A 144,179-nucleotide genomic window follows, 5' to 3' on the forward strand; every position below is an offset into this window, starting at 1 on the left:
AATTTGTTTTTGGCGAGTTGGGGCCGTGGGGCTCTATAATTTGGATTGGAAACATTGGTTCAAAAATATTTTACATTTAACAAACAAACAAAGAAACAAACAAACATTACATACATACATACATACATACATACATACATACATACATACATACATACATACATACATACATACATACATACATACATACATACATACATACATACATACATACATACATACATACATACATACATACATACATACATACATACATACATACATACATACATACATACATACATACATACATACATACATACATACATACATACATACATACATACATACATACATACATACATACATACATACATACATACATACATACATACATACATACATACATACATACATACATACATACATACATACATACATACATACATACATACATACATACATACATACATACATACATACATACATACATACATACATACATACATACATACATACATACATACATACATACATACATACATACATACATACATACATACATACATACATACATACATACATACATACATACATACATACATACATACATACATACATACATACATACATACATACATACATACATACATACATACATACATACATACATACATACATACATACATACATACATACATACATACATACATACATACATACATACATACATACATACATACATACATACATACATACATACATACATACATACATACATACATACATACATACATACATACATACATACATACATACATACATACATACATACATACATACATACATACATACATACATACATACATACATACATACATACATACATACATACATACATACATACATACATACATACATACATACATACATACATACATACATACATACATACATACATACATACATACATACATACATACATACATACATACATACATACATACATACATACATACATACATACATACATACATACATACATACATACATACATACATACATACATACATACATACATACATACATACATACATACATACATACATACATACATACATACATACATACATACATACATACATACATACATACATACATACATACATACATACATACATACATACATACATACATACATACATACATACATACATACATACATACATACATACATACATACATACATACATACATACATACATACATACATACATACATACATACATACATACATACATACATACATACATACATACATACATACATACATACATACATACATACATACATACATACATACATACATACATACATACATACATACATACATACATACATACATACATACATACATACATACATACATACATACATACATACATACATACATACATACATACATACATACATACATACATACATACATACATACATACATACATACATACATACATACATACATACATACATACATACATACATACATACATACATACATACATACATACATACATACATACATACATACATACATACATACATACATACATACATACATACATACATACATACATACATACATACATACATACATACATACATACATACATACATACATACATACATACATACATACATACATACATACATACATACATACATACATACATACATACATACATACATACATACATACATACATACATACATACATACATACATACATACATACATACATACATACATACATACATACATACATACATACATACATACATACATACATACATACATACATACATACATACATACATACATACATACATACATACATACATACATACATACATACATACATACATACATACATACATACATACATACATACATACATACATACATACATACATACATACATACATACATACATACATACATACATACATACATACATACATACATACATACATACATACATACATACATACATACATACATACATACATACATACATACATACATACATACATACATACATACATACATACATACATACATACATACATACATACATACATACATACATACATACATACATACATACATACATACATACATACATACATACATACATACATACATACATACATACATACATACATACATACATACATACATACATACATACATACATACATACATACATACATACATACATACATACATACATACATACATACATACATACATACATACATACATACATACATACATACATACATACATACATACATACATACATACATACATACATACATACATACATACATACATACATACATACATACATACATACATACATACATACATACATACATACATACATACATACATACATACATACATACATACATACATACATACATACATACATACATACATACATACATACATACATACATACATACATACATACATACATACATACATACATACATACATACATGTGTGTGTTACATATACTTTAATTAATGTGTGGACCTAAGGACAAGGTCCCGTTCGCCCGCCCAAAAACCGCCTCAGGGAGGTGGGTTGGAAGCGCACCCCTGAAACATAGAATTATCCTAATCGTCACCTTCTGAGATAGACTACCCCGAGGAATAAGTAAATAAATAAATAAATAAAATAGTTTCTTAATGTTTATCTTCCGTATACGAGTAACTGAAAAATTTAATGTCTCAACAATGAGAGCCGTATACAGGTGATCCTGCGTTCCTGACGGAACTTCCCTAGTTGCGGACAAAATTTCACACTATACCCTCTTTCGGCTCTCTCCCCCACGGTAGTTTTAAGAATTTTTATCTATTATCTACTCCCTTGAAGTAACTGTTGCTCTGTATTTTCAGGGGCTTGCAACCGTCAGAATGAATATCTTGGCTGCTTTCCCAGCTACCCATTCAGCATGCAATAGATACATGCAATAATAATCAAATCCCACACAAACTACTCTACCCATCAAATATTTTAACATGGACAGTTCTTTTACGCAACGTATTTCGTTTGTTTAAAATGGAATAGACCTAAATACAACTTTTTTTTTTTAATGTTCTTCTGGAGATTCGATAACGAGATCGCTCACATCAAAAAACGAGAGAATTAGTCCTCTGACAATCTGGTAGAAATACAACATGCCATATATACATTACTGTGATTACATTGCTATTTATTCAATGATTATTTTGCTCAGAGTTTTCTTACTCTCCAGGGTACTCTTCAAGGGTATACAATTACTCTTCACTTATGTCGCGAAAAAATATTCAGCTTGCAAATTTATTTCGAGAACTTCTCATTCCCTAATACATGTTTATTCTCTCAATTTGTACGTACAACCGACAAACTTACACAGAATCTCAACAGAGTTCAAATGTGAGGTGTCTGCTGTGAAACACAGGTCAGTTATATGGGAGGGGCTTTTAGAGTGTAATTCTAGGAACGCTGTAGGGGGCCATCCCGCTCCACCTGAGACAAAAAAAGGAAAGAAAAGAAATATGGCGGCACACAACTAATTCACACTGGTTACAAAGCAGGCACAACAAAGTTCTGAATGAAATATGTTTATTTTTTGCACTATTCCATTTTCCGAACAATAACATTTACCGACGACTTGTTAGCCCCTCCACCACAGCCATCATGAAAACAAATTCAATCGGAATTTGGCCAGCTCGTTTGATCACGAATAATTATCGTTTGATCCCAACGCATAATGACGTATTACACACAATTTGGCTAGGGTTTGTTAGCCCTTGATAATCGACATGTACCATTCCATAGATATTTCAATCGTAAATAGGTAAGCAAAGTTTCGTTAGTTTCTGGTAGAAAGTATGACAGATAAAGTTGATTGTTTATTTAACAATGGTGGCCTCTAACAATGAAACTAACAAGAACAACTGAAATCGACAAGTACCATTTCACAGATATCTCAGTGGTAATCCGATGGGTGTGCCAAGTTTGGTCAGTTTCTGGTACAAAATATAGGAAAGTTGATTCTTTGTTTAACGATGGTGACCTTCAACAATGAAACTAACAATATGTGAAATCAACACGTACTATTCCCTAGACATTTCAATCTTAAATGGGTGTGCAAAGTTTGGTTAGTTTGTGGTAGAAAGTATGTAAGATAAAGTTGATTGTTTATTTAACAAAGGATAAATCCAATGATTGTTTATTTAAAAATGGTGATATTCAACAATGAAATTAAAACAATATGTGAAATCGACACGTACCATTCCATAGATATTTCAATCTTAAATGGGTGTGCAAACTTTGGCCAGTTTCTGGTAAAAAATATGGCTGATAAAGATGATTGTTTATTTAATAATGGTTTCCTCTAACAATAAAACTAACAACAATATGTGAAATCGACACGTACTATTCCATAGACATCTTAATCGTAAATGAAAGTGCCAAGTTTGGTTAGTTTGTGGTAGAAAGTATGGCAGGTAAAGTTGTTTGTTTATTTAACAATTTAGAAATCCATCGATTGTGTATTTAACAATGGTGGTCTTCAGCAACGAAACTAACAACAATACATGAAATTGACACGTAGCATTCCCTAGATATTTAAAACATAAATTTGTGTGCAAAATTTGGTCAGTTTCTGGTAGAACGTATGGCAGACAAAGTTGATTTATTTAACAATGGTAGCCTATAACATACCATTCCCTAGATATCTCAGTTGTAATCCGATGGGTGTGCAAAGTTTGGTCAGTTGGTGCTAGAAAGTGTGGCAGATAAAGTTGATTGTATATTTAACGATGGTGGCCTTCAACAGTGAAACTAACGACAATATGTGAAATAGACACATAGCATTCCCTAGATATTTCAATCGTTCATGAGTGTGCGAAGTTTGGTTAGTTTGTGGTAGAAAGTATAGCAGATAAAGTTGATCGTTTATTTGACAATGTAGAAATCCAACGATTGTGTATTTAACAATGGTAGTCTTCAACAATGAAACTAACAACAATATGACAAATCGATACATATCTTTCCCTAGATCTTAAATGGGTTTGCGAGAGTTGGTCAGTTTCTGGTAGAACGTATGGCAGATACAGTCGATTGTTTATTTAACAATGGTGGCCTCTACAATGAAACTATCAACAATAAGTGAAATCGACACGTACTGTTCCATAGATATCTCAATCGTAAATGAGTGCCCCAAATTTGATTAGTTTGTGGTAGAAAGAGTGTAAGATAAAATTGATTTTTTATGTAACAATTTAGAAATCCAACGATTTTTTATTTAACAATGGTGGCCTTCAACAATGAAAGAACAACAATATGTGAAATCGATACATACCATTCCATAGATATCTCAATCAGTCATGAGTGTGGAAAGTTTGCTTAGTTTGTGGTAGAAAGTATGGCAGATAAAATTGATCGTTTATTTAACAATGGAGAAGTCCAACGAATGTTTATTTAACAATGGTGATCTTCAACAATGAAACTAACAAAAATATTAGGAAACGACACATATCTTTCATTAGAAATTTCAATCTTAAATGTGTGTGCAAGGTTTGGCCAGTTTCTGGTAGGAAGTATGGCAGATTAAGTTGTTTCTTCATTTAACAATGGCGGCCTCTAAAAATGAAAGTAACAACAATAGGTGAAATCGACACGTACTATTCCCTAGATATCTCAATTGTAAATGAGTGTGCCAAGCTTGGTTAGTTTGTGATAGAAAGTATGGCAGATAAAGTTGTTTATTTAACAATGGAGAAATCCAACGATTGTTTATTTAACAATGGTGGCCTCGAACAATGAAACTAATATGTGAAATCGACTGGTACCATTCAGTATATATCTCTGTGCTAATCCGATGGGTGTGCCAAGCTTGGTCAGTTTGTGGTAGACAGTGTGGCAGATAAATTTGATTGTTTATTTAACAATGGTGGCCTTCAACAATGAAACTAACAACAATATGCGGAATCCACACGTACCATTCCCTAGATATTTCAATCTTTAATGGGTGTGCAAAGTTTGGTCAGTTTCTGGTAGAAAGTGCTTCAGATATAGTTGATTGTTTACTCAACAATGGTGGCCTCTAACAATGAAACTAATAACAATATGTGAAATCGACACGTACCATTCCCTAGATTTTGTAACGTCCATTAACCAGATTATATCTGTTTTTGCTTAATTTTTGAATTGTTTATTTTATTTTTGATTGTTTTAATTTTATTAGTTGTATATGTTAACATTGGTGACGGTGGCGCCATCTATCGTTTTAGACAAACTATTTGGACGTTATGAATAACCTTAAGGGACTGGAGCATGTTTTCGAGGAACAATGGTACAAAATTCCACACATCACGATTCAGGAGCTGTATACGCCAATTCCACGTCGGATCCAAGCTGTTTTGGATGGAAAAGGAGGCCCCACACCATGTTAGGTATGATTTTCACACTTTTGCAAACGTTTTAAATTTTTTTGTCCAAGCCCTATATATATCATTAGTATTATTTTTCTCTTCTTTTCTTCTTATTCCCAAATATCAATTAATTTCCTAATTTCCGGCACTGATTTACTGTCATAAAAGAAGTGACAGATAATAGCACGAAAAAGAACTTCATAAAAAATATAAAGAAAATAGATAGTGAAGAAGAGAAAAAGAAAGACGACCTAGAAAAGTTTCACAATCTTTTAGAGAAAAATGGTTATAACATAAATACTATAAAGAAAAGTAGAATCAAAGAGGACAGAAAGAAAAGACAGAGAAAAGAGACAAAGGAAGAGAAGAGAAAATGGCATGGGATAGAGAGCATTGGAGAAAAGAAAGGGATACTAAAGAACTTAAGAAAACGAGGTGTGAACACACAGAAAAGAAGGAAGAAGAATTCTAGAAGTGATTACGAGAATGAGAAGGATATAAAAGAAGATAATGGAGTAGTGTATGAAGTGAAATGTAACACGATATATATTGGAGAAACAGGGGGAAAAGCTTAAAAAAAGAATATAACAACATAGAGAAAATAACGCGATATATAAACATGTAAAAGAAAAAGAAACAGGACATAATATAAATTGGGAAGGTGTACAAGGTTTAGTAAAAGAGAATAGAACATTAATACGAAAATTGAAAGAAACGAGATGGATTGAGAGAGAAAAAAAAAAAAGATGAATGAATTGGACAAATGGACTTCAAATATATGAATTATGGGATAGGTTATTAGAAAGAATTGAAGAATAAAAATTCACGGAAATTAGGAATCTAATTGATATTTGGGAATAAGAAGAAAATGAAAAATGATAATAATAGTGATTATACAGGGTGGTAGGTAACTCCACAGACACTTTGAGAGGTGATTCCTTATATGAAATGAAAGAAAAAAGTTCTTGTAAACATAGATCGAAAAACGTCTCATTTCAGAGTTATGAACCACCGAAAATTCGAAAAATCATGTTTCGAAGTCACCCCTGCCTTAGAAATTATAGGACCTATAAAAAGCGGCTTAAGGAATTACACAGAAACTAGTATGCGAACTATCTAAATATCCATGTTTTACCATCCTCCGTTATCGGCGAACGAACTGTAAAAAGGAAATTGAGGTATAGGGATATTCCTTTAAGTACTAATAACGCGTTCGTTTCGCCGATGACGGAGGATGGTGAAACATGGACATTTAGACAGAGCGTATACTAGTTCCTGTGTGATTCCTTAAACCGCTTGTTATAGGTCCCATAGTTTCTAAGCCAGGTCGTTTCGAAACATGATTTTTCGAATTTTCGGCGTTTCATAACTCTGAAATGAGACGTTTTTCGACCTAAAATATGTTTGTAAGAACTTTTTTCTTTCATTTCATATAAGGAATCACCTCCCAAAGTTTGTCGGTGGAGTTACCTACCACCCTGTATATATATATATATATATAACAAATAAAACACAGTTTAGCCATGGAGTTTGTTCATATTATATTAAACGGTAAATTATAATAATATCGTATTGTTACATAATATAAATTTAAAATATATATTATGTAACATAATATTAAATAATACTATAATATTACATATTAAATAATTTAAAATTATATAATAAGCAACAATGAATATCAACAATTTAATATTATAATATCTCTATTACTACATTAATATGAACATACATATTAACGTCTGAGGAAGATAACGTTACGTTATGGAAACTGTTACGAAATATTTTTTTTTTAATAAAGAAATGCATACTCTGGTCAGAAAAATAATAATTATTTAAATAATAATTCCAGAGTGAACATGGGGGAAGCATTTTATTTATTTATTTATTTTTTAAATAAAGTTTCTGGTTTACATCATTGACTTCGGTTGCAGCTGGTCGAGGTATTTTACCAATAACGCTTTGTTGCTAGTGTGTCGAGTGATCTGTCGGTTGATTTCTTGCGGAGCTTGCTAAGAAATCATTGGTAACTGTTGGGACCTACCAGTAAAATAAGTTGAACTGATCGTATTTAACTTATTGACTGATTCTCTGTAATAGAAGGATCTGAAAACGCGGAAACCCTGTGGATTATGGATCCAGATTTATCCTGCTGGCATAGAGAGAGAAAAAAATCTTCAAATAAAATTCATAAATATAATACAACAAAAAATTCTCACAGCTTTATTAATATGATCTCGAAATATGTATTTTTTTTAAACATTTGTACTAAAAAAATACAACAATCTAAGTTGGACAAATGACATCTTAATTATCCTTGCAAAAGGATTGACAAATACTATATATTTATATATATATATAACACTACATATAAAAGCTACTTTACAATCATGCTAGCAATTGCATGTACTAAACACAGGCAGTGATTATTTCAACCCCTTTTTACTGCCTGTTGAGAACCAATAAACTTCACATATATTCATCTATCTCAGGTTTCAAGTTAGAATTTCACAGTCAAAAACATCTCATAAAATATACACATACCAAATAAAGAAAGAAAGAAAAAAAATCACTTACTACGTTAGAAGTCTTAAAGACGACTGTTATCACTTGATAATATTTTGAGTATTATTCAAGAAAATACTTTTAAGTACATAATACATGTTTAAACATTTCCAGAGAGCAATTTTCCAAAATATGACAGTCAGGTACAGTAACTTTGTTGATACCTGATAACATGTACATTTTTACATAATACGAATATATCAAAACAATCCATTACATAAAACAATATTACATATATTCTTTTCAATCTTCAAACAACTTTTTTGCTGTGTTATAAATCTGTACACTTTAACAGAAAAAAAAAACTTTAAATAATATCGCAAATGTTTCTTAATGATTTCAATTGTTTAGAACATAGTTTTCTATACAAATAAAAATTAAAAAAAAAAAAAAAAAAAAAAAAACTATAGGAAACTATGTTGTTTATGTGGAAATCGACGTTTTCCACTAAATAGATATAAACACACAACTCCGGCTTACGAACTTCACAACCATTACGAGCAAACGAATTAAAATCACCATTATGTTACTTTTTTTTTTTTCTTATTGTATCCATAGAAGCTGAGAAGCAATCAACCCCACTTATCTTTAAAAATCACCCCGTCATTTTTACAATCACTTAGCACAATTCAATAATGGTTTTAGACTTTCAGACAGAAGTCTCTACAAAAACAGACAATTATAAGATTCTTTAGCAGGTTAGAAGTTCACATCATCTACACAAGTTCTTCATTTATTATCGCATGAAACCAGTAAACTAATTTACTTATGAATCTGCATTGCAGAATACGTTTATATAAAAAAGCAGTTATCCTTGGAATAAAGAACAATCTTGCAACAAGTAAAGAAAAAATATATCATAATTGCTCTCCCATCATTTACACACTGAGAAAATACTACGTTATGAGCAATACTATTATTTTCAACGAAAACTTGAAAAAAGATACAAGTAACAAAAATTCAAATTAAAACAACAGCTAAAAAGGGATTAGAATTGCCGAACACGCTTTACATATAAAATCCAAACAAAATAAAATGATACTTATATAGTAGCTAATGGATAAAAACACCTTAGAAAGTCTCAAGTTTCCTCACTTCAAGTTTTCAAGACTGTAGTCTCATCTTCTGGGCATAGAAAAAGAAGAAAAGAAAAATATATCGGGTCAAGAACAGTAGGCACAGTCAAGAAAAATATGTCGGTTATTTAGACACGGGCCAACCAATACTCCTGCCAAACATTTTCTTTTCTCTCGTATGCCCTAAAGACGAGGTAAGTTTTTATTTATTTATTTAAAGCGTCTATTTATTTTTCTCCCAGGTTTATGACCACAACTATCATGTCAGTACACTTCTTCTGATTTACATATAACCATGCTTGGGTTCCTGTGGCTAAACCATACTTATTTTACCTGATTTTAAGTTGTATGCATCTATGTCCGTGTCAAAAAGGACATCAGTTCTTCAAATATTGAAAATGTTTCGTAACATCTAAGTGATGGGAAAGTAATTAAGATAAAGCGACAATTTTCTTATTGCACCCAAAATAATACAGGGACGGTTATTATAGGTTTACCTTTGTATAGAAGACACTAAGTTGCATAAATGTAACTTGCAGGGTTTATTGCAGTTTATCTTATGACTCTAACGTGTACGTAATTATCTTTCCACGTCTCTGAGATACGTTGTTCACAATGGTAACAGGTACAGAACTATACAAGACTGAATACCAAGTGGTGACAGTTTCTCCATTAAAAGAGAAAAAAAATTAAGTGTTTATGTTGTGAAATACTCATCTTTCAGTACTGTGATAACACAGGAACATTTCGAATATGCTCGTAGTTCCACTGAAGATAAATCTGTGGAAGAAATATACTCTTCTGCTTTGGAGGGCTGTGAAAAAAGGACAGGTTCGTTCTGTAAGACTAAAGGCGCAATTTATTGCTAAATCACGATAACTTATTGCTTGCGTATATCCCATTACACAACCACGTGTACCTGTCTGAAGCAACTGTGGGTACTTTTGGGCGTTGTCAACTTCTCAGAACTAACAATAGGAACGTGCTATCTGTGTAATAGGAATGGGGTGTTCCAATGTTTTCCTTCTTCTTTTCGGACATTTATTAATACTATGTGAGATCTAGTTTATTCCTACAACTCTGAGAGCAAAGCTATGAATATTGTTCAGAAACACATGATCCATCACCGCATAGAAAGTGAAGTTTTCAGTCCTGTGCAAGTTAACTTGTCACTGTTACGGGCTTGTAAAGATGTGATCCGGCTCAAACGTCACTGATGATTATTATAATTTCGTGTTATGTTGAGAAGCAGAAACGTCGCCGAGCCAACGAAAGGTAAGTTGTTGCTCTTAGCAGATAATGTAGACTCGCAAAGCACACAAAAACAATCTAATTTTTCAAGTTATGCAGTTTCAAACTGTTATCCCTTCCCCTGATTCACTGGACCTCGCCTTTAGGAATATTTCTTACTTCTAGATCTGAAGCAGTCGGTGAAGACTCGACGTTTCTGGACAGATTAACGACGTGGTTAGCTGCATAACAGTGGCTTGTACGCCACGAAGGGATTTTTCGATGAAGCCTGAGTTAAGCTTACTTATCATTTGAAAGTGTATTCCTCTATGTGGTGATTATACAGAAAAGAATTAATAAATCCTTTAAGTTTCATTAATATGGCTCGGTTGCTTTATTGCGGTGGCAACAACACCCTGATAGCCTTTTGTACTATTTACGTTCTGTTTGAAAGACACGTATACACACACTAAAAGCGGGGATCGATGTGGAGAAAACATTAAAAAGATAGGAAACAGTCCACAGGAAATAACTGTAAATTATGTTTCTCTCTTCTTTTCTTTCCTAATATTTTCTTCTCCCTTGAAATCCTACCCCGACCGTGATTTCATTCGTAGCTGTTACGTCAAACTTCTAAACGATAAATGAGAAAACATGCTGGCTGCTTTGTAACAATTTGCAGTGTTATTTTATTCTTCCCTTTTCTGTCCCCCTGGCGATGAACTATTTGCAGCTCCGAAGTCAGATGTTTCTATTTGGTGTATTTGCATTCTAAACAATTACTTTTCATTTGCATTATGTCCGGGCTGGGATTTTTCTGTTCTAATTGTAGATAAGATAGAATTTAGTTGTAATAAGAATATAAATTTTACAAAAGTATATTTCACTTGCGTGACTTTCATTTGGGTATTTATATGTAATAGACACGTGCTTTTCAAAATAAATACACAGAAACGTGAGTACCTGGGAAGTTTAATAGTTTGTGTTTATATTCTCACCTGACTGCATCTTCGTTCTTTTGATTATCTTTACAAGAAACAGGAAAGAAAACAAGGTTGGTTTGAAAAACACCTATGCTATGTAAACAAGCATAAGCACATGATAAGTCTAATTTATCAAAGTCACAGGTAAAAATAATTTCAAGACATTATTCTATGCATATCTAATCTTACTTCGCTAATACTCTAAAAACAAGAAACTTGCTTCAAGACACTTCTTATCCATTCTTAAAACAGGAATCACGATTCAGTACGTAGTTTGTCTATTATTTCAACACTTGTATTTATGCATATTTTTCTTTAGTATCGAAAAATACTTATTAAAAAAAAAAAAAAAAAAAAAAAAAAAAACAATGTCATTGTTACTTCTGTTTACATATCATTCGTTACAGAACAATTCTGTTATAGCTTTGCAATACAAAAAATATATTAGCTAAATTTTCTGTAAATGTACATAAGATTGCATCAATTGAAACATGTACTTCCTTAGCAATACTGTTCATATTTTGGTATTCTGGGAGACTGTGACGACATTGTATGGGTTTATAACTGCCATAATAATGTGCATACTGTCCAATGTAGCGATATGTGTAATAATAAGAGAAACATGAAAAGTAAAATAAAGTTACACATGTATATGCTCGTCGCCTGACCCCACGTTACGAATGCCAAGACCACATCACTAACAATTCTGGTAACTACCATATCATGATTCCTACAATATATATATATATATATATATATATATATATATATATATATATGTCACCTTTCATCTCTGTATCTTTAAACCGATGAAGATGACTTAGGACTGCTGTCTGAGAAACTTTTTCTAAACCAACTTTGTGGTGACTGAGAAAAGAATACCGTAACACTGAACTGAATATACTGATCATGTTAAGACTTGCGTTTATCAGGAGGAAGAATAGATGCGTCCAAAAGAAGCAGCATGTTGTAATTTAAATAGTCCGATAATCCAATGAATTGAAAAGCTTGAATAAGAAACAATCTAAAGCTTGAACCTAATTCTACAGTGGCAATGACAGAACTTTTAGTAAAGATGTTAACGAGGCCACACTTGGTTACTCAAACTTGGGACGATTCTGCATTGCTATTTACACTTTATGTCCAATCATATATGCATGTTCAGTAAATGGCTGTTACCAGGTATGTCTGTTTTCTATTTCCTCTTCAGTTGGCGCGATGCTACCCTAATATCCCACGTCGCAAAAGTGGTAATAGTAATCTGACTCCACTGTTCAATCTCACTTATACGAACATTACTGAGAACGGGAAATCTGATAATATGCTTCAATTGAAGGATTTTTTTTATAAATCTATAAAGGCATATAATGATGTATCATGAAACAAAGACTCCAATTATTTTTTAAAATCTGTAAATTAACAAACATAATAAACTAAAAGTCAAATAAAATTATGATCTAACTTATTTACAAACAAACAAATACAAATACAAGGAAACGGACAATGTAAAATTTAAACAATATTAACAAAAATACAGAGAATAGAATTCTCATTTTTAGAGAACACAAATTTCCTTTAAGTTTTCTTATTAGTGTTTTTTTTTTCTTTAAAAAAAAAAACAGTAATTGCAAATAACAACAACATAACTGAAATTTCTTTCATTTTAACATAAATAAATATTTGTATAGATAAGAAAACAGAGGGAAATTTGTTCTGATCATATTGTTCAATTGAATACCTAAACATATCTCCACAGAACTTGAATACTATAACATTAAATTATACATGTAAAGCTATTCTTTCAATTTGTTTAGTTAACTAGAATGAAAACCTGCATCGTTCTTTAATCCAAACACGAATACTTTGGATTCAAACTGAAAATTTTAACAAGCTATTCTGTTCTTTTTAATAAGAAAGTAAATAAGTCTTAAAAGTTTGTGAAAATTCTTCAAAGATGATTAGAAAATATCACTACTGAATACGCTGCTATTGATATGCTATTTATTTATTATTTTGTTAAAAATATATAATGACGCTTGCTCCATAAGTAAGTTTATTATCAATACAAAAACATTACCACTTGCGATTTCTTTTTGAATTTCAAGAAGTTTCGATATAAGTATTGCACAATAATAATAAATTTTTTTATTGAAAGCCATAATTCTCAGATACCTTCAAAGAGAAAATATTGAAACTACATGACAACAGAAAATGTGTAGAAATTAGGAATAGGGATCATAAAACTTCTTTTATGCTCATGGATACTTTTCTAACCATATGGGACAACATTTCACTCCAGTAGACAAATGAGGGCCGTCCAGAAAGTCAAGAACGATCGCGCATCGCGCACGGCGCCAACTCCCCACCACTGTTCAGTTAGCTCGATCCTTCACCATAGTGTGAGCCGAGTTTCAGTGCTGTGCGGTCACGCTACTTGTTTTTGCAGCGATTCAAAATGGCGGTGCCAATCGAAAATCCTGCCAATTGTAAATTACGGAGTGTCATTCGTTTTCTGAACACGCAAAAAGTTAAGCCTATTAAAATTTATAGGCAAATAAAGAATGTTTATGGTGATAGTGCAATGAACGAGTCATCAGTGAGGAAATGGTGCACTATGTTTAATCAAGGAAGGACCAGTGTGCATGATAAAAGATTGGAGACGGAGGTCATAATTTGTTACGGAAGAACTGAAGGAAAAAGTCTTGACTGACTTGGCACCAAGTGATTTTCACTTATTCCCGAAACTTAAGGAATTTTTGGGTGGAAAACAGTTCGCAAACAATGAGGAACTCAAGCAAGCAGTGACAGCCTGGCTCAAATCTTTGGCGGCAGATCAGTAGAACATCGGCATTGAAGAACTGGTCCCACGTTATAACACGTGTCTTGACAATATGGTGATTACATAGAAAAGTAAAGGAAGATCCTGTGGCTTTATAAATGAAGTTTTGTGCTGATGTATTTTGTTTTTATTTAACCACACCAAAACATTCTTTACTTTCTGGACGACCCTCGTATATAACACTTCTGAGTATTGCGTCAAACCAAACGGTAAATTTGTGAACTTCCTACTTCATTCACAACGGTAAATAACGTTCTACTTCCATAAAACTTTCTAGAAGTTCACGGAATAAAGAAGTTCTGCATGAGGTATCAACGTTTCAAACGTAAATAATTTAAGCATTCGAAGTCTAACAGAAAACAAGTAAAATAGAAAAGAATAACGAACGGAACTGCAGACATGCGATAATTCACTTTTATGACGATTATAGAGATCTTAGATTTATTTCTTTCTCACACTAATCTGACTGCAATTATCACATTTACGCTTTACTTTTTGTTGTTTCTTTTAGAAAACAAATTCAACTATTACTTTCCTATCCACATATAACACTGTATGTATATATATAACAATATAGTAGCCACTGGAAATTGATTCATATATTTCCAGAAAAATACCACTAACAAATTTCTTTAATACTTTTTTTTCTCAACTCTATTCTACGCATGCACATAAGCAAAAAGCTTACTTCACCTTAAATGATAGCTAACTGCATATATTACTGATATGCTAAACCTTACTCAGGTAATAGGTCAATACTCAACATTTTGAAGGGACGGAGATGGGATCATATCATGATTACGACTATTAGCTCGATAAATATCTTCCTTCAATTTAACAAAATGAATGTTTCGATATTATATAAAATAAATTTTTGTCATCATGTCCATAAAAATTTGAACACTCATCTATTTCTTATCCTTATCTGACAATGACATGCATTATTATTCTCTTTGAAGCATTTCTTGCAAGCTTATGGTCTTTACGGAAAGAAGTAAATAACTTTTAAAAATATTTATTCCTTTTTCAATCATCACTACGCCAACTTACTGAAACTAAACCCAAATTTAAATCTTAGTACAAACTATATACAGTTTATTTTGGCTTTGGTAGTTATACACTTATAATTAAAATCAAAATCTGGCCGAAACATAAATAAATATATTAATAACCGGTTTTAAAATTTCGGGAATACATCATTGGCTTCATCAGACACATTATCATTGCTTGCATATCATGATAACAGGAAATGGAATTGTATACGCAAGATAATTTGCATTAATGAAGATTATAACGAAGTTTTCGATTTCTTCCTTTCTCACATTGATTTCAGATAATATTTGATGAGGGCAACGATATTCCTGAAACTGTAACAGGTTATTAACAAATTTGTTCTTAGTTTGGTCAGATCTGATTTTTACTTAGTTTCAATCAAACAGAAATCTAGTAAGACAATACCGAAACTTAAACCAAATCGAGTGTATTCATTATTACATAAATATAAATAATTTTTCTTGTTAGAATACGCTAAATATGAAAGAAACTGTCTTAATTATTTTGCTAAGGTATCATTCACAATGTGCTTGCCTTGCCGCCGTGTCTGAAGAAACTCACAATGTGTGTCGATGGAGATTAAACATACCTTTTTCCACTGAATTAGGTTTCACTTTTATTGTTCTGCAACAACTTTTGGAAATTTTATTTAAATGACTACAAATAATTTCAAGTAATATCACAACTTTATAACTAATAATAATAGATAATCTTTCAGATACGTATTTTAACTTCAATATTACTTATTGCTTATGTTAAAAAAAAAAAAAAAAAAAATGTTTTCTGGACTCGAATGGCCACGATTTATATTTGCAAAAATTCAATTCGATACTAATAAGTGCCTTGTGTGTGGACTGCTTGTCAGGACGACCAAATATTTAATTCGTTCTAATATTCGGCAAGTACTTGCAAAAGTCATCCTTCTTTCACTCTACTTGCACTGAAAACGTTAAAGAATTGGGACCTTGTGCTTTCACGTGTTTCAAAATTCATTGAAGCCATTTTAAATATAGAATAAAAACGCTGTTCTCTTGCTACATATATAAATACATGTATATATAAAATCACAACCATATTTCCTGTATTTCATTGCAAATGTAGCTACAGACCCCTGGAAGTATTTTAACAAACTTCAAAAAAAGTAATGCTGTAATGATCAGAAATCATAACACCTAAGCTCGCACAATTAAAAGAACTGGATTTATTATGCAACACCATGTAACACACATTAAGTAAATGTAGTATGCAGCAGCTAGTGAAGTAGTATAAAAAGTCAATTATACTTTCTTATTGCTAATAAAGTACCATTGTCAAATACCTGTATTTATAGAGAAACACGGTCTGCACAGACTAGATTGTACCTTTGGTTAAATTACCAGGTTTTATTCAGCAGTAAATTTTATTGTTTCATAACATGTTTTCAATCATATGTTCTTCAATACATGTACCTTACAACTTAATACAATGCATTTCTTAAGAAAAGCAGTCACGGCATTTCTTTGTATACATCATTAGCAAAGATTTCCATCAGACTCAGAAACGTTTTTCATACTCTTTACAAGACACAATACATTTTAAAGTAGTTAGCTGATACATGGGGAAAGTAACTATAAATTAACATTTACGGATAAACTCATCTCTATTGCACGATAGTTAGAAAAGTGAGGATGTTCGCTACGATATTAGTGGATTTTTTTTTATCGAACAGCAAAGATTAAGATGTATACAAATGGAAATAAACATTACAGCGTTTGAAGTATGATGATACCATTCAGTTAAGTAAGTTATGTATGTTATATTTTTTCTATTTCAATATTTTACAACGAAAGAGATCGTTTATCTATCTTTACCTTAAAATCACAGAAAAAAAGAATGTTACTACATTCTTTTTAATAGTAAATTTTGAGAAGCAAGATATTTTAAGCTACCTTTCTAGTATTGAGCATGAAATATGTAATATACACAATGTACAGGATTGTCAAACTCTGTTCGGATATAATGATGGGAAGACAAAAAGGAAATAAATAAACGGAAAAAAAGAGAAAAGAAAAGAAACAAGCCCTACATCCTTCCTTGCTCTTAACACCCCTTATATACGCACAACTGTCTATCTTTACTGAAGTATTATTTTGGACGGAAATGGAAACGAAGATACAAGGAATGCCTGATACCAATTCTAGAAACCTGACCGACTTTGAATGGAAACACTGAAAATTTTCCAATCAGTATAATTATGTGCCTTCTCATCAATTACGCAATATACATACCGATACTTCCTGGTAATAAAACAAAACTCTTCAGGGCCTCATATATGTTGAAGATTTCATGCAAACAAGTAACGAATTTCTTATATGGAGTTCACTATTTTTCACTTGATATAATTACCCGCGATATATTATGAACAAAATAATACAGTATAAATTCAACAAAAAATATTCAATACACTCTTGCTGGTATGTCGAAACAACCTCGTTTGCTAATTGCATTTTCTAAATCCATGGACTCTACAAGAACTTACTCGAGAGATTCCATTGAAATCAAAAAAGCAACACACATTAACAGATTATTCTAACATATAAACATTACATGTTGAATATTTATTGTATTTATTGTACCATTTTGCTTTTAATGGCTTTGCTCACTCTCAAAGGAAAACTAGATTAACTTCACGTTAAAGCTACTAATTCTTCCTAAACAAATTTTCAAGATATGACAAGTTACACCAAATACCAGAATAATGAAACTGAATAATGAGACACAAAGATATAACTTGAATATATAGACAACTGAAGGGTTTATTGCAGAAAGAAGGTAGCTCCATCATGCGGTGTTTCTAAGTTGTAAGTGCGATCTTAAAATATAAATTAGCTTCCGTTTGATCCAAGAAAGATGTAGCCCCATGAGTTAGTTCCTGTGTTCCAAGGTATTAATTATAACAACTTTCTTTAATTACCTCACAATTTCAAATTTTCAGACCATTTTGCCTAGTTTCTCGAAAATTCATGAAAGTGGAGCTACCTCCTTTTTAAAGCAATTGTGAAAACATTTTCTTTTAATTGGAAATTTAAGGAGTTCATTTTTTTTTCATTTCTTACCATTTTGATTCCTTGATTTTTCTTTCTGAATGAAAAGTCATACTTGCAAAACAATTCAGTTAATACATAAAACATGGTATCGGAAAAGGTTACATTGTAGTTATTGGATTTAAATATGATAATTTAATTTTAGAAAACCTGCACATCTATCATCTATTTCAGCGTAAATATAGTGAGTTCGTAATAAAATAATTAAAAAAAAAAAAAAAAACTGTTGAATGTTTTAAGTTATTCAACTTATAAGAAGTATAAACAAAAATTAGATTTCTTTTGTATACTGGACTAAGAGGTACAGCTATAAAACTGCTTTAACGAAGTTTATAATTTTATATTCAGTTATACCTTTTCTTCTGAAATAAACATTTAGAAAGAATGTTTCAACACAAAACTGAGTTAAAATTTTAAAAGAACTCTGACACGGAATGTACAAACATTGAATTAAAGGAGCAAATTATTATTCAGTACCTATTAAAATGAAATGAAATCACAGTCAGTTACGAAAGTATGGCTGATTTAGAACTTCTTGCAACTTTCAAAATTCGTGTATCATCGAAGTGTTATCTATTCTATACATACAAAATTTCTAACTATTAATTTTCTAGTTTAATATAACAATTTAAGGAGAATTTCAACACATCCCAACTTCCCATCTGCTGCATATGTTTTTGAGAGGTTGTACGCAATTCAATGAACTATTCCGTTATTTGAATGTGTGTGCGTGTGATCACTACGATAAAACAAGACCCAGTTACTAGTACATAATGCACCTGAAAAGACGGATGTCACTTTACAGTTGATTATTATCACCTCCTTTGTACGTATTATCCACATCACAAAGATCAGCAAGAGCTTTCGTACTTATTCTAGTAAAGCTATCTGTGGACATGGGTTCCACAACACTACCGCCTCTATCTTGTGAAGGACGCTGGTTATCTGTATCAGTAAGGTTTAGATTGCTTGAGAAACTGTCCGACAAGTTTGCAGCGTCAAGCAATATGCTGTTGTCTATTGGAATGTTTGTTCCTTCTATAGAAGGCTCTAAGTTAAACGGATATTCATAATTTGTTGTTCCTTGATACCAGGAACCCCCTGACATAACAGCTTGGGAAGCACCCACACCAACACCTGAATTCACCATAAAACTTGGATCTAACATTCCAGATGATGATACACCACCTTCAGGTGACAGGAATGGGGTGTAGATCAAAGTAGATCCAGGATTTACTGGTGGTGTAAGTGTAGTTAAGGATTCTGCTGGGGGTGGTGATGTCATTCTTTGGGGCTGCATGATTGGTGACACAGACTGCGGAGGTAACGGCTGAGGTGGCGTTGTTGATGGTATCCTGTATCTTGGAACCATACTTTCATGTCCAAAGGTGTGAGCAGTACCAGAATCTGTAAAGAAAAATAGCATTTAATGAGTACTAACATGATAGATTACCACAGAAATAACAGTAATTTACCATTGAATACTGCCATCACTTTTGAATTTGAGTCAATTTACGTGGAAATGTATTCCCGTTTTCTTCTTGAAATGAATGGGAATTTTAATGTCTTGATTTCGCTGATAATTTTTCAGTTAAGTGCATAGCATGAATGTCTTAGAAGTATGGTTACAGATTAAAAAATATATATATATAAAGCGCTTGGCGCGATATAGTTCTGTGCCACACTTTGAACGAAAATGAATATAGTTCTGTGCCTTGTGGATCGTCATCTGAAGTGCTTTCAATTGGCAGAAAAATTTCAAGAAATGTTAATAAATGGCAGCACAAGCGCTACAATTCCTTTTCCCCTCACACGTGTGGAACTAAAATATTTCAGCAAGAACAGTCTATGCAACGTACCGAGGCAATATGGCTGAATGGGGCGAAAGTAACTCCAGAACACGTGCGAGAAAAAGATTGTCATACGTGGATGCTGAAAATCATATGGATGAATTACTGTGCAGTAGTGACGAAGAAGGTTCCCTGGACTCCAATGACGAGGATTTGTTTCAAGAAAGCGAACCGGGGTTAAGTATAGGATTTTTAAAATAAAATTTGGGTTTGGACTATTTTCTGAAATTCATCGTGTGCTCCCGCTTGAAGCGGTCCCATGTTTGAAATAGTAATAATATTAATAGTTTATTGAAATAAGAAAGTAAATTCCTGATTGGGTGATACATTCCAAGGTTATGAAAGGTATTTGAACCACTGAAAAATGGAAAGTTAATTACAATAGACGTCATAGGTTAGTGAAAAATATGTGGGCTTAGAACTATGATGCTGAAAGATTTGTTTAAAACTGCATTGGTGTTTTTCAGATTCGTATTCATGCATGGGTTACATAATAGTAGCATGCACTTCTGTTTGTTTCATGAGAAAACCGCTGGTTGCACACAAAAGGTGGAGAGCGAGGGCCCTTTTGTGTATTGAATTAGAACAGGAATTGAACGCAATTTATTAACCCGAAAAATTTAAATGTAGTATTACAAAAAGATGTTGCCTATCCAATTTTTTATTTAGTTTTGTACATGCTAATAGTATAAGAAAATAAATTAATCAAAACTAACTGTCCCGGGCAAAACGAAAATTGGACAACTATGGTTTTGTTGTATCACCTAACCAAAACTAGAAACTTTTCATCAATTAAACACTGCTTTCTGGTTCCAGGCCACGCCCTGATGCTTACCGACAGAGATTTTGGAAAAATTGCAAAATTCAAGAGGGCACATTGGGAGCAGTGTAAACACCAGATGCATGGAGAAATGTAATACTGCGTACGAACAAACGCAAACCTTTTGTCGTCGTCAGTATGGAGTGGGAAAATTTCCTCAATGTGACAGAATGTCTTTTGTCAGAAATACACAAGCGTACTACTGATGATCAAGGACATGATCTAAATTTTTCAAAAATTTACAGCTCCAAATTCTGTGTTGAAAACCCTGGTGTAATGGAACTGAAGTTTTCTACGGAAGGAAATACAGTCTCAGTGAAAACTACCAAACGGGACAGCCCAACAAATGTCCAGCTGAGAAGAAAAGATGACGAAACTTTGCCAATTGAAGGTAAAAAGTTCAAGGATTTGTAAGATCTCCTATGCTTTATTCCGCCAGTGCATCACCCGTTTTTCAACTTTTTAACCACCCATGACCAAAATGTAGCAACTAATGAACGTGATGAAGACGAGGATAGCCCTCTAAATGTAGAGTAAATTTTGCATTAAATGAGAAGAAAAGCTAAACACAATAGAAATACTGACTATAGAACGGCCAACAAGAGATGGTCTCTGACGTTTCTTACCACATGCGGTGGGACACTGCAGCCCCTACTTTGATACCAGTGTTACCAACTACGATCACTCTGTCTTATACCATTAATTAAATTGCCACTACAGTTCCACCGAAAAAAAAATTGACACGCGAGTAGTGGCAATGTCACTGCGAGCTGTTAGAGACGTTCTCTTACTGGACGCACTATAGTATTACTGTTACCAAACACACTCATACACGTAAAGCTCATGCTGTACAAACATTGTTGATATTCCATTCTGTTAAACATTATTAAAATTTATATTAATAGTTCGGTATCCATTGAAAAAAATTCGAAACCTTTATCCATGTAATGTACCATTACAGTCGGTGTAATGAATTTTTTTGGAGGGGTCCAATATTTTTTGAACGTACTGTACTATGTGATTTTTCAAAATATATTTTTCGGTTCATGTAGCATATTCATTAGTTCTTTATTTAAACCAAAATCAATGTGGAAGCTTACATTATTTTAATGTAAATCCTGTATATGGGCATTTCAAATGGATGAGTATTGAAGTTATACGCCTTAATGCTATACGAAAACATAGGCTCGCAATTGGAAAGAAATTCTTGAAATTCTCCACCAATCTGATATTTGGCAGAATAATTTAGACCCCTTTCGTCCCTCTGAGATGCCCATATCCTCCAAAAATCCGGTTTCATCTCGCTTTTTACCATTTTCTATTCGCTTTATATTTCTTCCGCCACCAAAACTCTTTGTTCTGATTGGGACTATTTCCGACGCTCTCGTATTAAGGCGCGATTATTCTTATTTCTCTACTCGAGACACAACTAGACAAGATTTCGCCTATTTCCGTTCCAAAAATGGTTAGAATTTTGGGATAGACAGCAGCAAAAACAGGTAAAATTAGCACTATTTAAGAAAGAAACTATTCAGTAAGCTTTTGAGTCTAAAATCGTTGAAACTTCATCTAAAACAGTCTGAAAAGTGGTGAAATATACACTTCAACTTAAGGACGCCATGATGGCATCAACAAGTTACTGTGAACAGGGATAGCATCAAAGTGCTTCAATTTTAGTGTTGCAAATCTTACAGTTTTTTTTTTTTTTTTTTCGATTCAGTGATCTAAACAGTTAGAATATTGTAATGATTTTGGTAGAGTCAATAATGGACCGAGATTTTATCCCCTTCACCAATTTATTAAAATTTTGATAAACACAAAACGTCTTTGATTTACAAAGAGCAAAATAGTGTCTATCTTGTTAATGTCCAACTAAGAGAAGGTGTTTTGCACGGTGCCCCTTCTCTCAAGACAGTCTCCAAGGCACCTGCCGGTTCCGGTGAGTCTTGAAAGATAGCCCCCTCGGCTCAAGGCAGCATCGCGAGGCTTAGTTGTAGAAAGGACTCCTAGTCCAGTGCGACCTCGGGAAGGATAGGTGTATCCCTAGTCCAGTGCGACCTCAGGGCGGTGATTTGATCAGTTGGACGACTGATGCTGGGTCCCTCGGTGGTCCTCCTTTTATTTGTCCTCTTCGGGACCTTCCGTGAGGTCCGTCTTCTTTCGGCGTTCCTCGGTGTCTTTCGTGTCGACTTCTTGTCTGCTAGGTTGTTTAATCAATAGCACGTGTTGAGTTGACACGTGCGTCTGTCGTGATGTGGGGATCCTTACAATATCCTTCTTACCCATCCAAATTCAGTTAGGTTTACGATAGGCCTGTCCAAATATAGTTCTGTGTATGTAGTTTATTTGATTTTTTTTTATAACATGGCGATACATGATTTGGTCATAGTTAGGATGATTCTTATTATGTCAGTGTAAACGCTAACAGGGACTCTTAATTTATTCCTGAATTGACCAAGGCTTCCAACACAAATGGGTTGACGATATTTCGTTAGGTCCTTTTCCCTCCCGGAAAAGGACCCTTACCATTAGTAGTTTTAATATGTCTTCTCTGGGACATTAAAAGTATTTGGAAAACCATGATTTAATTAGTAATAAAGCCATTGGGCTCTAATTATTCCGTTTCTTTTTCCCCAGTTTAATAGAGCCGATTTAGAATGGTGAAAACAGTGATTCGTTTGGTGTACATATAGTGAATTAGTGTGATAACATGATTTAACATATGTAGTAATGTGTATTGATATTTGTTTTCTTAGATTATGTGGTATGTAGTGTGCATGTGTGTGTATAATTTAGTGTTTTGACCGTAGTAGTATGTGAGTGAGAGTACGATTTATTTAGTTACGGGCAGTGTATTGTTGATCGTTGATTATTCATCTCCTTTAGCCCCTTGTAGAAAGTACAACGATCCATAATTAAAATTCATAGTTAATTATGTACCGTAACTACGTAATATGTTGCTCATATTTAACGATGATAGTGCAAAACGTGATTAATAGTGCAAAGGTTGTTTTCATACTACTAACGCCGTCTCGTCCTAGTTATTCGCCGCTAGTGTTTGGTTATTCCAATAATTAGTGAACTGGTCAACTTGGAAATGACACTTCTTTTGCTATAAATGAGTAAATATTAGTTCTGGCCCATAAGAATGGGTATTTAGATAACTCACATCGTAAATGAACTTTCCGGGAAAACACAATCATTTATATAGCCTAGTAATCAAATTATTAATAATATTAAACTTCGCGTTTCCACTTAACTCCAAGTTTGTCTATATGGCATTATTTTTGTTGCCAGGCTGCAGTTACGAATCCTCCTTTTTACCTGTTGCTAGAAAGATCGCATCGTTGACATTTCCTAACATAATTGCATGTAGTTGGGAATATTGAGTATATTGCATACAAAATAATTCGAAGCCGTGAAGTGAAATCTACCGTAGTTTGATGTGAAAGAAATTCGTACCAGTTTATATAAAATCACACGTGTTAGATAATGTACTATAAGAATTTTCTGATTATAATATAGATAGTAAGACTCCTTTGAACAGTCTCAGGCGTATTGATATAGCATAGGGTGTCTGAAAATAAATCGACGTTATAGAGAAAAAATAAACATATAAATGAATAAGTGAGTAATGATAATATAAATATGTAAATGTGTATGCTAGAAAGTATGAATAAATAATAGGACACCCGTGTATATAAGTGCTCAGTGGTAAAGTTTGCTACAAGATATTGTGTATATATAATGATAATTTTTAGTACATTAATTACTACATTAGAATCTTGTATGAGAATAGTGTTACTTAAAATGATGGTTGGTATATTCACTTCGTGGCTTGACATTCAATAGTAGACATACCAGTTAACTGATCAACCGACCTGACAATCCGAATAATAGTCATCATATAGCAAATGGTTCAGGATATTTTCCAGTCAATCAAAGAAGAGAATAACCGTTTACCGAATTGATACAATTTAGAATTACTCGTTCAGTTTACTTTTGCGATACTGCTCTGCATCTTTAATTTTTTTCTTTCCACGTCACCGGATTAAACTAAGTTCACTACTATCCGCAGAGGTGACGAAGTGGATAGGATCGAATAATATAGAAAAGTTATTACAGTAGAATTTCGTTATACCGTATCAGGGCGTCGAAAAACTTTATTGTCCATGAACTTTTATTTCTTCTACTTCTAGTAGATATAGTGGTTTGAAATTAGTTGACACCTCAAGATGTAGCGAATCTTGTGGTCTGGGAGCGACTAGTAAGATTTGGCAGACAACTTACTAGTACAAAATTTAGTTTATTTAATTTTTTTTTTAAATTTGGCACATTCCTGTTAGGATTTCTTCTGTTTTATTGACTTTAGCTTTTCATACTTTACTCGAAACTCTTCTCAGTTTCTGAGGGGTCGGATAATTTTTTTATTTAGAAATCCTAAATTACAAGACCACACCATCCTTCCGGTAGGGACGGGGTATCCAATGGCGGTTGATCGGATATAATGAGGAGTGGGATTTCCCTAAAACCTTTGTCTTTATGAAAATCCCATTGAGAGCACGGACTCGTCACGCACTTGGAGATATTTATTTTAGGCTACGTATTTAGTAGGCCAACCTTTTTCGGCATATAAAGCATATTTGGCTGTGGATTGTTGTATGTTGAAATTCGACCACTTATCTTTGTAGTTTTAGTATCCCAGCTTATTCCTTTGGCGCAGCTTTTCTTCCTTCTCTTCTCTATCTATTCCTCTATTCTCTTCAAGATTTTTTATTTTATTTTTAACCTCCCCCCTTCAAGTTTTGAACCTGACATATATCAATCATTCGACACATATCATTTGAACTTGACTTACCGCCTGAGATGTCGCGAGACACGATTCGTAGATGTATTCGTTGATGTGGAAAGTCAAGGGAACGTTTTCCATCATATTTTCGACCCACTGCGATAGTGGGCGATGGTTCAGTACACGATACAATTTTACCTTTTTCATTATTCGTTCAGAATACCTACAGATTATCACTCATTTTCTACTTTTGTCCCATTGATAAGCACAAATGTAATATTGTTGTAGCTATATTGGGCCCAGAAATAATGTTAATATTTTAAAAGCATAATATTATATATATATATATAATGTGTTTACGTGCCTGCCATGCGATTTCAATGTTTTCCAGTTCAAATGAAATATTTGAGAACATTCATTTTATCATTATGCGCGGGTAATTAGTCGAAGTTGTATATGTGCAATATGTCGGATTTCCTTCTGTAAAATGTTGCAACCTACGAACTCAATTTGTCGGGGTTATTGATTTGAAAGATTAAATAATTATTGAATATATATATATGTTGAGATATGAATATGTGTGGAATATGAATATAATGGGTGATATCAATAAAACGGAGAAGTTACTCATTATTCCCAATTTTGTAGTAGTTACTCGCATTGGTATCAATAAAAAGAGAATTGAGCACTACTCGTCTCGGCTGACCTCGGAGGAGCCCCGCCCTTTTGAAGTAACCACACCTCTATTCTCGAGCCGAGTAACTACTCCGCGTTTGATATCAATAAAAATCAAAGACTCCTCTGTGATGCTAGTAACTTCTCCAAATTTGTGAAGCAAGCTAATAGGTGACTCCATGCGAAATATGGCAGAGTATATGATTGTTTTGCTACGTAGAAAAACTTATAAACTGCATAGAAATGTTGCAAATGGAGATTACAAAAAACATTATAGGTTCATGAAAGAAAATGTAGAGTGGTTAGCACATTTTTTTAAAGAGAATCAACCTAAATTTGGGGCGGTGCACTACGTAATGACGAAAAGATGCGGGTTTTCTTGTGTTACGTAAGTAATCCGGGATTCCAGGTCGGAATGTCAGGGGATTTTGGTATGGCTCAAAATACTTTGTCTATGACTACTACAATGTAATGGATGAGATTATTGCGAAATCTGAAAATTGATTATTTCCGGAAGTGTACGTAATGTGCAAACAGCAAAGGCAGAGTGGCAAGAACAATATACATTTCCGGGTGCTAACGGAGCACTAAAGACACGTGGCAATAAAGAAACCTAGTATTTTGGAGACGAATACGCTAACAGAAAGAGCTCCTTTGTGGCTAAGCGGTTAGCGTACATGCCTTTGGCATGAGAGACCCGCGTTCGATTCCCGGCGGGAGATCATGTGGTTTGGATTCCACGTTAATCAGTGGGTCCTGTCTCATATAGCCTCGCTACTGAAAATTACGTTAAAATCAACTCAACTCAACGTTGATTGGAAGGGTGTATACGTAAGAATGTATTTTTTTATGCCAAGGCGAAAGGGGACACGTATGGTATGGAAAACGCAATCGGATGGGCGTGCTTTATGATGTTACTGGCTGGACTTTTTTTTTAAAAAAAGGAAATAAAGGGGCCAAGTGTCTGATATCGTTCTTAAAGCCCAACAATCTACAAAGACCTTGGACAACACGTGATATGCGCTTGTGTTAATCTTGATATTGCTGGATTCAAATCAACATCCATTAGCTCCAATAGGTTCGTTCTCATGGTTTCAGTGTTACTTTCTTGTTTTCCTTTCTTTCATTTTTTCTTTTTGTTTTATTCTCGCTCGAATATTAAAGATTCTCTTTTGGATTTGTGTCTCAGTCGTAGATGTATTTGATATTTCGTTGCATTTCACTGTAATTGCCTTCAAAGCTTCGGCTTTCCTTCGTTTTTTTCTGGTAACTATGACTTCGAAAGTACCACTGGAAATCCTTTTATAATATCCACAAATGCACTTTGATTGAAACTGTCGTTGCTACTTGCCCCTTCCGTGGCCTTTAGGATACTACGCCATAGGCTAAAAACAACAAAATGACTGTTCGACGGATGGGAGAAATGAGTAATCACTTCTTTTACTGATAGAACTCACTGCTACGCGCAGAGGAAACGCGAGTGAACGTTCATAAATCTGGAGCAGTCTAGACCTGAGTAGTGGCTTGTTTTATTGATACAAAATTGAGGGAGGAGATTACTCCAGGTGTAGTTACTCCGATTCTCGAGCAGGACTTCTCAGGAATAGTTACTTATTTTTATTGATATCACCCAATATTGAAGTAAAATGTATAACGTTGAAGTGAGTAGATAAATATGTGTATAGGGTCTTAGTACCGTCCCCGAATGGTTCTTGGTTGCCATAGTTACGAAATATCCGATAAATATAAAATATAAATGTTAGAAGATACCGCCGCATGGTAGATATTCTCTTCAAACTTTGTAATGTTATTAAGTAATATATGTAACAACTAGCATCGTCTGTAATATATTAACTTCATGTAGCATGGGATTTAGGCAGGTCATCGTAACCTTAATATGTCCTTAAATCAACCCTCAAATTAGTAAACTAAAATTCTTCTTTAGAACTACACTTCGATTACTATCCCTCCCATACGAATTCTCAAAATTCACCAGTGTTTCCACCTTAGGAGTTGTGTTTATATAAAAAAGCAAAAGTCCTTTTGAACTTGGAAAATTCTCTTTCGTACATATATATAGTGCAAATCAACGAGAAATGTGTGTAATTAGTAGTACAAAGCGATATTCATTGAGAGATAGCAAATGTGATAGTAAGCTAATGACAGAATAAGTAACATAGTCATCGTGATGCGAGTGACGAGACTGATTTGTTTTTAACCCCAGAAATGGGAGAGGTGTATTGATAAATATTTTTACGAACCGAATACGTGTTGCTTATGATTAACATATATACATCCTAATGTGTGAATATAAGAAATACAAAAAGTGAAACGTGTGGACACCAAAGGGTGCTTTGATAATATGCATAATATTATAGCTAATCTGGAAGTACGAGAAAGGACTCGTTTAAAATTACATTCAAAATGCTCACAAATGAGACGAAGACTCATTACTAACCCTCATTTAATTTTTTTCTTTTTCCATTCATTATATTGTATATTATACTTATGCACGAATCTATATCATTTTTACCAAAATTTAAATAGAATATTTTTTCTTTCTTTTTAAGCTCTCTGTTAATATATAGAGAATAAACCGGTTATAACGACTCCGAAGGGACCGCAAATTTACGGTCGTTATAGCTGATAGTCGCACAAACCGGGTTTTCATTTTCTTGCTCAAAATTTCGTATCTAACAATAAGTTTTAGGCTATTCACTTGTTGAGTATGTTTTAAACTTACTGTATGTGTTGTATAGTATAAGACATGAATGACATACAGTATTCTCGTTCCAGATACTGTACTACAAAAATTAATTACGCACAAAAATGAAAATACAGTACTCTCTATATAAATTACTGTATGTACTCTCGTACAGTAAATGCAATGCTGTTCTTTTTAAAAAAGGTTGTACAAATGTAATGTACTGTACCTTACACATTAGAAAAATCCAACACACACAACCACAAAACATCAATAAGTAATATACACACTATTATTCCACGTCTGTACTTTCAAAACGCTTTAACTTTAGTAAGCAACGCAGTAACGCATATACTGTACTACTTAAGGTAAACAGTTATCTTTGTCTGCTTCTTGCACTAAGATGTGCGTACCATTTTGCATTTGACGATGCATTCGTTTCAACGTTTCACTATTGACATTTGTATTAAATTCTTCTTTGAACATAACACATTTTTGTAAAGTTTTCACTGCACTCAGAGCTTCGTTAAGTGATGGTATAACAAACTGTTGTTGTTCTTGTTCATTTTCATTTTCGTCAATTACCTGTTGGCTTTGGATGTCAGCTACAATTTCTTCTTCACTCGCTAAGGTGCACACTGCAAGATGGTTGTCTACCTCGGCAAAGTCTTCTATTTCACAAGTTGACAAAGATGGACCAAGTTCTTGCATTAATCGCGCAAGAGGAATAGCATCCTCCACATCTTCATCGTCAGCTGTTGCTGAAAACGTGTCGTCTTCACCGTGGGATGGTGAAGAAAGGTCTCTGAAACCTGCATGTTTAAAGCAATTAGCAATGGTCCTTTGAGTGACATTTTCCCACGCTTCAGATATCACTAAAATTGCATCAACAACGTTAAAAACTGGTTCTTTATCTTCTTCGATTTTTTGTAACATGTTCATCACCTGAAACTTCCTGTACTGCATCTTAAGAGATTTTATACATCCCTGGTCCATAGGTTGTAAAACTGAAGTGACATTTGGAGGTAAAAACATAAGCTTTATGTATTGCAGATTATCAACTACAGGATGAGCCGGGTAGTTATCGACCAGGAGAAGAATTTTTCTTTTCTTTGATTTCAGTTGAGAGTCCCAGTTACGCAACCACTTTTCAAAAAATTTTGTCAGCCAAGACTTTGCATTATTTTCATAAACTACAGGTAGGGAGTGAATATTTTTAAAACATCTTGGTTTTCTGGATTTGCCAATCACCAAAAGCTTTTCTTTACAAAATCCCGTCATATTTGAAGCAACCATAACTGTGATTCTTGTTTTAGACATTTTGTCACCCGAACACTGTTCACCTTTAAATTTCAGTCTTATCTGGCGTCATATTGTAAAACAATCCAGTTTCATCTGCATTGAATATATCATCTGGACTGTAACCTTCACACAAAGCAGGCCACTTCTTAGATGGTTACTCGTCTGTTACGCCATCAGGTACACTCGCAGCTTCGCCACAAATTTTCCCAGCAACAATATCATGACGAGCTCGGAAACGTTGTATCCAAGAGGAAAAACAACTGTAGTTCGGATTGCCCAACCGACGAACAAATTCATTGGCTTTCGCTTGAAGAATAGGTCCATTGATCGGCACATATTTGTTCCTTGCTGCTTAAACCATTTAAGTAAAGCTTCTTTAATCTCTTTGTAGTCGGATGATCTGGCCCGCTTGATTTTTAAAGATTTCTTTTCGAAAAGAGACTATATTTTCTCTGTCCTTCCAAATTGTAGAACTCGTCGAGTGTGATAGACCCAATTCCCTCGCAATGCTGACGTTTGTTTCTCCGTTTTCTAATCGCCATATTATGTGTGACTTTTCTTCAATATTAAGCACTTTCCTTTTCTGTTGCGACATCTTCAGAACGATGCTTGCCTTGACTATTTAACAGACAGATTGATTGGATATCTATAATACTGTATATTGAAAACAAGAGTTTGAAAATAAATCTTACATTGTTGTCAGCAATCGCCAAACACGTAACAAACAAAAATTAACATTGAACGTTATAGCCGATACATTTCTCCGATAATGTGATAAAAATAAGTCGTTTTATACGATATGTCGTTATAAGCAATGTCGTACTAAGCGATTTCTTAAATTCAGTTTTTATATAGGGTTTAGACGGGACCGTTAGATTTTGTCGTTATACCCAATACGTCGTTAAAAGCATGTTGTTATAAACGGTTTCGACTGTATATACTGTATATACAGTCGAAACCGTTTATAACAATATCGCTTTTAACGACGTATTGGGTATAACGACGAAATCTAACGGTCCCGTCTAAACCCTATATAAAAACTGTATTTAAGAAATCGCTTAGTACATACTATTACATTACCAGTATTCGATTTCATGTATAAATTGATACATTTATATGTACACTTACTGCATGTTTATAAAATTATGTCTCTTAATTTCTCAGTAAATGTAATAAATTTTCACCAAATTGTAGTTAGATGGTTTCTTTTAAAACTATTATCACCCATGTCAATACGCTGTCCCGTATGAATGTGAGAGTGTGTGAATGAATGGTAAATTTAGTTTTAAGTGGTAGCATTTAATACTGATTTACTGTGATAATGTTCATAATAAGTGTATAATAGCATGTTACATGTATTAGTGTATGACGAAGGTCATGAAAGATAACGTATTTTAGAGTAGTTTAAATCGCTCTAGGAGAAAAGCCAAAATAACAGGATGAGCCAGAATAACGACAGTCTTCTCAGACATATCAAAACTTCTGTGAGTGGAAAATATACACTTTGATTTTTTTTCTTGGCTGATTCAAATGTGTGTTCGATCTCCATTATAAAAGTCCAAATACTGGATACAGATTACTCAACATTTAGAAATAATAGACAAACAATTAAATTAAAACTTCTCGTCACCTGGGCTGGGTTAGGGCAACTCCCACTTGTGCAGTTGTCTGGATCCAGGTCGGGGTAGTATGAGGGAACATATGTCTCTTCAGGATCATTTCGGAGACGTTCCTCAAGTAACCTTTGAATATGAATCACCTTTTAATAAATATACAAGTTCCTTTACCATATTTACATAATTATCCAGTAATCATTTATCCGTAGTTTCTCCTTTCTCCTATCTCCTCCTCTTCTTTCCCACTCTTTCTTTTCCTTTTTCTAATAAAACTGAAGAGGGGTCGTGACTGGGAGTTGTCGCTACAGACACGGTCATTAAATTGGTTTGATGTTTCTCTTTCGAAGTCTGATATGAATTAATTAATCATAAAACGTAAATATGAAGCAAGAAGACATTAATTTATTTTAATTTCATATTTGACAAAATTATTAAATTACAAGATTACAATTCGAGATTAGCGACTCCCATCTGTTCCCACTCACGACTTTGACATACGCTGTTTTGTCTCTTCATCCATGTACTCATAAAAGGGGAACTTTATTAGTCTACCATTTATTTTATTCTTTCCATTGTTCTCGTAGTGTTCCTTTACCAAGAACTTTCTTACTTCAAATTGCTCAATATACGTTCGTTTTTGTCATATTTTGTCCACAATTTTAATCTTTATACACGTAAAGTGGGATAAATATGTGAGGAGAAAAGTGCGGATTGTCGTATTAGATTCACTTTCTCGAACATAGTTCTAAGTTCAGGCCATTTGTGATTAATGTCTCTATCAATAATATATTTTGAAGGCAAAGTACTAAATTGGTAATGATTTATTATTCTAAAATCTTTTTTAACATGCTTCTCGAAATTATTATTATGTGGCATAGGATTATTTTACACAGAGTCCATTTTTTACGAAGAAAACCTAACAGCAATATAGTGCTATGCCACAATTTTCAACACCAACCTTATTGTTTTTTACATTTATTCAGTAACTAATGCTTAAATTGATTTAAATTAAAGTTGTGTTGGTAGAAGAAATGTTGAGCCTTCTTTTATAATATAAGTTACTAAGCAAAAAGAGAAACTACGATTTATGGAATTTTTTGAAAATTTAATTCTCATTTATCTCAAAATCATCCAAATGTGGCATAGAACTATATGCGCCAAGCGCTTCATATATATATATATATATATATATATATATATATATTGTGTAAATTTGGGATTTTTCAATTGTGTCCTGAGATATTTGATGGTGAAAATACTCGATTTTCAAAAATTGGCAATGTTTAAAAATTTCAAAAAAATCAAGTATATGGTTCTCGGATCTGAAACTTGTTTGGGACGTTGTTTGCTATCTAGTCTCTATGTAGACAAAAAATTGAAGGTGAGTCTTATTTGTTTCGTTTTGAACTGTACATTCAAAAATGGGCATTTCTAGGTTTCCAATCTCAATGTTCAGAGCTATTTTCTCTCTCTCTCTCTCTCTCTATCTGACGTTCTGAAGTACGTCTCAATGTGCACAGAACACAGAATGTTGTCCATTCCATTATCTTTCATATTGTTTTAGTTTGAATTCATTATCTTTCAAACCTAAAAGGTTACAGCGTTTAACGGAATCCTCTGAGAACTGCAAAATACGCGCACGCGCCTATACAAAATGGCCGCTTTGCTGCGCGGCTGAAAAAAATAAATGAATACCCGTTTTCAACTCCTTGAATGTGGTACAATCTTAGGTAAAAAATTAAAAAATAAATAAAATTTGTGAGCAACCTTTGACCTGTAAATTGGTCGATTTCATTTGGATTGCCCCATGCGTAGATATATTCTGGCAGACACTACATCATAGGTCAAACAAAAAGTTTGGCGGTATTGGAGTCACAATATGTTTCGCCCATCTAGTAAACAATACTATATATATTTAAGTATTCATTTATCCAATATTAATCTTCCAAATCACTATTAAAATTTAAAAACAGAAATAAATCATTAAAGATTTATATACCTATCATTAGAGAAAATTGTGTTTCACTGCATTCGTAGCAACAGAGGTTTCCAAACGAAGTGACAATGCTGCAGGACACAGGTTGGGAGATAGAATGTTGCTTTAGTTTATGTTAAGTCACCTGGTAAGATTCTCCCCGATATTTCCTTTTTTCCGGCTTCTATAGCATACAGCCTTATATATCCTGAAAGCATCCTTTATCATGTAGATGTGCCATTTTGAAAGAGAAAATGCAATTCGTAGCATTTCGATTAATATCTTTCGTCTGGAACTAGCCACTGGATTGCTATGAAACTTCCATCACTTGTTGATAATACTAAGTTACTTTCGGAGTATTTTTCGTCACTAGCAATTGTGGAAACAAGAAAACTACGACTAAATCGATACTTCAAACAGTCACATCAGTGTTCTTTGTAGACAGCAAGTTGGTATCTAACAAGGGATGTGCGTGACCTCGAACACTCAGAACCGCACGAAAGTGTACTTTGAATATAAACTGCTCATCCTAAAAGCAGTAGTGAGAGCCATTCGCATGCAAAATTGCGTGTCTACCACGAACAGACATTTGAATAATCACCTATGCAAGGACTAAATGAAGAACTTTCGTAACGCTAAGAAACAAAATATAGATATAATAGATACACATATATTGCAATGTCGGGACCGATTGCTATATTTTCCTCTGCTTCAAATAATTACGCTATCTGAACAACAAACGTTTTCCACTGGCCTGATAGTGTTACCCCGCTGTTCAGTCATCAAAATGCAGGTGCGGGATTTCAATGAAGTGGTCACAGCGAAGTGGAACAGAACAAAATGCACATCTGACTAAAGCCAATTTTTCAAATTCAACAGCACTTCTGTATTCAAGCAGCTGAAAATAAAACGCCACACTAATTACATTTTCAAAAGATGATATTGGTATGTCAAGATCATAACCTGCCTTTGCCAAGCATATTATAACATAGACTTGTACTTCGGTGCAGAAAGTTGACTGTATAGTTAATTGTCAAAGTTGGATGAAGTCAGATGAAATGACGATCGTGTAACTTTACTTGTGATTTTTAAAATTATAATCTTACAAAATCAACGATCTTTCTCACGTACAGCTTATACTGCCTAAAGATGTACACATCAAGGGGTTAGCAATATTTTGTTGTCTTTGGTGGCAATATCTTAAGCGTAACAGTCTTGTTTGGAAAACTTTCACCTAACAGAGTACGACCTTTATGGCCTGACTAGGAATCACACTGCAATAGGCTCTTTGCATCGTCACATACATGTTCACCAAGGACGTAGTTAGAAAACTTTTCATATGCTTTTACGTCATTTTGCCACATTTGCTTGCCTCCACATGAATATTTCATGGATATGTTGGTTCACGTTTCTTTGAAACATTTGGGCCAAAATATCTTGTGGCTGTTGGAACGGATACAAAGCTTGTTAGCTAATTTGAAACTCATTGATAAAGACACACCAATTGTGTAGCTGTGTATAGAGCTATGAACAGACTGCAACACACCAGTTCTCGTTTTCTCGCCTCTAGTGAGATAGTGTTGACAATGAAGACATTTCATAATTAAATTGACTTTAGTCACTGTGCCAAATATTTTCCTTGTCCACACTCTCGTCTGTTACACATTTGTATACTTTCTCCACAAATCCTTGTGCCTTCTGAAGAATATTATTATCTTCGTGTATATCTTTACGTGTGACGAAAGTAGTAATATGCCTGGAAGAAATGCCATATTCAGCTGGTCCTCACATTTACAGATGCCAATACAGAACAGCAGATCCATACGTTCTTGCCCTATCAAACTGTGACATTACAGTGTACTCTTTTATAGTTTTTAATTGTAACAGCCCGTTTCCCTTGAAGTGAGCTCGATCTCGCCTTTTGCTAGTTATATAATCTAATATTACCTTGCAATTTTACTTATTTCGAATACACTTATAGTGTCTCGTAAGTATGCTATAGGAATTGAAGCCACCATTGTAATAGTCTTCATAGATGTTCTCCAATATGTTGTCATCAATATCTTTTAATATATTGGCCCCCGATATTTTGGGTGGAAATAGTTCGTAGTCACTTTCATTTGAAGGTTCCTCTTGCTCTGGAGATTAAATTCTTGCACTGCTGGATGGGCCAATTTCAGGCACGGGCTCTGCCTGTTCTTCAAAATTACTATACCTATCCAGCGTATTTTCATGCATTTCTGCGTCATTCCCATTGTATTTGTGAATTATTAGGCTATACAACATATTCGCGAACTCCACATCTCCGACTCCCATTACGTTTCCATATTCAGCACGTCACAACTTTGCCTCTGACAGTTTGACAACATTTATGGAATTAATTCGCCTTATGATACCGATGTACACTCTTTACATTCTAACCCACAATTAAACACTCCAAACGAAGACCTTCTACTAAGCTATACTATTCACACAACTACAGTTAAGTATTTGTTCATGCAGATACAACGTGACACCGTCGAATAGCGCCAGCAGACAACAGCTGTGTTTTGCATGGGAATGACTCATACCACTGTTTTCGGGATGAGCGATTTATAATCTAAGCACATTTTCGTGCGGTTCTGAGCGTTCGAGGTAATGCACATTCTTCATGTCCAACATATATAACAATGAATTTAGTTTTACAGTGTGAATTTACCGTAGACTTCCAAACTATGAGAATTCGATACTCAAGTAGTACATCAGTAATTACTGGTTGCAATAAAGCAATAAGATCAAAGATGAAACATGTTCCTCGGATGATGAATCCATATCAAAACGTCATTATTCACAATCTCTTACTGTTTTTGTTCTATGGATATTAACATTGAAACCAGAAACGCTAACTGATTTTTATCAGTTCCGGTTGCAATAATGGAATTAAAATCTGAGGTGGAACACATTCTTGTGGTACTGAATCCATATCAAAAAAACTGTTTGTCACTATCTATTTCCGTTTTATCCATTATGCATTAAATGCTGCGATCAAAAACCCCACACTAATTTACCTTTTCATTACAGATCTTGCAGTATACCTAGAAAGCGCAACTGTCATTGCACTCTAATCCAGTTTTCTGGAACACTCCAATACAGATCCAACAACAACGAGTCTCGAATCTTCCATTGCGTAGGATCCTTTGTGTCTCAGATTGCTTTGAGAGCATTTACTTTAATTCATCAATGTTCTAGAATGGTGTAGAAAGACGTTCACTACTTTTAATTTCAACCAGTAAGTAGTTGCTCTATGGAAGTAAGTATCGACACAGGAAGTACATTTTAATCGTTTCCATATTGTTGTAGGTGGTGATAGTATGTCTTTTGAGATGAAATGATTACATAAAACATTTGTCGATATCAGTTACAGTTTTTGTTTAACGACGATAAACGTTGAAAGCAGAAAATGGTTAATTTCAACCACTTTCGGTTTGAACAAATTTAACGGAAGAGTTGGAAAATATTCTTGAGACACTGAATCGATTGAAAAAAAATCGATATCTTATGCTATCGAAAGGTTTTCTTCAATCGATTTAAAGCACTTTATGAAAAAATTACTCTGGAAATTAGTGCTGAAAGCGGAAGTACTAGTAAATTGCAACCACTTTTATTTTTGGTATATTCTCTTGTGACACTAAATCAATTGAGAAAAATGTTCGTCGCTATCTATTACAACTTTTATGACTATAAACTTGAAACCAGAAATGGTGAACTTCAACCACTTCGGGTCTGAACAGAAGATTAACCAAGGAAATGGAACCTACTAGTGGGACGCTGAATCGATTGGAAAAAAAAAAAAGTTTTTCGATATCTTTGGCTATTTTTACTCTGATACTTGTCAATAGACAGACGGGCGAACATAGCCGTTCTATAAGACATAGTTGGCATAGTTTGGAAGTTTAAGAAGTGAAAAAAGAACATGAGTGGACAGGAATTCGAACCCGAGTCTCCAGTTTACTGTGCTTATGCGTTAACCACTACGCTACCCAAACCGGTTCCTGAACAGCCATGCATTCTATCATTTTTGAAGTCGGCTCTCAACCATTCAGACCACATAAACACTTGTGCTTGGACAGCCCAGTGTCTATATTACAGACATCTCTATAAGAGTTGAAATTATATTTGGCACCCACATCAAGTGATAAAATGTAAGGCTGTTTAGAGAGCGAACTGGACAGCGTACGGTTTCAAGTATAGGCACGGTAAGCAGGAGACCCGCATTCGAATCTCGGTGCAGTTGCCATTTTTCCACTCTTTGTATAGCACATCTATAGAGGAGTTAGTGTGACAAAATTGATTAACTTCCTCTATTCATGATAAATAATGTCCAACTCAGGTATGTAGCTGGGAAAAATCGTTGACTCTTGAAATATTTGTTGAGCCCACTGAGACAACTGAGGCGAGAATTGGGATGCACCAGAAGATGCGTTTATCTGTGACAATCCCTTCTTTCGATTCTACTCTTAAGCCTCTCTTGTATCTATTATATAATAATAAATTACATACACGACATTATGAGTGATTCCCATACCGTTGTAAAGAATGAGAACATTGATGAATTAAGGTAAATGCCATGAAAACAATCTGAGACATAAAGGATCCTGCGTAATGGAAGATTCGAGACTCGTTGTTGTTAGATCTATATTTCAGTATTCCAGAAAACTGTATTGGAGTGACACTGACACTTGCGTTTTTTAGGCATACTGCAAGCTCTGTAATGAACAGGAAGATTTTTTTTTTTTATTTTTTTTTTTAACAATTTTCAGTAAAGTCAAAATTGGAACGGAAAGCAGTATCAAAAAGCAGTTAAAGATACAAAACAGTGAATGAAACAGTCTTAAATTATCTCTGTGCTGGTATGATGGATTAGTGGTAGAGCGTTCACCTGATGAGAGGTGTCACTGGATCGATCCCAGGCCACGTAAGTTCGTGGTAAACAATCGTGTTTATGGGTTCTCCCTGTTTCCTTCCACATTTTCCCTCAACCATTTTTTTTTTTTTTTTTCATAATCATTCCCCTTTCATTAATCATCCGTCCCCTAAGATTTCATTTCACCTTTTCAAAATGACCTCTACCATTTTTCTAATGTTGAATGGATAGCAAGAGAAAAAAGAGCAATGATTTGGTTTTCTCAAATGGAAATATATTTTAGGTATGGATACACACATACCTGAAGGTTCACATTTAACAGGAGGAACTCGCATAGATGGACCAGGGACACTCATCGGATTCTCGACTCTATAATTTTGTGGTGCCTTTCCTGTTTAAAGAAAAAGAAAAAGGAAAATAATCACAAGAAAAGAGAGAGTTTTCAGCAACATTAACATTACAAACAATTTGCTTTACATTAAATTAATAATAAGAGGATTTTAAAATATTATACAATCGCAAATGTCTTGAATCAAATTTAGGTATTATGCATTGATCTTTCCTTAAAATCATGCAAACCACTGTAAGAATCGAAAGCAATTTTCAAAGAGGAAATTAAGTAACAATTACAGTCAACAATACTACCATACAGATTTCTCTTATTTAGACTATGTATGTTTTAATAAGTTACATACTAAAGTACAGGCTAAGATACATACTAAAGGTATAATGCACATGCAAGTGCTGTGCGGAATGATAATACACGAGTTAGCTGTAGAATTCAGTTTAGCAAGCGTCTAATTATGGAGGGGGGAGCAACATGCCAATGTACATATTTTGTTCATTCGCAAATACTACGTGCTATTTTGAGGCAACTTGCCTAATATTTGGGTTTTGCAAAGAATTAACATCAATATTTTTACGAGAACAAAATCTTATATATATATATATCTCGCGGGTTGTACTTTAAATTTACGAGTTATACGAAGAAAGATCGAAATGCAGTGCACATTTATTATTATTTTTTTAAAAATTTTATTTAATTTATTTCTTTATTTTTTGTTTGTTTGTTTTACTACAAGTTTCTGAGACGAACAACATTATCTAATGAAACTTACTTCTTTTCTAACGTAAGGACCGAAAGGCTCGTGGGCACCCAACAAGCATTGACTTTGTGAAAGTCCAATTTCTCATTTTATCACACTAAATATTGTGTAACGTGCTATACAAACTGTTGAACTTGTTGAAGTTTCAGCGCCAATGTTCTAAGATTGAGCCATCGTGATTTCGAAATGCCTTCTCAACACTTGAGACAAAATGTACTGTACAAAATGCTGGGTATCTGGTTACAGCTGAATCAGAACAAAGCGAATTGATAAGGTTTACTTAGCTCTGTTGAAAAAACTTGGATTTTGACGATGCTGGTTTGGTTCTTCAATTAGATCATTTCTTCGTCAATTTTAGTCGAGAATTTTCCATTCAATCTACAAAGATCTAAATACATCTTACATCTGTTTCTCCTTTGTAAGATGTAATTGTTGTAGATGACCATAAAAACGCGACTTCTTTGGTCATACTGACATTTCTTCCAACAAGGTGACAGACAAAACAATTACATCTGTCTCTAACGTGATCTTGAAATTATCTACGCACATGCAGCCAACGCTTAAGACGAGAGAGAGAGAGAGAGAGAGAGAGAGAGATAATATGAGCTACTCTTCATTTTTCGTTCTTAATTTCTGATCCTTTTTCTCCTTCAAAATACCCACTTAACTTGACTAAGAATGAACGCTACTCACTACGGACCCCCGTAACTGAACTTCGGAAGGTACTATGCAGAAACTACTAGAGCACAACTTGCAATACTGTACAGTACTGTCGATACTTTTTTTCCCGCAATTTTGGGTGTGACGCTAATGATCAAATACGCTTCCATGCGTGCCGTTCGATTCCCAGTTGGTAAACGATTTCTAGTGTTAATTAGCTATTCTGAAGCACTTGAGGATCTGCTTGTATTAAGCAAGGTCCGAGCCAGAAGTAACGATTATGAGACCGATGTACTGATAACTTTTTATCCGTAGAAGCCGTTTGGGTGGACATAATTCTTCGCAGACTATTCCGTCAGAGAGTTTAGGTGTCTACTAAAATTCATGCGAGTAATGTGCCACATGGGAATCAAATTAATGTACAAAGACATTGTGCTTGATTCCAGCATTTACCAACAATATCAAACCATCTCCTTCACAGCAAATTTCAAGAGATATTTACCCTTCTCTTCTCTACACTGTTACAGTTTTGTTATCAATCGTCAAATTTTCCCTTCCTTTGTCAGCAGCCTTGTCAAAACACAGAGAAGAAAAAGAGTCTGATAAGGTTGGGATGATACGAGTTAATAATTCACACAAAAATATGCAAGTACAAGCATTTTGTGACTTCTAACGCAGGTTTTCTAAAGTGTCAATGTATTAAGCCATTGTGGGTCTTCTGTTGTGGTAGTGTCAACAGTACAGCAATCAATGAGGTTACTCCGACTTACCTTCATAATATCCATGTCGAAATTTAATTGTTTCCATAATTCGAATGAAATATATGCATAAGACATGGTTTACTTAAATGGAATCCAGTGGATTAGTGAAGGAAATTTGGTATCTTCAATTTTCTCTATGTTGTTTGGAAGCACTACTACTGTATACGAATTTTGCGCTCTGAAAACTTCCTGTAGTTTGTTTAAAGCTAACGGTGGCTTAATGGTAGAGCGCTTACCTCTGGTAGGGTCCCTAATCCGATACCCGGCCACGTGAGTTCTGTGTCATGGGTTTTCTCTGGATTCTCCCGTTTCCGCCTACATTCTCATTCCATCAATTATTTCACAATTATTCACTTTCATTAGTTATCTCTATCCTTTAGTCTAAAGGACATAATTGAGGGGCTTAAGAATTCGTCATATTTTTATTATACTCTGAAGCAACAATATTTATATAGAGATACATGTTCACTCCGAAAGGTTTGTATTTCCCAACCCAGATACAAATGTTTGCTTCGATGGTTAGAACTGAGAACGAAAGTAAAAGATAACCAATACACAGATTTAAAATATAAAACACAACAAAAATATATATCAATGCAGATATGGCGAAATCCCCTACACTATCTGCTGCAATTCACTGCTAACCAGAATAATCCTCCTTACTGTACGACTATTCTAAAACACAGAAGTAGAAGGGAGAAAATAAAGCAGGTGACTAGTTTTCGATACCTGGGTAGTATTATTAGTGTTTACACAAAGTACGAACGTGAAATAAAAGAACATAAATGGCGAAAGAAGTATTAAAGAGGGAGGAAAGTCTATTTTGTGGGTCCTTGATAATAAGACTCACAAAATGCTTCTTGTGGAGTATTCTACTATATTAGGCAAAAACATGGACATTACGCAAAAGCAATGAAAAAAAGATCAGAAACTTTCGAAATGTGGGAGTGAAGAAGAACGGAGAGAATTAGCTGGATCGAACAGAGAACAAATGAGAAAGTGTTAGAAACAGTGAGGAAGAAAAGAACATTTTTGGGTGTGATTGAAAGAGGAAAAGAAACTGGTTGGGCCATTGGTTGAAAAGGAACTTTATCATGAGAAGCGTGTTAAGAGGGTATAGTCGCAGGAAAGAAGTGAGGGGAGGAAAAAGAAGCTACAGTTGATGGATGGTACCCAAACAGAAATCATACGTAGACAAAAAGATTAGGTGAAGACTATGGCGCATGGAAGCTTCTCAGTTGCGACAACGACAAACTTATGAGTAGAGTCCATTAAGAACGAAGAAATAAGGTCCCTTACAACACCTAAACTTCTATTTTCGACAGGAGTTGGATACCATGTACTAGCGAAAACTGCCGCAACTTGTACTAGCGAAAACAATTGCCACAAACGGCACTTCCAAGTTAATCATGTTTTCATGCATAATTAATTTCCATTTCCCTTATTGCATTAAACGCCCCCTTTTTTTTCTGTATCTTTACAATGCTGTCGGTGAAAGCAAAGAAAATTCGACAGTCGATGATTGTTAAATATATCCATGTAAAGAAAAGCAGCGTGAGTATCTCCTGAAATTACTTATACGACACCTCCTCACGAGGCTTACATTAACACACTTTACACAACTGTAACTGAATTTTCAGCAAACTAATACTGTAGCGTGAATAAAAAAATACAAAAAGAATATTATAAGTGTTACTATAAAGCAAAACTCAAATTTGGTAAATGAAATATAAAGAGCATTATTAGCAAAACTGACAAAATAATTACAAAATACAGAATTAAATATTGCAAAACAACAACAACGAAAACAACAACAAAGAATAAACAACTTCTAATCAGTCTTTGCTACACTAAAATACGATCAATTCACTCCTTATGACACTAAAATTAAAGAAAAGGTATTTTAAAAAATCGTGTATCATACTATCTATACATGCTCTCACTAGCAACATAATCACTATTTTACATAAAGCCCATGCATAAATAATTTACTCTTTATCACAACTTGGTGCATTGTACAAAATAATACTTATTTTAATCTCCAACCAACAAATAATAACAGAAAAAAAAAATCACACGATTTACAACCATGCAAATCTTTATTTCAAATTTGAAATTGTTTCCTTACACTTGTTTCTTCTTTCTGCTGCACTAACTTGACCATCAATTAAACACTTTTCTTTTAGCTGGTCACCACAATACTTATCCACTTTGGTATTACTTATATTTTTTCATTAGGCGGGACTAAACTTCCCAAAATGAAATATTTCGAGAACGTTAGGTATGTGGAAACCAAATTTCACATTCACATTAAGACTACTTTGAATAACCAGATACTGTATTTTCACTTTTTCCGCCTTCCTCTGAAAGTGATATATTTCCATCATACCAACCCAATAGTAAGTGAGTGATGTCTAAGATTTTCGTAGAAGATGCGCATTTCGAATTGTGTACTTAGATCACTAATAGGAAACAGAAATAGCGTATTCTAAGCTACACGAAGCTATTACATGTAGTAAACACTATATTCTAGTCTAATACTTCTTATCTTAGTTAAGGCAGAGGTGAAGCATGCCTACGATTTGTGCATAACCGGAAGTGTTTTATATCATTAAGTATTACACGAAATTACTCACTGGAACAGTGTAACCGAGTTTCTGTCACAATATTGCGCAAGAGTCGTTCCACACTGATAAAAGCTGTGCGGACCCAATTATTACCAAAAAAAAAAAATCGATAACAACTAACTTGATCCCATTTTTGTTGAACTTGCATTATCCGTTAAATGGTAAGTTGATCACTTGTGTATCAACGAGTTTGGCCATACTTTATTTTTTAAAAATCTAATGTTACATTTATTTCTACATGGAAGTCACCTAAACTGAATATATTTAACTGTGATTTTAATCTTTTCACTTTTTGGAAATCGTTCCTAGACCACCCTTCACTATTATATTTCAGGTCAATAAACTCATGGTTTATGTGCATAAAGGGCAAAGACTTATCCATGCCCATAGGGACGATAAAAAGAGTCGGAAAAATAAGAACGGATCAGCACCTGTTCTCAGCGGAACTTCTCTACAATTCTCAATATACACCACACCATCAACTAGTTCAGACGAATGGATAAACTTCTTATGCTACAGATATCTTTCTTTTTTTTTTTTTTCCTACTCGTTCGAAGCATTTCCTTTCTGAGAAACACTTGAGACAAATTATTAACAAATAACGAACAGATTCACGTCACAAGATATAGAATAAATAAATAATACATTCCCTTGCTTACATAACTGCTTGCACATAAACCCTCACTAACAAGATAACTAACTTCACAAATGTCTAGCTACTTAGAAACGACAGACAAAGGATAAAGCGGAGTGGATGTTCCAACTGTTTTCTGGAACTGTGGACCTTAACGTTTGAGAAAGCGTACACCTACCTCTATCGTCATAGGCAGAATGAATAAAATAATATAACCCCGGGTTTTGTAGGCAATTCGCATGTTGGATTCTCATTGTAATGTGTGAGTGGCGGACTATGATAAACATTTATTGCAGACAACATTTTTACATTGCAAAAATGATTTTCACTATATAACCTGTATTTAAAATGAAAAAATTCTCCTTATCATAAAACATTTTTTTGTTTGTTTGTTTAAAAACGCACTTATTTTCTGTATCTGAGACCATTTTTAATGGAACTAATGCTGGTGAATGTAAGTAGGTTTCACTGTATTGTCAATGCTCGCTTTGTAGGTGAAGAAAATTTGGCTTTTTCCTTTTCTGAACATACTGAATTATTTTCTTTCATTGGTATTTCATAAATCATACACTTGGATATCACATCCTTTTTTAATATGTAGTTATAAAAATTATTTTTGTAGCAAAGAAACGTACGTTAAATAAGCACGAAGAATATTCTATTTAAATAAAGTAGTATGATTTGTACGTATGTCTTTGTACAATACTGACGCTATGTATGCCGAAACATACTACTGAAATGGGATTCAAACTGCTACTCGGACTTCCAAGACGTTGTACTCTCAGCAGTCAGATGAAGCAGAGTACTCATCGGTATTTCGGTATAATTATTAACATTAATAATAATTCATAGTGTTGTTGCCCATCAGCTGAAAAACATTTCTAGCCTGTCACTGTTTTGCCTTGAGCAAAGAGCTGGCATTAGTTGTTTTCATTCCACTCACTTGTTTTCGAAATATTTTTGTTGAAACAACAGTACCACCAGGTAATATACATCTCCCTTCCGAGAGGAAAGTTGTTTCCCAAAGCAAGCTTACTTTTCTAACTACAAGGAAGGATTTTTAAAAAGAGTATAATACTATTACAACACTTTTATTTACAATTGACAAACAATCACAGTTTAGCATTTGAACTCAAACATAATTTTGAACTGACGTTCTGTACATATAAATATAAATATATATATACACATTTGCATAACCAACAGTGGTTTTCAGATGCAACATAGAACTCGCAACATCATGCTACTACTTTTAAAAAGATGCAAATGACTACATTATATATTTAAATCCTGGAATATGAAAAAGCAGTTTTATAAAATCACTACAATTTATATATATATATATATATATATTTAGTAATCAAAACTTCCCATAAAATATGTAATTTGTTTAAATAGTACTGTTAAAAACAAACGACGAATACAATAAATATATGTCTTAAAAAATCAAAAATTGCTATAAAAGATAACATTGCCAAGTAATTCGTGTATTTACTCATAATTATATAAACATTGTTAGTTTGCTTGACAACACTGTTTACACGTTCACAACACAAATATAACTTTTGTCTGACCATTAAAAACTACGCACCAAAATTTCTTTTATCATTATACAACACACTACATCACCGATAGAAATGCTTTATGTATCACGCAATTAGAAAGACTAGATACATCTTATAGTAATTATAACTGTTGTTTACTTATAACATCAAAAGGCCTAAATCTCGTCATATTGCAAAATAATTATCATATTCACATCACAGACTTTTTCCTTCGATTTTTGTTTGTTTTAGCGTAGTGTTTCTCAAGTAATTGCTGTACGTGCTTTCAACAGTCTCTGTATTACAGTTGTGATACAAGCAAACATATTTCACCAGAAAAAATACATTCTTCTGAAGTATTTTATTCTTTGGTTTACAAAATGAGCTTTTGTTTCATAATACAGTTGTTACATCTGCAAGTAAGTCTTCTTACAAATATCTATCTTACAATGTTCCATCTGAAAAGGTATAAGATTAATTGTATAGGGGACTAATTTCTGTATAAACCCATCTTTCAAAACTTGGCGAAGATAATTTAGACTGCATTGGCACAGAGAAGATTCTTCTTCAATGAGAATAATCTTGCGCTGAGTTATAATTCATTACTCATTTAGAAAATACCGCTATTAAAGTGCGAATGACAATTTCAAGTTGTGATACAATATTTGCGCGCTGAAAGCATAGTGGGACATACATAAGGAATACTAGTATTTAGTGTAATACAAATAACTGGGAAGAGTCAAGCTTAAATGCGGAATAAATTTCAAATACTGTCCATAAATAAGCATTTTTTGAACAGTAAAACGTAATGTGATAAACAGATCACCACTACAATTGCATTAATATCTTTTTTTAAAAAAAAATATATATATATATATCTTTTCAAGGCGAAGATGAAGGCACAGCTTTACTTGCTAAATAAATTTAGCCATGAAGGTATGGGATACTACCACTAGTTTTATTGCCCGATTTTGTTATTCTTACAATGAGCAACTACCCACTTTTCATCAACATGGATGTGTTGTAAATAATCAAGCTAAGCTTGGTAATTCTGCTGTCCAATCGATATTTAACTATGGATCTCACTAAGTCTTCAGCTCATTAAAAATATTATGATTAATATATTACACTATATACCAGAGAACCGTTTTTTAGCGAAACGCAAATGAAAGATTTGCGACCGATTAATATAGATTCTATCCTCACGAAAATTCTACTTCGATAATAACTATATCTGGATTTTAAAATAAAATTAGAAGTATATTTTTCAAGGTACAACTGAAATTGGAAATGTGTAAAGTAATGATGATTTACAGCAAAAGTGCAAACTTAATCATATTAAGTCAGCTGTCTGTACCATGCAAGTCTCTCTTTCTAATTCGCCCTTCGTAGACAATTCACTGAATCTATATATTACACAGATATATTAAAAGTGTTCAAACTAAAAATGCACACATTGGGGATAATTAGATTCCTCAAAATATATATATATATATATTTTTTGAAATCTTATCCACTCTATTTTCATTTTAAATAGATTTAAAATATATATATCTCTTTTCTATCTACCCTGTAGCCATCTTCCTTAAAAGAGATATTTTCATTTAAAAAATTAGAAACCAAGATGTTTCATACAAATGGAGGATATTTTGATTCGAGAGAACAACATGAATATAGTTTTTTTTTTTCTCAATCCAACAATAACATAATCATTATACAAGATATAACAAGCATTTTAATGCACTATATATTTGAGCTAATGAAGAAAAGAGCGTTTTTAAAAACACAAAACAGTTACCAAAAAAATGACAATTCAACAATCATATGTAGTTAGCTGCACCATTTAGGAACTACTCATAAAATATTTTTAAGTACAATAAATAGAGTAACCACTGTAGAACTTTCATTACTGATATTATGACTAGATTTCTCACACAATTCTTTTCTATTTACATCAATAACTAATACATTTCTTATTGCATTTTTTTTTACAAACAGAAATTTTCTGTTAATCAAAGCTTTTCTCTTTCTTTCTTTCTTCAGTATGCAACATTTTTTTTTTCATTGTATACAAACAAAAAAAAAAGTGACATTTTACATATAAAATATGCGATTTTCTTTTGCCGATCACTACACATTTATATTTGGCAACTCTGAGGTCAAAACTATCCCTCATTTTACTATGTGGGATTTCTTAGAAGTTTAGTTGTGCTTTGTTAAGCTTACTTCTCTTAACATTGATGACTTATCCTAATCTATACTAACAGAATTATGTTTACTTATAATAATATATTCATTAATAATTCAAATTTCATTAGGAGCGAATGAGTATACTGTGGACATGTAGGATCTACATGATAAATGGTGAAAAATCTATGCAATGGAAGAGTCGGTGACTAAAAATCGTGGAAAGAGATAAATGGATAATGAAGATTTTTACTTCTAAAAGTTACTGTTTCTTCTTCAGAATGATTTTATTTTTTTATAACTATTATTATACCTACTTTTAGAGGCACTGTGGTCGCTAAAATATCAATAATACACGACGTCCATGATACCGGGAAGATTTTGTATGCAGTGGAAGCCAGAAACAAAGTGTAGATTGTAACAAAAAGTAGCGTTTGTTCTCTAGCCAAGGGCCTTTCACAGTCATCATTCTTTAATAACATTCTTCCTACAGTGCTATTTGTCAATCACATTAAAAGAGTACACAAGATCGTTTATTATACCTATCTCTCGTATACTAAGATTGGATATTGGCACTGACATATCAGCACATAGAACTATTTCAGCTGCATATATGCATTGAAAGAGCGAATTCAATTTAAAGATTTCAAACCTCTCTTTACGATTTTCATTTTGTACTTATATGCTAGTACACTTTAAAAATAATTAATACATCACACTTCAAGTAAGTAATTGGCTGTTATAGCAATTCAAATAAATATTGGCTTTGCCTGTTCCTTGAATCGAACAATTTTTGAGTATATTCCAAACTATGAAAACCGACGTGTAAGTAGGGCCAATGTCTTTTTCTTGTGACTTCACTACATGATGCAATGGAAATAATATATTGGATTCTCTTAGAATTCTTGAAATTATACTAATCTTTAATAATGAGGTAACATTATTTGATGTTCACAAATGACAACCAACTAAATTTACGTACTTAAAATATACATACAGTTACATAATTCATGATACAGAAAGCTACTAACATAATCCAACTTTTAAGCTAGCTACCCTCTCATTCTTAATCTTACACCCATATTCCACATGAAACCATTAATAGAAAAGCCTTTACAGATGGATGATACTAGAAGGATGAAAGTTTTTATCAAATGACGAAAAATTCTCTATCCAGGTGATAGGAGAGAAAAGAAAAAAGAAATATGCATAGACCCGCCACCGAAAAATGGTATAAACAAAATTCGAAGAGCTTAAAATACTCACGTATTCTTTTGTTGCCTCGATCTTCCACATAGGAAAATTCAGGCCCGAGTCGTGGTCTCTTTTCCTTGTAATATTTGGGATCTACAATTGTTTCAAAATGAAATATCATTAATGCCAACTAGAACCGAACAACCATCTTAATCCACACCGCATATTTCTGCGAGATTACTCATATCATTTGACTCAAAACAAGTATCCGTTTGCTTTACAGCACCACGAAACTTGTAAATATCACGCTTATCATCTCCCTCCCATTTATAAAATTCCACATGGTGTTAAAAGTACAAAGGTTCACACAGCAAATAAAATTTTATACAGCAATCAAAACTACACTGGTCTCATTTAAATAGTTAATCAACACAATCTGTCTTTATTAATGTAAACTTCATTGTTAAATATTAATATGTTTCTCAAGTAGGATAGTTTTATTGTATCTTCTTAGACCAAGAACAATTTATAACGACATTACATAATTATAATAATAAAGTAGTAATAACTCTAACTCTTGGTGCAGAGTATAAGATAATTTTAACTTATGACAAACTTTTCAGTTCGGTTTCGAGATGTTTATTTGAATAGTATTGCAAGCAATAAAACTACTCTGAAATGAACTTTATATTATACATTGTATTCTAATCTTGAATTAACAAACGTGCGCGGGCTTTGAATGCTATGTGTATCTTGGATTAAAATTGTGACTGTCAACAATGAAAGGAAAAAGTTGCATTATCTATGCATATTTATACGTGTATTGTATTATCACTGTATACAAAGTTATTCAAACACTTCGCGGGAAAGAAAATAATCAGTCCTGTTTCTTTAATCACGTAGCTACCTAGAACAATTAATCAACCTGAAATCAATAAACAAATTAATAATATATGTAACTTACATTATTTCATGGTTAAAAAAAAAAAAAAAAAGTTTTGTTTCGCACCATCAGATGTTGGACATGCCATTGCGTATACTTTTGCACTCATAATGCTCGAACGTTTACAAAATATTGGGTAAATTACTCTTATTATTTATTGCATAAAAATGAGTTTTAAAAAAAACACCATATTATCTTTCTCAGAAAGCAAGTATATTTGAGAAGCTATTTTCGTAAGAAAGTGACTTCGAAAACATTGAATTTACCAAGGTATGCAGAAAAATATCAAACCAAACCACTTCGTGTAACAGCCCATTTAAAGGCCTGAGCAGCTACAACGCTCTGTCAGCGACCGGCTGAACTACATCCAGCCTACTGACGAGTATGTGGTCAGTGCACTATGTCACTAATTGGTGTATCACGAGCTTTCTAGACCTAATGTTCGTCACGTCTTTCATTCACGTGATTCCCCAGTTTGGCTCATGGCGTTGGTGGACGCCAAAAATTGGGAATCGAACCCAGGCCTCACGTGGACGTGAGCCCAACGGTCTAACCACTAGACTACGGTGTCCCTCATGCAGAAAAATAGATATTTAGAAATAAAAAGATTCACTTTAAGCTTACATTAAGTTTATCAGCCAAAAATAGCGCTATCAAGCGTGATTTCAGTGCAAATTCCCTGTTTCAATTAATTGATTGATTGACTTTGAGTTTTACGTCCCGTTCAGCAGCGAGGCTATATGAGACGTGGACCTACTGATTAACGTGGAATCCGAACCACATGAGCTCCCGCCGGGAATCCCTGTTTCAATTAAATTTGACACATCCTATCTGATGCGGTACTAATATATATATATATATATATATATATATATATATATATATATATATATATATATATATATATATATATAATTGATGTCGATTTTCGTATGAGTCGTAGACTACGAGTATTTGTATAACGAAGAGACTTATGAACCAAGAATATAGTATTGAATCAGTGTATTTCAGCTTCTATAACGAAAGGGGGGAGGGAGATTTAATAGTGTAGATTATGTTACTACATTAGATATATATATATATATTCACAAAAACCCAAAACAAAGAAAATAAAATGAAATGAAATCTTTAAGTTTTACGTTCCACAGTTATGCCGGTTAGGCTAAAGGAGAGGGTGATAATGAGAAATGAATGAAATGGTGGAATGAATAAAGTGGGAGGAAACGGAAGAACCCCGAGAAAAGCCACGAGCACGGTGATTGTCAACCACAAATTCCACACGGCGCGAGCTAGGATCGAACCAGGGACCCCAAGCACCGGAGGTGAATACTCTACCACTGAGCCAACGCGCCCCCAAAAAATAAAGAATGTGAACCCTAATAGGTAAGTGAAACCATTTCTGGGTTCGACTTTTTCGACGAGGTTCGATCTCTGTAAAGCTATAACAGCAAATGATGAGGACCCGATCTCATATGCTAATGCTATACTACAAAAACAATTCACGCTATCGATTTCTTCCGGGATATTTGGGTCATATGAGAATTTGTGACAGGTTAATAGCTGAACTTTAATACTAAGTATAAAAAGGATTGTATGATATAAATAAACTACCTTAGTGAATCCAGATGCTCTATCTAAAACAAAGAATCACGAGTTATATTTTTTCTTCATTTATCACGTGATGCTTTAAGGATTCACGTGATTTTATGAAATTTTATCTGAATAGACACACTTAAATGTGACGTAGTTCTCAATTCCCCCCACCCCCGCCCTTTCTTTCTTGTTTCTTTGGAGTGTTCTAAACGAATATTTTAGCGTTCTAAACACCGACCGTATTAACATGGAAGACATTCAAATTTCTCTCCTAACATAAAGTTGTAGGCAATTATTGAATGTAGTTTAAGTTCTGTAACACGATTTTTACCATTATCACTACTAGTAATGAATCTTCCCAAATGCTGCCTTTAAAATGTGAGTTGAAGAAATCAGTTATAATATTTTTCAGTTGAGGAATAAATAAATAAATAAAATGAAAAAAAAAACTCAAGTTGATCTGGTAAGCTTATGACATTGTACGATAAAGCTTCCCATTAACTTAATACAAAAATTATATCGTAAAAAATGTTTCTTTAAGGCACTGTTACATAGTTGCTTGATACTGACCCAAAAAAGTAAATAAGCAGATCAGTTCAGCACACCAAGTTTACTAAAAATTTATTCTTGGGATTGACGTTGCCTTTGTATACGTCAATCAGTAATAAACTATTTTATTTTTTCATGCCTCATACCGGCGTACGTATTCATAACGAAGAAAATCGAAAATATTGCAAAACGAAAAAAAAAAATTGGCGTTAGAAAATAATGCGATTGATTTTAAATATTTTAAAAATTCTGATATTAAGAGCCAATGGAACCTTGAGATAATTGACCGAGAAAACGGAGACCTTTTATCAGGAGTCAGAATCTTCAACAGAATGTTGCAGATGTCTTACAGTAATATTGAAGCAAATTTGACTCCACATATTTTGAAATTTCATGAACATCTTATTTTACTCAATCCGTAAGTCTCAATTAAATGTCACTCATCAATACTTTAATTCGAACATCAACTCAAGAGATACATGGTAAGATTATAATCACATATGTGTAGCATTATGAAGAAAATTAACTTGGATATATATTATTAAAAGTAGAAAATGGTTACTATAATAATACTTTTCTCGAAGTTATCGCTTGTTTTCAACAAATATACGATGTTACGCACTCTTTATCTCGAAAATAATGTTCTTCACCCCAAATGTGAAACGTATTTACTGTTTCCTACCGGTATCTCCACCTGCTTCCACTGCTTGTTGCCTTTCAACAAAGCTTTCCCCAACAGGACTGTAACACAGAGAAAATTCATCACATTCTGACACTGTCGCCTGAGGAGCCATATCTGTATAGAGAGCATAATGTTCGGCTTCAGTTAACTCATACGGTTCATTGGTTTGCAAAGATGTCGGAGGTGATGACGATGGAGTTATAATATTCGCGTTGATACAAGGTTCTGAAATCGTTCGCTTCTCATTTTTCAAATTCTTTGATGATTTTCTTGAGAATAATTTCTGAAATATATTTGGCTTTGAACTTTTCGTTGGCGACTGTGTTTTACTTGGTGACTTCTCCGGTGAAGACTGTGATACATTTACTATGGATGAATGTGCGGAGACAGACTGAGATTGTTGTGTAGAAACTACTTGCGGTGGTTGAGTCACTGGCACTATCTGAGGTTGCTCTATTATGGAGCTTACCTGGGGCTGTGTGGTCTCTGTAGTTCGTGGCTTTAGTTGAGGAGACCTTGGAGGAAGCGGAGGAACTACGCCAGAATCTTCTGGCTTTAATTTGCGTAGCCGTTTTGGAGGTAAAGGTGGTAGTTTAGAATCTGAAGGCGGAACTTCACGTTTAACGGCTTCAACGTGAGTACTGCGAGGAAGAGAACTCTCTAAAGGTGTATCTTCGAAAGGTATATCTATAAGTATGGGGTTTTTCATTGCTAACTGAAAACTGGAGTATGTTTGCGATTCGTATGTATCATCTATTAATCCTTCTGGAGTTTGTCTACCTTTGTTTTCTATATTCATCGCAGTTTCAAAACCAGGACAGGGAACTGATGTATTCTCTAATATATTTTCATTCTTATCGGTATATATACTCTGTTCCTGGTTTCGGGGAAGTGTTCTTTCAAAAACGCTTTGATTCTCTGCATAGATGCATGTGAAATCATCTACCTGAGATAGAAGTTCGTTGACGGATTTGCATGTTTCACCCTGAGAAAGATCATCATCAGTGATGAAGGCATTCCCATTAACTTCTGAATACACGCTCCCGACATCAATGGCAGGACCAACATCTGTTGTTTCCACTGTCGGAACCTTTTCAGCGATTATCATTACATCATCTTTGTCTTGTTTTTGAATTTGGGCGTAATCATCATTCGTGTCCGTTTCCATAGGCTTCACTTCGGCAGAAGTGGGTTCAACTACGACCACATCTTTGTTTTGGTTATTCGGAACATGGTTCTTAGAAACTTGGTTATGCTTTGACTGAACTGACATTGTCATCAGAGCGGTGTTCGCTGCCAAGATGTTGGAAAATACCCCATAATTCCCCTTCAACTTCTTCGACCAGAATAACCTACCTGAGTCCACTGGAAGGAATTCAAATGGAAGAGGTTCACTTGTTGCATTATCCGATGGACGGCGAAGTTGGATATTCACTTTTACACTAGACTCCACCTATAAAACATGTGAGTCATGTTACTTACAACAGAGAAACTTTACATAATAATTTGTACATTAATTTTTAAAATGTAATTTCCAGTTTCTAATATAGTATATACAGTTATATAACAACACTACGTAGTCTACAGGAAATTCTAAAATAGGAAAGTAGTTAAAAGTTTACAATGGAAAGGAGCAGATCAGGATGTAAATAAGGAATGTAGAAACTACAGGCACGAAAAAGTTGGTAGGTGCCGACGAACTGTCACTGGAATTGATTAAAAATTGGATACGACAAGTAAGCTACTTAATTATAATTTCCCCGTAAAATATACGTCATTGTGTTAACATAACGTAACAGAAATGCCAATACGTGACAGTATAACACACTTGCATTCCAATAATGGTTTCCATCATAGAGAAAAGCATTTGTTCTTTCTTTATGTATTATATATAGTTAACAGTGTTCTAATTCATATTAATTCTATGGATTTTTAATATATGTTTATTATTTAAGTGGCAATATTTTTGAATGATAAATATTCGTAATTCTTCGCAATATTTCTCCTATGTTTGTTATGTTGAAGAATAACACCTTAGAATTAGCAAGTCAACTCATGTAATATACAGACTGGATTTTCTATATTTTAAAATTGTAACTTTCTGGTTTGCCAGTGAACAATAATATTTCTGTCTCATTAACATTATGCTAATTTTTCAGGTTGTTCCACAAATACACAAATAGAACCTCCTAGTTTGCTGCATCTGGAACAAAGAATTTGTCAAGCCCTATCGTTATCGAGTATCTTATTCATTCGCGATATTAGTTCAACTTGAGAGTTGCTACCAAGGACAGCGATTTTGAGCTGATTCTCGAACATTCCCTAGCTAAGACATTGAAGATAAGAGACCCCATAATATTTCATACACAGGATTAATTTTACAGCTTACAGTACCATATTTTCTCTTTTTGTATTACATTTTCGTAATTTTCTAAATTTAATTCTTCATAGTGAATAAAGAGACCAGTATTGGTATAAGTACTGCAAATTGCACATTTCTCTGTTAATGAATAAAACTTGTACTTATTAATGCACGACGATTTTACTAATTGGAAAGAGTTTCGTCATTCACTTACACTTTCATCACTGGACTTGGGATCGATATAGTAATAAATAAAAAAAAAATAAATAAATAAATAAAAAAAAATCCAAAATATGCAAGCAACTATCCATCAAAAATTGAGAAAATATACAGTGAAGAAGTAAAGATGTACTGGTAAATATCCAATAATTCAATTTTATCTCTTACTGAACAAGTTTATTGCATCTGCTAACATTAGTTGGTTAGCTGATTTGGGGTTTAGCGCCCCCTTTCAACACCGAGGTATATGAGACGTGGACTTACAGCTTAATGTGGAATTCCAACCACATTAATTCCCACCGGGAATCAAACCCGGGTCCCCCTCACCAAATGAGCGTACTGTTAACTATATAGTCACGAGGAAGTTCTATCTGAATGTGCTAATACAAGTACTGTGATTTTATTTAAATTAAAACAATGATTGCACTTCAAAGTCATATGCACATTTATTGAATTTCTGAGTTGCAATAAACAACTATACATTTTTCAGTATTTTCTGGTAATTCTCCCTCCCCCCTTTCCCGTAGCACACTTTTATGAAACATTGCCCTGACTGACAAGTTGAGGGCAATGTTTCAATGATGAAATATCACTTGCTGCGAAATCGGAAAATTACTGGTTCATTGTTCCTTGAAGTACTTGATTTACACCTGATATACATTTTAGACCTGAATGCTTTTGTAACAACTGAATCTGTCTTTCGCATAAACGCTTTCCCAACAGTTCCTGGAGAAATTTGGTTCCTACTGTTCGGAACAGTTGCAATATGCTGCAGAGTTTTAACCTACATTCTTTCAATTGTGTTACTCGTTAGTAGTACAGGCAAAACAGGCAAACATATGTCTCACAACCTTTAGGGATAAAAGTGGTCCTAGAAATCACCCTCTTTGAAATTTTGTATGGATATTTTAACCCATTGGTTACATACTTAAATTTTCGGCGATGACCTTTAACTTTCCAAAAATTTGAGCACGAGAGTACATGATGGCCAAAATTTTATGACCTTTGATCTCTGAAAGATATACATATTACAGTTCCCATATATGAGTCCTACATCCTACCAAAAAAGGATATATATATATATATATATATATATATATATATATATATATATATATATATATATATATATATATATATATATATATATATATATATATATATATATAAAAATATATATATCCATCCTTGGGTCCTGGCTGTATGTTTGTATTTGTTTGACACAGTCTTTACAGAATACATTTTCCCCATCAATTGATAAACTTTCTTCGCCAACAACCCACTGTTTAAAAAGGAATAATTTAGGAGACTTTTCTTTTCACATCATGAACTCAAATACAATGTACACACAACAGAACAATTCTGTCAACTGGCTTCATTCGTTGAATGAAAACTGTTGTTGCTGTTGAGATGCGTCATACTCGCCGACAAAACTGTAGCAAGTCTTGTTTGAACTCAACGTATGTCTTATGCACTATTCTCCTCTTCACATAACCCCGAAAATTCAACGGAGATATTTTAATTAATCAAGAATTAATTTAAACTTGCAATACAAATCATTGACTATCTATGAACTCATAGTAACTAACTTTAGTGAATAAAGTTTTAAAAATGGGCAAACGTAACAATTCTATGAATTATGTGCTTATACCAGTGATGGTAAAAATATGTACTAACCTCCCAAACATGCATTATACGCACTATAAAACTTTGTTATTTCATTTGAAAATCAGCTGTAACAAATAGATTGCAAGACAACATACAAAGAGTGGACAAAAAAATCTAAAAACACTTCATACAGGACACGTAAGTTTGACCCTCCACTGTACAATATGTATTGCGGTTGCCGATCGTTTTTTGTTTTCAATATGTTATGTGGACCTTCCTCTTCCGTCAGCAGTAACCAGTTCGCCTGTGAGTGTCGTGGTGTGAAAGTGGTGCAGTAAAATGGGCAACCTGACAGACTTCCAAAAAGGCATGATCGTTGGTGCCCGTCTGGTTGGAGCTTCCGTAGCAACAGTGGCGAACATTGTGGGGGTATCGAAAGGCACTGTGTCCAATGTCACGAGGGCATACACAATTTATGGGCAAACGACGTCTACAAAGCACAACAATGGTCGAAAGACAATCCTGTCAGATAGGGACCGGAGGGCATTAAAACGGATTGTAGCAATTAAAAAGAAGATCACTGCAATGAAAATTACGTCTAAACTCAATTCCGGCCTACAGAACCGGTTTCGTCGAAAATAGTGTGACGGGAACTTCATAAAATGAAAATTCACGGCAGTTATCGCCAAACCCCTAATTACAGCAGTAAATACGAAGAGGCGTATCCAGTGGTGCAAGGACCACAAGGCTTGGACTCATGAGCAATGGAAACACGTAATGTGGTCCGAGAATCGACCTTCATCTTGTTTCCAACAACCAATCGTGTTTACGTATGGAGAACACCATCGCAAGCCTATGATGCAGACTGTTTGCTCCCAAACTGTAAAGCATGGGGGTGGTTTCGTTACAGTATGGGCAATGATATCGTGGTTTTCTGCAGGTTCCATCATAGCCCTGCACGGAATGATGAATGCTAAGGCGTATGAGGCCATTTTAGGGGACCAGGTTCTACCCATAGCCCAAATATTGTTCCCTGATGGTGATGGCATCTACCAAGATGATTTGGCACCCTGTCACGCTGCAAAACGGTGAAATCATGGTTTGAGGAGCATGACCAGGAGCTATCACACCTCCCCTGGGTCCCATAATCACCAGATCTGAACATCATTGAGCCATTGTGGTCTGAGTTAGAAAGGCGTGTTCGGTCTCATTACTCTCCACCAGCATCCCTAAAGAACTGGAGCATGTTCTGGAGGAACAATGGTACAAAATTCCAGATCATAAATATATATATATATTTTGCAGATGACATGACTCATTTCCGGTATTTATGAAGTGACAATACATATATCGGCATGTCTAAAAAGAATATAAGGATCAGAATCAGGGAACACATCAGCGATGATGAAGGAGAATCAGCAGTCAAGGATTATCTCGATATCTACATGTCTCTCATTCAATCACGAACACAAGAATTTTAGAAAACCTTTTCATTAGTAGAAAGCAATGTCTTTAAATCATATCGTACCAGAACTATGAGTCCAACATTAAATTTGGATAGGCTTACACAAAAATGAGCTCGCATAATCAATAATTTTAATAAGAAGCACAGAGAACTTGCAACGCTGACTTCCTGAGATATTTTTGACATGGGACCATTTAAACAGTGGAAGTTTCGGAGAAGATTTGTGTAATAATCTGAGAAAGCTGTATATTATTATACCTTAATTCTTATAGTGCGTTGATACCAGAACCTTTATACATGGGATACTATCAATTGTCACGGCTAACATACAACTACCATAATTGGGACATACACGTAACTGAAGCAGATGTAAAGGTAACACGAGGAAGAATTTGCACCTAATTAGAACTGATGTAGGTGTAAGTTAGTATCGAAACTGTTTGGAGTACAATAAAAATATTGCACATTGTTAAGTACAATTTTATAGTAACTAAAGCAAGGAAACCGCTTAGTCAAAATGAGACACACGCCATACCTAGTCATTAGTGCAGTAGAGTTAAATAAATTAGAAAAAATGTATCATTACGGTTGATATTTAAAAAAATTACATACCTGTAAATTTCTGTAGCTCGGAGTTTTGAATGCGATTCCAACTTGCTTATGTACGTCCGTTGGTTGAAATTCACCTAGGCCTTCCCAAATGATCTGGTTATCTTTCTCTTCGTAGAAGCGTACTTCAATATCATCTAGGATATGAAAAAAAAAAGAAAAAAATCAGAAACAAAAAGAATATGTTATGACATGGAAGACATTTCAACCTATATATATATATATTCATGAAAAATGCGAATGGAAGAATGTGTTCTGAAACAAGGATAATGTCTCCTAAACTATTCAACGCCATCTTGGAAAATACAGTTAAGAATCACGAAAGAACAAGAAAACTGAATATTTTTATATTCGCCAACTACGTAAACCTGCGGTGAAACTGACGAATATACAACTAGATGATTAGATCAAATATACAGAATACGGTCTCCGTATAAGCCAAGAGCAAAATGAAGCTCTCATTATCATTTAAAAAAAAATCAAAATATTTTATTTCAGAAGTAACGACAGATGTCAGGACGAGAGAAGAAATTACTAGGAGACTGCAGTGAATAAGACTTTTTCATACACATAACAACCAACGCTTCAGTAGCACGGATACCAAACGAAGCAAGAATGTGCAAACTATCCATTTTTTATTTTTTCATGAAATGATTTTTTTTCAGTTTTAACGTCCTTCGAGTATCCCATTTAGGGTACGAGAGACGGATGATTATGGCAAGTGAATGATGATGGAAGAATTAATGGAATGAGAATGTGAGACGAAACGTGAACACCCTGAGAAAATCCACGGACACAATGTAGTCAATCACAAACTTACTTGGCCGGGATCGACCCAGGGACCTCATGCACCAGAGGTAAGCGCTCTAGCACTGAGCCACCGTGCTGCCCTGCAGAGTATCCAAACAGCAGATATAAGATTACTACGAAACATTCCCGGAAGACACGGAAAAAAACAAAAAACAAACAAAACAAACAAAATGCACTAAAAAGTTCTAACAAAGCGAATTTCAAATGAAGAGTAGAAAATCCAAGATTACACTCGTATCAGTTCCTACATATGAAAATGTTAAAGTACACGAAGAACATAAAAAAATTAGCATATGAGCAAGAACTACATATACATTTATGTTCTTCATTGACTTAAAGGTATTTAAAAAAACTAGTGCTTAGCGCATCGAAGACTCTCAATGTTATCTAAAATAGTGTTTCTCAACCTCTAGTCTATGAGCAAGTGGTCCTATAAGTATAGCCTTGAGGTCCTTTTAGATTGAACATTACCTAAGTAGTTAAAAAAAATGAACTGCGTATATAGTTGAAAAGTTCCAAATATATACAGACTATTCAATTTAGTAAGATTATACATATTCTAATTGCTTACATGGACATTATTTTTATAAAATATTCTTGGTAACTTTCAATTATTAAAAAACTAAATATTTTCTTCTATTAATATCAATGTAAAATTAAGGAAACTTTGTTGGTGTTGATTGGAATTACAAACACGTGATGTGCGCGCCATCTCTTACGTGGGAAATATCAAGACGATAATCCAGCCTAGGGTTGCCAGACGTCCCGGTTTTTAATGAAGGAATTAAGTGTCCTGAAAAATGCTTTCGGGACGCCTATTTGTCTCGGTTTTCGTCCTTCAGATTTAAAAATTCAACCTGGAAGAACTAATATGTCTCACTTAAAAACGGAAAGATTTGGAAGATTTGTGTAGACAAATAATTTCATTAAACAAACAACAAGGAGTTTGAAAATCAGATCCATTCTTTCGTTCTATGGGTTGTTTCGCTTTCAGAGAGGAAAAAAAGATTATTCAGTAGGGGGCATATGTTATGACAATAAATTCTTGAATATCACTTTCAATTTTTCTCAGTGATGGACTTTAACTACTAGTTATTTTATACTTCAATCGGCAGTGCAGAACTCTTTCATTATTAGACCTTTAATCAACAATAGCGATACTGCTCTAAGTTGCTGCATGTTAACTGTATTTAAACTAATTCGTCCTGTCTACCATCTTCTGAGCACAATTTTACAACCAAGCGTTTCATCCAATTCAGTGGGTATACTATACATATCTTTGCAAGTAAAGTGAAGTGAATTGAATTTCTTTATCAGTATAGTGTAAAGTCAACGTTCTTGTTTCACATTCTGGTGTATCAAGTGTTCCTATCATGCCCAAACGCAAGTATTCCTTTCAGGAGAAATATTCAGTGGAATGGTCATTTATATAACGAGAAAGAAATGACCATGAAGTGGAGTGTAAAATATGTAAGTGTTACATTAATATAGTATTTTTCATGCTAAATGCTAAATTTATATTTCTTTTGGGGTAGTGTTTGACTTAGGTGATGACACAACAAACAAAAATTCTCTCTTCAATCATGAATGGGAGGGTGTGTCGTAATTGGCGCAATATTTAGGATCTGTTAAACACTACAAATCTGAATTTGGAAAAAGGGGCTGCCAGGGAGCTCTTCTTATGTTATCTTTTCAAATTCTTTAGACCTATACATTCCTTGTGGAGGTTTCATTTGTGTCAGGACCGGCCCAAGACAATTTGCCGCCCCCTTCCTCCTGAAAGAACAAATCTTAAAAGTGACGATTTTAAGTATGCTACCCCATCGTGATCAACGAAGGGGAGAAAAAGTGCACTTACACTCAGAAAGGCCTAAACACTACAAATACAATCTCATTGTGTCTGTTTCTTTTTCTTTCTTTAAATAATAATTATTATGTTAGTGGAAGAGAAAGGAAACACACCTACATAGGAAAGATGGTAATCCTTTTTATAGAATTCAATATCGAGCTTCAATCCCAATATATCAGTTCGTATTTCCAGTGCAATTAGCTGTTTTACCTTTATTGCTTGATTTTCCTTCTACATCTGTTAAAAATTTAAAAATGTTTCCACTTTCAATGATAAGGAATTCGTTCGTGACAAAGACAAAGACTAGTTTTCATACCAAAACTGTGATAACTAACTAAATCGAACAGGTATTCGCTACTGTTCGAGAACTGTATTCTTGTATTTGACAACAATCAAGCAATTCATCTTGGGATTTGTTTGACCATTTGCTTTAGTACTCTCCATGTCACTTTAAACTAATGTGACCTAAATATGATTTATGAAAGTATTCAAATAGAAGGTCACCTTAGGAAATTTAACTACCATCATCATGAAGTCTGTTTCCAACAAGAAATATTTATTTTATATAATATAGTTATGACAGATTTTATCGCCCCTCGAAGCTTGTCGCCCCGTGTAAATGCGCGTGTTGTACATATGGTAGAGCCGGCCTTAATTTGTGTTAACTGTGTATAGAATGAACTGGAAAATTGAGAGTAGTAACCTGAAGAAGACAGGTAATTAAAGATACGCCACATTGACTTGATCCCTAGTCTTCCGTTGCAAGCGCTGCTATCGGCTGAAGGAATTCCACTCGCTTTCTCTCGCTTAGCAACAGCTGAACCCTTATTGCCTCAACGCGTGGGTGTGTAAGGGTGTGAGCTTTAGTTCGCATTTTTGCCACGGCTCAAGACATTTTGGCAGCACAATAGTCGATTCCGACCACGTAAGTAGGAACCCTGACCTTATTCATAGCCTGCGATTGCAGCCCCGGTTTTTCGTTTACAAAATCTCGCAACCCTAATCCAGCCCCAATCACATGTGAAGCGTATCCGGTGTAATGGAGTTCATAGCTGCACAAATGCGTTTCTGGTCCTGAAGATCTGGTCTATGTACCTCCACTACCCATGACCCTAAATGATCTTCAGGAACGTACCTTTATGAGTTTATGTAACTACTACGAAAGTTTAAAAGGAATACTACATTTGGTGTTAAAGTTATACCTGCTCCAAACTAGGGCCTGTTTTTGTGCTCACCCTGTATTATTCTAAAAATATATGTATGTTGGAATAACCTCAAAACACTTTTTAGAAAAATGCGAGTGGAACATTCTGACTACTAAAAGTGGTCCTCAGTTGAAAAAGATATATTTACAAGAAAGAAAAGCGATAACATATTCTTATGCTCGTCACTCACAGTATGACGGTTCTTGAATTTTGATCTTTGCCTTTCGATTGTGTCTAAACTAAACTTCATTACGACTGGCTTTGATTTGACAAATAATTCACTTTTAACTAAACGATGCATGGTTAGTGACATTATATTTGAGTTTCCACGTTAACTGGTGTATGCTATATTTTAATTCAAACAGCCCCTGAACTGCCTTATAATGCTGGGCCAATACCGGGAAATCTATGCCTTCGCTGAGGCGAGAACCCGAAACCACGTGCACTAATTATTACGCTACACAAGCACACCTTTTGATTGGATCTAATGAATATATTGCAAAAAATACAATTGCACTAAATTGACAAATCTGAAGAAAGAAAGAAAGAAAGAAAAAAAAACATTCCGGCGTGTTCGTAAAGGTACTGTGCACTCTGAATACATGCTTCTAAGTATGTAATGTATGGTAGATGTGTGTTAAAAACAAATCGAACCTTATTTTTCCTGTGTACACAAATGAAGTATGGATGTTGTCCGTCGATGCAGATGTGTAAAGGATTTTCACGTACATGTGTAAATTTTTCCTCACTCGCAGAAAGGGTCTGCAGTCAACCTGGTAGTGATATGTAGTGAGGGCTGGTCGGATTTGCCATTTGCGTTAAGTTTTGTCAAAAAGCTTGGCCATATCCAAGCACGATCCAATGGGCGTTTGGAAACAATGTCATGAACATCTCGGGCTTCACAACTATTTCAGACTTTCTTGGACAATCGCAACACCCGATGGATCGTAAGGTTCTCTATTCCCCAGACACGGAGCTATGTGACTTTGGCTCTTCTGAAAAGCGAAAATGCTGCTGAAATGGAGTTCTCTGGGATTATACTACAGAAAAGACATGGGGAACACGATGTGTCAATTTAACACAATTCTAGATTATGTATGCCAGAACTGTTTCCCACAATGGCAGGACTGTTGGGATAATTGTGTGTATTCCTAAGAGATTACTTCGAAGGGAATTGGGAGTCACTGTATCTTATCTCAATAAAATTGGGAGTCACTGTATGGTAACTGAAAGTATATGCAGACACGTTTGTATGTTTGCAGAGATTCGTTTTTAACATCTTTTATAAAAAGCATTTCAAAATAGTGTCATTTTTAATGCACATAAACTTTCTGGACATCCTGTTATCAGCATAGTTATTATTTTCGGTATACTGATAAAAATGTACCTATGACAGTGATAAATGACAATTAGAGAGCACGATGTTTAATTCATTCATTCATTACTAAGATTATATAGCATAAAATATTTACTCACCTTTGGCAACTTTCTCACAAAACAAGAGAACTTCTGTTCCACCTACTACCGAGGCACTGCAGTGGCTCAATTTACAGATGACAAGATCTGACATCGCTTCTGAAAATTGAAACAATGTTGATCTGTTATATTTTTATTTTGCATACAACAAAGTCTAGTTTACTACACGTTTAATTGTAAGTAAGTAATGCAGAAGGATGTAATGAATTGTGAGTTTAATCAGCACTTGTATAATGAACCTGTAATCGCTGTGAACTTGTCTGTTCAAATGATTGTCAGAGATAAATAAAATTTACAAACACATATAAGAAGTTATAATCTTTAATAATATCGTAATTAATTACTATCAATGTTAATACATGAAATTTTATAATTGTCTTAAACAGCCTTAATCTGATCATTTTACTGCCGGGGAAGAAAGTGGCTTCGCCTAACCACGTAGTATTAATGAAATAATGTTTCAAACAAACACACTACATTATATATATATATAGGGGTTGGACAAAAAAATCTAAAAAGTTTGCAATAGTGTGAAAATCGTACCTAATATTGTGTGGGCCCTCCTTTTGCGTCCAAAACAGCTTGGATACGACGTGGAAGGGGCGTATACAGCCCCTGAATCGTGGTGTATGGAATTTTGTACCATATTCCTCCAAAACATGCTTCAGTTCCGTAAAGGATACTGGTGAATGGTAATGAGACCGAACCCGCCTTTCTAACTCAGACCACAATGGCTCAATGATATTCAGATCTGTTGATTGTGGGACTTAGGGGAGGTGTGATAGCTCCTGGTCATGCTCCTCAAACCATGATTTCACCGTTTTTACAGCGTGACAGGGTGCCAAATCATCTTGGTAGATGCCATCACCATCAGGGAACAATATTTGGGCCATGGATAGAACCTGGCTCCCCAAAATGGCCTCATACGCCTTAGCATTCATCATTCCATGCAGGGCTATGATGGGACCTGCAGAAAACCACGACATCACTGCCCATACTGTAACAGAACCACCCCCATGCTCTACAGTTGGGAGCAGACAGTCTGCATCATAGGCCTGCGACGGTGTTCTCCATACGTAAACACGATTGGTTGTTGGAAACAAGATGAAGGTCGATTCGTCGGATCACATTACGTGTTTCCACTGCTCATGAGTCCATGCCTTGTGGTCCTTGCACCACTGGATACGCCTCTTCGCATTTAGTATTGTGTCCAGGGCTTTGGCGATAGCGGCCCTGCCATGAATTTTCATTTTATGAAGTTCCCGTCGCAATGTTTTCGATGAAACCGAGTTCTGTAGGCCAGAATTGAGTTCAGACGTAATTTTCATTGCAGTGGTCTTCTTTTTAGCTGCTACAATCCGCTTTAATGCCCTCCGGTCCCTATCTGACAGGATTGTCTTTCGACCACGGTTGTGCTTTGCAGACATCGTTTGTCTATGAATTGTATATGCCCTCGTGACATTGGACACAGTGTGTTTCGATACCCCCACAATGTTCGCCACTGTTGCCACTGAAGCTCCAACTAGACGAGCACCAACGATCATGCCTCTTTGGAAGTCTGTCAGGTCGCCCATTTTGCCGCACCAGTTTCACACCACGACATTCACAGGTGAACTGGTTACTGCTGACGGAAGAGGAAGGTCCACATGAGACACTGAAAACAAAAAACGATCGGTAACCGCAACAGTGTTATACAGTGGAGGGCAAACTTACGTGTCCTGTATGAAATGTTTTTAGATTTTTTTTGTCCAACCCCTGTATATAAAGATATAAGAAAGGACTAATATATTTAACTCCTAATAAAAATTAAGTTTTAATCTATACTTCAAATGTTGAACTACAATAAATAAATAAATAAATAAATAAATAAGGGGGCCGCGGTGGCTCAGTGGTAGAGCGTTCACCTCTGGTGCTTGGGGTTCCGGGTTCGATCCCAGCCCCCGCCAAGTGAACTTTGTGGTGGACAAACACCGTGTGCGTGGGTTTCCTCGGGGTTCTCCCGTTTCCTCCCACTTTCTTCATTCCACCATTTCATTCATTACTCATCATCATGGTCTCCTTTAGCCTAACCGGCATAACCGTGGGACGTAAAACTCAAAGATTTCATTTTTCAAATAAATAAATAAATAAATAAATAAATAAATAAAATGAAGAAAAACATATAATATCCTTACTTTTGTCGTATATCACTTCAGATACAACAGGCTGCAGCGGAACGTCGAATTTTCCTTTCGTTGTACCTTCCAGGAACACTTGGAAGCATAATCTAACAGCATTTAAGTCTATGCTAGAAGGCTGCTCCCGATGTGAAAAGCCAGCTGAAATGAAATATTACATTATTATCTCTCACGTTCCACAATCTCGACGGTATCAACAACTGCAGACTAAAGTAAGACAATGCATAGTAACAGAATCACTCAAGATAACAAGTACTTTTCATATTCTATCGGTCCTTGAAACTGCCCTCTGGCGTCAAGTATTGTTTTTGTCCAGTTCTTTCTGTAATACTGTCTGGCGGTGTTACAAATATTTTCACTTCTAAAAGTGTGAGATGGGGCAGGAGTGCATTCATAAGACCAAATGGATGACACTGAATACATCACTGTAAATAGAATAAACACCTTCAGATCACAGGCTACTTTATATAGTCACCTTCATTAAAGTTCAGAGGATTTCGAAGTAGTTAGAATGTAAATATGTAAGACAACACTATGCAACTTTGTTATATAGGAGAATGTTACAATGAATATTTGAAGGGTAAGGGGAAAAAAACAAGGAATGTCCATGCATGTGCTTTACCGGGTGCTTTGTCCTATCTGTTGGTGACTCTTGGTACTATTTGATTGTATATGCCATGCACGCGTAGATGTAGAAATATCCATGTAAAAAGGGACGAAAGATTTAATAACCCTATTCTTTGTACGTGATTTCCAATATTAAAATGCCGTTTTCTCAAAAATGTAATTTTGTGACATTCCTTCTTTTTTCCCCTTACCCTTCATTTACATACTCTCAATTGAAAGGATGTATGATTTATAAATTGGGAAAATAAGCTTGCCTTAGCAAATAAACACATAAATAAACATTTTAATATATATACTCGTGGTTTAGAGTGCGTGTTTTATAAACTTAGAACAGAATTCAAAGATACTGGAAATATAAGTGCGACCTTCAGTTTATAACTGAATCTACGTAAGGACCTGTACTGCTCTTTATAATATACATTTCAAGACTGAATTTAAAGTTGATTTAGACCCTTTTTAAACTGGATGGAAAAGTGGCAAGTGACAAATATTTCTATTTATGTATTGTATTGTCAAATAATAAGACGTTACAATTTAAGAAATTGTTTGGTTTCTTGTTTCGATTTACGTTCCGATACCGAGATTACGAAAGACAATACATACTATTAGAGTGAAAATCGAATCATCATTCCTTGAATTTTATCCCGGGCGTTGTACCTTCCGCAAATTTGTATCTGCGAACATGCACACTAATACCATAAAACACTGCTGTAATGAATACCACAAAACATTGCTGTAATGAAAGTCAGTGTAACGCAATGTTCAGAATTGCGAAATCATTTTAGGCCGCTTCCCTTTTCCCTATTTAATGTATGTTAAAACATATCATTTCAACGAATTTCCAACTTACAACATTAAACCGAATGAAAAATTTATCTTTTTGCCTATATTTATTTTCCCAAAATATAACTGAAATTCATCTTGTAGTATAAAATAAATACTTTTCTTATTACATTATTTTAATAGTCAGATGGAAAGGTAGTTCATACATGTATGCGAAAGGTCGAGCAGGATAGTAATTTGAAAGTAACCAATGAGCGTTATTCCATTAAATATGCTTTGTGCATTTTTAAACACTAAATGCATGAAGTAACCTTATTGCCTAAACAGAAGTGCAAAGTTTAAAATCAACCAATGAACGTTACGATTTCATATCTCCGCCTTACCATTTCTTTTATTCACGTCATTTCTTTTATTCACGTCACATTTCGCATCACGATGCCGAGTGGAATTTCAGTTTACTGTAAAATGTCACTACAACAAACACTATTACAATAAAATGTTTATAAATGCGAAATTATTTTCAGGCTCTCTCACTATTTACTGTATATTAAAAACTATTAATATATATTTAACTAATTTCGAACTTTCAGTAAAACGAATGAAAAATTCATCTTTTTGCCTACGTTTAACTTTATTTTTTTCAAAATATATTTGAAATTCATCCTTTACCGTACCATAAATATTTTTCTTATTACATTATTTTATTATTCAGATGGCATGACATTTTCCATGCATATACATATGATCGGTCGACCAGAATAGACATTTGAAAGTAACCAATGAATGTTATTCCAATACATAAGCTTTGCAGATCTGTCAATGCAAGAAATAACATTACTGGCTATTACACTCCATCGTAGTTGGAGACTATCTTGAACAGTCTTCTGTATCTGGGAACGTCCAGAAGAAAACCATAGACTTCTTTATAAAATAAAAATAATAAAAATACAGATGAACACTGTACACAATGTCCACTAAATTTCACGACTGGTAACACTGTAAGATAACCGCTGGAGCCACCAAGCGGTTATTGTGTGTAGCTTGTAGTACCAAGTGTGTTGTGCATTGTGTGAAGAATTCACGAATTTATGTTCCGAATTTTGTGAGTTACAGAGATTTCAGTGAACTGTTTTTTCCTTGTTCGTCATGGATATTAAAATGGAGCAGAGAGTACTCGTAGCTATCAAGTTTTGTGTAAAACTTGGCAAAGATGCTTTCTCTCAAGCGAACATTTTTGTGTGGCATCGTCGTTTCGTGAGGGTCGAGAGGCGGTCACGGACGACATTAGCCCTGGCCGTCCGGTGACCGTTCGAACTGACGAAAATGTTGAACTGCGGGAAAAACTGGCTGAAAATCGTTGTCAGTCCCTCAGGATGATTGCGGAGTTAAGGTTACTATTCGGAAGATCGTGGAACAAGATCTACAGAAGAGGAAGATTATTCCAAATTTGTGCTCCACAGTCCGGGAGCAGAGCAAAAAGAAGACCTGGTATCATTGTGTCAGGAGTGGGTCCAACTGGCCGAAAATGATCCAGAATGGTTTCTGAAAATCATAACTGGTGATCACTCATTCTTCCACGTTGAAAGGCAAACATTTTGATTCAATTTCGAACATTCAAAGGGCTGTGACGAAGGAACTCAACACTGTCGGACAAGAGGACTTCCAAAAAGGAATCCAGAAACTATACAACCGTACAATTGCCTGTACACAAGGGGGGTCATATATTGAAGATTACCAGATTGAAGGTAATTCTCTTCTACATTATTCCCTGATAATGTCAGTCTTAAAATTTAGTAGACACACTGTGTACAATGTAAAAATTTGGCACCCTGAAAAATTATAGAAATATCTCTTGTAATTATTGTACATCATATTACTTTGTGTATATTTAATATATCCGGATTTTCCTCTCATCTAATAAATATGAAGCTTTTTTGTCTGTACATTCATGCTGAAGTAATGTAGATTCCACAGCAGAAATAACAATAGGCGAATTCTTGAGAACTGATTTATTTCAGAACAACAAAATTTCACTATAAAATATTAATCTCGGAGGATCCGGAAGTGTAAACGAAATTTTAAGGTAATCAGGTTATGGGGCCTTATATGGAAGTATGAAATACTGATTATGAATGGTCATTTATAAGACAATTTATACAAAAATTTAATAATATCATTAATATAATAATAAAATTAATATAATATTAATAAAAATACAATTTTACTTACTCTGAAATGGATCTACTCGCAATTCTTCACGAATCCTTAATGCTTCCTCGATGTCTTTCTTCTTTACACACTGAATTCCAAGATTAGAAAAAGTGCATGTCATATCCTCACTGTTAATTTGCATTGTACACACGCCTTTCTTACAACCTTCTTTTCCGACCAGATTATGAGGATGAGGACGGTACGGGAGATCTTTAGTTACACATGATACTACTACGAAAGCTCTTCCTCTATATCCAACCACCTATTGTAAAAAATAAATTCCATTAATTTAACAGGACATGCAATATTTAGCCATAAATATACATAATATTAAGAAAAAATAAATAAATCCTCCATGATGAAACGAATTTTTTGAATGCTTCTAAGTTAGAGCGTTTCAGAGTTGGTAAATTACTTTCTTCAATCATGTTTCTCAGTACACGTCTATAGTTTCAGAATTCGCTTTAGATATGAATTTATCAAGCGAATATCTCCAAAGCAGAATACCATTTTAAAAATATATGTTTCGGAATCATGCATAACGAATTTGGACTCCATTAAATTCGTATTTCATCAAATTCACTGTAACGAGTTCAAATGTAATATGAAACAAAAAGCAATGTGACTACACTTCCTTTGTTTTTGTAGTAATGTGAAACCTGTCTATGTTGGCCATCATCAGTTCAATTGAAAAATGGCCAACTTAAGACAGATGGTCAATTTACAAAAAATAAGTGTGATTGTATTTTTAGAATAGGATTTCTAGTATTACTTGATTGTAAAATTTTAATAAGCAATGACACAACAACTAATTTAAATTTATATAAAGTAATCATAACAATATACAGTGCTAGAAAAAATTATTCGGACTGAACATACAACAATACAATCAACCATAAAATAGAAATATATGTACGCAGTTCATTGAAGCTGATATTGTAGCACACTGAGTTATTCAGATTGAAAATAAGAAAAGCAAAGTTATAAATTGAACAATTTATATGCAGTTTATACGATTTTTTTTCAGTTGTTACTGTTCTTTTCTATTCTATTCTAATTTTGTAGTTCTTGTATAGTATCGTCTACCTCCTGTTAATGAGCTACAAGTGCTTCCCTCGGAGCAAAAGAATTTTTGAAAAAAAAAAAAAAAATCTTAAGGGAATTCATATCTCAAAACCTCCGCTACCTTTCGACAAGCCGACAGGTGCCAGTAGTTGACAATTGAGATGGTTTGCTTTAACCTTGAACACTTTCCGGAATTATTAAAGCTCCCCACTGACGAAAGAAGCCGATATAGTAAATGGTTTTATCAAAACAGACAGGGTAAACAAATACGTACAGCCATTCCTGAATTCCTGTGTGTTTTTTCTTATTCACATCTACCTTCACCACCCCTTTATCAGGTAATGTTCTGGCCATTGACCTCCAAGAACAAATCGTGGGAATCTATGTTTCTTTGTCTCCAATCACAGATACAGACATCTGCCTCTCATATGGGAAAAAGTTACGGAAATAACAAAACGGCATTTTGCGTGGTCAAGATTCACAGGCAAATTTATCATTATCATTATAGGGTAAACATTGCTTCAATGCGGCCAACTTACAGAGTAATATGTAACGAATGTCTTATGTGAAAATAGAGGTCCAAGACAACTCAGACGAAGATGAACAGGTAGCCGACATAGAGAGGTGGCCAAGTTGACAGGTTTTACTGTACATATTTGCGTTTAGTGGTTTAGTGTAAACAAATAATAAAGTGTCTTTCTCCGTGTGCCAGTTAACTACAAATCGTGTAAACGTTTACTTAAAAAACGAAATTACTAAAGATTTATATCTCTATTTTCTGAACAATCCACTTGGTTAACCTCGAAGTAATATTCCATTATTTGCCTGTTTTGAGAGAAACTAAAGTAATGTTCAGTGAGGACGGCTGGTCCAGAAATTTGAATCCTGAGTGTAATAGGAGAGTCTATTACTATTCTATATTATTAAGAAGCTTGGTTTACCAAAACTCCATTATATATTTCATAATATATTAGTGAAAGGTTTATAGAAAAAGGGGAAGAGGTGAATGTTGTATTTATTAATCTAGAAAAGGTTTTTGACCGCATAAACTGGTGAGTGTTGTTGGCAGTTTTAAAGAAGGTTGAACTGGAATGAAAAGATTGAAGACTCATAAAAAAACCTATATATGAAACAAGTAAGTGTTAGAATGGAGAAAGAAGTGACAGAGGGAAGTGCAATTGGAAGGAGAGTTTAATAGGGATGTTGTTTCTCGTCGACGTTACTTAATATTTATTTAAAAAGAGATAGTAATACCGGTATAATCAAGACGGTATTTCGGTAGAGGGTAGAATGATTAGGTGTAATGGCTTGCAGATGATATGGCAAGGATTATCTGAAAAGAAATTTCCGGTTTTTACGTTGATCACTATAGAGCAAAAATAGTATTAGATAGCGAGAAGCGGTTTCCTACAATCGATTAAGCGTCCAAAAGAATACATTTCGTCTCCATCTTTAACTTTCTACTGCAACTGAAAGTGATAGAAATGCTGCAACTTCCTGTTTCAATATTGATCTACATAAAGCAAAAACAACAAATAAGAAGCGGTTTGTAAAAATCGATTTAGCATTTTAAGAGTAGGTACCATCTTTCTTAACCCCCTTTTCAAACCGAAAATAGAAGAAATCGACCACTCCTGATTTTAACGATTATCGGTATAAAGTAAAGACGACAATAGGTAGCGAAGCTGCTTTCTGCAATCAACTGAGCATTCCAAGAATATCTTTTATCTCCAATCTCTCTCTGCTAAAACCGGACGTGGCAGAAATCTACTACCTGGGAATTGACAGTGACAACGAGGTCCAGGAAACTGTCGCCTTTTCGACGTAACGCTGTGAATGGTTCAGTCTTGCAATAATTTTCTTCAAATCATATTCATAGTTAGCTCCAATACCAGCCTGGACCATTCGTTTGCTCTTGTTGATATCATTAACAAGATTAGGAACTCACCGACATGACACCTTGCGGTATCCCAGAGAATCGTGGACAGTGTCATAAATATTATTATAGAAAATGTCTAGCTTCCTGGTAATGCACTTCAGGTGAACACGTCGTTCTGCTTTCAGAATTTCGTCAACACAAGTAATGTTGCCCACTGTCAGGAAGGAACGAGGTCCACCCGATTCCTCATTGTCCTGGACATTTTCTCCATTTCCAAACTCCTTGTACCCCCTACTGCACACTTCGCACTGCTAAACACTTGTCCCCACACACCGACTCCATTTCTCTGTGGATATCTGCCCCGGTGTGATCTCTTGCACCACAGAAAATGAATAACACTTCGTTTCTCATATGGCGTGGACATTCTGAGCACTCTCGTCATTTTTAACAACTGACAACAGCGCCATGCAGTGGAAGAAAAGCCTACCGCTCCTATATCTCGATTTTCTATTAAAATATATTACATGCTCCAAAAATAAATAAAACTTATAAACCATAACTGTACAGGAATGTTGAATATTTTTGAAAATATTGAGCTTATATAATTAGTGTGGAATACAAGAAAGAAGAAAATGGTCACTAATATAGTGTGTATGTGAATTTAACGTATTTTTAATCATCGCTCTAGTCCTATACAAATTCAATACTGTTTAATTTGTCCACTATGATGATATAGTTGACAGTGCATATTATGATTTTTTTTTTTTTAATTAGAAAAGTCTGCAAAACTGTACACAAAAACATTCTTCTGAGCTTTACAAACGTTATGTAAAATAGCTTTTGTTGTATTTAAGATCTTTCGTTAAGATCTTACAATACCATCGAAAAGGTGCCGTCAGACTTTAAAACAATGAAGAGATCGTTAGCTAAAGAGTAAACCGATTTGATAAGTGGGTCAATTCCAAGCCATCTGAATCTTATGGAGAATACAGTCTACGTTCATGCGTTTCCATTTCGCCCTAATTTTCCACAACTTAACCAATTATTTTTTCGTCATTCGCTGGATTCTTATTCCAATAACTTGTGTATATTAACTGAATTGTTACTTACCTCAATTTTGGGGAAGGTTTTGTTGTCATGTTGACTGCTTCTTCCCGGTATGCTACCGGCCGATCGTCCTTCACACTCATAACGGAAGCGAAGGGCTTTGGCAGCAGGCTGCTCCAGAATTCTTACATATGGCCTCCCAATACTATTCACTGGGTCCATGTCTGTGTTAATCACTTCAACTGTAATAAACAACTTTTTATTACCCTCGTACAGTTTGCACCCTAAAAAAAGGTAAGTAAAATAATATTCTTTAGCATATCTATCTAAAACCTCATATGTATTATGTTCGATCTATTTCTTTATTTAACAAACTTCCTTCCACTCGGTGAAAAACATGCAAAAGTAGAATGAAATTGACAAGAGCCTATATTTAAAAGCTACTACACTCTGGGATTCACCTGGTGAAACTGAAGAGACCTGAAAAAAAAATATATTATCAGAATGGCTGGTCATCTGATTTAAAGTCAGGACCTCCCGACTGTGAGGCACAAATGCCAACCACTGTAACTAATCTACGTAGGTCCTCAAGTAGACCGCATGAGATCGTTATATCCCGGAAGAAAAGAAATAGGATCCTCCCAAGTATTTCTATTCTCTCACACTAAGACCACAGACTTTTCGGTAAAAGAAAGTTAGGGAAGAAAAACACAAATTGAGAAAACATGAAACTTCCGTCTGCGCAGTGTAAATTCGACCACTTTAAATATGCCTGAATTTGAGTTTTAGAACAAATAAAAAAAGAAGAATAGAGAGAAATTAACACCATGGCCTTGTTTACCGACTGTCCATCGGACTGCCTCAATTCTCTGTAAAACATGCCTTTCATGCGATCTTCCACTTTGGTTGGAGCGGATAAATGTACTCTTACTACATCATACGCATATCATTATTTGATCATAATGATGTACCATAAATACTATGTATAAATTCGACCTTGCGAAATGTTGCTAAGACAATGTTCCTCATGAATTATGTCAAAAGCATCAAAAGTGGAAATATAAGAACAGTAAAGTTGAAGTTATTAGTACATTTACGCGCACAAAGAGAGAATATGTAAAAGATTAGATCGCGGATTTTATATTATTTTTTTTTTCGCCAAATACTCGAAAAAAAGTGGGAATACAATACCCCGGTACATCAACTATTTATTGATTTTAGAAAGGCGTACGACTCGGTTAGGAGAGAAACATTATATAACGTTCTTGCAGAACTTGGAATACCGAGAAAGCTAATTAGATTAATTAAGATATGTTTAAATGAATCCCAAAGTAAAGTCCGGGTAGGAAAATTTTTGTCCACGAGCTTTCACGTCGAAAATGGCCTGAAACAAGGAGATGCGTTGTAGCCATTATTATTTAACTTCGTTTTGGAATACGCTATAAGGAAAATCAAAGATAGCAACCAGGGCTTACAGTTGAACGGTATTCACCAGGTTATGGCATATGCTGATGATGTAAATTTAATAGGAGATGATAGGAAAACAATAGAAAGAAATGCAGAGATCTTATTAAACGCTTGCAGGGACATGGGTTTAGAAGTAAATGCAGAGAAAACTAAATACATGGAAGTGCGTCGGGACCGGAATACAGCAAATTATGGATGAGTTAAAATACTAAATAATACTTTTGATAAAGTGGATACTTTCAAATATCTAGGATCAATATTAACAGAGGAAAATCATATTCACGGAGAAATTAAATGTCGACTAAAAGCAGGGAATTCGTGTTACTATTCGGTTCAAAATCTCTTGTCGTCGCGAATTCTGTCGAGGAATTTGAAACTTAAAATATACAAAACGATAATCATGCCTGTAGTTCTGTATGGCTGCGAAACATGGTCACTTACTCTGAAGGAAGAACATAGACTGAAAGTATTTGAAAACAAGATCCTGAGACGAATATTCGGACCCAAGAGGAACGGAAATGGGGAATGGCGGAAACTTCATAACGAGGAACTACATAATTTATATGGTTTACCCAACATTGTTAGGGTCGTCAAGTCTAGGAGGCTTAGATGGGCGGGTCATGTAGCTAGAATGGAAGAAAGTAGAAACGCTTTCAAAGTCTTGACTGGAAGACCAATCGGAAAACGACCATTAGGAAGACCTAGGCGCAGATGGGAGGCCAATATTAAGATGGATCTCGCAGAGATTGGAATACAGAGTAAAAACTGGATGCAGTTAGCTAAGAATAGAAGTCAGTGGAGAGCTTTTGTGAACGCGGCATTGAACTTCCGGGTTCCATAGGCCATAGAGTTAGTTAGTTAGTTTATATATATATATATAGGCGCGGATCCAAGGAGAGGGCTATATCCCTCCCTTTGACGATCAGGTATACACTGGATAAAATGAGCTTCAATCCTACTTTCTTTACACTGGATAAAGCGGCAAACTATGGTTTAGCCTCTCCCTGGATCCGCCGCTGTATTTTATATATATGGAGTTGAAGCAAACACGCTTGTGTGAGCCAACTTTGAACCTTCGTGCGTATATGTGAATTTTTTCACGCCTATCGATAGCGTTAGTTGCTGGCAAGCAGCATTTCGGTGTGGTAATGTGTAGTGCTCGCGTCGGTTTTTCAGTGCAAGTGAAATGACGGACCAGCGCTACTGCAATAAATTTTATTGCCAAGAACTGCAAGACAGCCAGGTGTAAACCATTCGGAAGATTCAGACGACGGGGACGATGCTATGGGCGTCACACAGATTAAGGAGTGGTACAATCGGTTTACAGACGGCCGAACATCGGTGGAGAGTGAGCCACAATCCCGTCGCTCATCGACATGCCGAAATGACCAGGTCATTGCCAACGCGAACGCTGTGGTGATGCGGGACCGTCGTGTGACTGTCCGAGAAATAGCAGAAGAGGTAGGCATAAGCACATTCCATACTGACCCAAGATTTGGCCATGAAGAGAATGACGGCGAAATTCGTGTCGAAGCTGCTAACGGCGGAGCAAGGGCAACTTCGTGTTGAAGTGGCAAAAGCTCCTTATTCTACTGATATGGCTAGCGATATGATGTGGAAAATTTTCCCCTATATTTTTCCGGAAAATTTTCCGTTATAAACAAATATCAGTGATGAAGTAACAATTCTTCATTAACCATAAAATTGATTGACTTCATGCATAGAAGTGTTAAAAAGCGGAAGATCGTTTAAAGAAACTGAAAATTGTCATGGCTCAGAAAATTTCCGGTACTATGTAGGAACAAGTGAAACAATTTTTCATGAATCGAAAAATTTTCTGTCGTGTATGGAAAAATTGAAAAACTTTTTATAAGTAGGAAAATTTTCATTTTGAACCAAAAAGTAAAACAACTTTTTATGAATTGGAAAGATTTGTTTCTCTGTAGAAACAAGTGAAAGTAATTTTCATGGATTGGAAAATTTTCATTATGATGTAGAAACAAGTAGAAAAACTTTTCATAACCAGGACAATTTTGGATATTATGTATAGTGATGTTAGATGGAAAATTTTCCACCACATTTAACTGCACCTTGACCTATAAAATTGAATTCGTGTAGAGGAAAGTTAGACAGCAACAAATTATAATTTTCCAATTAACTTTCGGAAACCGAAAAATTTTCTAATATTTCGAGTTGGTAAGTATAAACTTACATAGTGTTTCTCTATCTATGTGTGTGTGTACGTGTAGAGTGCAGGGAACATAAATCGAGTTCGTAGAGTACAAATATCCCATCCCATTGTTTAAAATGTAAGAAGAAAGCGAAAAGAAAAACATTTGCATTTATCAGTTATTTCAAAAACAGTAAATTCCACTATTTCTTCACATTCGCCTGCCTATGTAATGAAATAACTACATAAAAGTTCCAGTTCCTTATGAAGATTATTTTTGTTAAAAAAAAAAAAAAAATCTTTGATTTTATTGTGTTTAAAACTATGAGAAAACATCGTCTTAGGCGTATTAAATTAACGAAATATGATTTGAGGGAAGAATATAGTAAAGTTTATGAAACATTTTTGCAGAAATGAAGAATCGTTAGATGTTCACTTCATGAAACTTCTTTCAGACAATATTTATAAGAAATAAATTTTACGGCTAAACAACGATGTAGAAATAAGTGGAGTATGTTTTTATGAATCGGAAAATTTACATCACTGGATATGGCCCCCTGCGACTTATGGTTGTTCTCCAAATTCAAGAGGCCATTGAAAGGAACGTGATTTCAGACTAGAGAGAACATTATGGCAGTAACGACAGCCGAGCTCGACTCGCATTCCGAAAGATGTCTTTTCCGCATGCATCCAACAATGGCGGCACCGCTAGAAGTGTATGGAGTCCAAAGGAACCTACTTTGAGAGTGATTAGGTATCCAACGCTCCAGGTAAGCCAGCTTTCTCCCCAGGCCGGATTCTTTTCTAACAGACCACATATATATTGTATATTGTGGGGGTACTTTATTTCCCAGCAACTACTGGCCGGATATGAACCAAATTTGTTGGTGGCGGGCTCAGCTCCGCACGACTTGTATATGTTACTTTATTTTTCAGTAACTGTTGACCGCATCTGAACCAAATTCGGTTGGCAAGTAGCTCATCGACTGACTACAAAATAAAAATCGCCGTATTTGATAGCAAGTTCGGTCAGGGACAGGCTCGGCTTGGCAACAGAGGCGGTGTTCCACAGTTTTGCACGCCACGAGATTTTGAGTTCAGTTCATCTCTGCTTCTTGTATGTGGGACGTGGTAAAGCAAGTAACCAACCGCATTGTCTGTAACATCAAAAGCCAGCTAATCGGCAGAATTTACGCGAAGTTTGAGGCTCTTCCTCGGAAGACCGTGCGTACCGCATGTGGCCGATTCCGGGGCCGTCATGAGGAAGCTGCAGATACTGAGGGTGGTTTTTTAAAGTTATTTCTCTTTTCGTTGTTTCTTTACAAAACTTTCCCAACACATAGTATTTCGTTTTGATTCATATTTCCTGTTGTCTTTCACTAGTAACTGTTAAATTTAACCAGAACACACTGCATTTATTATCCAACAATGGTAATTTCGGTTTACTTAATGATATAATAGAATGCATAATGATATTAAAAGCAAAAATCTATACTCACTGAAGAACAACTCAAAGTAACATTAACATTATTTTATACAATTCGAGGACAGTGACAAATATATGTACTTCTACTAGCATAATCTCTTCCTTTATATATCTATATCTATCTATCTATCTATCTATCTATATATATATATATATATATATATATATATATATATATATATATATATATATTTAAAAAAAAAAAAAACAGATCACTGAAATGCTGCTTTAACATTTGGATGCTTCAGTGAGCACAGATTTTTACTTTTATTAACTTATTGTCTCTTACAAATGGATCTCAGAAACTATCCAACTATATAACACTTAACAATGTATTTTGCCGAGCACTGTAGTTTATTACTCGTGGCAACTTGAGTACAAACAGACCAGCTAATAACGTACTACAATCTACAATGCAACTAGATGAAGTGAACTAAGTGATTTGAATAATGAAAGCATTGTTGATAGTACTATACGCAGATTACATATAATACAAATACAACTAGGGCTTCTTAATATAATGTGTGCTTTAAAGCTTTGTAACCACATCTTAGCAAAGCACAGTCACAAAATAAAATACGAAACAACCTGCAATTGCACACTATAATGAACACTGTTTGTGAACTGACTTCACTTTGTTACTTCACAGCATGCAAATTCAAGTGCAATGATGCGTTTAACATTTAATCACAATTACCTAGTTTCTTCTCTGTCAATTGCTAATATCAGAACGGCCTCCCACAGATTTTACAGCCCCCAGCCCATATAAATTATTTTGTTGCTGATAAACGCAGCAAGACCGCAAGATACAACGAATTAGTTGGTCTAGGAATTAATTCGTGCGGGTGGACAAGAGATGGCGCAACGAACGGAGCGTCCCACAGTTCCGTGTATCCACACATGTGTTGCAAACCCCTGTCATCGCGTATCGTTCGTAGTATAGGGCAGTGGATTAAAGCGTCAACAACACCAGTTTGTAGTTAAGTGAACATGGCGCAATTTGTGCCTGATAAAGTGTTTTTGCGGGGTGTCCTGCTGCATTACTTTAACATGCAGAAAAGTGCGACTGAAAGTCATCGTATTTTGGTGGAAGTGTATGGTGACCATGCTCTAGCTGAGCGAACGTGTCAGAAGTGGTTTGCACGGTTTAGAAGTGGTGATTTCGGCTTGGCAGACCAAGAGCGAGCTGGACAGCCAAAAAAATTTCAAGACGAAGAATTGAGAGCATTGCTCGAGCAGGATTCGTGTCAAACGCAGGAACAACTTGCAGCAGCATTAGGCGTTGATCAAACAACAGTCTCCAAACGCTTGAAAGCCATGGGAATGATTCAAAAGATGTCACATTGGGTTCCACATGAATTGAAAGACAGAGACGTTGAAAGACGAAAAACCATTTGCGAATTGCTGCTTCAACGACAGAGCAGAAAGGGGTTTCTGCATCGAATTATTACGGGTGATGAGAAGTGGATCCATTACGAGAACCCTAAACGAAAAAAGGCCTGGGTGAAACCAGGTGAACCAGGTCCATCACAACCAAAACGAGATATTCACTGTGCAAAGGTTATGCTGTGCATATGGTGGGATATGAAAGGTGTGGTGTACTATGAGCTGCTGCAACCGGGTGAAACTATGAATGGAGAACGTTATCGACGACAATTAATGCGTTTGAAGCAAGCTCTGGCCAGAACACGACCAGAATGGGAGAACAGACATGATAAACTTATTGTTCAACATGATAACGCTCGCCCACATGTCGCAAAACCGGTCAAAACCTATTTAGAAAATGTCGGATGGGAAGTTTTACCCCACCCGCCGTATTCACCAGACGTTGCTCCTTCGGACTACTACTTGTTCGATTGCATGAACAACGATTTGATTGGACAGCGGTTTACTTCTTCAGAAGATATCGAAACATGGGTCTCTGACTGGATCGCTTCCAAGGATGAGGACTTCTTTCGCCATGGAATCCGTACATTGCCTGACAGATGGGCGAAAGTGGTGGCTAGCGATGGACAATATTTTTCTTAAGGTATTTATGTATTTTGTGTTTGTACTACAGCTTCAATGTGTGCGTACCAACCGCACGAATTAATTCCTAGACCAAATATCATTGAAGCTGATGATACTAATTGTCAATCATCATAATCGACGATCAATATTTGTTGTAAAGTTCATGTTATGAAAATGAAATTTATGTGTTTCTTTTATTTATTTTCAACTACTTTACATTTAAAAATTCAAACAGCTTCTGTAGAAAACTATCGCTGGCAAAGTCGGTCGGGAGTTTTATACTTCAATAAATCACAATTGAATGAAGTAAGCCTCATATGCTTTTTTCATCACGGGCGCCTTGACATTTGCTGGGGTTCCCTCTCCTTTTATCGTCGCCCCTGCTGTCGGTATTAAAAATGAAAATGTTCTCAAGTTTACAAATAACATAGTAAAAAATTAGCATGTTATGGCACACTTCACGGCTATATTCGTAATCATAGAAAACTACAAACCAATCCCTATATATTAATGCAATTCGGGGTGTTATTACCTGTAGAAATGGTGCCTTATTACATTGCGATTAACTTAAGAAAAAAATAATAAAGTTATGGTCATTTTTAAGTGATCTATGCATTTTTTTGATAATTTAATGCTGTGCCTCTGCGACAAAAAGAGTTTTGAGTTGAGTTGATTTTGAGTTTAACGTCTCTTTCAGCAACAAGACTATATGAGACGGGATATACTGATTAACGTGGAACACGAATCTCATGAGCTCCCTCCGGAAATTGAACCCGGGCCCCACACGCCAAAAGCGCGTACGCTAACCGTTTAGCCACGAACGAGCTCTGCGACAAAAAGAACGTAACGCATCTTGATGTGTATTTATTTATTATTGGCATAGTTCATATCAAATCAGGCAGGGGCAGGAGGATTAAGTCTAAGATGTTATTGAATTTAACATGATAAAATTCAGGACAAAGTAAAAGTGCTTTCTTTGTTCATAAATACACCTGGCCCGAGATACAGACCACTAAAGATGGTGCCCCGGGCGCCCTTCTCACGTGCGATTTTCGGCAAAATATTAAAATTATCTACCTCTGGAATGTACGAGATATTTTGTTGCTTTTTGTTTTATTTGAAAGGTACTAATTTAGAGATTAAAATTATTTCTTCTGTCTGGATATTTATGTCCAAGTTCTCGTGTTGTAACAAGTCTGAATTTTCTTTTATTTATTTATTTTTGAAAAGTTAAAAATAACTTTTTTCTTCTAAAAATGACAATCCCATTTTTATTCTTTTACTTTATTTATTTACTAGTCGAATATACCCATGCTTTGCACGGGGGCTGTATTTGGAAGTCAACGCCTATGGGAGTATCACCATTGATCTCAGCGACCGCGAAAACTATTGGTTTGACACTAATATCGGTCATTTTGAGCTATTTTTTACATGTTTCGGTAACCCCTTCCCTTTTTTACATGTCTCGGTAACCCCTTCCCCCCGCTGACTCCCGGTCCGCATTCAATTGTAACTAAATTTGCAAGTCATCGCTAATGGAAGTGTCACCATTGATTTCAGCGACCGCAAAAACTATGGATTTGACACTAATATCGGTCATTTTGGATTACTTTTATGTCTCGGTAATCCATCCCACCCGCCATGAATTTTAAAGAGCAAGAAGGAAGAAATTTCAAAAACGGCATGCAAGAGAATATTTAGATTCACAACCCACAAAGAAGGATGTTGTGACCTATGTGTATGTTTGTGACTGGTGGCTTGCAGAAGTTATAAATATCAGTTTGAGTTAAATGAAATCGTCGTGAACTTTACACTATTTCATGGATAGACTGCTAGATAGATTTCCACCTGCAAGATAACACTATCCTTCCTATTCATGATATTTTAAAGATTGTTGGTTCTCAAGTTCCTATTGGTTCAACTCAAGGTATCACTTAATATCACAGGAAGTGTTGAACACATTTTTAGTTCACTGAATTGCTAATTTCAGATTTCTAAGCAGCGGGCACAGAACTTGTACATATATTTTGGAAGCTTTAATATGTTTAAAAGCTGCATCTGTTACTTATCTTTATGCAGAATTAAATCTCTCATGTAAAATAAGACTCAGATGTTGATTTCATGAGACAATATGTGAGAATGTGGAACCGGAAACTGGTTTAATCTATGGCAAAATTTTCCTTCATTTATAATTCCTGTTCAACTCAAAAGTGGAAGTTCTTTTCAGGGGGTGTAGTACCGTATGGTACTGAACAACAGGCACAAACTCAACATTTAAATACATACATATTTAAAACAAAATCAGAACGCTAGAGCATGAGAACTTGGACATAGAATTCCAACCAGAGAATATCACTTTAATCAGTTGTAATCGTGAACTATTATCTTCCGCATAAAACAAAAAGGAAAAGAAAAAAACCTGTACCGTTCCAGAGATAAACCATTTTAATATTTCTTTCGAAAATCATGAGAAATGGCGCCAAAGGTGCATTCTTTGAAAGTCTGTATTTCAGTCCAGGAATTTTTTTGGACAAAGCAAAAAACTTACTTTGTCCTAAATGTTATTATATCTTAAATTCAATAACATTTGAGGCTAACAAGGTAAGATATTTTCTTTGCCTGCTTGTATTGATCTGGATTATACTTAAACATATTTTTTCAGTATAAGTACGGAAATGTCAAGCATAAAGTGACTAAACAAAATACGTAAGATGCTGCCTATGCAATAATACATGTACGCTCATCTAAGTTACGCTTTAACTTCATTTCGCTCATCTAAGTTACATTTAATTGAACAGTTTTAGGATATTAGTCAAATAGATCTGAAGCTTTGGTTCCCGATTCTTGAAGCTAAGATGTCTTGCTCATCGTGCATGCACAGTAGAGTCCCGATTATCCGAGCTAATGTGGACCGAATCTAACTCGGATAAGCAAAAATTCGGTTAACAGGGATGTATTCATAAAAAAAAATGTACAGTATTTATTATTATTGTTTATTGATTATTTCTCTATTATTACTGTATTTATTATTTTTATTAGAGTTGAGTTGATTTTGAGTTTAACGTTCCTTTCAGCAGCGACGCTATATGAGACGTGGAATCCGAACCACATGAACTCCGCCGGGAATTGAACCCGGTTTTCCCACGCCAAAGACGCGGACGCTAACCGCTTAGCCACGAAGGAGCTCTTATTTTTATTGGACATACAGCACAGATAAGAAATTAACCATTTTCTCCAGTCACCAACGGTCACTTTACCAATCATTTGCTACCTTTTTGATAGTTTCACCACGATCTAATCGTTTAGTAGCCGTCAGGTATCTTCTAATGATAAAACAACACGTTTTCTTTCTCCAACCATTCCTACAAATTGTCACGGGAACTAGAAGAAACACCCACCGCTGCACACACTGCTCTGTTAGACAAAATACGTAGTTTATGATTTCGGCGCAAAAACTGATACTCAAGACGTGCAACAGTTAATGTTCACTGGCTTAAATGTAGCAACTTCGGGCAGGGTCGTTATCTTTACGCTCGTTTCATTTTTGCTTTATTGCTAAAACAAAAGCCTGCAGACTACTTATTGACGTAACCAGACGTTTTTAATTTTTTGTTTGTTTGTTTGGATTAAGCTCGGATAACACGGAATTTGGTTAATCGAAACTTGGATAATCAGGACTCTACTGTATCTTCAAAGATGCAGGACATTTTCCCGCAATACCATCATTGAATCAAAAATCCTGTTATTATAATTATTATTATTATTTCTCCTCTTAATCAGATCCTCATGTAAGTAATACCCAAACCAACCATAGCATGTGCTTTAGCATTTTCTAATATTAATTTCAGTGAATTGCACAGGACTCAAAACTGTTACGTAACATCTCGAAATTGCCGTACCTATTCTCCTGATCTGGTATGAAACAGTTTCTTTCTGTTCCCACAGATAAAGAATCTTCTGCGAGATCGCCATTTTGACAACACAGATGACGTCATAATGAAGGTGGAACAATGATTTTCCATGCAATCTGCATAGTTCTACAGTGACGGCTTTCGAAACGTCAAAAAACGACGGTAGAAATGTGTTGCACGGAGACTATGTAGAGAAGCCTTACGAAAGGGTATAACACTTATAACACTGTTTCTATTAGTTCAGGGTTATAATTAAAACTTTCCCATATCCCTTTGTACAATAGCATGCACTACTTTTTGTCTTATATATTAGACTTAGAAAGGGACTCATCTCTGCTGAATACTCTGGTTTGGTCCCATACCACTTTATCTTAATTGACTGTTTGCCTTTGCCCTGTATTTATGTCCTTTATCAGCAACGTGGCTATATAGAATGAGACTTACAGTTTATACTGGTTTCTGAACATGCCAGACTCTCGTAGTCTAAAGACACGCGTACTAGTCACTAGAACAGCAAGGACAATTGTGATCCTATTTGTGGTATAAAAACCCGAGGACTTCAACGATATTCCCTCCTGTAGATCCCCTTATTACTTTCATTCCCCCAAATTTTCTTTATTCATCTGTATCTGAATCATTTCATTTGTAGCTACGGAAGATTATACTAAAAAATTAATTTTCCATAATCAAATTATTATTATTAGACGAGATACTTTTCTTCCTTCATCCATGAAGATTGATTTTTTTTTTTTGGGGGGGGAGGGCTCAATACGCTACGTTAGCACGCTATATGAGAGGTTTTACACTATCAGAAGCACCAGCCCCATCCCTATCAAAATTAAATTTAATCCTTACGAAAGTAACGTCTAAAAAGCCGAACTGCAACCATCTCTTATTTCGTATCATACACCATAGAAACAACTGTCAGATTCTTCAAATATCTCTTATTTTTTATTTTAAGAGTGCTCTATGATAGATCGCTTATCTCTCGTGCGGTCTCAGAACATATGCATGGACAACATTGCGTCCATTGGGCATTCTCGGGGGTTATAAAGTTTCCTTCTACATTCTCATTCCATCAATTCCCATCATAATCATTGACTTTAATTTATCGTACGTCTTTTTCAACCCACACGACATAATACTGAACGATCTCCTTTTATATTTTCAATCTCTACATCCCTTGAAGTGATCAACAGTCACCAGAAAGTTCATCAAAATATGAAGATAGCATAATTAGAAACAGGATTACAACGAAAACTTGCAGTAAAAATGGGAAAAGAAACAATATATGCTGCAACTTGACAATACATCTTTTTTAAAAAAAAAAAAAAAAAAAAAAAAAAAAAAATCACATGCAAGTAAAACTTTTGCATATATATTAGTTGTTCACATTCCTTATATACATACAAAAATGTTACATACAGCTTAAGAAAAAAGAATAACAATGATTTCTCGTAAGTTAAAATAAGTGAGGAATGCAAAAAAAGTAAATATATAAGTAAGATGCATTAAAAAAATACACACTGACCTGGTGCACTCTCATAAGCACGCACTCTATACAGGAAAGGATTCCAGAATGTGGAGAAAAGCTGTTACAGCAGTCCAGTTTTAAACCTTACACCCAACGTGCAACAAAGGATTCTACGCTAGAAGCATGCATTAATTAGGCTACTCACTGACATCACTGATGGTCAGTTCGCCTTCAGGATTTTGAGAATATATTTGTGCCATTCCTCCACAAGGTCAGGTACAGTCTCTCCCATCTGAAAAAAAAAAAAAAAAAGTACAACAAAATTAGTCAAATAAAATACTGAACCTGCAACATAACCAATGAGGAAGGAACACTCAAGAAATATTGCCAAGATCGATAACCTATGGAATTCGTTTGGAAATGAATTGAAATCTTTCAAGTTTTACGTCCCGGAGAATCCCGAGAAAACCCACGAGCACGGTGTTTGTCCACCACAACATCCACACGGCGCAAGCTGGGATCGAACTAGGGACCCTAAGCACCTGAGGTGAACGCTCTAACATTGAGCCACCGCGACCCCAGGAATGGAATTCGTATGGATTAGGAATTAGATTTCTGAGCTTTCGGCATCTATGGGCATGTTAGCCTCTCACGTGAGGGAGAACGTCTCTCGGTGATCACATACCCGAGAAATCGGAGAGAAAGAGAGAAATGGGAAAGGAAGAAGCGGTCTGAGACCATTATGCTAGGCACCACCCCGACATTTGCCTGGTGTGAATGAGGAAAATCCACGAACACCTCACTCAGGATAGCTGTCGACCGAATATCCTTACTGGGAATCGAACACCTGGTCGCTCGTGCCAAGAACGAGAGCGTTAGCGACCATGGATTCATTTTACCAGCAATATAAACATGAAACTGATCTTGTGAAAATCGAATCACATAAAAACGGCTGAACCGTTTAAAATGAAATTTTGTAATATAGTTAACATCTATCTAGAATTGGGTTTTATCATATAAATTAGATTAAAAGGAGTATCATGAGAGGAGGCGGCAGAAGTCAAAAATTTATATGAAAAACTGAATATTTTACGGTCCTCTCACGCTAGGAAGGTTAACCTGGTATATAAACTTCTCATTAGAAATAAGTGGATACGCACCCTAACGTCGTAAGAATTTCGCCTTTAACAGGGGGGAGGAGTGGGGCAATTTTTATACATTTATATATTGTCGCATCAAAATCGTCGTCTTTTTTTTTTTCCGATCCCGATCGCATCATGCGAAAACGGCTGAACAGTTTGAAATTAATTTTGGAACAGTTCCCATCTCAAGCTGGGTTTTTATAATGCCTCTTTGGTTACAGATCGTATGCTAAGAGGGAAAGAGATTCCAATACTTCTCATACTACTATTCCTTCTGCACGAAGAATAGACATTTCAGCTAGTTCTATATACAGGAAAAAAAAGATAATGGAAACCCTATGCTAACATCAAATAAATTCTGTTAGACAGTAAAAACGATCATGCATTGGAAATTTAATGTCGTCCGGTAGAAGTCAAACGCTGGAAGATGTTTGCTGCCATCTAACGGCACGATGTGTAACTTCCACCTATCTTTGTTTCAATAGCAGAAAATGCACTATGAACAGCCACCGTTACCCGTGAAAATGTTAACGGATTTACTCGGAACTTGGCCAAAATAATCATTCTAGCCATTTATTGCAAGCAAAAAATAAAATAAAATAAAATTTCGCTCTTGTTCAAGTTAACAAGGGGAGCAACAGACGTACGTGTGATTTTTTTTAAAAAAAAGAAAAGTTTTATAGAAAGAAAGTTAAGTGATCACAGAAGAATTTATGATGGGAAATACCTCGACGTATCTCACAGAAATTATACACGAAGCTTATTTCTGAGACCAAATATAAGCAGCAACGCGATTTTATCACTGTGCCACACCATTTGTAACAATAATAAATACACAAATAATCAAGAAGCAATGGAATCAAACAATAAGTAAAACTACAGTATAGGTAATTGCTGATAGATGTTATGCGAGAAAACAATTTCAATTTCAAAAATGCAATAGTACAACCTATAAAATATAATTACTATCACCCAACATATGCACGTCAATTAATTGTACCGGTGCAAAAAATTACAATACAATCCTATTCAGATATTCATATACTGCACATATATACACACATATTAAGAAGAAATAATTAGATAAGAAAAAAATAACTTTTTAAAACTATATTCTTATCAAATATAAATACAAGATGATTTAAAGCAAAGAAAGAAAAAGCTTACTGGGATTTCTTTGATTCGCACCTGACGACGAGACCTTTTAAATGGTCGAAATGAAAAGATGTATAATAAATACCTCAAAAATGAACAGTCTTAATTTGTACCAAGAAGTAGTTGTATTTCAATCAAACAGTTTTAGTGTGTGCTGATAACTTCTAAGTGGTGCTAAACTGGATACATACGTAAAGATTACTGTTTTTCTGTGAAAACTTTCTGAGCGGAGAAGAGGTAAAGATCTTAATTCTTAACACTAATGAATATGGCTTCTTGGAAACAGTACGAATGCTTACTGTATAAGCTTAAATCACTGTTTGAATATGGTGCCTTTCCTCTGAGTAAAAATTGGAATGATTTTCCTGATAATTTTAATTCTATTTTCTGTCAATTCCAGAAGGCACGCATTTCAAAGCACTATTTTCTTTGTAAGTCGAAGTTTCTATACCTCAGTAGTGCATCGTGATGTTAAAAATAATAATAATAATAATAATAAAACGATATTTTGTCAGCTTTATTTCTGTCAATATTATTATTTTGATAAAAAAAAATGGCAGCTGCCTTTTAGTATATAGTGTTATTTAGTTCAGTTTTCTTATTTTCAGAAGTAAATAGGCTTACAAAGCTATTAATTTTGACTCTTAAGTGATGGAAGATATTCTTTTCCTGTACTCCACAACGAAATTAAATATGCAATAGAAGCAGTGCAAGAAATGATCCCAGAGCAATAAAATGCTTGATAACGTTAACAGAAAGGAATTCAACAAAATACCACAGTTATTACTATTTTCATTTTAAATATCACGGTGCACAACTCAGGCCAATAAAATTTTACTTGTAATATTAGAAATTGCAAACCTAACCTAACCTAATTGTATCTTAATACTAGAAACACGGAAGTATTCAAACAATTTATTCTCTGGATGATATTCTAGATTCTTTCCCAAAAGAACACAGATAAAAGTAACTTACATAGTACGACCTAGGAGAAAAAACCAACTTGTATACTCTTTTAAGATGAGCACTCAACTACTGACTGACAATGGCTTCTTTAGCTTCGTTTTGGATAGTATATCAAGAATATTATTAACATATAAACTACAGATTAAACGAAAATGTGATGCACATACTTCAGGACTAGAGATCTTAGGTCTGGGACCGGTAGCCACATCAGAGAGTTTGGTTACCATTCGAAACTCGGCAAACAAAGTAAAGGCCAATACCTAAAATATTTGATAGCCAATGACGATCGAAAATTCCACGCCCTAATATACTAAGAATGTGTTTGGCTATGGATTAAACAAACACATCATATCTGACATCAAGCCATAATGAAAGTTTATCCAGGACCATACTTTCGAACATGTGTGAAAGGATCTCAAATTGTTGTACAATCGCGAATATATTCCTGTAATGCTTACCATGTTGTGATTTGTCATATTTATATCTTTCCATGCCTCTGCATATAACTTGATCCAATTCCACTGTGATTTCAGCATATACAGAAGCATTTACTAATGGACGTTATAGGATAAAAAGCACAGAAATAAATAGTAAACTAATTTTAGGGCAAATGTATAATATAGGTTCTCTCTGGAAGCTTCTTCACAATAGAATTCCAAACCAATAAGTGCAGGTAGTAACACGTGATACAAAAAAAAAAAAAAAAATCCCGTCTTCCTTAAATCTTCCAGGGAAATAACTCTCGAAGACTGTTATATAAGATAAAACGAAAAAAGGCTTTAGTGAGAACCGATATTACACAATAACAGAAATTTTCATGGATTATATAGTTTACCATTTATTTATATAAGGATCAGTTACGGGCGGATCCAGGGGGTCCAGAATAGGACAATTTTTATATTAAAAATAAAACCTATCCTAAGAATTTTCACCTTTGTATTATAAATGTACAATAAAACCTATTGACTTCGAACGACCCCCCCCTCCAAAAAAAAAAAATAAAAACATCCAGCCTGGATCCGTCCCTGGTTTAGTTCACTCTCCACAGCCTGTATACTGACACTGGCATTGTACTTTTCATGGATAGTGATGTACAGTATATTAGAAAGTGATGTAGATGTGGATATCGTTAAAGTTTCAAGATTTTTCCAGTTTTTTTTTCCTTCTTAATTTTAAAACTCGTCTAAATTGAAAAAAAAAAAAGAAAAGAAAAGAAAAGTGAGTAAAGCACATGCGCTGTTTCAGTGTCTGAAGTATTTTGAAGCAAAAGCTGTGTGTGGGTGTGTAATACGTGACTGTAAAATCTACTTTTCTAACTAGTAAAAGCAAAGAAAGCTTTAAGTTTTACGTCCCTCGGTTATGCCGGTTAGGCTAAAGGAGACGGTGATGATGAAAGATGAGTGAAATGAAGAAAGTGGGAGGAAACGGGAGAACCCCGAGAAAATCCACGAGCATGGTGTTTGTCCACCACAAAGTCCACACGGCGCGAGCTGGGATCAAACAGGGACCCCAAGCACCGGAGGTGAACGCTCTACCACTGAGCCACCGCGCCCCCAACTAGTAAAAGCACTTTGGCCATCTGTTATATTTCATTCCAGAAGGAATTAAACCTACACTTTTGCACATCACTTGCACAGTAACATCTTTCGATAATTGCTAAGTATTGTATTTGCTTCCGAAATATGAGAAGTTACTAGTATATAATAATAGCTACCAAAGTTTACTCATCATAGTCACAATCATATTTCCTCAAGTTTAGAGTTGCCCCTCCAGTTTCCAACCTACAAAAATGCAGTTAAAACATTAAAAATTGTTAGGTTAGGCTAGGTTAATTTAAGATAGATTTGGTTAGTTTAGGTTCGGTTAGATTACCTGGTAAGACTTCAGTTAGGCTAGAACAGTGACCGGAACAGGTTCTCATGAAAATTTAATAGATTTTCTTCATTATTCTTATATAATTCTGTAAAACTCATAGCGGAAACATCATATTCAACGCACCAATTCCCCATCCTATACTACTACCATGCTGTTCAGTTAGAGAAACCTTCCGCGTCTTGCAAATAAGTACCCACTTCTACATATCTTTTCACGGTAACTCTTTACTTTGGGCAAGGCAGTAATATTATGTCAGTACAAATTGCCGAGCGAGCGACAGCGAGTGAAGGCGGGTTAGAGCCCCGCAGGGTACGTTGTTTTCTGTCTTCCCTACTTGGGAACTGTAACTGTAACTACAGGAACCGGTTCAGATGAATTGGTTATTGCTACTGCCTTGCCTAAAGTAAAGACTTGCCCTTTTCGCGTATTAAACATAACTTTACTGCCAAACTTTGACACTTAAACATCACATAAGAACTCCAAATCATCATTTCTTACCCCATTTCTCCTGTAAATTTTCCTAATTTTTATAAAAAACGGAGGAGCAACTCTAAACTTAACCCTTTATTATTAACTAAAAATTCAGGTTTAGCATCAACCCCACAATCACTAATCAAGTAAGATATTTTTATCGTTGAAAAAAGTGCAAGGTGAATTGAATCAACTAACAGAAATGTATTATCATTACCAATTTTGTATGTTTCGCTGCATCAGAATTAACCACGTATCATGTTAATAGCACCGAATCGGACTCAGCATGTTAATGATGCTAAAATAATTATAGCATCCGAATACCACACCCTCGTATAACACAATGTTTGTCCCAACGTAAAGTATTTTAAGTGTCTAGTAACTTACTTCTGCCATATAATAAGTACACTCTTTTCTTTTATTCGTTAGCCTCACATTACTACTTATCTTTCAGTATCTACAGTTACTTATCATGAAAATAAAGCTTACGATTCAGGAAAAACCAGAGGAAATAATTCTAATAAACGCAAAGAAAAAAAAATTAGAAACATAACAATGGCCTTACATGTGTGACTCATTACACATTCAAACTAATAACATATTCCCTTTATAATGTACCTTCTAAATACATGCATCTTACTTCTTTTGTTTTCTAGTCACTTTATTACGGGCAAAAATATAAAAATGTATTCACACTTGTTAAGGTCACAAAACTACCATGTTACTCACCTAATACTGGGATATTGCAAGGGTAAATATGAATGTCAACACATTTTTAACATAGTAGAGCTTCCATGTCATGAAAAAAATGTTATCCGTACTAACATATCGTCATGATTAACACAAAGATTAAAATGAACCTTAAAACTTCATTTTATGTTTCCTTACATAGGTAAACACACAATCCACCATGTCTCATATACTTCAATGTACTCTCACTAACACCCTCTAACGCCCTACGATCAAAACAACTTTCTTGCGATATTTTCGGCATAATGACCAAACTTTTCGAGGAATCAGCTTCAAAGCGTTGCTCCTATTGGTCGCTACAGTCACATGAACAAGTACTGACGGATGGATCAGAGAGAAGTTCAGTCAGACGAAGAAACATAATTCGAGTTCAGCAGACGACATCTAATAGCAGATCTTGTAACTAATTCTGTTCCACAGAACGCGAAATCTATCTTTAGGATAAACAGATGGATCTAACCGCACAATTTGATTCAAATAAACAAACCGAAAAGACTTACTTTTACTATAATCAATAGTTTCAACTTTTGATTTCCGTTTAGCATTTAAGGAAGTATAAACTCCACTACAGTGTATTAATCAATAATATTTTTCCAGTCGGTTGAATGGTATGAGTAGAATGGACTACGTAAAATATAATGCTATAATCTGATAATCTTTAAAATTTCAGTTCACCTATGTTAATTTACGAAGTAATTCCTAGCAACATTATTTTAAATTATCAGGTAATTATATTTGATTTAATAGAACCAGAATAGATTTTTATTTTTAAAATGAAAATCGATTCACTATTACGGTATTATTATTATTATATTAAACAAAGTGTATTTTCTGAAAAAGATTTAAATTTTCTATACGAAGATGAATTGACTCAAATCCCGGAGATTTGCGTTGCGCTGCTTGCTGCAGGAAACTAGGTCGAATCGAAATGACACTGAACGCCTACGCAAACTTACAACTGCAGATGAGTCATACCCTTCTGTGACGAAGAGCGAGATTCATGAATTATTGGTATGGTTGTATGTATTTGTGTACTTCGTTGCTATAGCGGTGAAATCGTATTTTGTCAATTTCTATGCTACGCTACTACGGTAGTAGGTTAAGACACAAACAGAAAGTGGTGACGCCACACGAGTAATTTAAATGACGTTTTATGACTCATAATGCCAGTAAATGTCTTGTGGAGCTTAAAAAAGAATTCTTGCGTGCATTGATATTTTGTATGCACATGCACATTTGTTATTTTAATCACTTCCTTCTTGCACGTGGTAACCGTAGAACCAAAACATTCATCGAAACTTAGAGGTTTTTTTTTTTTTTTTTTTTTTTTTTTTAAATGATGTACGCTTATTTTGCTTGGAGCATAGTCTTCAAGTTTAATTCACCCTGTCACTTCCCCTGCACGTTATTTCAATAGCTAATGTGCGTACCTTTGGTGTCCGCTGTCTCGGGTTTGATTCCCGCTCGGATCATTGAATGCATTATGATGGTTCAGAATCCACTTTATACTGTAGGTTCACGTTTCGTGTGGGCTATGAGATTTAAAAAGGCGCTAAACTTCAACAAACGCAGGTTCGATTCCTGGTGATGATAAAATAAATTTTGCACTTCACGTGAGACTGCAACTCCACGCCTCATACGCTACATTTTAAATTCTGGAAAGGGGAGTTTAATTTCAAAGGAAAAACTAAAAAAAAATACTTAATATTCTGTAGTATATAAAACAAAGGAATAATGAATCCTACTGGATAATAATGAAGAATTGGTAGAATAAAGGCAGAGGGAAGAACTGGGAAATCTCCGAGAAAGAGTATATGGCCTGTAGTCGAATCACTAGAAGTGAGAGCTCTTACACTGATTCATCGCCCCCCCCCCCTCCCCAGCAAATGCAAATGTAGATATAAATTGAAAACCTATAAATAACAATAGGCTATACAATTCCATTACAGTAGTAGGCTAGGTCGTAACAAGGCCATCCTAGGTAATAAGCAATTTCTGCTCCTTGGTATTTCGATGTTTATCATTTTCAAAAATCAACTTATTACTATTTTTCTGTTTTCTATTACTTATTTATTTATTGAGATGCAATACTATGATAACAAAATAAACATACTTGTCATAAACTATAGAATAAATTAAGGATGGCCAAAATTATGCGAATTCCGGAAAATTTATTTTCCAGAGTTGGAAAATTCACTATCCGAATTTCGGAAAAATTTGCGAAATCCTGATTTTTTCCGAAATTCGGAATTTTTCGATTTTACTTTCCAGATTCCAAAAGGTAAATATTCCGGAATTGGCCTAGAATAAATCCGCAATTGAATACTCTTATACATGTAAGTAGTTATGTGAAATCAGTCGTTTTGCACTCCTCTCTGTCGATCTTCCAGTACTCCAGTCCTCTTACTCCGGTTTCCGTAACAGCAGTATTGTATAACTGACCAACTCTATGGCTTATTGAACCCCGAGGTTCCATTCCGCATTCACAAAAGCTCTCCAGCCAACTGGATCCAGCTTCTACATTGTACTTCTGTTTCTTTCAGATCCATCTTAATATTGTCCTCCTATCTGCGCTTAGGTCTTCCTAATGGTCTTTTCATGATTGAACTTTCAGTTAAAATTTTGGCCATAACCTGGACTAAACTTGTTTCCATTCTGGTCACATGACCTGCCCATCTAAGCCTCCTAGACTTATTTACCATGACGAAGTTAGATAAACCGTATAAATTATGTGGTTCCTCGTTACGAAGTTTCCGCTATTCCTATTCTCGTCACTTTTCAGTCTATTCGCCTCAGGATTTTATGGGGCGTTTACACTTAGTCGATTTGCGTTCGATTCAGTTGAATTGACGTCATTTTCAACTTAATCGACCGTGTAAACGGGAATTCAATTTAATCGCTTGTTGATCGAAAGCGACTAATCGACTGGCAACTGAATTAAAAGACGTTCTATTTTCTGTGGTTGAAATAATTGAACACATCCATCGATCTGATTTGGCCTAGTTGCTTCGATTTAGTGGCAAATGCAGCGAGTCGATTTAGTCGTGCGACTAAATCGACCAAGTGTAAATGCCCCATTACTCTCAAATGCTTTCAGTTCAGGTTCTTTCCTCACAGTAAGCGACCATATTTTGCAACCATACAACACAACAATAATATAGTTTTGTATATTTTAAACTTCAAATTCTTGGATAGAATTCTCCAAGACAAAAGATTTTGAACTGAATAATAACACGATTTTCCTGCTTTCAGTCGATATTTAATTTCTTCGTGGATATATTGGCCTGTTAATGTTGAGCCTAGGGATGCGCTCGAGTCGAGACATGTCTCGAATCTCGACTCGACTCGACTCGAATTCGAGTCGAGATTCGAGTCGAGACACACTTTGTAAAATTCGAGACGAGTCGAGACAAACGTATTTCTCGACTCGAATTTTCGAGTCGAGACACGAGTCGAGTCGAGACGGCTCTTAAAAATCTCGACTCGACTCGAATGTCTCGAAAATCTTTCTATAATTTTTAATATTATTTTGAAGAAAGTATTCACTCAGAAACAGCCTTGAAACCAATTCCAGCTTTTATTCCTTCAGAAAGGTACAGAACGCATAAAATTAATAGTTAATCTTTAAAGATCAAGATTTAATTTTCAGCTCAATTCAGTTAATTAGAACTAATAGTTAATGTCGTTGTATTTGGTTGTACTGCAAATATAATGATAATAATAATAATAATAATTGATTATCTAGTTTGTATAAAACTATTATCCGCATTCTAATTCTAGTTTGTATAAAACTATTGCGATAAAGTGAACTTCATAAATTCTCTGAATGAGCAGTTGGTAGTCTATAGTAATTTAGCATAGTTATAATTATTGTGTTTTCGTTCCCATGAACGCAATAGGGTTACGTAACTTCTGGATTATTCGCTCGCCCAACTATTCTGAGGCTTTAATATGTTGCAGCATATCAAGAGCTACGGATAATATATAATGTAACATTTGTTGTAAATCACATATTATGATACGAGACTATTTTACATAATACATCTTATCTAATATAAATAAAAAAAGAGTTTGTTTGTGTGTTTGTCTGTCTGTCTGTGTGCGACCTGGGGACCAGACGAGTGGACCGAGAGTTCCCAAAATTTGGTCACGGGTACCTTAGTCCAGGCCCCAGATCAAGATGAAGCGTTTTTTTTTTAAATTTCGAACCAGGGGGGTCTCGGGGGGGACGTTTACTGGGACGACCTGGGGACCAGACAAGTTGACCGAGAGTTACCAAATTTTGGTCACGGATACCTTGGTCCAGGTCCCAGTCTAAGGCGAAGCGTTTTTGTCAAAATTGGAACCAGGGGGTCTCAGGGGGGCGTTTAGCGAGACATGTAGTAAAAGTAATCCAAATTGATCGACATTAGTGTCAAATCCATAGTTTTCACGGTCGCTGAGATCAATGGTGACACTTCCATCAGCGATGACTTGCAAATTCAGCTACTACTGTATGCGGGCCGGGTGTCAGCGGGTGAGGAATACCAAGACATGTATAAATAGCCCATATTGATTGATACTAGTGTCAAATTCATAGTTTTCGCGGTCACTGAAATGAATGGTGATACTTCCACAGGTGTTGACTTCCAAATACAGCCCCCATGCGAAGAATGGGTATATTAAGCTAGTATTACAATAAATGGACTGCTTGGATGCCAAGAACTAGTACAGATAAGTACCATTCACTTCTATGAATAGGTATTTTTTAAAAGGATTTTTGTAAACACTAAGTTATAAAACAATCAACTACATACAGTAGTTATGGTTTTGGTTCCCAACATAAAAGAAATATGGATTGTTCATGAGATATTGAACTTCAACTTTCACTCCTGGAAAATTTCAATTTTGGAGTTAGGCCACTTGGCATCAAAGCAGTTCACTGTAAGATAAATACATTCCGCACATTAGTAACATAGTTGTTCAGGGGCCTTCGATTTCCATCCTCTCAAATGAAAGCTTAACGATTGCTTGATACATGCTGACTATATAGGAGAAATAGTGAATTAAGTTTTCGAGCTTTGGTGCGTATCCGTTTTTACACTCTGATATAACTTTAAGTTCACACTCAAATCGAGCTAATTGTTTAATGCATTTCGAAAGCTTTTGTTTTTATGCAGCTCATTAAGGAAAATCTATTTCATAATCGTAACATTTATGTACTAAGAAACTATGAACGTAAAGTGGACTCGACCTAGCCCCGTGGCCGCTGTGACTCAGTGGCAAAGCTCTCACCCTTGGTGTGTGAGAACTCTGATTCTGTGTGTGTGTGTGTGAACTCCGCGGCTAGTGTAAGCGTCTTTGCCGTAAAAGACTCGGGTTCAATTCCCGTCGCGAGCTTATGTAGTTCGGATTCCACGTTAATCAATAGGTCTACAATTCATATATCCTCGCTGCTGAAAGAGACGGTAAAGTCAAAATCAACTCAACAATATATATGTGTGTGTGCTTATGTGAATTTCCTCGTGGCTGTATGGTTAACACATACGCCTTGATCGCGGGAGACTCTGGTTCGATTTACGGTGGAAGCTCATGAAGTTGTTACCGGTATCCCACTTTAAACTGTAGATCCATGCCTCATATAACCATAGATATAATATATATGCCTTTGATACACTTGTTTTCCGACTTGGAAGCCATCGAAAATTTCCGGACACAGAGTCCCGTAGACCGAAAATGAGAAACATGGGTACAGAGTAAAACAGCGATAGAAATTTAAGCTTTTTAGGCTAACTTAGTCCTTACATATAATGCAACTAGCTTGGCCAAGTTATAATGGAGGAAATGCTATCATTGCAACACTCTGAGAATAGAAAATGTTCGTCAGGTATTACTATCCCCCCCTCTCCTGCAGAATGAAAACCCTGACTAAAACTCAATATATATATATATATATATATATATATATATATATATATATATATATATATATATATATATATATATATATATATATATATATATATATATATATATAACTATTTTGTGTAATGTAACGAACAGTGGCGGATAGTATTCATGTTTCCTTGCAGAGGTCCTTACGAGGGTTCGCTTCCATCTTCCTATCCCCAAGAACTAAAATAAATTAAAAAATTGCTATTACTTGTTAATCTTGTACAAAGGACGCAATTAAAGTCCCAGTGTAACACCCCTTCACATTTAGATTTTTCCCCTGGATGAAAACCAGTTATTATTGTTTCTTGATTTCTCAGTCTCACCTACATAAACATACGAATAGAATTACAGGATAGGACATGTTTAGATTGCTTGCACGTGACATCTAACTATATTTCTCATCAAATGTGTCACAGATGAAAATTTCCGTTTGTACTGCCTCTATTTTGTGGTACATATGTTTCATTTATGTTATGTTGCTAAAATTCGTTAGGAAACAAGTACAGACTGCGCCTGTGTGCCTGACAAAACGTAAATGTACTGGATAATTATTTCTTCACTTTCTTCCAGAAAAGAAAGTAACCCATCTCATGTCGGCTAACAAAAGGAGGTAGCGGACCAAAGATAGCCGTTGTTGACCTAAGGTCGTTACACAGTAGGGGTTTCATTCAGTCAGAGGGAAAAGAAAAAATAATTTAAGGTTTCTACATTTGTTTTGAACTGCAATATACTTCTTCCTTTTATTTTAAGAACCATTTCCTTCTCATTTGTCTGCAGCAGAAAAAAAATGCAAAAAAAAAATCACTAGAATGTGCCTATTTACCCAAATTACGTACTAGATCACTAGTTCAATAGTAAAATCACTAAATCTAGTACGAAATCATAAATGTGGCATCCCTGGGTTGGAGCGAAAGTAATGGTTGAAGTAAAAACTAGTCCGTATTTCTACTGCGTTCTGTTGTTGAATTCACAGAAATGTTCAAAATTAAATTCAAGAAGTAAAACACGATCCTACAAAAGACTGTTTACTTTCTCACTGGTTTTCGTATTGTGAACTGAAACTCAAGTGCGCAGTCATGTTGAATACTTCTGTCCCTTTCTACTTTACAACTTGAGGTGGGATGAGGGTCAGGATAGATCAAGTGATATACCGCTAAAGGAAGTGCTTCAGTACAGAGTCGGAAGCGGTATGTATTGTTTATACTACTTACAACGTTACCCCCCCACTTAAAATATAAATTCACCCTTTCTTCCTTCCCTTTTTCGAATACAATGAACCGACTCTTTTGCTGAAAAAAGATGCTAAAAGAAAATTGAAACATCTGTGTCTAAACTTTCTTTGAAGCGCAGTCTTTTGTATTTGTAAGGTTTTGCGAGTGTTTTCGAGATAGCCAAATCTTTTACCATGGACTCCTGCTGCGAACTGACCGTGAGTAAACACCCGATCTCGCTGTGCTCAATTTCTCTCGCACACGTGAAATGGGTTTGTTGTTTCCAAAACAAATAGGAAGTTATCTTGTGCTTTTGCATTTCTGCACGCACACAGGTACCATTGTTGTTCTAATGATCAGAAGAAATATCAAAACCATCCGATATATATGATACGAAACAGCTAACAGAGGGAGGCAAAGATAAAAGTAGGCCTATACCAAGTTTTCCGCGTGGTACCATTACGGAAAATAAATATTTGATAAAGTCACGTAGATGCGCTTAAACCTATTCCATCTGTCCTTATAACTTTTCTGGTCTCATCAATTTTTCAGGAGAATACGTACAACATATGTCCAAATTCCACATATACTCTTTCTAAACTAATGAGAAAACTCATTAAGAACACCAACTGATATCAATAAACAGGAAAGAAAACAATACTTTATACTTCTATCATTTGGTACACATCTCTATGAAGCACAGCTTGTTTCTTTTCGAAATAGCTCCTTCGTGTCACAGCTGTGGTTAGTTTTGTTTTGTGTTAGGATGAAAGAGAGAAATGCAACATTTGCTTCGCGGTGAAGTTATATATATTATTATGATGAGCGGTGATAAGCGAGGTTTAACAAAGAATGCCTTTCGGATGCACAATTTAACGAGTAGTTGCAGTCCGTGTTGAGAATCGAACCAAAGCTATGTAAGACATGTTATGACAAATCCAAAAGGTGTGTTGTATCGGTGCAGTACCAGTTTTTCACGTTTTTCAAAATGTTCCAAAACCCAAAGAATAATCTTTAATTTCTGATATTTTAGTCGTCAAAAATTACAATTTTATAATGTAGTCAATGTTTATAATTACTGGACAGTTGGGCGTTTAAACTAATGACATCATAATAAAGTCAAAACCATAATTTTGAGTTGAATTGATTCTGAGTTTAACGTCCCGTTCAGCAGCGAGGTTATGTGAGACGTGGACCTACTGATTAACGTGGAATCCGAACCACATGAACTCCCACCGGGAATCAAGCCCAGGTTTCCCACGCCAAAGGCAAGTATGCTAACCGTTAGCCACGAAGGAGCTCCACCATAATTTTAGTGGGCGTTAAGAAATATCTCGCCAGTGCTTTTACAATAAACAAAATTTTATAAGTATTAAAGAATAGTGGTAAGAGATTTTATAATAGCTCTTTTATTTATGAGATATGAGTATTTTGAAAAAAAAAAAACTAAAGAATAGGTTGGCGGAACCACAAAAGACTTTCTTATAAATACATACGCACCTTACTCACCTTTTATAATTGCCATGCTTACGTTCTCCATAAAAACAGAAATTCTCTTTTAGTGATACTTTACACAAGATCATGAAGTGGGTTCAAATTTAATTAAAGGCAAAATACAATACAATAATCCACAAATATTGCCTCAAGTGAGTTTAAAGATTTCTAAACACTAGTGCGAAACCGGGCTCTGCCGTTGCGATCGATTTACAGGTCTTGAGACGAAAGTAAGAAGGGACTTAGCACACAGTAAGTAAAAACAATTAATATGCCTGTAACTTTCCCCCAAATGGTGTATCTTAAAACTAACCTCACCATTATTTTTCTAATTAAATTCTAGCCCGAAATTATGTATCATATTACCCTATTCCCATTTTGAAAACTTGACCTTAATTCAAAATGGTGGATTTCAAGATGGCTGCCATCAAGGCCATATCTACCATACGACTTCCCCCCCAGGACTTATATGTATCCACATGGTTTTTCTTCACTTTTCTTCATTAACGCTCCGTTTACAAAGGGTAGTAAGGGACTTCTGTAGTAATCTCTAATAACCACATCACAACTCTTAAAAGTTATTAAAAAAAATAGAAAACATGCACCATGGCAAAAATTTGTCATCACAAGTAATGATGCATACATGCCTTCTATCAGCAAAAAAAGTTTCATTGAAATTGGAGCCGGACATTTGAGTGATGTCCCTTGTGGGATGTGATTGAACGTGACGTCAGAGCACATCGCCCCCCTTCCCGGAATTTACGGGAATTAGGTGACCTGAGTGAGCACATGTGGTGCCAGCTCTCTCCAGCGACCTATCAAGGATCATTGCGTGTATGCCAAGACGTGTCGCCGTTTTTATCCATGCCAAAAGTCGACATACGGACAATTAGGTAGGTAGTCATGATGATCTGGCTGATGTGTGCTGATATTTTAACTCGTACATTTTGTCTCGACTCGAATTTCGAGACGTCTCGACTCGAATTCGAGTCGAGTCGAGACAGAGACTGTCGAGTCGAGACACGAGTCGAGACAGAAACATATTTTCGAGTCGAGACACGAGTCGAGACAACATTTTCTCGAGACGAGTCGAGACAGGCTTAAATCTCGACTCGACTCGACTCGAATGCATCCCTAGTTGAGCCTAGATATTTGAAAATATCCACTTTTCTGTAAGTATTATTTGATATTTTAACGTATCCATAGTTTACATACAGTATTATGGTCATTTGAAGTTTCCATATATTTAGTTTTCTGCATTTAATTCTAAGCTCATGTCCTGTAGGCATTTAATAAAACCTTTACATTTCTTTCTATTATCCTTATATTATCCTCTATTAGGTTTACATCATTAGCATCAGCCAGGGCCGGATTAAGGGAGGGGCTTAGGGGGGATATAGCCCCGGGCCTCCAAATGATAGGGGCCTCTACTCTGATCAAAATTTCAATTGGCTATCTAAAAATAATCATAAAAATACAATAATCACAAAATGAAATATGACCAAAAATATGAAACATATTTCCTTAACTTTCCTACTGTACTTTCACACAAATGTATTAGGTGAAGTCAGCGAATTAGTCCTAGAAGCGATAAAAACTGTTATCTGTCCTATGAGCGACTAATTCATTTACGTTGAGAGGATGGAAGATGTATGATTTCCTCTCGTAAAATATGTTTGCCTCTGGCGTAGGGAGCAGCGATTTTTTTCTAGAGGAGCAAGCATTAATACGCGTATTTGGGCCCCTAGAAAAAGTTGTTTTTCTAATTCTTGGGCCCCTTTTTTCATCTTTCCTTACCCTTTATGTACCTCGCGGGCCCGGAGTAACTAATGGCCGCACGGTAAGGTCTGTGGGGCCATTAGTTACTCCACTAGGTCCGTTCCATGCATGACAAATTAATTAAGTTGACAATATTGACAAATCTCAAAGCCATACGAATAAATATTATTTCTAGGGCCCCTGATAGTAGACATTTTTTTACTGAAATGGACCAATGACTCATTTTTGTTTTATTTAACTTTTGTGTGTTGTTTTGTTTATGTATTATAGTGAACTTATTTGATCTTCATTTATAATTTCATGTTCGTATCGTATATGGAGTAGGAAAATTTTGTCTTAAAATGGAACACAAGGAACTTCCCTGGGGGGCAGTTGCCCCCTGCCCTCCCACAAGTTACGGCCCTGCTCTGGCGTTATTAGCGTCCTTGCTACGAAAAATGTACGTGCCAGTGATACTGTTCGTCAAATACGTATATTTTCCCTCTACTGTGAATGCAAATAAAACTTATCTTAATTTTGAGTTACATTTGACATAAAACATATCAAATAACTTAATGAGATAACAGGGACATTTCTATAAAAAGTATATTCTCATGTAATTAATGATTGAAAATCCAATAGTAATATCCCCTTTTTTCAAAAGCTCTGCTTTCTGTATTTAATTTAATTCAAATCTAATTACTCACTAAGCAAAGCAATATATTTTATTTTGGAAAGGTTAAACTTGTAACAGTTTCGCGAATTATCTACTTTTCAGACTTCCTAAGATTCTGTGAATAAAAGCATAAAAACATTTCAATAATAAAAGACAGATTTTGAGATCCCCTAATCTGATAGGCTATTCCCAACCGATCCCACCAATTACAATGCAGTGCACTCTAACCAATCCAAAAGGTAAACAAACTCTTTAAATTACATCCTTCCCCGTTGTAAGCTACCAAAACGTAAACTAATTGCTTAATTCGCCTTCCCCTTTTGTTTTGACTTATACATGAAAACTTGTCATATGGCAATCTGATATAATCCCTTATAGCAAGATAAACTGTTAAGTCCTGCGAGAGATGAACGAATTGGTGACTCATAGCCCAGTTAACAGATTGAATCTGTCGCTCAAAGGACAGTTAACAGTCCCTGTCGCACATAAGACTGTCGCAAGTAGGACAATACCAAGTCAGCAGAGGCCACATATTTTTTCTAGCTCCGGGCCTCCAGGTAGGTTAATCTAGTCCTGGCATCAGCCATAACCTAGCGAGTGCCATTCAACTCTAGGCCCTGGTTGCTATCTTTGATATTCCTTGTAGAGTATTTCAGAACAAGATTGAATAGAATTGACGACAACACATCTCCTTATTTCAGGCCATTCTCGACGTGGAAGCTTGTGGATAAGTATTTTCCTACGTGGACTTTACCCTGAGATTCACTTCAAGACATTTTAATTAATCTAACCAGCTTTTTTGATATACTAAATTCGACAGTAGTAGAACTTTTGAAATCAGTAAATAACTTATTCACCGGTTTATTGTAATCTCATTTCTCTTAGGGTTGAGTTGATTTGAAGTTTAACGTCCCTTTCAGAAACGAGGCTATATGAGACGGGCCTACTGATTAACGTGGAATCCGAACCCGGGTCTTCCATGCCAAAGGTGCGTACACTAACTAATTTCCGTTCGGATATTTGACGAATGGTGAATATGCGGTCGATAGTTAATCGATTTTGTCTAAATCCACACTGATTGATAATCTCCAATAATTTCATTTGGGTATGAGGTCAATCTTGCTAACAGAATGTTTGAAGGATGTTATAGGCTGTTGACAAAAGAAAGATGCCTCTATAGCAATTACAATCAATTTCGTAGCCTTTCTTGTGAATTGGAACGATGATTGACTCTTTCCACTCTTCTGGCAATTCTTCCTTGTTACAGGAGAGAATGAGTTTGTGTATCTCATTTCACAATCTTCTCCTCCAGCCAAACTTAACTCGGAGAAAATTTCGTCTATACACGGATATTTGTATGTTTTTTTTTTAAATTTCTTTATAGCAATTTTTATTTATGTTTGGTTAGGCTCAGTTCTATGCAGTTTACTTTCTCCACGAACATTATTTTCTATTGCGTGTTGACCAAATTGTCAAAATCTTTCCATTTATTTAAAATGCTATCCATATCAATGAGAATTGTTCCGCCCCCTTTCTTTAACACATAAGCACGATGTTGATAGCATTTTTTAAATTTGTTGATACTCTTTTACACGTTCCGAATACCTTTGTTTTTACTATTTAAATATTATACCTCAAATTCAATTATTTTAGCATAAAAAATAACATTTGTTTGTTCTAAACGTTTTTGAAGCTTCCCGCCCGATGTCAACGAAATTCTGTGCTGTATTGTTGTTTGATTTTATAACCAACGCAATTTCGCGTTTTCTCTTCTCTGCTAATTTATTGCATTCGTGGTCGAACCATGGTTTGTTCCTATATGTTTTTGCGTGCCCCAATTTTTGTTTTGCTGAAATTTTAATGCTATCCCTAATTTTAACTGAGGTTTCCTCAACACTAGTGGATTCAACATCTAGTCAATTAAATAACCACAATTCGTTCTATTGAAACCAGTCATTAGGAGGGGTGCAGGATCATAGCCAGAACAGTAAGACAAGAGGTGGCTAGACTACTTTGTCTGGTCTAACTCGAAGTCATCTTATATCTTAGTTCATCTTATGTCCCAAAAGTAAGTATACAGTCCCGTACTGATCAGCTCACTGTTTTTTCATATCATTTCTTATTGTTATCGAACAGGTAGACCTAATTTCTTTATTATTTGTTCTTAACGTCTTTTTACTTAAAACTTAAACCTAGAACAGTCAAAGCAAATAAATCCAGAAACTAGAATGTTGTATACTTGATCAATGCAGGGGTATATACCTACTTTTGCGCCACTCTGTATATTATAGACATACGAACAAAGAATTGAAAGTTTCAGAAGGGCTGAAGGTGGTCGTAGGAGTTGCTGAGTCCCTTGCCAACATCTTAGTGGCGGACCTAGAGGGTGGTCGACTAATAGGGAAATTAAATTGATATTCTTGTCATTTTGTAGAAAATACACATATTTGCTAAGGAAACGGTTGATGAATGTTCTTTTCTTTCTTTCTTTAGTTCTTTTGCTACCTGTACTTGAATTTTGCGATCATAATTTAATACTTATCTGTCTCTATCGCACGCCAGACAGTAATGTCAATGACTTTTTGAATAAATTAGAAAGGCTTATATTGGAATTCTCGTCCTCTAAAAAGTCGTTAGTAATTTGTGGTGATATTAATATTGATTTTTTACTAAATAATAGCAAAGAAAAAGAAGATCTCATTTCGCTCTGCACATCATTTAATCTGAAACGTGAAACCTATCGTAAATACTCCTACTAGAATAGGCAAAACAAGAATCTCTGCTCTTGACCAAATTATAATTCCACGTGATGATTTCGTATCTCATATTGATGTACTAAACCTAGGCTATTCTGATCATAATGCTCAACTTCTTTATTTTTACACAGAAATAATTAATAAGAATACAAACGTGGGCGTGGAATGGTCCGAACGGCGTTCATTTACACCCACTAACGTGGCATATTTCAGATACTTGTTGAAAACTGAGTCGTGGGAAGATGTTTATATTGAATGTAATGTTAACGACCAATTTAATTCCTTTTTATGTATATTTACTCATTATTTTAATATTGCTTTTCCTAAACAAAAATTTAAGATAAATAAATCGGTAAATGTCAGTTCGAAGTGGAAGACTTCTGGAATAAAGGTTTCTCTAGAAAAAATGCGCTATTTACATCAACTATCCGGACGGTGCCGTACTCTCGTGTTTAAACGATACCACAAAATGTACAGACGAGTTTTACATAAGGTCATAAAACAGGCAAAAATGTTAGAGAATGATACTTACATTGGGAAAGCTTCCAATAAAATGAAAGCTACATGGCAAATTATTCGGAAAGAATATGGAGAACGAAAACCCTCCTCTAAGATAACTAGCGTTTCTTGTCAAAATAAAATTATTAAAAATCCGACTGAAATTGCAAATGCTTTTAACGATTACTTCACGAATGAAGTGGAAAAGCAAATCACTAATAACGTGAACAATAAACTTTCTAGCAAACAATACGTTAATAGACATAACGATATTTTCGAAAAATCATTGTTCTTGCACCCAGTAACTAGTCAGGAAATCTTAAATACTACACTGAAAATGACAAATAAGAGTTCTTCAGGATATGATGAAGTTCCTGATAAAATTCTAAAGCAATGCTCTTATGAAATTGCTGATATCTTATGCTTCATAGTAAATAACTCATTTAGTAGTGGCGTTTTTCCTGAGGCATTGAAGCTAGCAGTTGTTAAGCCCTTATATAAAAGTGGCAAGAAAGATCTTACATCGAACTATAGACCAATATCATGTCTGTCTACCTTCTCTAAACTTTTTGAAAAACTTATGTATATAAGACTAGTTAGCTTTCTAAATAATTTTAACTTAATATCTCCTGCTCAAAATGGCTTTAGATCAAATAAGTCTACTGAAACTGCTCTTTACTCCTTTCTCTATTCTGCTTTAAATTCAATAAACGCTAAGAAATATACAACCGGCATATTTCTTGATCTTAGGAAAGCTTTCGATACAATTGATCATCAAATTTTACTTAAAAAATTGCAAGATTATGGTATTAGGGGAAATGCTTATGAGTGGTTTAAATCGTATATATCCCACAGAAGGCAAACTGTTGAAATTAACTGTCAAACTCGAGACACTCAGGGAGTAACCAAATGTTATTCAGATACCAAAGAGTTAAAATTTGGAGTTCCTCAAGGTTCCATCTTAGGCCCTATTCTATTTTTAATATATATAAATGATTTGCCACAATGTTTAGACTGCTAAAATTGTTCTGTATGCTGACGATACAAATATATTAGTAACTGGAGAAACTTACGTTGAGTTATGTAATGCAGTAGATTCCACCATGTCTGCCGTCAGTGACTGGATGGATAGAAATAAATTAATACTAAACACAACAAAATCTTCATGCATGTGCTTTCACGTAGCAAAAAACGAGATAAGAAAACGCCCTTGTGTAACAATTAACGGCAAAACGTTGAATTACGTCTCGGATATCAAATTTCTTGGTCTTTGGGTGTCAGATACATTAGATTGGAAAATTCACATTCAAAAATTATCTAGTAAATTGGCTCAAACCTGTTACATGTTAAAGCTTTTACGAAATAGTGTCAGTCAACAAGTTCTGCTCACAACTTATTTTGGACTTTTTCATTCTAAATTGAAATATGGTATTATATTCTGGGGATCTACTGCACTGCTAAATTCCATATTCGTTTTACAAAAGAGAGCTTTAAGGTTTATGACCGGAAGTAAACCTCGAACTTCTTGTAAACCTCTATTTAAATTTCTTGAAATCTTACCTCTTCCATGTTTATATATATATGAACTTCTAAAATTTGTAAGAAAAGATATACAGATAGATACAAGCAGCTTCCGGTTGAACTCAGATATTCATATGCATAATACAAGACAGGCGTCTAACCTTCATGTAGAGTCCTCACGTTTAAAAGTACATAAGAATAGTACATTTCCTATGGCAGTGAATATTTATAACAAGCTTCCTTCCACTTTGAAAAACAAAACATCTGGTTTCAATAAAGCATTCAAGTCTTACCTACTCGAGCACTGTTTCTATTCTGTAGAAGAATATCTCGCCAGTAGAAAATAATGTTTAAAGTATATAAATTTTGTATATCTATAATGTAAGGTTTTATTAACTGTTATGTTGTTTTATATCGATGTATGTAAATTAGAATAATGAAAAATTGTACTTTTTTTTTTTTTTTTTTTACATAAATTCACACTATTTTAATATTGCATGTAGATTTAAACAGTGGCGGCCGGTGGATTATGGTTTTGGGTGTTGCAGTACGAACGATAAGAGAGAGAAGATATAAAGTTGACTCATTGACTAATCAGTATAACTTTAGATGCAAATGCTATGCGACATGTTAAATTAAATAAAATTCTGTTTTTAAAAAATAAAAAATGCAGAACATTTTATCCGATAAATCACCTTAATTAATTAGTAAGTTTATTATTCTCTCTTTGATTGGAGCAAATCTATCTAATACATGCTGGTTGAACTCTGGTATTCTTATTGTCAGGTCTTTTTCGATGGAAAGCATAACCAATGGTGATAACCTTTCTTGGGACATTCAATTCCTTGAAAGTGTCAATTCTTTCTCATGTAGAAAAATACTTTTCGTCTTTTGGTGACGCCATAAGTACAGTTAATATTAATTTTAGAAGCTTTGTAAATTCACTAAATATTTTTCTAGATTATTATGAACAATTCATTCTAGCAAACTCAGTCCCTGACAGTGATCCGAATTCCTCTTCAGTGTTGACTGAAGAGAGTTCGTAACAGAGATTAGTGTTATAAAAATGTACATTGAATACACTTTATTCACAGTTTATCCAGGAAAATTTAAAATAAATTGAGGAAATGTATCTGGTGCAAACAACACTACTGCCATAAGATATCCTGTAAATTTAAACTGGATTTTTTTTTCGAACACTCTCCTGAATTGCCCTTTGTTTGTTTTGTCTAAGCCTTAATTGCAAATTTTTTCTCAGTTGAAAGCTGGTCAATGTTTTTTGTAAGTTATTTACAGAAGTCATGGTATACAATTCATTCAGAATTTGTAAGTTATTTACAGAATTAAAGCACACACAATAAAATTAAACCTAATAATTAAAAACCAAACCACCTGATACAAAAGAGGTACTGGTATATGAATTCCGAATGTCACATATTCATACGTCAACACACACACATGTGCGTAAAAGAAAAAAAAAACTACATTCCAAATCATCCGTCTTGGTTGTTACCCTATGCACGATGAACACAATATACTTCCACATGAGGCGAAACAACGCTTACCAATGTGATATGTTCTGGAAAGGAAACCTCGAAACACGCCAGATGAAGGATCAGCGTGTAACAGAAGCCAAAAATCAAAGAACATCAAAACAAACAGCACTGCCAGTTCTACAGCCAGAAACGTTAACTGGGAGGGGTCCAAAGTATTTCAGGGAGATACAATACGTCTACATAATATGGAATCTGTCTTATACTTCACCCGAAAAGACGATAAGTAATTCTTACTTACTGTTACCTATATTTTTAGAAAAAATGATAGAACGATTATTTTTATACGAAAAGAAGAGTACATGATGAGGCGTAAAATAAAATATTTAGCCTACATCAATCATTTCTCTGTTAAACAAGTATAGTTCGTTACAAAAGTCTACAAATGTTAGTCAAGTTTCGAAATTTTGGGAGATCCGGACCCCGTGGACCCCCCTCGTGGGAACGCCCCTGAGCATTGCTAACTAGTCCCAAATTCAATGTGGCGTTCCCCATCATACAGTTTAATGTGGAAATTGTCAAGAGTATAAAATATACTTAATGTATAAAAGAAATATGTTTATACTAAAATACTATCCACAGAGGGGGGGGGGAGCGATTCTACATATTGACTTATTACTATTTGATTCACAAATTACTGTAGAAGAAGCCTTCATTATCAATATAAGCTAAGAATTAACTTGTAAATGCGGGTCTATTTTCATTTGTTTTCTCCCCTACTAGATATTTTATTTCTTATTTTGTAATTCTGTAATCACTTTTTTTTTAATTGTCATTATATTGATTTGCTTCAGTATGGTCCCGTAATTTAAAAATATGAATGCATAAAAACAAATTCCATTTGTTAATTGCTAGTGAAAGAAAATTCAGAAATCTTATTTAGCGCGAAAAACCTTCTCGTTCACTGGAAACCGTGCTGTGTTGCAGAAGCACTGCAACGACCAGTCCCTTTAACTTCTGAGATAGGGGAAAGCAGACTTGACATTTGCTCCAATTGCCGCGCTGAAGGAATCTGGTAGTTGCATGCTCGCTGCAACACAATATAAATTAGTGACTCCGTGACGGATTATTTTCGCTTTTTAAAACGTATTAACGGAACGGACAGTTACAGAAGTATAAAATGTTATTTAAAGTGTATATATGCGAGTATTAAAAAAGTATTTTATCTGTTCTTTACTACTATTGATAATAATATTTTTTCTTGAAATACTTTGGTCGTTGCGCAACGCTGCAACACTAACATTAGCCGCCACTGGATTTAAATCTATACATAGGTACACATTCAGTATTCTTATGACGTGTCCAACTCATACGTTCACGTTGTGAACAATTTGTATGAAAAAGAATGAAAATAAATACAATACAATACAATACCTTTACTCTTGGCTTTGGTCGAGTTTAAATGTAAATGACGTTGTCGAAAGAGCATTAAAAATCAAGATATTTCATTCATATTGTCGATATCTTTTGTTGAATAGCCTTCGATACCCTCCTTTTCCACTCCTGATATATACGTAGCTTCAGTTACAACCTACAGCACAGAATAAGTTGTGATTTTAGGGAATGACCCCCGGGGGAAATTGAATTCTTCAGGGCATATTTCTGATCGTGCTCAACTTGGGTTACTAATACTTTGGCAATGCTAGTTTCACTTCAACTCCTTCCCGTGTATTGAAAGTACTCCCCCCCCAAAAAAAAACTCCTAAAATCATCACTGTATGGAACACAACGTTGTAATGTTAACGGAAACTGTCTAGCTGACTATTACTGCTTAAAACTTATCCAAGGCATTTAACAGTTTCAAGAGCTCAATATTTTAACAATATAGATCACTAATAGGAACATTTTTTTAACGTAAATTTTGACAACTTTAGAAGGATGCAATTCATTTCAGCAAACGTTTTATTATTATTTGCAACATTTGTTGGAACTGAATTTTTCCGTAGTTGAAAATTTATTAGACGATTTCGTATTTCCTTTAATTACGCGCATATTACTCCTTATCTTATAACATTTTAAAGATAAGACTTATCCCAACACATCCTGGCAGGACAAAAAGAAATTCAGAATTCTCAATTCCAGAAAACGCTCGGAACATACATACTTTTCTTTCAGATCTAAACACCATCTAAATATCAGAAAACAAGAGAGGCTCTCAGTTCACAAACACACACATACACCAATCCGCAACAGCGTAATTAAGAACGCAAGGGGTCTCCCCGCAAAAATGTCAAAATGATCTCTTCTTCTTCGTTCCTAAGGCATGTAGAATAATATTTATACAGAATTTTTTTTTTTAAACTTTGGATGTTCTATCTAGTCAGTCACTACTTGCTCATATAATCCAAATAATTTCTTATATTGTTATTATTATTATTATTATTATTATTATTATTATTATTATTATTATTATTATTATTATTATTATTATTCAACAATTACATGAAACTAAAAATTTTCTTAACAGAAGCAGCTTCTTCCCTAAATAAATTAACACATAAAATGTTTACAATTAATATAACAATACTCAACAAACTTACAACTTTCCAAACCGATGAAACGTTTGGAAGAGGAATTCGTTGACTACTTTGTCAATATCAATATGGTGACTTTCTAGGCTTTTAATACTCAAGATTGAGAAAAAGGTCATCCATCTGCGATATCATGTTACGAATATATACTGTCCACCCAGGACATTATGACCATCTACTTAACATCTAATATATGTTCACCTACGGCTCATAGGACAGCAACAATGCGGTTTGAGATGACCTTGAAAGGTGGTCGGATGCACACAACTCACTTAGTTACCATAAGTTCCGGAGAGGAGGTTGATTAGCTTTGATCTAATGTTCAATAATACATCAATGTTGTTCAATTGGATTAGGATCGGGTGAGTTAGGGTATCATTGCAGCAATCGAAATTTACCACTGTACTCCTCGAACTACCGCAATGCAACTTTGCCTTGCCGCAATACACTATTGTGATAAGGAGCGTTGTCCTGTTGAAAGATGCCCTTTCCAGCTGGAAATATGTCCGACATGAATGGGTGTACGAAATCGTCAGTGACCAGCCGATAGCTAGAAACCGTCGTGGTGCCCTCCACACGCAATTCTGGGCTCGTAGATGATAAAGTGAAGAAGGTTCCTCAAATCACAGTGGATTCGCCACAACCAGGAGCCTATTGTCATCCTCCTCTACATGCCTCAAACATCTGTTTCTCTGGAAGACTATGGATTCTGACTCGGTATGAAGGCAGTATCTGATTAATCGGACCATGCAATATGTGCTACTGTTCTGCGTTCCAATGACGATTGACACATGCCCACACCAGTCGTTATCGATTATGTAGTGTGGTAAGCACTGATACACGTGTGCCCATGTCGAACAATGTACGGTACTGCGTATTCAGACACATTCATGCTTTGTCCACTGCTAAAGTCTGTAAAGACTACTATTAGTTGTGCTTCGTTTTTCGCCTTATGCTGTTTGTACCAAATTTCACAGAAGTAAATCCCCACGTTAAGCGGGTTTGCATATCCAGGCTCCTATGAAAATATTTACGATCTCTCCAACCCCAATCGTTTCATAGATTCAACCTGTTGTAGATAAGCTATTACGACGTAAAATTGAATGTAGTTTATACGAAAAAGACTTTTATGCATTGCAAGACCTGTAACGCCCAAATATTCACCACAAACTTATAGTCGTATCGACATAAACAAACAAATAAAAGTGTGGAGCAGGAAACCACTTTACACAAAAGTCTAAAGAAGCTCAGCGAAGACGTACGAATTGCTAGAGCGGTTTGGGTCAATAGTCTATCAATCATAAGACTACTGCAGAAAACATATGTTACGCTAGCTATACACTACGAGATAAATCCTAGGAAACTTAGGATTTATCTTCAGAAAAATGTTACGACATATCTCGTAGAAATGGAAATTGTTACGAAATGTTTTAATTTTTAATAAAGAAATACATACTCTGGTCAAAAAATTTAATTATTGAAATAGTTCTATTTAATAAAAGTACAAAATTGATGAATTCCTATGCTAACTACAGTACACATTCTACTGATATTAACACCAGACGCTTTATTGTTAAACTGGACACCTCTAAAAAGCATAAAAATCAGAAGGGTGCTGGTTTACTTTTGGTGCACCACATACAGGTAAAATTCAATACTTAGCATGAAAAGATATATTTATAAAGAACAAATTTCTGCAAAGAATAGAATATAATACAAGGTAATAAACCTATATTTTATGTTAACAAGTGTAGGGTTACTAATGTATAATCATAACAAGTGTTTTACGATGGATAAAATGAGTGAGTGCATATGAAAGATGACCATTAATACTATTTTCCACCACCGGTGTATTTTTGCACAGTGTACAGAAGTTGTATTTTATGTTTACAAGTAGAGCGTTACTAACATGATACCATGACAAGTGCTATTCAAACTCGAATGCTTGCCACAACCCAATCGCTTTCACTACCTTCGCTGACGCGCCTACTTCCTTCAGACGCACCCCCTCGATAATGATAGGCTGCCCAGCTTCGTCATGCCTTGACTTGGTTAGATAGAATTCGTGCTTTTCAGTGGCCACCTAGCACATGTTGGTTTCTGTTTTTGCACTATAGTTTTTATACTATATATTTGGACACCGTACTTATACTCAAATCATAAAAGAATTTTAATTTTTCAACAATTGTTTTTGATGGTCCCCTTGAATTTAGTCTATACCATGTAAGATATTTTCAGGTCGCTAAGCGCAAATCATTTAGAAAACAATAAGAAGGAAATTAGTGAAAAATTATAATTTTACAACAATTATTTCAGGTGGCGCGCCAAAAGTAAACTAGCACGGTCAGAAGATAAATTAACAAAACATTCCTTATCAGCAGCGTTGCCAACCTGGTCAGAAGCTATAATCATACGTAGCTCCTTAAATTATCGTCTTTGTCGTAAAATTATCGTATCTTTTGTTTCCAGTCTCAATATGAAGCTTTATTATTATTAATAATAATAATATTAAGCGAATGTTTGCAGCTAAAATTATATTTAACAATCTCCATAGAAAACAAGATTCTTTACGAGTCTATTGAAAAGAGTTATGTGATTTTCGGAAACATTTTGGAATCTAGAAAATTCCGGATTTCGGAAACATTCTGGAATCTAGAAAATTCCGAGTTTCGGAAAAATTGCGGAGTTCGGAAAAATTCCGGAATTTTTCCTAAACTCGGAAAGTAAAATTCCCGATTCCGAAAAATTTTGGCCATCCCTAGTACCTGAGTGCAAACTGAGAAGGGTCAGAGTAAAATCTCATGCATAGTTTTTGAGAAAGTTGAGGAAACATTTTTAAACCTAAAAATTGATGCTGTACGATAACCACGTCATCTATGAAGACGATACTGATCCTGAAGTATATACTAGATTAATCAAGCTTTTCATTAAGACATTACCAAGATGACATTACATGGTATGGTTAATGAGATAGATATCGCCCAAACTTAATGATTAACTCTTCAATTTTAATTATTGTGTAACTGTAATATTGTCCAATGATGAGACACACGTCCATCAATTGATCACATCTAACTGAACAAAATTATATACTTCCAGATAAATTTGGATGCGTAGTTCTGGAGAAAATTGAAAAAAAAAATATTTTTATGGCATTGGAAAGTTTTTTCTCTGTCATACGCTGGCAATCTGATGCATTAATAGTTTTTATTCTGCTATTATACAGAGTGTCTCAAAAATCCCTTGACAGAGGGTAACTGTGTTATTATTAGTGTTACAACAAAATGTAAGAAGGGAAACCGTCACCAAATATGACGTTTTCAATGTAAAGTGAAGATTTTTTTTTTATATATATATATAGATCGGACAAGCCGTTTAGGCTGTACACTCCTTATGCGTCCAAAGTTAAATGAACATGCAACGTTGCCATTTACCCGGGACCCACAATATAAGTGATTGAAGCTACTGTCATTTACGCTAACGTGTTGATGGCCAGCCCCGATTTCAAAAATATCCCCATTCATCATACTCTTACAAAATTTATCCATCGCCGGTAAATGGCAACATTGCATTTTCATTTAACATTCAACTGCGGCTTCTTTACATATTTCTTCGTTGTTTCTCGATTGCTGCTTTTGCACATATATATATATATATATATATATATATATATATATATATATATATATATATATATATATATATATATATATATATATATATATATATATTATTGTGTCAAAATTGACACCACTGCTGTCTTTTGTTCGTTCTAGCCACATTTCTAAAATGTTTTTCTAGTTTTTGTCCGAATTAATGTCTTGTTTAGGTTTTTCTTTCTTTGTTTGCACATTTTCGTAACCGAAATTAACACAATTGTCTTTTTTTTTAAAAAAAAAAAAAACTTTAACCACTTTTTAAAACGCTTTCCGACATTTTGCAATTGCAAAGTAAGTTCTTATTTGGAACCCTAAACACGTCAAATTCAAGCAAATTTTCTGAACTGCTCTAACAGATCAAACATCTGAGATTACTGTGACTTAGGCACTACCTACAAGTCTTTAATATTGTTTTCCATCCTCTTCTGTTAACAATTTTTCCTCAAATATTTTTCATCCGAATGAAACCAAAACAACAAAGAAAATCTTTATTTTTACCTCTCCTTTCTTTTTCCCCCCTTGTAATTTAAGGAAACTAGCTTCTGAGCATTCATCGACATCACTGATCACCGCTTTCTTTGATGCCGATTACGGCTAGAAGCGAGTAATATTAAACCGAGGTTCCTGTTGTAGTTAATCCTACTTGGAACCGTGGTGAATGCTTCAAAATAGACGATGACAGGTCACGTGTTTTGTTACTTTTATAGAGGTCAATGATTTCTTGGGCTCAAAAATATCTATTCTCCTTTAACCCTTGAACTAAAGTAAAGTTTTCCTTTATGAATCTCCTTTCATGATTAGAAAGGAACTTATTCTTTTCAGCATTATCTGGCTCAATCTGCAAACTTTGGCTTTGGATGAAAAAAGACACGTGAAAACTGTGGTGATTACTATGTCAAACAGCAGAACACGAACTTCAAGGTTACAATTTATATATAAGCTCTGAATAGCAGGGATTCTTGGAAAACTCGATTTCCATGCTCCCAAAAATGCAATATATATATATATATATATATATATATATATATATATATATATATATATATATATATATATATATATATATATACGGCGTAGGCTAACACAGCTTATTAGGAACTGTTTAGTGGCATATTTTGTTTTGAAATAAAGTACATAAAAAGCAATTGTTGTTTGTTCCGAGAAAAAATTACAAACATCAAAGTACTAAAGTACATTTCCGGAACCCTTTAGGGGAGTCCGGCCTCCTGGGCCCGCCTTTTCTACGCCACTGGAGGTAACGGTAAATGAATACCAATTAGTCTTAGTGAAGATAATGCTTTTATATCACAATGACATAGGTAGGGACTAAATGACAGTTCCTTTTATTACAAAAATTCCTAAGGACAAAATGTCTTTGCTTTTACAAAGATTAAGTAGTGTTCTTCCTTAATGACCAAAGGAAGGGAGATTGGTGTTTTGCACGATGTCCCTTTTCTCAAAGCAGTATCCAAGGCACCTACAAGGTTTTGGTGAGTCTTGAAGGAAAGCCCCCTCAGTCCTAGGCAGCTTCGTGAGGCTTGGTTGTAGTGAGGATCCCTAGTCCAATGCGACTTCGGGTTAAGGAAAGGTGTACTCCTAGTCCAATGCGACCTCGGAGCAGGTGTTGGTTAGTTGATCAGTTGGCCGACTGATGGTCCCTCGGTGATCCCTCTTTTATTTGTCCTCTTCGGGTCCGTCTCCTTTCGGTTTCCTCCGGTGTCTTCCGTATTGACTTCTCGTCTGCTTCATTGTTTATAATCAATAACACGTGTTATATTAACATGTGCTTTTGTCGTGATGTGGGAATCCTTACAATATATGTACAGAGATGGAAGCTTTTAGTATTTTATGGAATTTAAATATAGCTCTACAGGATGATCTTGTTTTCAAGTTAAAATGACTTTTAGGGTTTTTCCAGTATGCAGAATGTAGATAAGACAAATTGCGATACTCTCCAAAAGATTATTCCAAAACTAAGGAGTGAATATATATTGCCATAGTATAATAAAAGCAAAGTATATCGAGGGACAGTACTTTTCATACTATTTAAAGTAGAATTTAAATTGGATTATTGTTTAAGTTTGAAATATATTATTCACAGACTAGTCTATCTTGAATAACACAGGTCTGGAAATTATACCAATGCTAAGCTGTTTCGGTTTAGTTAACTAATTCGTATGTGTTGGGGTACGCTGATTCCAAGAATGACAACCGTTTTGTCCTGGGACCTCTGGGTTTCGAACAAACGGGTGGTCATTGTTGAACAAAAATATGATCACAAATATGCGATTTACAGAAACACTATTAACAACGCAACACAGATTAATGTACAGAAACATGACACATGTGAAGATATAAAAATAGTAGTACCACCCTCAATCAGATTGCTTGTGAAATCGTCTTTTTTTAAAGGTCATACTTTGTTTGAAGCTTGTCCTTTTGTAGGTGGCTGCCGAAAGATCTCTAAACAACATCCAGCAGTAGTTTGCCATCATCGTAACACTCCAGATCCCCTCATACCCTCGTCCCATTTCTTTGAGATCTTGACGGAAACGCTCCCCCTACTCTTCACTCACTCTCCCACATTGTCAGTAAAGTAGTCAAGGTGGGAGTTGAGAAAACGGACTTTTAAGCTCATTGAGCAACCAAGCTTTCGGAACGCGTGCAACATTTTCCCACCATTTCCTTGTACTGTGGGCCCTTTCGGTTTCCCAAAAACTTTTTGATGACCATAGTAAAGGCAACCCAAGCCTCTTTTTGAGTTGGAGTCATTGAACTGATGAAGTCTTTGTCAGATATGAGTTTTCTAATACCAGGGCCAACAAAACCCCGCGTACTCGTAGTATTTGAACAACAAACAGTGTAGCCAGAACTACTTACCAACGTTTTACAAATCTAAGATGTAATCTTACTAAATTCGTTTTATGAACAGATTTATAGTTTTTGGTTTTTCTTTGTAATGTCGTACTCTCATTCATGACACATTACAATATGTGTCAGTGATCCCCATCCGGACCAATATTCATGTATTTTCATGTTTTGGGGAGCACAAATCTTCCATGTTCATATTTATTTGCGTGTGATGCATTTGCAATTTAGCGATTTCCAGCTACCTGTTCGACCCACGTTACATTTCGATTGTGCAAAAACTTGATGTCCCAGGAAGAAATGGGAGTCATTTTCGACTTCGGTGCACCCAGAAGCGTAAAAATCAGCTAAACTTTTGCAAACAGCTTTTTGGTTGCAGACCTGTGTAATTAATCTAAAGAATCTTACCGAACATGAGCAATTTAGGCCGAGAGAATCTTTTATATGGATGGTGTTTTCGATACTTTAGGTGACATGAAAACACAGCGCCTTGCATTTCTTCACATTTATCTTTATGTTATTACTCGATGTCCACGTCATCAACCTTTCAATAGTTTAAAATTAATATTTTAATTGCACCGTTGTACTTCCTTTCATTAAAATAGTTATATCATCCACATATAAAACTACTAGCAGAATACACGTTCTTCGCACGGAGTTAATACGTTTCATTTTGAACATCAAGGTTTGAATTTTGATTTAAACGCACGACCGTAATTTGTGGGGGGAAGGAGGGGCAACTTCCCCCCAGGGAAGCTCCTCACCGTTCGAGGGGGGCCCACTTTAAGACAAAATTTTCTTACTATATATACGATACGAACATAAAATTATAAATGTAAATTATAATAGGAGCGTATACATATGCTCGTTGTATTATAACAGTGTAACAACTAATCTCTCGTATTAAATTTAGGTGGAGAGATTTTTTTATACATTTGGTAATAGTCCTAATGTAAACTAGGGTTTTGATTATTAGTTCCTTGTGTTCAGGGATGAACCGACGGAGGTGGTCCGAAAGTCTGAATCCCCCAGAACTTTAAGAAAATTAGCCCAATTTCAGTGAAAAAAATATTCGCATTTTGTAGGCTACTCCGAAAAATCTTCGGACCCAAAAGGAAAGTGTTGGATGCGCCACTGTTTGTATTTACGTTGTGTTACCTGATTTCGAGCGTCTATGTTGGAAAGAGACATGAAAAGACTGAATTGTTTTATAGGCCTAAGAGGCTCTGAAAATAATTTTTAGGGGGAGAGCTGATTTTGAACATTCGCCAATGGACCGAAGACAAATTAAATATCGATTAAGGCACACACTTTTGTCATTTGTTGTCTATTAAACAAGTTCACCTAAAATAAATAAAGAATTATTTTAAATGAATTACATCTCAAGAACAATTAATGAAAATGAAATACTCAATGAAATGAATACAGATGCAAAACAAAAGATTTTGCCTAATTGAAAGCCAGAAAAGTGTCTTCATGACATGAACATTTCAGTAACAAAGAAACCGTGAAATTAAGCCAATCGTACCATAATCATATCATTAAAAATACTATGTAAATATGCTTTTTATGAAGCGTTATTGCATACCCCTTTGTCAAAATCAAACCTGTGTTAATATTAGACTTGAAACTCATGAGTAGTCGGGTCGGGTCGGGTCGGGTTGAAGACCGACCCGACAACCCGACCCGAGCTGACCCGACCCGACCCGACCCGTTTGAGAGCAGTATGGTCACGACACTGGGTGAACGCCAAAATGCATTCCCATTGGGAATTAAACCTGGACCACGTGTACCGAAGTCTTACACGTTAACCACTAGCTAGATCAAGCTGGGGATTTGTATATGCATCTTGATGAATATTTGGCACTTTTGAGGTTTGGTTATTTCTCTTTATAACTGATACCAATGTCCGACGTGGGAGATTTTTTTTTTCTTGCTTTAGTTCTATGTGACGAAATTTTTCTTCAAGGTCAGTGTTCTCACCTGCTCGGACGGCAGGGGGTCTTCTCAGAAGGCAGTATCAAGAGTCTCTTGGCTGAGACAAAAGGAAATCGTTTAACTACAATGATAAGGGTTGAGGAAACGGGAGAACACCTGTGATTTTTTCAAACCCTTCAACTTTCATTCCAAAATAGGTTCTTATAATTCCGGGACCTGTGCCACTTTGATTTTTCTTTCTCGGTAATTAAAACGTATTTGACAGTATATATAGTTGCAAGTAAGAAGATACATAATATGAATTTTGTAATTTAAGATTTAAAAATACAGTAAGATAATTAATTATAAAGTACTAATTTTATTTTATCACTTTCAGCCCAACAAATGAAATTCAAACAATTCGCACCCTGGGTCTTGGTCATCAATACTGTGTCTTATTCTTTGCCTTGCACAGTCAAGTCTTGGTCCTGCATTTCGTAGTCTTGGTGGTCTTTCATGCTATACAAGAGCCAAGATTGCTCGCATCATCAGTACAAATGAAGACCAAGTGTGATTTTGATTATGGTCTTTCATACTATACAGAAAGCAAGAAAATATGCTCATCGCTGCTTGGTGATCACCAAAACAAGGCCAAGAGCAAGATTACTATGCAATTCGTATTGCATATCCAATCTTTATCTTGTTCTTGGGCTTGGTGAAATAATAAAAAATATTCAGTTTAAGGTCCCTCGATTCTGCACCGGGGCTAAGGAATATGGTGACCATGAGAAATGAATTAAATAGTGGAATGAAGAAAGTGGGACGAAACAGAAGAACCCCGAGAAAACCCACTACACGGCGTTTCTCCAGCATAAAGCCCACTTAACACAAGCTGGGATCGAACCATGGACACCATGCACCAGAGATGAATTCTCTACCATTGAGCCACCACGGCCCTGCTTGGGCTTGGTCGTCCATATCTAATCTTTCTTTTGGCCTTGCTTAAACAACTTATAGTTTTGTTCTAAATCCAGACTCCATATTGGCGTAGATATTAATATTACAGTCGATTGGTAAAATCAATCTTCCACATTTAAAAATTAAAGTACACACAAAAACAAAAATAAGCATTTACCATAAAAACACTAGCTGCAACTGTTCAAAATAGATTTATGGTTTCTATAAAATCAATTGAAAATTGCTATTATTAATTAGGCAATTAGTGAAAAACAGCAGATTTCGACTCCAGTCGAGTTTAAGCTCAACCTAAATTCAGTTGACCAAAGTGAACTGCTCCGACCCGAGCTGACCCGATTGACCCAACCCGACCCGAGTAGCCTGACCCGACCCGTTTGAGAGCACTACTCAAGAGTTTTATCGCTTTTCAACTTTTAGGTTTCAACTCCACTTGTCAAAATGCATCTTAGGTATATATCTTACATTAATTGTGTCTTGTGCTTATTTAGTAAAAATGCTACTAATTATTAAAATGGGAACTTTGTGCAATATTCATCCACAGTCAATTTATTATTATTTCTCCATTTTTCGTTAATATTCACAGGGAGATTACAGATAGTGACGTAATTTGTAATTGTAACAATTATTTGAAGAATTTTTGTCCATTACAACTTTCTACTCTTTTATTATGATTTAGGTAGGGGCGCAAGGAATATCTAGAACCGGCCCTGTTAAAAGGTTAAGGACTTGCGTATTATGAAGTCGATTGTTATATAAGGCAATCTGAAAAGAATTGAGCCTTTTGCGCATAAGATTGCGTTAATGTCGCAAATCTCAGGTAATGACTAGCAGCGAAACATGTCTAATGTCATTCAACAGCTAACAGTATAAGCTAGTAGATGTGACATAAAGTGTTGGAATTCTTATAATCAGAAAAGGTATTACGCCGTGAAGTTGAGTAAACTTTCTGCAAAACTGTGCTACATTTTACAATTTGCCGTAATGAATTCCAGCTATTTCTTAGGCTGTTGATTACGAGTGGCGACAACAACGTGCAAAGAACATTTTTGTTGAAGCAAGAAGATCCGAACTCAGTGGAAAAGCTCACACTGACACCTAGAAAGGGCTATGCTGTGCACCTGGTGGAATGGATGAGTCTAGCGATGTCCTCACTTTCGCTCTCAATCTAAGTGCAAGAACGCGGAACGGAGCAATCTGCCTTGCTCTTCACGGTTGGCTCAGACAGGTAAGGTTGCCTGAGCGGCTCTTCCAATGCGATTAAAACAGCTTCGATCATATTCCAGAAGACGATTGCTTTCTTAAGATGTCTACGACTTCTTATGTAACAATGTATATAAATGATATTCTTTGTTTATCCCCAACGTTGGATGAACACTTCGTTTACTTGGCACCTGTATTTCGTTTTTTTGAACAGAAAAATTGTTCATTAAATTTTCGAAAACCTTAATTTCTCGGTTAAGAAATAAAATTTCTAATAACTGTTAATATATATATATATATATATATCGTAAGACGGGGTTACTTTGCACAAAATATGAAAAGAGTTTCACAGACCTCTGTCGGCAAAACCATGAACAGTAAACAGGAAGTTTCAACTGCCACTGTAAGATAGAACATTTAACTGTATTTTGGCTATATTGTTGGCGGTTAACATCAGTTCTAATTACTGGGAGGGTCCGTTGTTGTAGAGGTATGGAAAGCAGTCACTGTAAAGGCCACCAAAATTTGAAAGATATCACGTACAAGAACTTCCGTCAAAGTTAAGTCAGTTTCGTAGAATACTACTGTATTTAATGTGACTTTGATGCAATAGTTGAAATTGAAATGTTTTAAAGTCATTAAAAAAGTAAAACTAGGAGAAGGCGGTTTCAGCCTCTACTCGGGGTTAGTTTGCACCAGTCCAAAACTACCGCTTAGATATGAAATTATTACTACTGGAACCTCCTGCATTCTAAATTTAGGCAAATTTCCTATTTAGGTAGATGCCGGAATGAATTTATTGTTGGAAAATAAATTATGAACAGTAGCGGATCCAGAAAAATAGTTTGAAAGGGGCTTCACTCACAAATGTTTCGTTTCTTTTAGAAATTTGGGGGCTTGCAGTTTATACGCATAGGAATGACTAACATTAGATTAAAAAAAAAAAAAAAAAAAAAAAAAAGACATGATGTAATTTGGGTGCACTTCAGCCTGAAAGTCCCAAACTCCATAAATCTTCCACTAATTACGGTTGGGATGATATTCTTGGACATAAGGAATAACCAAGGCAAATCAGTTCACGGCGATTTTTTTTTTTTTCCTGAGTTGGCATTTTTGTGGGACATATGCTAAACTATTAGAATGTGGTTCCTGTGCCGGTACGAGAAAATACATAATTTTCTTTACAAATATCAATAATTCAAACTAAATATTGATACCGGTACCATCATTCTAATATCAATATTTGTAGACTGCATGCCGTTTTGTGTAGAAAGTAAAAGTATAAATACTGAAGGCAGAGAAAACATTGCACAGAAACGTAATGTCCTTATGTTGAACATACTTTTTTTTTTGTATGTTGTGCAAAGTAACCCCAGCTATGGGGTTACTTTGCACCAATGTTTATATTTCAATGACTATGGTTATACTGAATGTTTACAAACGAACTTGCACTAAAGTTTTCCTTATATATCTACCTATTATGTGTTTAAAATGCAGTGTTCTAAATCATTTCGTTTGTAAGTTACATGCGATTTTCTTTAAAATTGCTTAAATCGTGTGCAAAGTAACGCCGTCTTACGGTATATATATATATATATATATAAACTGCTTTTAAGTTGAATATTTCTTTAGGTTTACGTCCCACGGTATGCCTTGTCAACTAAACGAGACGAATGATTAACGAAAATGAATAATCATAAAAGAATTAGAGAAATGAGAATGTGGAAAGAAACGGAAGAACTCTAAGAAAACCCACGGACACCATGTTATTCACCACAAAGTTACGTGGTCTGAAGTTAAACCAGGGACCCCTCATACCAGAAGTAAATGATCTACCACAGAACCATCCATCATGGTACCCCTTAACATACGTCTAGTTAAGAGACAAGATTTGGGGCTATCTTGTCTCGAAAAGCTGTCTTGAAAGTGCAGTCTCGTCTCGAAAAGTTTCTATTGGAAGAGCTCTGTCTCCTCTCGTATCTTGACACGAAAATTCTACTTCATCTTGTTTCGTGTGTCAACACAAAGTAGATTCTATATCAAACGAATCAATGCCACGTATTTCTTTTAAACGTTTGAAAAAAATTGAAACCATTTTTAAAATTTACATTATAATTAACTAAAATTATTTTCTCTGCTTTGTGTCATTTTATATGCATTAGCCGCAGTAGTAGAGCTACAATTTTAGTTTTCTTTGGAAAAACTATTTTCTCTCTAATATTTCTTAGGATCAAGTAATCGATTTCTCTTTTCATGACGTTACTAAAAACAAAACCGAACATTTTAGACATTCGAAATATACTTTTTGTGATATTTGCAATTTTCATTGTAGTTTCTGTTATTTAATATTTTCTGGCTTGCTAATTTATACAAAAACAAATTATATTATTCTGACAATCTGAATGAAATAAAAACAAAATGAAATCTAAGTTTTACGTCCCACGCTTATGCCGGCTAGGCTAAAGGAGACGATGGTGGTGAGAAATGAATGAAATGGTGGAATGAAGAAAGTGGGATGAAACGGGGAACTCCGAGAAATCTCACGCACACGATGTTTATCCACCATAAAGCTCACTTGGCGCGAGCTGGTATCGAACCAAGGACCCCATGCACCAGAGTTGAACGCTCTACCACTGAGCCACCGCGGCTCTCTATCTGAATGAGTCACGAGAGGCAATGTCATCCGCCTCTTTCTGATGAAACTGCTGCCAATGACATGAATCCTTCATTCCCAAATTACCTGTTTCCAGCACCTCCATGACATCTGTAGATGTAAAAAGATAATTTTCACATCTAATGCGAATTCTTTCTGACAGGAGACAAAACTTTTTCGTTTGAAAATTTTAAGAAATAAGTCTTCATTAAAAATACCGAACAGTTATTAACAAGGCATCTTGTCTTCCTCAGCGTCTTAGAAATGTGTGCTCATCATTTCTTGATGGAATATCATGTTGCACTATCAACGACACTGTACATATGAAGAAATTAGTTTCCCCATTTAGGCAATGTTCGAAATGGGGGGAAAAAAGTAGAAGCAGTATTGTATGTTTTATTACGATTTTTGCTTGACAGACCGGCTATCTAAATGCTGAAACACAGTGAGGATATGTTGCCTAAAAGATCGCATTTCCATTTACATAATAGCTCAAAACCATGGCAGAGCTTTTACATAGTTACAGGGGGACATGGAGAGGCTTTGCCTTTCGCTCTTAACTTTCTGAGAAAAGTAAAAAGTATCTGTGTTGTAGAGAATTATACATAAAAATGGTCAAAATCCGAATTTTTATATTAAAAATTTTTAAACAATTTCCCACGGGAAAGCTCTCGTACTCTCCACTTGATTGAGAGGGTTTCCAGACTCCCGAAGTTCCGCCCCCCTGCAAACAACCCCAATAGTCATGGTGAAAACACGGTATTTATATGCATTAAGGCAAGAAAACACAAACATAAAGAAACAATTGAATACGGCAGAACAAAATATACAACGCAAACTCCATATAATGGCTTCATCCCTGGAGGTTGAATGTTACTTTGGCTCTGTTTTATGCTGTTGACATCTACATTTGTATGTTTTTTTTTTTTTTTTTTTTTCAGTCAGGATTTCTCAAATCTTTCTGGCTTAAACTGTTCTACTGGAGAACTAACTAGTTTCAAAAAGAGTAAGTTGATTCCTTACAGCTGATAATAAATGTTCGTAATAAGCTACATCAATTTAATCTTCGTGGCACACTATAAAATAACCGAACACTTAAAAAACTACTTTTTTGAATGCATAAACTATATTTTTCCCCATAAATACGGATTCAGTTGCGTATTTCCTCATCATTGTAGGCACAAAAGAACTCCCGGCAATCTCATGACAATACTCTCCGATTTAAGTTTAAACGAGTCGTCTCAATGCACTAACTTTTATTTGGATTTGGCCCATGACTCATTCGTGTCAGGTGATCCATATCTGCAAGCAACACGAGTTCTTGCGTAGGAGTAACGAATTAATTTCTTTGTAGAGAGTGGCAGATCTAGCCCGGAGTCGGGGGGCCTAGGCCACCAGTTTTTTCGGCGTCAAAAATAGCTGAAACTGTTGTTTATATATTTTTGAAAGTTTACAGTAAACTTATAATATACCTATTATAGGCTTGGTTCTGGGTGTCCCCTCACCAAAGTTTTCACCTTCTAAATCCGCCATTGTTTGTAGACACCTCATTTTAAAAACAAAAGCTTGGGAAAAATAACAAAATGTCGGTGTTGCCAACTTAGAAATTATTTCTACATAAAAAAAAAAAAATCTTTGACGTGCAAAGCTATTCGTCAATGAATGTGATAAAAATGTATTATATTAGCATCCACTTTTCAGTGACGGTATGTCTTGATCACTGAAGAACCAGCGGTGGTATGTCTTCATCACTGAAAAACCAGAGACGGTATGGCATACCACCGCATACAGTCTCACTTCGACCATTGCATTTAGATCTTGAGGTTACAAAATTATCCTTCCTGATTTATCAAAATACTTTAGCTTTTCATACCTAGGTATATACACACGAAAACAAAATGTTTATTAAATGTGTTTACTAAAGTAGAATGATTCTTAAAGTGACTAAATTTGATTCAATGTATTTTCGAATAGGGCATAATTTTGATGCATATAGATACTACTAATAATATATATAGTATATATATCTCGGCTAAGATCGTTTTATTTCTACAAAACTGCTGGGCAGCACTTGTACAAAATACTATACAACAATTTTGTTAATTCACTTTAACATAATTGCTAGCACAAGTGACAATATTTGTGATAGCCAATGACAGAATGTTACATTTTTCTATCAGTAACCAAACATAAGGGCACCATGAGATGTTATACGTTGTTTCATAACTTGTTTGCAATAATTATGATTACATTCTTCATATACACAAAACATGGTTCTGCCAGCAGAATTTGTATTTTCTCCAAAAATAAAATAAATATTGTGATGGATACACATTTACATCAGCAATATACAACATCCTTCTTTCAAAATTTTCCCAATTATTTATTTATGTCTCCGTTAAAATATTACGTAAACATCAGTGGTTATTCCTTCTTTAGGTTATAGTACGTTAGTAAGTCTATTTATCAAGTTACGCATTCCACTTGTTGTTTTAAAAATATGACAAACGTGCACGAAAACTTATGCAAATAATAATAATAATAAAAAAATACTATCATTTTGAGTTAAATCAAAATAAGAATTATGCATTTCACTAAACTAATAAGGTAACATGTCAATACAGGACCATTATGCAGTAAAATAATAATTACAAGAAATGTGAACAAAATGGTGCTCAAATAATTAAGAGATTACAATTCAGCTTTACATGTAATTATTCAATAATAACTTGAACCTACTATACCCTTATCACGTTCTAAAAAATGAAACAATTGCATATATTGGAATTATTGCTAAAGTCAATTCTTCTCTATTTTTTCTCATTCTTTGTCTAAACCTGCCTAACAAACAACTTTGGTCAACGTTTTTTCCCATTCTGTTAAAACACGAAACCTTTACTGTTCTCTTTGCATAAATATTATATATTTATATTTATATTGTATATATATAACTATTTACAAGACTTCTTTTTTTTAATACAATTTCCAGCTGAAATATTTGCCATACTATGGTCCCAGCAGAAAAAAAAAAAAACACTATCACCCTGAGTACAAACCAATTCATTCAACATACTAATCAAGTTATTTTATTTTTTTTTCACTATCATAGAAACGAGTAATTCAAAAAGATTAGAGAAAGAATCCAATATTGGGTTAATTTTTAAAATATTTCTCAATTCTATTTAAATGTCAACACCAATGAAGTCTGAAAAAATCTCTACAAGACAAAAGTCTCAAGAAGCTGAAATTATTATTATTTTTAGAAATTCATACATAGATTATGAATTCTTACATTATAACTATTTTTTTCTGTATAATTTTATTACTAACTCTCAAATTGTATTCTATAAGACATGTACAAATGTACCGTTGTTTCTGAGCAGGTAAATAAATAAATAAATAAATAAATAAAAAAGTGAAAAATCAAAGCTCAGATATTTTTTTCAATACGAAGCAATGTATATGCTGTAGAAATAAACATCACCATTATCTTCTCGTAAAATTCTCGGTGGTATCATTCACATTTCAGGAACAATATATTGGATTTAGATTCATTATTATATAATTTAATAACATAAATAAAAGAACAAGTGTTGAATACTGCTCAATATCGCATATACTATTCGAAAATATTTGAAACTGCGTAGGAAGGTAGTAGTTCTAACAACAGTTACGTTACCTTGTAGCTAATGGAGAAAAACAATCGAGATTCTATCTCCATGACAAAAATAAGAAATATTCCTTATTCTACAGATGTTTTTAACTTGTTTATCAGTTGCTAGAAGTTGGTTGAAAAGTACAAGTTCTGATAAAAAATATTCACAAAACCTATGAGATCTTCATCCGTATGTTACGTATAGAAAGAGAAATTTACTACTGGGTTCTCCTAATTTCTTTTATTAAATTCTTTTGTTCATACAGTGGATCTTAAATACTGTATTCTTGATCTTTAGTAAGAAATTTTTTCATGCAAGTTTAAATTTCTAAAATACATTGTTGCATAGTACTTTATGGAAAGTAATATCATTAATTAAAACTAGTGTCAGTTTTGGATTAACTTTAGTAATTTCTTTCTGTTCTCGTTACTTAACAAGAACAAGAAAAAAGGAATGTAAATAAACACAGAAAACAGAGACAAACTAAACGTTTAACTAGTTCACATCGTTAATGTTGTTTTGGTAAGTGACAAAAATATAATGCATTTTTTCACCATACATTAAGACACACAAATAAAAAATATATCGTATATTACTGGACATTTGTGATTTAAATAAAGAAAATTTTATTGCTTCTCCGAGTTTCATAAGTAAATGTGAGACTTACATCAAAGAAACTGTTATCTAAAACAAATATTAAAAATAACTTAAAAACCATTACAGTTCCTCCGTCTTTTATCACATTTGCTTAAAAAAATAAATACAAGAGCTATAGTTAAGAAAAAATTATTTACATATTACAGTCCCCTATAGGGGTAGTATTAGTAAGGTACTGACTGATGTGCGGAAGAACCGAAATCACAACAATCTTTATGCACATTAATTGGTAACTTGCAGCAAATGACTTTAAAAGTCAAAATGCTGAATTATTCTGCGCATATTCCTGCTATGCATTTTTTCTTACTCTCTTTCTTTTCTTATTTTTTCGCCTGGATCCTGTCCAGACTCTCAAAAAGGGCACTAGATGCCTTCTTTGAAATTTACTGCAGAGATCTACCATCGTGCTTCGGACAGTGCACGTTACCCGGAGCCTGTCCAGGGCTTAAATAAACACTGAAGGAGCACGTTCTGCGTCCTGGAAGAAAATGTACTGCTGAGCATCTTATCTCGCCACAAATGAATCTCTTCATGTTCTTCAAATCATTCCGAAACCTTCTGTTCCTTCGTTGATAGCTAACAGTAGGGCCTTTTCAAATTGCTCATAACACTCATAGTCAGGCAAACATAGTTGGTTAAAGCTGAAAAATAATATTAATTAGAAGTTACATTATAACAGGTCATGAAGAAAATACATACAATCAGTTTTATAATGTTCACATATCACTTAAGAGATTGAAAACGAAGAGTTACAGTTGATCACGCTCAGTCTTGTTACGGCCATGTTCTATATTATAACAATATGAGAAATATGGGGGAACAACCACTAGAGTGTAAAAGGTGCTAAATGCGAAGGGGATGCGCAAAATGCGAGAAGCTCTTTAGAAGCGATAAGAGGCTTGAAACATGAAATGAAATTCGTAGTTCTAAATGGTATCTTTTGGTAGCGAACAGGGTACTTAATAAAAGGGGAAGATGTAGCAAGGAATGCAACTTAAAAGGAAACAGTCTCACCCTACATGTAGTATCTTCATTGTCCTCCTCTCTCTCTCTCTCGATGATGATGACAGAGAATTCTGGAATTGCGACGAAGCGTCTTCTTTCTCTGGACTCCACGCCGGAATAACTGGCCCAAGACCAAGATAGCTAATCACCACAATCCAACGATAAATGACCATGATCGAACTTTCTCAAGTGTATTTGTTTCGACTGTCTCTCTGACGTCATGAAGGAAGCAGCAAAGGTAGTGACACTCACTCGATGACATGCACATTCAATTCCCAAATTGACACAGCCAAAGTACACATGTCCACATATCGATGATACAACGTAAAGCAACTATATTTCTTACTAGGCTGCTAACGTCGTCAGGATCAGATAGACTAAAACCAGGAAGAGAGCGACTTAGAAGAGTCAAAGTACTTACTACTCAACAACAATACTTCCTTATTGTGTCAATGTCTACCACGTTGATGATCGGAGCGAGCATTGATCGATGTTGGTGCATGACACTGAGAGTCCATTAAAAACAAACCCATTGAGAAAGCATCTGATCTAAACAAAACTGAATTTCAGCTAACGCGTGTGAGACTGTTTGGTAGGCAAAAGGTAAAGGAAGTTACTACCAATGTTTATTACACATCGTTTACAAATACAAGGACTTCCTTGTAGTAGAGTAAACATAAGGTAATTAGTTATTTCCTTGTTGAAAATTTGTCGTCAGCTGGTGATGTCGATAGTAGGTGTGAATGACATCTAATAGGCGATGAACTTCTTCCCAGCAATAGATGTTCCGCTTGTAATGAATGGATGGCAAGTTCCCACTTCCAATAAAGAATACGGTCCTTGAGCCATGCAACAATATTCTATTTACAAAAGTGTACCACACCATGATATTATTTCACCCAAAGATAAACTGGTTTAAACAAAGAATAATAACTATTTATTGTTTTAATCCACCTCCCTTTCCCCGACTGCAGATATGCAATTTACATTTGAAGGAGATGACACTAACTCTTTTGCTTAATCATTGTCTAACGTCGTCTGAAATAATTCAAGTTATATTTCGAGGTAGAAGTCTCCTTGAACATAAACAAAACTATTATTTTCCTTTTGAAGTCCCGATCAGCGAGTGCTTAGTATATGTGTTCCCTATATCCGGTTTCGATCCCCGGTAAGGTTATGTATGACGTGGATGTTTACTCAAGTGTTTTTGAGTGCATATCCCATGTAACTTCGGCATTAAACTGAAATTAACTATTTTCTTCGAACACGTTGGTTTGTTCACTATCCTAAACACCTTTAATAACGCTATTGCGATAATTTCCTCTGACTTAATAAAGCAGATAGTCATTAAAACATAACTTTATTGTATACGTAATGTAAAGTGAATGTGCGCGGGAAGTAAATATGTAGACATTATAATTTTGTTGGAAGCTATTCTTCATTTTTCGAACATCTTCAATTAACTTTTTAAACGAGATTCACAAAATTAGTCAAACTAGAGGGATACACATGGAATTCTATTTCAGTTCAGGTAGGATCATACCACAAATACTACAAATACTTTTAAGTTGAGACTGATATAAATAAATTTAGATTTTAATTATCTTTTGGAAATTAACCTTCTGTCTATTTAACTAAAGACCACCATGGAGAGCACACAATTACGTGTGACTTTTTCTTACGATTTCAAACTGGGATAGTCTGCACAGCAAGCTACAAAAATACATTAATAGTGTATCTGGGCCAGGAATAGCGAATGAACGCATCACTAGCCGTTGCTTTCTCAAATTTCGTTCCAGTAGCACAGCATTGCAAAATGAGCCAGTGGACACCGACTAACATTATGTTCGGATGAGATCCTGAAGAACACCGTGGAAGCAGCCTCTCAGAAAAGTGTTAGTGCCACTATATACGAATTAGGCATACACCATGTATTCCACAGCAGTGTCGTTTAGCGACTCCGTGCAATCGGTCAGGTGAAGAAGCTGGACCCATGGATGCCACATGAGTTGATACCAGCCAATAAGAATCGCCATATGAAGATGTACAATACTCTGAGTGTAAGGAATATCTGGAAAAGCTTTCAGCATCGGATCGTCACTTTTGATGAAAAATGGATCTATGACGATCATAAACGGTCACGACAATGGTTGGATCGTGATGAGCGTCCAGAACAAATTCCTAAACCTTTCTCTATCCACAGAAGGTGTTGGTGGTCTATGGAGAGAGTGATCCACCACAATAAATGCAGATCGTTCCATCGCTGAACACCGTGAAATGAAATGCAATCTTGTTCGCAAGTATCCAGCAAAGGTCAACATTAATGGTGTTCTCGTGTTGGATGACAATGTTCGCCCACATGACGCGTAAAAGACGGTGCGGTATGAAACTCTTCCTCACCCACCGTATTTCCCCGGTATCTCTCCCACTGGTTACCCCCGCTCCCCCCTCTACCGGCATCTCGAGAACTTCTTGGAAGGGAAGACCTTTCTTGATGAACATGCAGGGCAAGTTGCGGTTGAGGACTTCTTTGCTCGCAGACTTCAAACTTCTTTTGCCACGGAATCCAATCCTTGGCTGAGCGATACCAAAAGTGTGTGGTTGCAGACGGCAGCTATATTGATTAACCAGGTTGTACTTTTAATTTATTTTGCCTTTGAAAATAACGCCCCTGAAAGTGGACAACCATTCGCAACCACCTAATATAACGGAAGAAGGTAAGTACGTTTAAGAGATGTACAAAACCTAATATAGCGTATAATTGAGGGAGAACATTGCCAATTAAGGCTATATTTATATTTTATTCTATTTAAGTCAAATATTATTCAAGATACTAACTTTCTACTATTATTAATACTTAATTTATCGTATTCTAAATGGGGTAAAATTGGTTATTGTCAAATCGGATTTCGATTCGGTGGAGTTCTAATCTATTATAGGTAATCAATGGGGTCTTTAAATATTAAGATGAACGTAGGCATCTTATATACAGAAATGAAGAAACTAGTGATATTTTAGGCAGCAGGTTAGCAGAAGGGGCCCCATTACTTACATCATAGGAGTCTATACAACACGAAGCACTGTTCCTATATGTAGGTTTTATTTTATTTATTACTTTTCCTATATTTTGGAAATGTATACCCAATTGTTTCCTTTAATTTTTGGGGCTCCCAAGAGAGTGGGGTCTTTAGCTCATACGTGGGGCACTAGTTATTTTACGGGATTTTATTGAACTGCGAGTCATCTCATATATATACTTGTATATATACGGTGGACCATTTCTCTTTATACTTCTTTGTAACTTTTAAACTAAAGGACAAACAACACTGAAATTTTATACCATGCAAAAATCGGTAGAGGACATTTTTTTTGGTATACCCTTTATTACCACAAGATTAACAATGTTGTCTACCCAACATAAAGATGTATTTTGTCAAATCGTACTACATCAGATTGTTACATATTTCAAATCTACATATAAAATGAAAGCTTACAATATCGCAATTGTTATTCAGTGTTCCAAAGGACGCTACAGAATCACAAACATTAAAAATAAATAAATAAAAGTTGTAGAACAATATAACACAAGCGAGATAGACAGGCTAATATACATCCAAAATACTTGAAAGTCTAATACTATGCATATTAACAACTAGAAAAAAAGTTGCAGGGAATTGAAAATTTGACTTTTTTCAAAGGACTTTAATTTGAAAACGTGTTTAGATAACTATCACATCCAATTACGTACGTGATTTTCAATGGACAAAGATTTTGATGCCATTTAAGCAAATCGATATCTCAAATCATTCACGAGATATGAAAAAAAAAATTGTAAAACACAGCTACAAAATCGAGAAATATATACACAACTGTTTTTTCATCTAGTTATCTTTCTCTATTGCCAAGAATATAACAAGTTTTTTTTTTTTTTTTTTTTTTTGAAACTTAAGGGTATGTTGGACTTCTCTCTAGCTAAAGAAAACTAGATATATACACATGTACTAATGTATCATGCCAACTTTTGTTAATGGGTGGCGTAAATACATACATCTAAAACCTGTATAAAAATACTTTGGGGCCAAATGATCGTATGTTATGTATAGAGACCGGATGTTTAGGCACTAAAAACCTGAAAAATAGGCAGGCAAATAGGCACTTAAAATGTAAAAAATAGGCAGTAAAATAGGCACTAAAATGTTTTCGATATACGTAATGGAGATAAATAGTCAATACGATTAAAAAATAGATTCAAGTCACAGATAATGTTCAATCAATATAGAAACATATCTGTTTGTTAATGTCTTCTTTTACTTTACGGTATATACAGTATATTGTATTGTACCATGTGTTTGTCGTTTGTGTTTACAAATACCTAATATATATATATATATGTGTGTGTGTGTGTTATTGATATTATATAAGTTATATATCTTCCTAATGAAGGCTTATTTTGAAGAAAATGCATAGAATAGGCAATATTAGGCACTAAAACAATTATTTAGGCAGTAACGGAGGAAATAGGCATAATAGGCAAAATAAAATGGGCTTAAATCGTAACTATAACCCCCCCATATAAACTTTAAAACGTTATTTTTGATTAGATCTTTAATATTCAAGAATAGGCATTTTGCCTAACATCCGGTCTCTAGTTATGTAGTATGAAGTATACGAGGAGCAATCAAAAAGTCTCCGGAATGTTGTTCTAGTTCTAACATTTGTGATGGAATCACAATGATATTTGTACAGTGCAGTCCTTAGGTTGCCCAGTTATGAATTTGACAAGTACTAACACGTCATAATAAGCTGTATACGAGTATTGCAGCTGAACGAAGGAGTATGTGGAGTGCAATTTCACAGATCGTGCAACGCACAAACATCAAGTTCACGTGTAAATTGGAGAAAATCTACTTCAGAGACTTTGATAGCTTTAAAAACAGTTTAGCACCATCGTATGTTTGGATCTTCCCAAAGCTAAAAGTGGGCCTTTTCCGTTTCGTCAACGCAGAAGAAATCAAAACCAACGCGATGCCTGTACCAAGAGAGGACTTTCGTTGGTGTTTCTCTTAATCGAAGGAACGATGGAACAAGTGTGTGTGTGTGTTCCGAAGGTGCCAACTTTGAAGGCGATTAAGTAAACGTGTACTTATATTGTGTTAATAAAGAGCTACAACAGAATTCTGGGAACATTTCTGACTACTCCTTGTACTACATACATAAGAAGGCCCGATTCTTTGCGTCAATAAAATAATTAACTGAACATTTACTAGATTTATAACGACGTTCGATAGTATTAATTACACACAAAAATAGAATGATAAGCCTCCCACATTGCCAGATAACTACAACACTTAGTAGATTGAAACTTTACATTAGCCCTAGCATACAGGAACATCAATCTGAGCCATTGTTCGGAAAATAAATAAATCTATTTCTTTCGAAATCCTTCTCACGAATTTTATGATGATTTGTTCCTTGATCGTCAACTATTACGTTTAGAAACACAAAGTAATAAGCATCGTCGTTTACCTTCTTACGCATAAAATAAAATATGTATTGTCTGTATTGCCTTTCACAATTTATGTTAGATAAAGTTTTCCTTTCTGTCACATTCAGTAGTGAATTTCACGAGAAAATCCTTCTCTTTCAGCATTTCTATTTCACGGTTCTGGAATGTAGTACTTCAGTTTCCATCACTCATCATCATCATCATCTGATGTCGATAACGGATCAGAGTCTCCACCATCTCTTACATTTCGCCCTGATTCAATTTGTAACCTTTCCCCATGCTTGCGGACTTCAGGTTACTGTGAGCCATACGCAAGTGCAGCTTCCAGATGGCCTATACGCATTGTCTCGGCTGAAATGACTAAATGACTAGTGCTTCCAGCAGGTATCCTTCTCAAAAGAGCTTCACTATTTAGCGAAAATATTTCAGAAACTCAGATTCCAGGGCTTCCACTCTCGAGGAATTGTTCTTCATGCTTGTTTCATAGCTTTTAAGTGTCATGGCCTTGTCAAATACATCGATACAACACCAAAAGCAAAGTTATTTAATTCGCACTTCTTAGTAACTTTTGCTGAGCAATGGTCTGTTAAATTGTTTCATATAATACGAGGTATATTCAGAAAGTAAGTTCCGATGAAATTTAAAATGAAAAATGAACGACAGATAAAAATTATTTTTTTCTTTTACTGTGGAGTTATTGATATATAACCTACTTTTCAACATAAGCACTATATTTTTGAGGCATTTGTCGCAACACGGCACCAAGTTTTGTATATCTGTGTATCTATGAATATATTTGTGAATTTGTATATTTGTGTATCTATGAATTCTGCCGTCAAGGACTGGAACCAGGATGCTACAACTGCCTGCAACTTAGCTGTCTTGTCGAAACGTTGTCCGGTTAGAAACTGCTTCAGGTGGAGGAACAGATGGAAGTCGCTGAGCGTGAGGTCAGCAACGTAGGATGAGGTCACGCACGACGTCCATATTGCGTTCCCGGTAACGATGCGACTGAGGAAATCGTCACCTTCCCACTTGTAACGCAAAAGGAAGGTCAAAGCGAACGCTAGGAGTTTCTTCCATGGCTCCGCTGTCATACAGCAGAGAACGGGAGACTTGTAGAAACTGACAAATAATTTGTACATAGTGAACCACTGGTTCTGCAGAATTCTTTGCTGCACACTGTCCACTACTTCAGGTGTAACTACACACGATAGGCCACTATAGTGTTCATGCGCATTGGTATGAATTGTATGTACACTTTTCTGATCACACCTTCACTCATGACATCCAAACTTTCACACAACTGCCGTTGGATCTCTGACGCCACAACTTCTTAGCGAGAAGAAGCCTGATTACCGAGTGTACTTCGCAATGTGTGCAACCATGTTTAGCGCACAATAGTTCCCTAACCACTGACTTTACAACTATGCTCGCGCCAAGTTATGGCTATATGTTCCTTCTCCACTCCTGCGCAAGCGCGTCCCTCTCTTATTGCTCGTGCCATCTTCGGGCACTTCCTGGATGCGCCTGTAGATTTACAGCCCTGAAGTTTCTTTCCGTATGACAAATGAATTATCAGTAACCAATGTTCAAATGATTTCTTGTCTCATCTTGCTACAACTATATCTAGCACCAAACATACCTCCCTCAATCCATCATCTTGTAAAAGAAAGTTAATAATGTAATGTAATCAATAATTGAGTCAATTGATCGTCAATCTGATCGTCAATTAAGTTCTGCCAAGTAGTACCAAAAATTGTATATGATCTCGAGGATTTTGAACAATTAATTCTTAAACAACGTCGTTCTCTTAAACAGGTAACACGGTTGCAAGGTATTTTTCTGCAGTTTTGAAATATGTTTCTAATGGGTTTTTAGCTGAAGAATTCAAAAATGAAATCAGAAATTGTTTAAAAAACTTTTTGTTGGTTTATAGTTCTATGAATATTAATTAGGTCCTTGTTAAACTGCATATTATACGTTTAAAAATGTTATTTTCCTTAAAACATTACAGATGTAACATATCTCAGCATAATAATACACGTATTATTCTACACATTAAAGTACAGGAAGTTGCAAATGTTATATATATATACTACGACCAACTTCGCTGTAATCGGAAAGATGGGAAATTGTCGTTACAGAAGAGATGTTGGAAACATATTGTTATCAATGATATGTTTAACAGTTTACAAAAAAAAATAACAAATAAAAAATAAATAAAAAATAAAAAATAAATAAAATTTTTAGTTTATATTTTATTGTGTATGATGGGAATATTCCGAATCGGTGGATAGATGAATATACATAGTACACAAAATTTGATGTCACCATGGAAACAGTGGATAATTCCAACATTTTGTTACAGAATCGTAATAAAGCATGCAAAATTTAAACACAAACAAAACTATTTGCTGAGCAAAACAATATATTCACATAAAAAACTACAATATGTGAATATATTGTTTTGCTCAGCAAATAGTTTTGTTTGTGTTTAAGTATATACAAAGCAAAGCTTCTACTTATGGAATATATTGCATGCAAAATTGTTTATACAAGTCTTAACGTTGTATTAATCCATTGATTTCTTTCCATTTCGGATTGTTTGGGATGAGAGTATTCATGCAAAGAGCCTTTCCACTGCTGTGCTGCTGTAAATCGGATACATATAGGAAAATATCGAAACACCGTGCCTGTCTCAATAAAGTGGTGAACTTTTGTGGTATATGTGGTGAACATAGGAAGAAAATGTCACCCATGATACATGTCTTCGGAAGCATACTTTGAGGTTGCCACCGGCGCTCAAGATATGACACGACCACATCTAATTGTTATACAACATGTTATTTAAATTAACATAGTGGCGAAAGGGTGCATAAAAATAAACTTCAAAGTTTTTCAATATCAATGGTGTGGAGAGAGCAGCGTGATCACATAACGGACTGCTACTTCTGTTTAAATAATATAGGACATCTTAACAGAAAAATAAAAAGGCATTAGGATTTACCTTTCGCAAGAAGACCGGTGACACACTCAAGTAGTATGCCAGTTCTCGTGAGTATAGAAAGTGATAATGACAGTGAAACAGGGGGTAATGAAAATGTGATGTGATTATCTGAGAAAGGATACCCTCTATCATCTAAAAGAAGAACGAGCCATAATTTTACTCACAATTAGCCCTTAATGATTTGGTTCATAATCTCTCAGTAAACGAAATGCAGAATTGCTTCGTTGTCACTTATAGGAAAGGTGTTTCCTCCTACCTGGTACAAATGTAGCTCTGTTCAGCCACAGAAAATTACCATTTTCTTTCTTTTTTCATGTGATTACCAAATTTCTTTCCGCCCAGACATTGTGGGATTAATGGCAGCTCCTCTTTATCCTATGAAGCATCATCCAACTGACAACTATTTACAGATGCATCAAAGACGAGTATGAAGGGCATGCATAATGGTAATCGGTTTTTATCGGTGCCTCTTGCATATTCTAGTTTGACAAAACAGTCCTATGACATTCTCCACTGTATACTCAATCAAATCTATTATGAAGGACACAACTAGAAAATCTATGGGGACTGAAAGTGATGCCATGTTACTGCGTATGCAGCAAGGATACATCAAATTTGCTTGCTTCCTTTGTAAATGGGAAATTGTAACAAGCAGTCACAGTACACAAACGAAAAAAATGCGGAACGAAGCGGAACATCAGGTGAAAAAAAAAAAAAAAAAAAAAAAAACGAAGAAAGCTTTGTATCTTCTGAAAATGTTCTCCTTCTTAAGCAATTTGTGAAGGCTATGGACGAACGATGTTGTCCACCACAAATTCCTGGGATCAATCCAGGGGCCAGGTGTAACACTCTTCTACTCAGTTACCGTGCTCACATTGAACGATAATAGCCATTAACATGTAATTCCAAATGTATCTATTTTACTGATGCATTCCGGGAATTAAATTAACATTTTATATTTATTATTAAATATATTTATTTGAACTTAACTTACCATGTATGGGCAGTTGGAAGGTTTCCGAACGTAGGTGCTGCAGTTATTTGGAAACGAGGACTTAGCTCAGCAAAGCCGCCGGGCGGAAGCTGTGAGCAACCTGTTGTGAACTGCAACAAACGGGCCATTTCCTCTTGCGTAAAATTGGATACAGCAGTCCAGAACCACTCGAGTACATGGCGGAACTCGGGGGACCCACCATTAACAACGTGGTGTGCTCTGAAGTCTGCTATACTGTATTCACCAGTTCCGCAGAGTAACAGCTGGAAAAAAATTACATTTCTTTACAGGCTTGCTTCATTTCTCTTTGTTAGAAAAAATATATTTTTTAATCAACTGTCATCCCCAACGTTTTAAGACATTATTCTTCCTCAAATTCTACTGCAATTGAACTAAATAACAATATACAGTGAAACCTGTCTATGTTGGCCACCATCGGTTCCATCGAAAAGTGGCCAATTTACAGAAAATAAGTGTGATTTGTGTATTTTTAGAATAGGATTTCTAGTATTACTTGATTGTAAAATTTTAATAAGCAGTGGCACGACAGCTACTTATAAATAATGTATATAGAGTAATCATAACAATATACAGTACTAGAAAATATTACTATAGTATGCAAGAGCGCCGATTTCTCTGTAAATTTGGGGGGGGGGCATTCAGATGCAGAATGTATATATACGAAGATTTTAAGACAAATTACACTCAAATTATACCAAATATTGTATACTCATAAATAAAATAGGGGCCACATGAGCTTTGGGAGTCCCGGGCCCGCTCGGTCCCTCCAGGATCGGCGCTCTTCATAGTATGTATAATATATATGCATACCTTTCTCTTTCTGAAAACCAGTCTGGTACATTGGATTATTCGGATTGGAAACACACTAACACAATCAACCATGAAATAGAAGTGTATGTACGCAGTTTATTGAAATTGATATTATAGCACACTGAGTTATTCAGATTGAAAACAAGAAAAACTAAGTTATAAATTGAGAAATTCTTATGCAATTTATATGACTTCTTTTCAGCTGTTACTGAATGGTGGTTCATTCTAGACATATTTGCTTTATTCCTTTTGTCAGATATGCACATTCTAATATCCTCGGAGCAAAAGATGTTTTGAGAAAATCTTGAGGGAATTCATATCTCAAAACCTCCGCTACCTTTTGACATGCAGTCAGGTGCCAGTAAATGACAATTGAGCTTTAACTTTGAGAATATTCCGGAATTACTAAAGCTTCACACTGATGAAAGGAGCCGATATATAATGGTTTTACCAAAACAGACAGGGTAAACAAATACGTAAACCATTTCCTGAATTCCTGTATGTGCTTTTTCTTATTCACATCTTCCTTTACCACCCTTTTATGAGGGTAGTGTTCTGGCCATTGACCTCCAAGAACAAATCGTGCGAATCTATGCTTCTTTGTGTCCAGTCAAAAATACAGAACATC

The 144,179-nt window shown here is 34.9% G+C and overlaps 3 protein-coding genes across 7 annotated transcripts in view; all 3 read right to left on the reverse strand.

Moving 5' to 3' along the window:
• Window positions 1-8,668: 8,668 nt before the first annotated feature.
• LOC145686067 (embryonic polarity protein dorsal-like) lies at window positions 8,669-95,097 on the reverse strand. Of its 2 annotated transcripts, none has more exons than XM_081758975.1 (11): window positions 94,665-95,097; window positions 88,532-88,618; window positions 75,872-76,050; window positions 71,836-72,079; window positions 68,194-68,337; window positions 66,020-66,118; window positions 60,683-60,816; window positions 55,773-55,869; window positions 50,722-50,802; window positions 40,238-40,327; window positions 8,669-20,709 (listed from the first exon to the last, which is right to left on the reverse strand). In XM_081758975.1, exons 2-11 carry the CDS (start codon window positions 88,584-88,586, stop codon window positions 20,102-20,104), a joined length of 1,731 nt encoding a protein of 576 aa, XP_081615101.1. In that variant the 5' UTR covers window positions 88,587-88,618; window positions 94,665-95,097; the 3' UTR covers window positions 8,669-20,101. The 2 variants fall into 2 exon arrangements, with proteins under 2 accessions (XP_081615101.1, XP_081615102.1); XM_081758976.1 differs by having other exon boundaries at window positions 88,384-88,618; window positions 94,665-95,092.
• LOC145686068 (uncharacterized) lies at window positions 52,497-55,764 on the reverse strand. The gene has a single exon (XM_081758978.1). It carries the CDS (start codon window positions 55,693-55,695, stop codon window positions 54,403-54,405), a length of 1,293 nt encoding a protein of 430 aa, XP_081615104.1. The 5' UTR covers window positions 55,696-55,764; the 3' UTR covers window positions 52,497-54,402.
• Window positions 95,098-129,914: 34,817 nt separating the features above from the next.
• The window catches only part of LOC145686069 (apoptosis-resistant E3 ubiquitin protein ligase 1), a 411,433-nt gene continuing 397,168 nt past the window's right edge, over window positions 129,915-144,179 (reverse strand). For all 4 annotated transcript variants that reach the window (XM_081758980.1, XM_081758979.1, XM_081758981.1 and 1 more), the window contains 2 exons: window positions 142,721-142,983; window positions 129,915-132,846 (listed from right to left, as the gene is read on the reverse strand). In XM_081758980.1, coding sequence (XP_081615106.1) covers window positions 132,744-132,846; window positions 142,721-142,983 — 366 coding nt within the window. In that variant the 3' untranslated portion in view covers window positions 129,915-132,743. The remainder of the gene's footprint in view (window positions 132,847-142,720; window positions 142,984-144,179) is intronic.

Source organism: Thermobia domestica, chromosome 5, assembly GCF_964235325.1.
Source record: "Thermobia domestica chromosome 5, izTheDome1.hap1.1, whole genome shotgun sequence".
Taxonomy (NCBI): Eukaryota; Metazoa; Arthropoda; class Insecta; order Zygentoma; family Lepismatidae; genus Thermobia; species Thermobia domestica.

Excerpts from the sequence above, each read along its gene's own strand:
- LOC145686068 (XM_081758978.1), bottom strand. The coding sequence starts at position 55,695 with ATGACAATGTCAGTTCAGTCAAAGCATAACCAAGTTTCTAAGAACCAT.
- LOC145686067 (XM_081758975.1), bottom strand. The coding sequence starts at position 88,586 with ATGGCACAAATATATTCTCAAAATCCTGAAGGCGAACTGACCATCAGT. Across the intron at positions 72,080-75,871 it reads AAACCTTCCCCAAAATTGAG|GTGGTTGGATATAGAGGAAG; the intron begins GTAAGTAACAAT and ends TTTTTACAATAG. Across the intron at positions 60,817-66,019 it reads TTGTGAGAAAGTTGCCAAAG|ATGATATTGAAGTACGCTTC; the intron begins GTGAGTAAATAT and ends TTCATATCCTAG.